General features: G+C 46.4%; 3 protein-coding genes across 8 annotated transcripts; all 3 read left to right on the top strand.

Moving 5' to 3' along the window:
- The first annotated feature begins 14,157 nt into the window (after positions 1-14,157).
- LOC149365123 (Na(+)/citrate cotransporter-like) lies at positions 14,158-66,948 on the top strand. Of its 3 annotated transcripts, none has more exons than XM_089575201.1 (14): positions 14,158-14,364; positions 31,975-32,093; positions 37,559-37,708; positions 38,789-38,904; positions 42,860-43,005; positions 43,801-43,894; positions 45,526-45,654; positions 45,776-45,895; positions 46,763-46,843; positions 51,350-51,457; positions 52,582-52,759; positions 56,033-56,194; positions 59,751-59,888; positions 64,178-66,948. In XM_089575201.1, exons 1-14 carry the CDS (start codon positions 14,286-14,288, stop codon positions 64,388-64,390), a joined length of 1,833 nt encoding a protein of 610 aa, XP_089431327.1. In that variant the 5' UTR covers positions 14,158-14,285; the 3' UTR covers positions 64,391-66,948. The 3 variants fall into 3 exon arrangements, with proteins under 3 accessions (XP_089431327.1, XP_089431328.1, XP_089431329.1); XM_089575202.1 differs by lacking the exon at positions 14,158-14,364 and adding an exon at positions 30,043-30,272; XM_089575203.1 differs by lacking the exon at positions 14,158-14,364 and adding an exon at positions 30,645-30,794.
- Positions 66,949-71,323: 4,375 nt separating this feature from the next.
- Positions 71,324-99,179, top strand: LOC149365122 (Na(+)/dicarboxylate cotransporter 3-like). Of its 4 annotated transcripts, none has more exons than XM_089575198.1 (15): positions 71,324-72,366; positions 75,245-75,433; positions 76,938-77,057; positions 81,584-81,733; positions 82,431-82,546; positions 83,017-83,147; positions 83,962-84,034; positions 85,417-85,566; positions 85,655-85,774; positions 87,122-87,202; positions 89,152-89,259; positions 90,614-90,794; positions 93,237-93,398; positions 95,107-95,244; positions 96,693-99,170. In XM_089575198.1, the coding sequence occupies exons 3-15, from the start codon at positions 76,956-76,958 to the stop codon at positions 96,921-96,923; spliced, it is 1,743 nt and encodes a 580-aa protein (XP_089431324.1). In that variant the 5' UTR covers positions 71,324-72,366; positions 75,245-75,433; positions 76,938-76,955; the 3' UTR covers positions 96,924-99,170. The 4 variants fall into 4 exon arrangements, with proteins under 4 accessions (XP_089431324.1, XP_089431326.1, XP_089431323.1 ...); XM_089575197.1 differs by lacking the exon at positions 71,324-72,366 and adding an exon at positions 73,443-74,605; XM_089575200.1 differs by lacking the exons at positions 71,324-72,366; positions 93,237-93,398 and having other exon boundaries at positions 73,442-75,433; positions 96,693-99,179.
- A 4,151-nt stretch (positions 99,180-103,330) lies between these two features.
- LOC149365121 (uncharacterized) lies at positions 103,331-109,887 on the top strand (the record flags this gene model as incomplete). Its single annotated transcript, XM_089570245.1, has 4 exons — positions 103,331-103,609; positions 104,855-105,103; positions 108,280-108,495; positions 109,129-109,887. Coding segments are annotated over 4 exons (966 nt in total), but the record flags the coding sequence as incomplete, so codon positions are not given.
- Between the last annotated feature and the right edge of the window lie 10,350 nt (positions 109,888-120,237).

Genomic DNA, 120,237 nt, shown 5'->3' with positions numbered 1-120,237 from the left:
CAAATTACAATAGTTGTTGATTACTGTGGTAGGTTTTCCTGCCTGCTTCATCCTTATTGCTCGGAAAAACTAATTTAATGTTCCGCTTTGCATTTTTGTACTCCTTCTTCGTAGATTCGGCTTAGGTCGCAGTATCAAAACAGTTCGCGACTCCTGGATTTTTTTAAAGCCGAGGTTATAGGCTGATTTGGTGTCTTCTAGCTGAAATTATTCGCGGCATCAAGATTTGCGACACTTGTTTACATGCGATTTTTGCCTATCCTATCCTCACATCTCTCACTTAATCCTTGTCAGATGGTTCTTAAGGGAATTTTTACTAAGAACAATACTTTATAGCATAGGCAAACAAATGGGTTAGGGGGGTTTAACTGCCCAAAGCGACTCAGGCTATGACAGGCAACAGTACATGGCCTCTAGAATTTCGGCTCCATCGAAATTCGACCGCCGCGGCCGGGATCGAACCCGCGTCATTCGGGTCAGCAGCCGAGAGCTATAACCACTAAGCCACCGCAGCGGCTGCATAGGCAAATTAAATGTTTATGCAGGTGAGACTGGCATCGAAATGTAGCAAAACTTTGCATGGAATTTGCTTCTTGAACATTCATTGTCCCTTATATTTCACCTCGAACCATCACTACAGAAGGCTCGAAGCAGCAGTAGAGTAAGCAGAGCCTGCACTAGTGAAGGGCCAAAAAGTTGCAGATGCAGACGGTAAATTCTGTACAATTTTAATGCAGTGATATGCTACAAATACTGCTTCGAGGGACAGGTATAGGCTCAAACTAGTATCCATAAAAGGACACTAAGTGAAAGATATAGACAAACAAGATTTTCGTTGCCAGTTCCTTATTTGATAATGCGTGTAAGCTAGAAAAAAATGTAGTGCTTTGTTCAAGGTAAACAAATGTCGACACATGAACAATGTTTTTACCAATGCAATTCTGATTTCGCTTTCGAAACAGGCAAATGTTGGTTGTGATGGCACTGGTAGATCTTGGAACATGTTATAAATTTTTATTTATTTATCAATACTATAAGCCTTTCACAGGCGCAAACAGGAGAGGTTCATTCTCAAGAGCCACTTGAGGCGCCGACGCACTTCGGCCGCCGACCTTCCACATGGCACTGCGTAAAACGCTTTGCCGTTTCCGGTGCGGTTGCTGCAGTTTGGCGCACTGCACCCAGTCATAGCTGACGACTGCGCCCCTCACTGCCACTGCAGAACACCAAACCTGACGCCACAGGTGTGCACGGAAAACAAATGAATGTAGCCGACAGCGCGGGCTCACATGACGCGTCGAGCAGAAGAGGGTTCGCTCGGCGCTGCACCTGTGAAGTCAGCTTCTCCGCGGAGTGTTGAACACACGACGTCACGAAAATCATGTGACCGCCTCTCGGCGAATGGCGTTCGGAGCGGCGAGGGAAAACAGACGCGCAACTCTGCTACCTTTGGTAGCATATACAGGAACTCTAACCCGAAAGACGCGGGTTCGATCCCGGCTGCGGCGGTCGCATTTATATGGCGGTGAAATGCTAAAGGGGCCTGTACTGTACGATGCCAGTGCGAGCTAAAGGTTCCCAGGTTGTGGAAATTATCCGGAGCCCTCCACTACGGTGTCCCTCATAGCCTGAGTCGCTTTGGCACATTAACGCCCGCAAACAAAACCAAAACCAGGTTGGCACTTCCGAGCAACCTCTCGCGACCAATGATTTGTTTAACTGCCGCCTGCCACGGTGGGCAGTTTGCTCACAATAGAACTGATATTTGGATGAGTCAGCGCCTGTCTTCGTGGGTCTTTCTTTTAGCCCCTGTCAAAAGCCACCTGTTCCCTTGAAATTGCTCACAATCCTGTGGCCAATTTTGAATGACGTCACAAGGTCACGTGGCATAGGTGGCCAACCTGTCACCTCGAGGGGCCACATTCGGCGACCTAGCTAGAATGCGTCAAGGTGAAGAAAGGTTTAGCAAAGGTTTGGCGAACTCTTTCAGACGCTAAAAATAGGTTTTGTAGCATGCCAGGGCCTCGCCGTGAGAGAAGTGATCAAGGAAGGAGGGAATGATGGGAAAGAAAAATAGGCGCCACAGTGGAGGACTGTTGGTTAAATGTTTTAGGGGAATCCCCCAAGGTTGAGTAAATTTGTAATAAGGGAGTAATTACTCACTGGCATCCACCCAAGCGCAGTCATACGGCTACAAAGGAGAGGAAAGCTTTCCTTTGTAGCCGTATGGCTGCGCTTGGGTCGATGCCAATGAGTAATTACTCCCTTATTACAGTGGAGGACTGTAGTACGTATAATTTCGAGCACCTTCTGCTCTTTAACATGCACCGACTTTGCACTGAACATAAGGGCCTTTTGGTTGGTTTAGATTGGTTTATGGGGTTTAACGTCCCAAAGCGGCTAAGGCTATGAGAGACGCCGTAGTGGAGGGCTCCGGAAATTTCGACCACCTGGGGTTCTTTAACGCGAACTGACATCGCACAGTACACGGGCCTCTAGAATTTCTCCCCCAAAGAAATTCAACCGCCACGGCCGGGATCGAACCCGCGTCTTTCGGGTCAGCAGCCGAGCGCCATAACCACTGAGCCACCGCGGCGGCATAAGGGCCTTTTGCATTTCGCTTCCATCGAAACGCAGCCACCATCCGGGCTGCTGAATATTTCGCCCAGCAGCCGAGGAATAACTGCAGCAGGGGTGTAAAAAGAAAAAGCAGAGTGGAGGGCTCCTGGTCATCTTGACAATAATTGGGGTCCTTTAATGTGCAGTGATTGGTCCGAACATAGTGACGTCATGGGTGACAGCATTGTGGCATCACATGCACTCTTCCAGTAAAGAAGAAAAAAAAGACTCGACTGCTATTAGCTGTCCGTGAATCTCGTGTTACGCAGTGGTAACCGTCCTGCAAGGTTTGTCATGCTCGCATCCTTTGGAACTTGAACTGACATACTAACACTAAAAGTTAGTGCAGTTGGAAGATATTTTTATCAAGAGAGGTGAACAGTTTAGCTGAGATATCCAAGAAAGATTAAGACTGACTCGACCTTTTCTTTTTTTTTTTTTTGATGGAGTCGATTATGTTAGACGGAGCGCTTTTGTGAGGTGGTATTGTTTCGTGGCTCTGAACGGCTCGCTGGTTGCGTTGCCGCGGCGCTTTTCAGAGCCAGCAGATAAGACGCAGTGAACTAGCTAATCCGGGACAATGGAGCTATCCAGCATCAATATTGGCCTAAATAAGAGCATGTGCCTCACCGATACACCTATACTTAGTTTTATATTTCTTGTGGATTATGTATGCGCAATTTCTCATTGTTTGCATACACGTGGAGCATTGTTCGCATATGTCGCACACATGGGCTACAATAAAAGGCAATGAACTCCTTTACCATCAGGATGCATCTTTGGTGACATACGCTTCTGATCTACATGCTTTTCATTCTCTAAATCAAATACAGTTACTACCATAGGGAAAGCAAGCCTGACGTCATCCTTTATGCTGACGTACAAAGTCTGCAGGTTCGGACCTGTTGGAATCTGCATGTCAGGAACTGCAGGCTGTATTTCCAGGAGCATTTATGTATATACTCCACCCAGGAAAGCACAGATGGAATGAAAGAAGGATAAATGCAACTAAAATTTGCAGCAAACCAAGAGGTGAGCTGCTACCTGAGTTCAATTTGGAGAGGGGTGGAATTTTTTCCCCAGCTCTATGCCATGGTATACGATGACAATCACGTCGCACTTGGCGGAAAAGAATAGGGGCAGTCGACTACAATAAAATCCCAGTCCTGAGAGGCGGGAGGTATCCGAGCCGAGCCGGGTACAGATTACATGTACACATTCCGCGATATCCACCACGGTGCCCTGATAATGGCTTTATTGCGCGATATTGCTATCTCCACACTTTTTTGCTTCCTACAATATTTTTTTTCCTCCATGCTTTTTCTCATCTCCTCAACGAAGCAAGAAAAGTCGCTGCACAGTGCGAGCCGCATCTGCACTGGTGTTTCCTTCCAATTTTTTTTTTGCTTGTCGTAGGCGGCGAGGCACTTCGCAATACTAAGTATTTCAGCGCAATGTTGCATCGAAGCAATGTTTAATATTGAAACGGAAACCCTGTCTTCAGCAGCGCTAGCGTGTATTTGAGAACTAGAGTATTCGATCAGAAGCAACGAAATCGCGTTATCTATAATATACCGATTCAGTAATAAGCCGTGCAAGCAGTGCAAAGTCGTTGCTTTTTATTCCAGAAATTTTTTTTAAAGCGCTGAAGTAGGACCGGTTATTTTGACAGACATATTTATAAATATTTGATCGCGACGAGGTGGGTGGATTTATTAAAAGGATGAACGGGGGAAGGGAGGTAAGCACTGAACAGCTGCAGCGTCAGGTCGGCGTTGTTGTTTTGCATCGTCAGGACAGCCTCAACAAAGCCTTCGCACTACCTGGTCTATTGCAGTGCATAGCGGCCTAACACTTAAGCCTGAGCCAGATGATTTTCGATTATAAGAACGACTCAACGAGGCCTACGATGGCCGCGTGTGAGGCTATTAATTGCTACACCAGCAGATGCCACAAATACCGAAAGAAAAGAAAAATGAATCAATAGTGGGGCGCAGCAGCCACAACCGCCCAAGTGACTTGAAATGAAATTTATCAGAAACAACCAAAAAAAAAAAACAACTTTATACACAGTTCACAACGGTTCAGAGATAACTAGACAGAAAACTGAGAGGTTCAGTTTAGCATTTACGGAGGTGGGTTTGGGAACATTAAGATATAGGATACTATTGCTAGGTGCGCCCCTGTTATTAAACAATACGAAACAATTACAAAAAAAAATAGCAAGATTTTGGAGGAGGGCCCGTTGGTCATCGAGGTTATTGCTGAGGAGCAGCGCCTGCCACCGCTCAAAAGACGTGTTTTCCGTCTGCAGAGTTTTCGGTTTCGCCCCACCTTCCCGCGAAATGTGGCAGACTATAGGACGGGCCTGGCACCGCTGACAGGTGTAGGTGTATCATGTTATATGCATGAGACGTAGTCTAAGGAAGTTTGGAAAGGTGTTCGTCTGTATTTGCCGTCAAGAGACGGCGTCTGGGGAGTCTGATTTCCTATGAGGGGGGGGGGGGGGGGGGGGAAGTGTCTGCACTCGAGACGCTGAAACTCGAGGCGTTCGTAATACGTGAAAGGTAGGCCCGTAAAACGGGCACAGTGAGTGGCCCCGCTCGGCCGTGGCCTCTCGTTATCTTCCACTCCTTCGTGGCGATTTCGGTGATTTCGTGAAGCAGTGTGAGGGGTGTTGTGCCCATGAGCCGGGTGACGTGCTTGGGAATTCTGCCTCGAAGGAAGTTTCGACAAGCGTGTTGTGAGTCAGTGAACACATGTGCGCTTCGGCTTTGGGATTCGTGATGCCTAATGGCAATGGCCACATCGGTGGTCCCGGAAGTTTCGGCTGTTACAGAGGCCGCCAATAGAGCGGAGAAGAGGTGGTCCACCGCCGCCACTGCGTGCTTGTCATGGTCCGGGTACGCTGCGGCGTCAACATAAACCACGTTCGTGGGACTGGCTAGGCGTCGGCATAGGTAGAATTCTCGAGCTCGTCGTCTGCCTGTGTGAACTTCTTTAGGCATATGTTTCGATACCGGAGCCACACTGATAATGTTCCTATGTTGTTTTTCTAGGCAGCATTAACCATCCAATGCACGGATGACCGCAATTGTGCCTACTCGGCGTAGGATAGCTTGTCCAGCTTGGGTTCTCTGAAGTCTGTCTGAGATGTATGGTTGGCTTCTTTTAGTTCCGAAAAGGTGCTGAAGATTCCTAGGGTGGTCAGACGCTCTTCCGAGGTGTGTTTAGGTAGGTTAAGGGCCGTCTTGTATACCCCGGTTATGATGCTGTCTACTTGCTTCTCTTCTGCTTTCGGTAACGTGTGAAAGAGTAGAGCTTACGTGATTCGGCTAAGTACCAGCGCTTGCACCACCCGAAGAGGTCTTCAGTTCGCATTCGTAGGCGATGCCTGGTAATGCGGCTGATCATGCAAGCTATACATGATGAATGCAGTGCATGCAGGCGATCTGTCGTAATGCTCAAGCTATGCAAACAAGAGAACCTGTTCAAAGAATAAAATGGAGACCGTTACCGAGGCTCCAGTGATGCTATAATATATATTGAGTTCCTTGCCCTGCACTTACAAGCAGCGCCAAGCTTAAAAGTTTTTGATTGCTCCAGTTGATGAGAATGACTTCCCAAAGCTTAAGCTGAACACCTCCACTGTTTTAGCATGAACTCCTCCACTGTTCTAACGCGATAGCGTACAGCGGAGAAACCGCCGTAGTTGTTGGCGTTGACGTATCGAGAAAATCGGGATTGGTCGAGAGGGCCGTGACGTCACAACCCCATGACCTCAGCCGGGTCATTCAGACATCCCACAACGATCACGTAATGCAACAGTGATGACATAACTGCATAAACTGTACACGCAATTGACCAGCAGGGTCGTGACGTCATTATATCACCATTACGTAGTGCCTCTGAATATTCACATAGTCTAACGTTAGTCAATGTGGATATTTGCCATCAATTTGGACCGGGACGCACATCAGCTGTGACAGGAATCAGACGGTTCATATGCAACTCAACACGCCTGGCCGCCTTCAGTACACACATGCCCTTTAGCCTGGAGTGCAAATCTAAGATCACTGAAGTAGCACCGCCTCTGGACTGAGGGTCATGACGAAGGTGGAGCGTCGGCTTCTACAAGCCCACATCGACAAACGCATGTACTAATTAAAGCTCCTGCAGCTAGTGGGTTTCGTTTCGAAGCGGCAGCTGGAATTTCGCATGCTGGATGTCTTCGCTGAGCTAACCAAAAAATGAGGCGGAACAACAGAACAGCACGAAGTTTCTCAAAAAAGGAAGCTGCGCGCACTGCTGGACCAAAAAGGCGAGAAGTATAAAAAGCAACCTTAACGGTTCAAAACCTGTCTTCGTACCTCCTGTGTGCTACCGAAGAAATGTTGCTGAGCCTGGGCTTGAATTACAATCAAGGGAAGCCGCCGGTTACACGGAAAATGCCCAAGAAAATGTCTGAACAAAGGTGGTCGTTGTATTGAAAGAATGCGAAATCCACCTCGTCAGTGCATTCATTCCGAAACTGAGCGTAATTCCAACAACTAAGAGGGGAGAAACGTAGATTTCGACGTTCTTCCTGCGGGAAATGTAAATGTGGTTGTTGTCCTTGAGCACTCCGCGTTCCGCTAAAACGTTACAGAGATGCCCGACGTCAAAAGTACACTACAGTCTTCAAGGAATCCAGTCTGACATATAGAGTGGTCTTCCGCCTTCCAAAAAAAAAAAAAATACTCTCTAAAGGCTTCTTCGGACTAAAGCATCGCGTCCCGCGATACACGGCTTCCCGAACATTAATAAAAGTTGAAGTCAGCTATGGGCAATCATTAATTTCATAAGGTCACCCCTTTTTTGACTGTCAGGCTACCTGCCCAAAATCTTGGCTCCGTTGGTTGAGAAAACAGTGACACGCATTCAGGATTCACACGACAACTGAAAAAGTGAAAGACAACGTTCTGGGTGAAAGCGACATACTCGTGTCTTTCGATGTCTGTTAATCTACCTTGCTGCAGATACCTGGAAAGTACTCCTGAAGAACGACCCATCGTTTCCCGATCGTACACCGTTGGACATCAGAGAGATCAGCGAACGCATTTACTTCTGGTTGGCAAACACGTATTTTTTTCACAACGGCACAGTATAGCAGCAGATTTTAATGCGAAAGCATTGTATGGCTCATCAGGAACGAAGGAAAATTAAGATTTCTTTAATTAAATTTGTATCGAAGTTGGCTTCGAACCCAGACCGGCGCGAACAGATCAGCTTCGCTGGTCAGTTCATTAGAGCACTACGCCATCAGAGCTTTCTTTTTTTTTTTTTAAACATGGAATTTATTACAGTGAAGCAATATTCTATGTGCATGAACTATCTACAAACTACCAAGAAAACAACCAGAAATCAACACAATGGATAATACGACACACCTAAACCAAGCGCGAGAAAAGAGTCAACACAGGGCACATCACTACTACGTCATAATTTGATACACCTAAGCAACAATCCACTAGAAAAAAAGACAATGAAGAGCACAGCACTAGGAGCGGTTGCCACTGTGGTTAAAGCTCGGTCTCGGCATACAAGTCGTTTGGATGAACAATCATTTTGCTGATGTGGTCTTTTGAAGAAACAACAGATTCACAATGTCGGTCCGTCATGCATAGTTACCAGAGGTTGTGTAGTCTAACAAGTAAGACCATTTCTAACGGTTCACCAACAAATGGCACTGCAGTGAGATCTCGTACAGAATGAGATGTCAAATTGTCTGTTTTTTAATGCCCGTTGCGAGATACCTCACACGAGTATTGCTTATTTGCAAACGATTAACGAATAGTCAATCATTGGGGTACGTTGACGACTATTTTTCCATTCTAGACAAGCCACATCTACAAAGCTCCCTGGAACATCTGAGTTCTGCGGAGCTATTCATAAATTTTACGCTGGAAGAGGAGGCGAAAGGTTCATTGTTTTCGACGTCCTCGTCAAGCGTAATGTGCATCGCTTATGCTTCAGCGTCTTCCAAAAGCGAACGCACTCGGGATGACACCTAGATTTTTAATCTGCTCACCCTGTGGCTCGCAAGCCACCAGTGGTCGCATCACTAGTCAACCCTGAAAGAAATATCGGTTTCGACCCAGCAAGCTTCGGCAACGAACTGAAATTGGTAAAGAGGGATCTCGAGCGAAACAGACACAACCGAAATTTCTCCAGCAAATTGGCAAGAAAGCTCGAACACACGCCAGAAGCGCTAGAAGCGAGAACTACGAAGCCTGCTGCGATTCCCTGTGTGGCTCAAATTAGTGAAACCCCTTCTCTTTTATTGGTGCTCTCAAACACATAAATATAACACAAAATAAACAGAGAAGGAGCCCGGACCAGCAAGAAAAATGAAAAGGAGCTAAACTCTAAAAAAAAAAAAAAGCACACACAGTTTAAGGGGAAAAGCAGGGTACTAAAAGAACATGCAATAGACAAGTCACAGCACAGTCAAAGACAAGTCACAGTCGCAGTCAGACAGTCAAAGCACAGTGTGCAGGCCTCATCGAAAAGCAGGCGAGTAAAAAAAAAAACAAACAAACAAGAGAAAACCAAAGTTGCAGCACAGTCAAGGTGACGGTCACAGTCCCAGTCAGTCAAAGCCCAGTATGCACGCCACAACTAGACACACCCATGCCCAACAAAGGAGCACGGAACCTTCCTCTGTGCAGAGCTTGCGCAGGATAAACGAACGTAAAGAAAGCAATCAGCGTGTATAATTAGACAAGGTAAGTTGCTGGGCGAGTTGGTTCCGATATTCCATGACTATTCCATGTGTTGTGTCTCTGTCTGTGTCCTTCTTCTTGTCCCGTTCGTTGCGATGTAGCCATGGAATATTGGAAAGTGTATAATTAAGAGTTGTGCTGCTCATGAGGGGAACATTTTGAAGTAGAACAGCACGAGCAGAAGGGTCCCTCAGAAGACACCACAACGAACACAACGAACTAAGACGGACAGCGCATGTGTCTGTCGCCTTTCATCGTTTTTTTTTTTTTTTTGCTCTGTGCGGCGGGTTTTTCAGGAGGGGTCACGAAATCGGCTTCACGAGAACCCTGTTGGGACAGGTGAATGTGTGCGCTGAACCTAAAGAAAAGAGAAGACGCCAATTGACGCTTTCTCCCTAAGCGCGTGCAGCCTTTCAAGAGGCGATTTGTCAGCATTGGAGAAGCTCGACGGAAACTGAAACCCGGCAGCCGTCGGCTCTCACGTCATGCCTATCGGTTACCTGCTGCCGCTCGTGTTGCGTTGGGATTCAGTTCTGCGCACGTCATATATGCATGCTAAGAGTAGAAATACGCCACCCGTCGCGAACAGCAAGGAAAAATAGCAATTGACGCTTAGATATATACTTAGGAGAGTGCGCTGAATTCGTGGCTCGAGTGGTGCGTTTCATTCGAGTGTATCTAAAAAATAGAACTCTACTCGTCGTGCTTCCAGTGTGCGCGCACTGTGTCGGGTCGTCGTTCTCTCGCCTTTTCAGGCGAAAGCCTTTAATGGCTCGTAATGTCGTACGTTAATAAAGCGTGTCACACGCGTTTAACTCGGGAACTAAAAACATAGAAGAAAACAAATGGTTGCTTCAGATAGAGGAGGAAGAAATGAACCTAGAAGCCAAGTTTTATGACTGCAGATTAATTAATTAATTAATTATAGGCCAAAATGTCGAAATTGCGTAGAAATAACGCGGACGTCGATATATCCACGGGAACGGTGTGACGTCACATCCTTCGGAAGTCTTCACGGCATAGTAAAAATTGTCAAAGAATAGTCGGAAAAACGTCGGATCTGTGCTAAGTTAGATGGAAAAATGTGTAATTAAGCGTAATTAACACTTCAGATCTCCGGAAGATGTACAATTTGGGTATCGATATAGCCACGGGAACGGTGTGACGTCACATCCAGCGTAAGTCGTGAAGGCATAGTGTCCTCGGCTTTCCCATCTCAACACTTTAGTTGACAAAGTGTTCTCGCAATTTCTTTTTTGTTCGCCTTTTTTGGCGCTAACCTATTTCAAAGAGCGCACTGTGAGTGACGAACGTGTCCGGCCGCATATTCGAAATACTCCCCCGCTCCCTCTCCGCGCTCTTTTTTAAGAAAAGTATGATGACAACCTAGTTTGACTTGTGCATGTCAGATGCCTTAAGCTCTATTCGTTGTTAGACCAAGACCCGGCAACTGCTGCCGAAATCGCGCAGTTGAAGAGCGCGTCACGGAATCCATCTCACTAAGCTAAAAGGGCGAACTTGGAAATTAAATTAATATCGCCGGAAACTTGACCAAACTGGTAGAACATCATCCTCGCAACGAAAAAGGGTAAATGACGCTCAAAATATTGTGGTACATACTCCTAGTTGAATTATACCTAAAGTTCTGCAACCTAACTGGTTGTTTTACACAGGAGGTGGCGGGCAATTGCTGCACCATGCTGGCCGAATGCTGTTTCAGCGAGAGGGTGCATGGTGAGCTCTTGTCGCCGAGATCAAGCCACACCCCAACCCTGGTTGTCCAATTCCATAGACAATCCGCTTTTTTCTATTATTTCGTTATTCTAACCACGGTCCGCCCGCACGCCTTCACTGCATGGCTACTTACGAGGAAACGCAGCGCTTACGGGCTGCGTTCACAAAATTAAGACGTCACTTTCATTTCTGCGGGTACAGTTTCCCTTAGTACACATTCCCTCACCGCGGTGGCTCAGTGGTTATGGCACTCGCCTGCTGGCCCGAAAGACGCGGGTTCGGTCCCGGCCACGGCGGCCGAATTTCAATGGAGGCGAAATTCTAGAGGCCCGTGTACTGTGCGATGTCAGAGCACGTTAATGAACCCCAGGTGGTCGAAATGTCCGGAGCCCTTCACTACGGCGTCCCTCATAGCCTGAGTCGCTTTGGGACGTTAAAACCCCAATAAACCAATAAACCTTAGTACACATTTAAACCCATTTTTACGCTACTTACTACGCTTGAATGGTTGAATTAGCGCTGAAGATCTAAGAATTACAAATTTTGTAAATTACAATAAGGGTAATCTTCAGTTGTTTTCTTTTACCGGAGAAAAATGCTCCAGTGTGCATCGACAAAAAGAGACTCTGCTGATGTTATGACAGGGTTGACAGCCATGAAGACACCGCTTTGCTTGATCTTGACATACTACAGGTATATTACGAGCATGATGCATGAAAAGGAGCCCTCGCAACAGACTGATTTCGATAGCACACCCTTATCGTTAGGGCGTAAAAGTTTGACCCATGTTTCCGAGGGAAGTTCAAATGCGCAGTGATCTTTCATGCGATGAACGATAAGACAGCGTGACATCGAACAAATAAAATCAGATCTTCAACCTCCGCCTGATACGAAACCTCGTGATGGTTGTTCAGTGCGAGCCTATCTCTCTGTACACAGCTGTCCTGATATTTCAGGCGCTCGTTTATCTTGTCTCCGTCTCGCTTATCTCATCTCAACACGTGGGGATACTATTCCAGGAAACGTAACAAGGTTTTTGTTATCAAGGCACACAGTCCTTCCAGTCACCAGTCGAGTATACAATGAAGCCGAAAGTTGGGTGACTCGGTGAAATTCATGATGTCAAATATAGCGCGAAGGAAACAGAAGGATGGACCGGACGGCGCAGACAAGCACTTTTCCACGTCGTCCTGTCCGTCTTTCGTGCTTCTTTCGGGCAATTTTTTTGCATCATAAAGATTTGCAATAGCAACGCAGCAATAATCTTTGCGTCCAGAAACTGTGGCCTCACACTGCTTATCAAAACAGGAACTGTGAAAACCCTCGGGTGATACTCCTGTACATCTAATTCGGTTTATCATGACGCTGCTGATGATAATAAGACCGTTCAAACAAAGCTGTAGAAAAGTTGTCAAGAGCCTCAGGATAAGCGTGAAAATCATGAAGTAAAGGAGATAAAATATTTCGACCACACTTTGATTGCAAAAACGAAAAAGCGCACGATTACGCTGCTTAAAACATGATGTGAACGAGTGTCAAGAATCGGGATTGTTTATGGCTTATGGGGGTTTAACTTCATAAAGCGACTCAGGATATGAGGGATGTCGTAGTAAAGGGCTCCGGAAATTTCGACCAACTGGGCTTCTTTAACATACACTGACATCGTTTAGCACACGAGCCTCTAGCGTTTCGCTTCCATCGAAATGTGATCGCCGCGGCCGGGGTCAAACCTGCGTCTTTCGGGCTATGATAGCCACAGGAAATTGTCTGTGGTTCTCCTTCATCCTCTAGCCTTAATCTCAGATAATATTTTAAACAACTTTATTACTCTTAGCTTGAAATTTTGTTTCGTTGCGTCCCACTTACTCAGGTATTGTGCGTGGAGGGTGAAGTGATTGTGGATAAACTATTTTATTCTTTTAATCTCCTTGTAGATGAGAAATTTACTCTGAAATGTCATTCGTGCTCTAATGTTCCTTGTTTCCTTCCCTCGCTGCCTACAGAAATGCCCGTGATGGCGGCATAGGTATCGGAATAAATAAATGATAAAAAAATAAATGCAAAAGAAACAAATAAACATGTGTAAATAGGAATCCTTTTCCTCTCGCGCGTAGCCTCCACCATGCGATAACATACTGCACTATTAAAATGACAACGTTCACATTTGATGAGTTGCTCAGTACTGATTATTACTGTGATCGGTTCCATTCATTAAGTGCCGCAGCTCTCGCTTGCAGCTGAGCGAGAATAAATTCTTCAGAGTCAGGCAAGATGACATGAGCACCGTATCGCTTATCCCATTGTCCATCGTCATGCATTGTCGCCAGAGTGCATCGGCCAGAACTGAAAACCGCCTATTATGTGTCATCACGTGACGCAAAGGGAGAACTCGGAATCCCGTAATTCGGTGCATTGTCAAGTGGACTCGAGATTTCCCCCGAAGGATAACAAATGGCGCCTCCACAAGAAAAAAAAGAGAAAGGCAAAATTGTCACTTTGTATTCTTGGAATCGAAACACTGAGTGCCTCTCAACCTACGTATCGGCTGAGCCTTGAGTAGTCGTTGATTGCTTTACGAAAAGAAAGCATCGCCATCTTATCCGCCGAAATCTGGTTTCCATTGCCACGCACTTCAGAAGCAAAACTGACCGCATTCCTTTCGACTTTGCTCTGAACCCAGTCGTGACAGTGAGCTCTTCAGTCTCAGTTCGCTAGCTGTCTCCATCGACGGATGCACAGACTAACGCCAAGACTTTTTGCGACCGCTTTAAACTTTTGTTGCCAGCTCAGCTGATCCCCTAGCCAAACAGCGACGCGGAGTTAACAAATCAGTCGTAGCAAATCTTTTTCGCTAGGCCGGTAATCGGCAGCTTCCTCGGCTCGCTGTTTTGAACCTCGCGCGCCGTACTTCGTACACTCGCAGCAAGCATTGGGAGAGAAAGAAGCCCAGTCCGTGCGGAAAGGACGTGCTACACACAGCCTTCGGCTGCCTCCGTTACGCACGTGGTGAAACCGGTTGCTCACCGACGGCGGACAACTCTCGCAGCGGGTCGGTGCTGACGGCCGGGGGAACGCGCGGGCGGCGGCCGCCCCGTTCCAGTGACTCGGTGCAAGCTCGTGTGGAGCTGAGGACGCCTGTTTTCTGCCGAGATTCAAAGCGAGAGGAAAATGGTTTCGGGAATCTTTTACGTGGAGAAGCCGCCGACCGCGGATGGGCCAGACTGCTACGAGGATGCGAGATGCGGAGGTGAGTGGGTACACCCTTGTTATTGGCGCGCGCTTTCCGAGCGCCTCTGATCGGTTTCCGAAAGCATGGAACCAAATGGGATCCAATATCGTGGAGAGGAAACTGCGTCGTTTCTATGGGACACTGGATGCCTGTACTTGAAGCGTTGCTTTGTTTACTCTTTATCTGGGGACGCAATTCCAAAGAGTTGCCACATTTCCAAGTTGTGAGCTGAACTCACGCGGCAATTCACAGCGGCAGTCGTTGGAGCCCATTGACTTTTGGTATGAAGAAGCCGCTTACGGAGGCAATTAAACAGCCAAAATATAAATAGCTCATTGCGCGCAACGCCAACTTCGTAATTCACTCGATGAAGATGTTGGTGAAGATATCCCCCATTCCTCAATTGATTTAGTAGTCAGCAGAGGTTAATAATCAATAATATTGTTAGGAGTGGTGGCATACAAGTTAGCAGTAGACCTCACTGTACGGCGAAATGCATATCCGGTTAGTTCTTACGCAGCGCATGTGCCATAACCTAACTAAACGTAGCAATGAACCTGTTATGGATACGAGGCCCTCGCCGTAGCGACTTCAGTTTTCTATTGCGTTGCTGTAGATGTGCATGGGAGATTTTACTTCGTACGTGGAGCGGGGTGCCGCCGCGCATCAGCTGATTTGCTATCATCGCGACTTCCTTCGCTAACATCGCATTGGTGCCATGTGCTGAAGCACGACGCCTTAGAATCTCACCGTTCCGCCCACCGCCTACTTGAAGGATGAAGTTTAATTACAGAGCATTATTAGAGGTTTGAAAACGTGGCTTTGCGAGGCACAAAGTGTCGTGTACGGTGGGGATTTTTCTTAAATCGTAAGTTTAAAGGTGCCATACTTTAGCTTTCCTCTGTTAAAAAAAAAAAAAATGCCGGCCTCAAAAAGTCATCAGGCGGTCATTACTGCTTAAAGCGCTTTTCAGTACTGGGGACGCAGACATATTTCCGCAACTCCCCAATATTCACGGCGTTTTCATTTCTCCCGTTCAGAACCTATGCGTTGCCTACCGCATGGGCTCAACGGTTGCGGCTTTCTCCCGCTAACTGCATTGTTGCAGGTTCGATGCCTTACCACGGCGGCGATATACGTGGCACAGAACTGCAGCGCCACCTAAATGAAAATAGCACGATTTTTGTAAGAAAAGATAGCAGATAAAAAAAAATTGCTTATTTCTGTTGGTTCATCCAAGGTTAACGAGCACAAAAAGACGAACACGAAAGAAGACAACAAAGCGCTCACTCGCAACTGAACGTTTATTGCGAAAAAAAAAAAAACAGCAATATGTACACAAAAAGGCGAAAATACAAAGAAGCAAGAGACTAAGGTTCAATGACTCCGCACCAGGAATCTTAGTCAGGATCAGATTATACGCGCATCGACAAGAGATCTAAAGCATCTGTTGGTTCCATGGCGTAGTGAATTCGCACCGTAAATCATTAGGCAGGGCGAAAAAGTAAGATGTTGAAGAAGCATAGACACGACAAGGGAAGTGCTGCTGTTTCCTAGCTAAAAGAAATCGACTATTAGCGCTGCTTTTTCTAAAGAATAAGGCGTCAATTCATATCTCTTTCCTAGAAGTGAATGTCTTCTAGTCGTTTTTCTGTTAGAGACCAAGCATTAACAGCAAACACGATATTTATCATTTGGCCCAGGGGATGTTACCATTTAGGTTGCATTCTGAAACGGTTTCGAACCAAAATAACTATTTAAACCACAGACGAAATAAATTATTTCGGGTCTGAAAAATACATTATTTTTTTTTCAACCAACACTTAGCAACACGCCAATCATTTACAGTTTTTCCTAGCTAACTGTTACGTTTTAAACGCTTTGAAGGCAAAATCATGTCACGTTATTGAATTTCTAGGCGTAGTCTGCTCCCGTTGCGCGGAGTATGTTTCGGAAATACGTGCCACGGTGGCCATAGTTCGGAGATGAAGTGCGGGGATATGCGTGCGCTGAGGCTTCATTCGGAGAAGGCCGAGAATGATGAAGGGACGAATGATGAATGGCCGCGACTTGCATTACACAGGGGTAGTTGAAGCTCATTGGAGAAATCTCTTGTCTTGAGGTAGACTCCACTTGTATGATGATGATGATAATCATGATAACAGGGTTTTCTCTGAGTCGAAAAAGTAGCGAGATGGAGAGGTGCTGCGTTCAACGTGGAACTCACTCACGGCATGATTCATTCCCTGACTGATTGATTGAGTTATTTTTGACACTTATTTATTACTTGGAATTAACTAATAAAACCATCTTCGTATTCGTTTTCTCATCCTGAATTCGGCAGTTGTTTCCAGGCGTGAGGGGGGACAGAGCTCGTGCATCGAGTGAAACTAAGGGAGCATGGAGACAAGAGAAAGGTTCTTGGCGCAAACGCGACGCCGCAGCTCGCTTCAGGTCAATAAGTCTACCGAAATAGGATTTCGAAACGTCCCCATGCTTAGATCTGGTATTTATTTGGACGGAGCACAGTAACCAATGACATTAGCTGAGGCAGTGGGCAGTCAGGGAGAGCTCATCTGAGTATGTCTGTTCGCTCCGAAAGTAAATTTGGAATTGCAAATATTTTTGCCATTAAATATATAACATCAGAATAGCAAGTTTCTAAGATGTGGGAGCTTTGCAAGAAAAGTGAGACAAACAAACCAAGAAAGAAAAGGAAAAAGAAAACGCAAGAAGTCCGAAAGGATCTTGCGGTCTATAGACACGTACGCTAAAAAGTGAACGGCACTGGTCGCACGTACAGTCTTTGCCAAAAGTAACCAGGCTGCATGGTTTGCTTCTCATTCGTACAGTAGAACTCTTACGGCTTCCCTGAAGATCCAAAAGTTCTTTGAAGGTGAGGACAGGGGTTCTCCTTACCATACAGAGATTTAGAGCCCGAGGGCTGGCGTAATAGCTTTAATATACGACTGAGAAGCAAACTGCGACCTGGTTACTTTTGGCAAAGACTGTATATACATGTAAAAGCCCATCTAAAGCTACCGCTTACGACGTGTAAATATATTGGTGTTTGTTTTAACCTCGATCCTCACTTGGAAGGGTCATGGCAGCCACATTACTGTCAACGCTAATTGTAAGCTGGGATACAAATTTTCATGCCTTCTTCCTCAACCAAACTAACACTTTATAAATCTTTGGTGCATACTATGCTCCAGAATGCTTCGTCAATATGAGACTACCCCAAAACTAAGTTAGTGACAGCAGCTATTGAAGCAGTATACTATACTGCGCAGCCCATTTTATTTTTTCTAACTATAATCGTTCAGCAATGCTAACTCTCATGCATACGTTACTATTACCGCCCCTTGAGGTGCGCCGAAAGGTGTCACGACTGAGCTTTTTCTTTAAAATTTATCACACGAACGAAGATCTATAAAAAGCGCTGTTCATCCCCTCTACCTCCATCTCATCAGGCATTCATCATCCGCCCAAAGTCGGCATTCCACTCTGCACACTACTATATTCTGGACGCTGTAGCACTACTGCTTGCTTGGCAACTTTTGCCTCTTGCTAGGACGTCGCAGTACATCTACTCGCAGCTTTAATTAGTATTAACAACATTACAGAATTAAAAAAACCGGCTGCGTGAACATTTTATCCAGGTTAGAATATACTCTCTTATCTTTCCTCACGCTGTAATCCCGCATGGCAATGGCGGCGATTTTCCAATTATATTCGTTATTTCTGTTGTTAATATCGTTTATACATCGTTTTTGCTAACTGCGTTGTCGCTGCTTTGTGTCATAACTGCTGTTATGACTGTTTCTAAATAATAAGAATCTTCGAATACCACGTTGTATAGCTTTGTTGATCACCCTAATATTTTTATTGCATGCTGCATATACATGGTCTGTTCTGAAAGTAGTAGGACTCATTTTTTTAAACAAAATTTATTTAAGAGAATAGTACAAACGATTACAATTTTTCAAGGTAGCACCCTTCCGCCCCTACACGCTGCTGTCAATGAGTTTCACAGTTTTCGTACGCCTCCAGGAACGCCTGGACCGGAATGATGTTTAAATCCCTCGTCACGGCCTGTTGAACCACCTCTACCGATCCGTTATGTTTCCCCTTGAGCGTCGATTTTATTCTCAGGAATCGAAAAAAGTCTGGCGGGGCCAAGTCGAGACTGTAGGGGGGGGGGGGGGGGGGGGGGGGCTGAGGCAGCGTTGCCGCCTTGTGCTGGGCAAAACATCGGGGTCCTCATTCACATGATGAAGAAGATCCTACCGGTTGGCCTTTTCCTCCTCTGACAACACTCCCGGCACCAACTTCGCGCACGCTTTCCTCATGGATAAGTTTTCTGTCACGATCTCAAAAACTTGGGTTTCAGGAATGCTCAAGTCATCAGCAATCATTCTCATACACATTCTACGATCACTGTTAAGTAAATGTTTCACTCGCTACACATTTTCGTTGGTCTTGCTGGTCGAAGGGCGTCTGGAGAGGTCGTCTTCCTCCACTCTTTCCTTACCTTCTCGGAACAGCTTGTGCCGCTCAAAAAACACCTGATCTACACATGGAAGCGTCACCGTAGGCCTCCTTAAACATGTTGTGAGTCTCTTTCCCCGTTTTACCAAGATTTACTCAAAATTTGATCGCGTATCGCTGATCCAGTAAACGCTCGATGATTCTGCGTGACGAGACGTTTCGACAGAGGTTCACAGTACAAGCGACCTCCTCTCTTTAACGGCCGAGAGCCGACTGCCGATTTTCTACAGCATTCCCAATATCCCCCTTCAACGATCCTGCACGCGCAGACCACCTCTCGTCCGCCCGTTCGCCCAGGAAAAAACCAGGCCTACTACTTTCAGACGAGACCCTGTATATTGGAATATTATGTAATCTGTACTTAATTTACCCCGTAATCCATTATAATGATGCTGCAAGAATATAGTCCACATGAGTTAATTTTTTACTAAAAAATCCTGTTTTGCATTGTTCTTATGCATCATTATGTAACCGCGTACTGCCCTCTTTAATGTCATCTGCATGGGCAAAGAGGCAACTTGAAAAATAAATAAAAAGGAATAAATAGGGTGCCGCTGGTGCGCATCGTTTTGGTCAGACGATCGCCGCATGCCATTTCAAATGTCGTCTGCATGTTTCGAGCGCAGACAGACGCAGATCGAGAGAGAGGGACGACACGCGTGCTACTATATGTGCGACGCCCTTCTCCCTCGGTCTTCGTCTGCTTGCGCTCGAAGTATGTAGAACCAGTACCAACGAGCTCAACTTTCCATTCGACAGAATGTCGTATTTGTGCATTCGTTCCCGTAATCTATCAATGCGGCACTCATCGTCAGGAGCCTTTTCCGTTGGCTAAGTATTGGGCAAGAGGTTTGCATTGAAAAGGACGCTGAAAACGATGGTATCCAAAATTAGTAAAAATTGATTGCACGCTCTTCCGGGCTGCGTTGATGTTTATCCGGTGGCAAGAAGTAAAACGCATTCATAGCTGAGAAGATCTGATTTATAATTGAAACATTCCCCTCCACCATTTGATTCCAAATTGCGACGTAAGGATAGAAAAGGGCTCCGTGATTACCGTTTAGAAGTGAAAGGCGATGTAGCCTAGCCTCAAGGATCCACGACGAAAAAAAAAACGGTCTTGACGTCACCTGAGCTTGCTTGCAAAAACGGCCGGATGTGGCTATACCTGCACTGCGTACTTTTCTTTTTACTTTTTCTATACCTTATAAGAACACCGCTTTCCATGAAAGCCGTGTCTTCGTCATTAGGTTTAGGTTTATTAGGTCTTAACGTCCCAAAGCAACTCAGGCTATGAGGGACGCCGTAGTGAAGGGCTCCGGAAATTTCGACCACCTAGGGTTCTTAACGTGCACTGACATCGCACAGCACAAGGGCCTCTAGAATTTCGCCTTCATCGAAATTCGGCCGCCGCGGCCGGGATCGAACCCGCGTCTTTGAGGTCAGCAGCAAATTGTGTTAATATGTTCGTATAGGCAAATTCCACTTTCTCCTAAGCGTCGCTTGAAAAACCTTGGAAGGTCTAATGACTCTTTCGAGAGGACGCATGTGTCGTCCTGCCCCGTGGTTGCAGCCGAGTCCTGTGTCATCTGCACTGCCGCACTATTGCTCGTTTGAAATGCAACTCGAGGGCGGGAAAAACGAATTGGAAGGAGGAAGCGCCGCCCCATTATCGGGAAACTAACGGCGCGTAAACTATCCAGGGGCTGGCTTAGCACGCAACCGTTGTTTGTCCATGTTTCTACTTTTCGCTTGCTCCCGCCGGACGCAAGGGCTGAGGAAGGTAAACGCGAAAAGAGCTGAACACGCGACGAAGGGTCAGAAAAACAGGCATTATAGTGGGAAGAGAACGCGAGGAAAGGTTCATCCACAGACTCATCGACACGTGGTGTTTGCTTACAACATTTCGAGGAGCGCTGTTTTCGCCGCGGTTCGACTTCTTCATACCATCCTTTGTGCTCTCATTTATTGGAACTGTATTTCCTGCCTTCAAACTGTGCACAAAGGTTCGAATGTGCACCGAATGGAGGTCTTGTCTTAATTGGCGTTTGGAGATAATATGAATAAATAACGAGAATTAAATAAGCAGGTCTCGAAATTTCAAATAAAAAATACGCCAACACGCCTGCTCTGAATTACCCGAGAAAACTTCAGTGCTCAGGAGTAGTGTTATGTATAATCTGCTTCATACGAAAGCAAGATATGTACCGTCTTTGCCCAGGTAACGGGGATTGTTTATCAGCCGTACAGAGAAGCCCTTATAGGGCACCCTGACTTCAGGGCTGCCATAAGTGCTTCGCTACACGCCTATGAAACAAATCCGTTTGCTTGAATACTTTGGCAAAAGTGGTAAATCGCTGGCTATTCACTTGGATGCTCGGCCATCTCTCTGTTTATGTGCTTACTGGCACTGGCTGTCATACTCCTCACCGCCGAAGATTGAAACGCCTTTCACGTCATTGTCATGCGCTACCGACAACTTGCGGTCAACTTCTGGAGGCGGGCGCTCATCCCGAATTGAAGTTGTGCATATGGGGAGGAAATGAGAGCACGAAAAGCAAGGACTGTCTTTTTTTTTTTTGATAATGGCTTTAGACAGTTTGTCTAAAGGTATCGTGAAGCAGTGGAGGGTTTATTGAAAAAAAAAAAATGTTCTCTCCACAATGTGTTTCGTCGCTATTCTTTCTGCGCTTTCTTTCGCACCGGCGATAACGCGACGCGAAGAAACGCTAGAGTGTTGCAACGAGGTGATAAGTTGAGCTCGTTGTCGCATGGTCAAGTGCGAAACCAGTTCTCACCCGGGACGCAGCGGAGCAAGAGACGCAACACGTCGCTTGACAGCGCGTGCTTTGACTACTCTGCCGTTCCTTCTTTGCAAGCGCTGCTTTCACCCGTGATAACGCGACGATGGTGTCTGGCTTAAGAAACACAGAGCGCGCAGAGACGATAACCCGTGCACGAGATGAGCGCGTCCTTGAATGAATCGTCAGGGCCGCTCAGGGTCAATTGTGTTTGCAGCGAGTGACCTCGATGGGCCGGTGCCTGTGCAACCAAGGAGAATGAACGGCTCTTTCCTGCTGACGCGGGCTCGTAACAAGACGGCTCTGAATAGGGAATACGTAATAGTCTGTTTTGATTCAAAACAAGTTTTCGTCTTACCCACGCACCCCAAAAGCTCAACTTTATGCGATGAACTAACGTATTAACTATAAGACCTCACCCTGAAGATTACCAGCAAGTGAGAAGCTAACGTGGTAGTTGTAGAGGCAATATTTAATTATGGCTGTGTTAAAAAATTAGAGGGGACACTTAAGCGCCGCCTTAAGGGCATGGCGAAGTAGCGTATTTGGTTAATTAATGCCCATATATGCGGAATTGGTCTTTCTAGACGTTAGGCTTATAGTTGCCTGGGAGTTTTACATACTTTGAAATCGCCTTTAAATGCTATGTTCGCTTGCCTGCTGCGCCCGCTTATCAACCAAGCGTTATTCTCGTTCCCGTTCTCCACCGGAGGGGCAGCATCCCCTAAAGGTTTGCGGTGACAAGGATGATGAATACGAGTGAGAGTTAGTCTAAGGTTATTGCGGAACCCCCCAAGGTGGGGCAGATTTCTAATATGGGAGCAATTACTCATTAGCATAAGCCCAGGCGCAGTCATACGGCTACAAAGGAACGGTATACAACTTTCACGAGAAATTCTTAGTTAAAGATACATCCTGTTCCGGGATTCTAACCCGACAGCAACACCTGTCCGAGGTAGTCGATTTGCCATCTAAACTATGACGGCTAGCAGATGTGAGAAATGGCAGTGGTGTTAGTGCAATTTTTCGCGAAAGTCCCCCAAGGTGCAGTAGATTTGCCCCAACATCTGCTAGCCACTCTGGTTAGTTTAGTTGGTCAGTGAACGCGGTACAGCTTTCCTTTGCAACCGCATGGCTGCGCTTGGTTGAATTCTAAGGAGCAGTTACTCAAAGTCTGGTAACCTTATTTTGTGTGTGAAAGATGTGCAGCTTTCCGTTGTAACCTGCTGCACTTCGGTGGATACTATTGATAATTTCTCTCCTAATGCAAGCGAATGTTATGTCTGCAGAACATTGTTTTTAATATATCAGTCATTATAGGAGCACTATGGCCCCTCACAAAGGCATTCCCGGACTTTGCCTTAAAGCCCTTAAAGCAAAGAGAAACCTTTTGCAATTTTCATCAATAAATGGTACAGTGAGGCCATAAGGTTTCAGCAGCCCCAGAACGACGCAATATGGTGCTCTGGAAAACTGAGGTGCATGCCTCTCTAGGTGCATGTCCCCATGTCCACCGAGAAGTCCTAGTTTTGAAAAGGCTGCGTCCTCACTTGTCAAAGGCCACTTCATCTGTTCGGGAAACCTGTTGTTGAAGGGTGACGCGAGGCGAATGAAAGACAAGTCACGTCTCCAAGTGCACGAAGAATAAAGAGTGTCGGAGGGCGAGAATCCGGTGCATGATAAGATGAATCCAGCACGCGCAGGTCGCCATGAGTGAATGCCAGTCTCTTCCTAACGGCGTTCACAAAACATTACCGCCTTTGCAGCAAGAGCAACGCATTGTGCCATTGGTACTCTGCCATTAGCACACACTGTCTACTCTATGTCCTTCCACACACTGGCGAATGCTTAAGAGATCAAGTCGGATTTCTTTTATTCACATCCCCCGCTATGCAGTCTGCTCATGACCACATTTGCGTCTTTGATGTACAGATCGAGATTACTGACACGACTTTGTTTCAATTGTCGAAAATTTAGCTTCGCGTACAACTTCTCGCTGGGTCTTGTGCCAAGCGAACATTTTTGATGTGGCCAAAAGCCAGATCCAATAATTCCTGCGCGTGGCTTGTTCTAGAATAAAAGAGATGATCTCACAGGGTAAGCAAATCGCCTTGCTATCGGGTTTCGAGAATACCGCGTAGTGTCTATTCTGTGTGCCGACGTTCTGCGTTCAGAGGCACGGCGATGCGAAACATGACTCCGTGAACGCCGGGATGCGCTGCTAGAAGAACGTGGCTACTGAAAGGCGCGTGATTACTCAGGATATTTATAATGAAGCTTAACTAGTTCCTGTTTTCAATCGATCGATCAGTTGATAATCAATCAATTAGTTAAAGAATTCGATGCTCATTCGTGTCGAGTTTTGAGCGCCAGTAATAACACCTTTTCTCAGTGGCGCGCCGTGATGATGATGATGATGATGATGATGGCGGCTGTGGCATGTGGCTTTCGCTGCTGCTTCGTCACTTCTTCTCATGCTACCCGTACAAAGCGTTTGATACCGTTGTGGTCTATGCAGGAGACTACAAAGTCAGGGAACGGTTCAGTGTTGACCGGAAACTGGAGACCACTGCTACTAAAATTTTTGTTTCATTAAATTGATCAACGAGGAATCGTGTGATGCATCTATTTACTTTCAATACCACACTCTGGTGTTACAGACGTGACATCGATGAGAGGTGAATTCTATACAATCTGCGGGCGCCACACCGAACATTCGGAACGGATGCGCTTTATACTCTACGATCGCGGACTCGCGAGATGCCAAACTCGTTCGGTGCTGCGAGATTGCCATCAGGCGCTGGGGACCACTGCGGTGTCGTGGCGTTGAACTGTGCGGGAGTTTCTTGAGACGATGGCCCCCGGCGGTCAGCCCTGGAGGTTTTCCAAGCCAAACCTCACATAAGCTGGTCTTTCACTACCAAGCTTAAAAACTACAAAGAATGCTCGCTACATTCAAATCAGTGCGAAAGCACGGATTTTTGCTACGTGGAAGACGACGAAGAGCCGGCAGTGCCGCAGGACGGAGCGCTCGAGCTTGGCGTACTGACAATGGAACCGACAACGGACGATTCTGCTCGGGGTTGGTACCCATCAAATTAGTGCTTAAGTACTAAAAAATTGACAGATGATTACGATAGTCGGTAATGAGAAGCTTGAGCGCAGCTCTTCACACGTGACCTGCCATCGTTCCCAGGTGGCACGTTACGCAGCAAGCCAGCCTTCGGGATCTTCCCGTGGCAGCCACCTTCCGGTTGTCCATTCCACCGCTCACACCGTGGCAGGCGTTTCACTCTGCTACTACCTGCCACGGTTGTCAGGTGGTGCGTTACGCCGACTATGACGCGGAACCGATGACCGGGCACCTATAAGAGCAGCGCTCTAAAACACCACCGAGCTACACCCCACGTATTTTGCACATTTTTTGCCCTTCCTCCGCGTCGTCTTCTTGCGCGTGAAACCCACAGGAATTTACATAATCCCCGCAGTAGTAGATACCGCACACACACACACAGATTATGTGCGCAAAGACTGTTGCTTAACATTGAGAACTGTCAGGGGTAAAATTATGGCACAGAGAGGGCATACAGATCGTTTCTTGATACACACAACGTCAAATGAGGGAAAGCCTCCTCCAATACATCGGTGCAGGAAAAACAAAAAGAGGGAAAGTGATCAAAGGAGGGAAAGAGACGACAGAGCGAGCAGCAAAATGATTGGCCTAATCACCAACACGAGAAGAGGCATGAAACAGAGAGACACCTTGCAGCTAGTACGGTCTTCCATAATCAGCAGAATGGCGTACGTCGCGCCGTACCTTGCGTTGAAAAAAGCACACAAAAAGAAAACCAACGTCCTGATAAAGAAGATGCACAAGAGAACCTTCAGCATACCAATAACCTTGTCAACAGAAAAGCTACTGAAGCTGGTAATCCAAAACACTCTGGATGAAATAATTGAAGCCCACCTAACATCGCAGAAATGCCACTAATCCAACAGCATGTGACAGGCAGAGGTGTGTTAGACGAACTCAAACGCTATGCATAACCACAACGCAAGGCCGACATGATGGTCCCGAAGAGCTGAACAACAATACACAAGGAAAGCTCATATCAACGAACATACACTCGGTTAAAAACGCAGGTAGAAGAGAGGCTAGAGCTCAAGCCGTAGAAAAACATTGCAAGGACAGAAACAATCAACTCACAGACGCGGCAGAGCCGAGTTGGAGGCATCATGACGATAGCAGTCACAGCGTGGGTTATCAATTTCAGAAAAAGCTCATCAGTCCGGTGCAAAGACCGAAGCGGAGGAGGCATACCATACCATACCATACCATACCATACCATACCATACCATACCATACCATACCATACCATACCATACCATACCATACCATACCATACCATACCATACCATACCATACCATACCATACCATACCATACCATACCATACCATACCACCCCGCCGCGGTGGCTCAGTGATTACGGCGCTCGGCTGCTGACCTGAAAGACGCGGGTTCGATCCTGGCCGCGGCGGCCGAATTTCGATGAAGGCGAAATTCTAGAGGCCCCTGTGCTGTGGGATGTCAGTGCACGTTAAAGAACCGCAGGTGGTCGAAATTTCCGGAGTGCTCCAATACGGCGTCCCTCATAGCCGGAGTCGCTTTGGGACGTTAAACCCGATAAACTAAACTAAACACGCCTCCATCGAGGAAAGGGAGCAAGGCAGGAGGTCGATTCTGCGTCGTATATACCCACCGCACCATAGCACACTGTTCTCTTAACAGAGACTTCGATGAACGTGGCGGCTTTGCGTGGCGATCTGCCATGCGGCTCTTCCAGAGGCTAAACAGTCCTACGAGCACTAAAAGGTCACACGGGACCTTAAAACCTTCCGTTGAAAAATGTCCTCTCCCTCCCCCCCCCTCCCCCCAAAAAACAAAAAAAAAAACAAAACAAAAAACACGCCACCACGACAAAGCACAAAGCAACGTACGATCAATAGTTTCTGGCTGCTGACACAAGCGAGAGTTCACAGACCTTGGCACAAAAGTCCTTTTTTCCCGAAGCCATGTTTTGACAGGTAAACTTCAAAAAGAAAGTCATTGCGGTCGCTTGAACACACATCCGTCGCGTCCGCTTTAATGCACTGTGGTTTAGAAAGGAGAGGTAAGGCTGCCAATACATCGGTGCAGGAAACAAAGGTTCAATCAGAATTCTTGTACAGTTTATCCAGAACGCAGGTGAGAAAAATTCTAAGGAAAACCGTAAAGTGAGAAAATGGAATGTGTCGGCGAATTCTTTAAGAAAACCCCACAAAGGCCCCTCACTCCTATGACCAATGAGCGCAAGCAGAATAGGCAGATGCGCACTTAATCATCTTTTAAACACAGCTGGGAGGAAGGGATGGTTTGCTGTTTTAAAGAACGAAAAACCTTGAAGAAAGCTGATGAACAACAAGTGCGGAATACCAGCTCCACCAGCCTCCAGCGGGAGAAACACTCGACGCTTAAGTTCCCATTGAGAGCGTCATACAAAAGTCCCAAAAATTATATTCATTGCCTGCACTTCCTTCCTTGCACAATGTAACACCTGCGTGACATAGATACGCCTCTAGACCAAAAAGATATTGTGCTTGTGAAAATAGAGACAGCTCCGTGCCCATCCAAGCCTGGGTTTGTCGCCTAACTAACGAGATCTGAGAATCCCAGTGAGCCCCGCTATTACGATACTGATGCAAAGGAACCCCACAAATACTGCAAATGTTCGCAGTTTCACCTGATGCCGACAAAAAAGCTTTGTTTTGTACTCCAGTGACCTACCAAGAACCGCTTTGATTTCTCAACGTTAACAGACGCATCCGAACAATCACAAAACCGATCAGTTAGACGCAAAACCTGGAGGTTCTTTCTTCTCGACTGCAGTTTGTGGCATTAGATTTATTAGGGCAGCACGAAGTGTGCGGAATCAAAGACCGTAGTATTCAAAACCATATCCATATCGCACGTTCCGTGTTGGAGGCAGTGTCAGATGAGGTCAGTCAAGTGGCTCTACAGACTGATCTAGCTGGCAAAAGCTTTTGATAAGGTGTGTCGTGATTGTTTGTTTAGTGTATCAGCAAAATCAATGGTGATATCTTGCTTAAAGGCATAGAGCTATGCTATAAAGCGGCCACTATAAGACTGATTGTTAATAAAAAGTTTACCAAACCTATTCCACTTAAAACATCTGTTCGACAGGCCTGTCCGCTATCACCTTCGTTATTAGCTTTATATCTTGAACCCCTATGTCGTAGTATCATCAAGAACACAACAATTCGTGGCTTCTCACTATGGCAATGCGAAATTGAGATTTTAGCTTATGCAGATGGTATTGCCCTTTGTGGCTCTGATAAAAAGAGTAGGCTACCGCCACAGCCGAACACGCCTCGTGTTAAACTGCAACGCATGTGCACCCTCGCGATGTGCATTGCACGATCGTCTTCTTCAACTAATACAACGATGAAATGAATGTTCGCGCTTTGAGCTGTGTGGCGGTAGTGACGGAGAGATGTGCGTTGCATGCGCTGGCGTGGACAACGTTGTGGCAGAAACATGGGGCTACATTATCATAGTCATCTGCCTACATTGGGTAAATTGGCCTTGACGATGAAAAAGTTGTAAACGCACATAGCTGGCTCCTTGGGTCAGTGGACACCTCAAGCGCGTTCAGGTAAGTTGCGGCGGTGTCTATCTGCAAAAAACTGTGCTTTCGCGCAATATTTCGGGCTTAGCAATGCTTAAAGCACCAGTTATTTTTTTTTCTTTCTTTCCTGATGCGGTAAGGTGGGTTTTCAGGCCCCTGGCGTGGACAACGACAACACCGGATTTTCCTCCTCATGAGCCATATTATACGTCCGTTCTTAATAATCAGGAGGGTCACAGAGGATTGCTCATGGCCTCTTTACTTTCTGGGGCGACCGTACATTACGGCTGGCACAATCTTCATAGTCAACTGGTTTCTTGAGCACTTGGGAAGTTGGGCGTGGGAAACTGTCTTCCAGGTATCATCAGGAATACCGTGTATTCACAAGGTCCCTTCCACTCGTACTTCTTCCAGTGGCCTGCCAGTTTCTCAAGTTCAGAATATCGCAGTGTTGACTCTTACGGGCGCATTTCATTTATTTACCCTAAGGGCCCTTTCGGGCATTACATAGGGGCAAGCATGCAATGCCTGGCGCACATTGTGCTCAAGAATCCGCTCCAAAAGGAAAGCATGCCGACCTTTTCACGCTTGCACGCGTTGTGGGCGTCGTGATTTTGCTAGAAGTGAGACAGAACGATTAGAAACACCTAGTAGGAAACGACTGACCCCTTACCGAGAAAGCCCCGCCGCGGTGGCACAGTGGTTACGGCACTCGGCTGCTGGCCCGAAAGACGCGGGTGCGAATCCGGCTGCGGCGGCTGAATTTCGATGGAGGCGAAATTCTAGAGGCCCGTGTGCTGTGCGATGTCAGTGCACGTTAAAGAACCCCAGGTGGTCGAAATTTCCGGAGTCCTTCACTACGGCGTCCCTCATAGCCTCAGTCACTTTGGGACGTTAAACCCCAATAAACCAAACCAAACCTTACCGAGAAAACAACAACAGTGATAGGCCGAACTGCCCAGCGAACTGCTACGTCAATATCGAATCAATCCGTTTGCGCCGATTAAGGTTTTCTAGGTACGCCTCTATTGCAAGAGACAAGACACACAAAACAGAGCTGTTCTCCCTGTAAGAAGAACAGGAATTCATTATGGTTCTGAATTTTTCCTTCGGCAATACCAAGTTTCCACTTAGTTCTTTTTCGATAAAATTTTATCACTAGGTGCCTGGAGCTATTCTCAACATGCAGAGCTACTGTTTGCAGTAATTTTTGCACTGGCTTTGCGAGCGCGATTAGAGTGCTCGAGAAGAAGCACTTTATTAATTTATTACAGCACCATGAACTTACGTAGCTGATATACCTGCAACACTTCGCCTGAGAATAAGTGTTGCACGCTTGTTTCAGGAAATCTTGGCGCCACGTGCGTCATCACCCTCTCGTCACCTTTTGTCAGTTGTAATCGTGCGGACGAAAATTCAGCGGCTACGCACTGTCTCGTCTGGGTCAGATAAGGGGGCAGAGGTTAAGGACACCACAATAAAAGATCGCTGCTGAAAAGAAAAGCCCGGAAGCCGCACAGAAGGAGGGTAAGAGAGAAAAGTCTTTCGGTCAGCCGTTATACACCGCCTTATCTCCAGCCTGCACTTTTGCCACGCGCTCAGCTCCGGCAGCCTTCTTGACGGACCCTTGTCTAGCCATGCCAAGTGTGTAGGTGCGCGTGGTTGTCTGTGCCTGAAGATGTGTGGGTAACTCTTGGACACCGATAACAGGTGTTCCCCTCACACCTCCCTCGCTTCGCGCCGCCTTCAGCTATCTCGCCCCTTTATCAAGAGAGCCACTGTCCACAATGCGTCACGGTGCTTCGAAACTCAGTCACGTGTGCAAACTTCGGAAAAAGGAGTCCCCCCACGGGAGGATGAAACAGTCACAGTGCTGCTGAGTGGAAGGTAAGCGGATTGAGTTTAGTAGGCAGCCGGTAGCAGCAATGGTTTGCGTCAACTTCTGCACCTAACAATGCGTAGAAGTGCTTTCCATTTAGTTGCGTTCCCCCAAAACTATCTCGAGTTGGTAGCGGAAGTGTTTCGAGAATTTAAGCGATACACATGGCGCGTACTGTAAAGGTCTGTCGCGTATTGACTTTTTACCTGTACTGTGACAGCTGTGCAAACGCTGTCGTCGTCTCCAGACACCCGCTTGTTAACGGAGGCCATTGAGATCAACGTCTTGGTTATGATTAAGCTTGGCTTTTAACATCACTGTTGCCTTAAAGAGAAAGAGCGATCAAGGGTGCAGGGTGGGGGATCATCGATAGGGCCAGCTATCTTGTAGTGCTTAAGTGTACTTTACCAAGCGGCCAACGCTCGACTCTACTGTGGAAGCGTAAGCCCTGAGGAAGACACTCTGGCGCCGTCTGCAAAAGGGCCCCAGCCAACAGCTGGCTGAAATTGTTTCAGGGCAAACTTAACTGCGTGAGTCAACAACAAGTCTGGAACCATCTTTTTAGATGTACAACGTTTGAGCTACAGAATGTCTAACGCGTTATGCATTGCGCGTGATCCGAATATGTTGCGACGTTAATATCAATGGTGAATTCCATGCATAGGTATCATCTCCTCGTATTTGCATAAAGCTAGTGCCCTTAGGGTAACGGCATTAACTCCAAGAGAAAGGAAAGCGTAGTAGAGAAGCCTTTGTCCTGCAGTGGATGGGGTTGTGCTGATCACAATTATAAGTAATTTACGTGCCTCAAGTCGTCTCTGTATTCTTGATTCGCACAGGTGATGATTTTTCACCCCTAACACAGTGCTAACACAATTTATTTTATACAATGGCTCTATTTGCGGAGGTACGCACCAGGTCTGTGCAGCATCTTTGCACATACTTTACATTTCAATATTCCAGAAAGCACCCGGCCCTGCCGTACACGCGATCTGTTAGGACTGCGTTTTTTCATGAGTACCTCAGCTGTCACACAAGAGAGTGATCGACAGTGATGAATTTAAGTGCGATCAAAAGGTATTTCTCTTCCCACCGAAAGGGCATATATATTTTTGTTTTTTTTATTTATCAATATTATAAGCCTTTTTCGCAATCTCGAACAGAAGGGGGCACAAAAAATACATGAGTCATTTTAGCGACAACTTTTCTTGACACAATATAGACACGAACAACGAAAATTAAAAAAACATCAGTATGCCAAGTGAGCGTACATAGATGGTTTGTAAGTGAAAGCGGAGAATATTCAGATTCACGATGACATGGCTGTTATCAGTAAGTGCAGCCACAACATAGAGACTCAGGCAAAGACTGTAAATACATTTCTGACTGTGACACAAACGCCAGAGTACAGTGGGCTCAGACAATGTGACTTGGCGAATCATTCCCCAGTTCTCCAGAATACAGGAGAAAGGAGCACTTGTGAGTGTTACACAGAGATAGAAGTGATCGAACACGTTTACTGTGATTCGTTCTACTGCAGTGGCGGTTGAATGGTTTTAAGTAGTTATTTGCGGTAATATTGATTTCGTCACGATAAAGCTCCTAATCAGAAATGTAAAAAAAGGAGACGGATAGCCACTGGGGATAGCGCGTCCCAAAATGTTTTGTCTACGACGGTGTCCTAATTTCCCGCCGCTTTATTCCTGGCAGCCAGGACAGCCCGCAGGATGCTGATGGCTATCGGTGCTCTCAAGGAGTCCTGGCGTCTCGTGTACACCATCTGTGTTCCCCTGCTGCTTCTTCCAGTGGCAATATGCATAGGAGGCAAGGTACGTTCTCCACAGGGATTCTGCTTCTCTTTGATTAGCTTATTTCATGCGAATTTGCCGACAGTGCTTGAGCACGCTACAAACGAGGTGACGTTCCGCGCATTCTGAACCGATGTATCATAAGTTTGACTCGAAAGAGGATGTCTGAAATAGAAACACTATGTCGAAAATGTAACAGAACGGAAGCAGGAACATCCGTGCTTACTTTGCGCAGCGTCCGCAACCGCTATATACCTCCTTGGTCATTTCAGTACGGTTCTTAGAATGTGTCCATCCATAACTAAGTTTTCCTGCCCACTGCCTTATGTGTCTGAGCAAAAATCACCTATATATAAAAACATTGTTTTCGAATATCTGTGCCTCAATACCAATCGCAACCTATAACCAGGCAAGAATCGCGTATCTGACATACTGCGAGGTTTTTCGAAAGTAAATTAGCAATTTTTTTCACAGATTACACCTTTGTCCAATGTTTAAGAGAACGCCTAATGGTAGAAGAAAATTTCTAATAAAATAGTAATTATTTGTTACTAATTAAGAATTCCTTATTTAATATATATATATATATATATATATATATATATATATATATATATATATATATATATATATATATATATATATATATATATATATATATATGGCACAGATAGTAAAGCTGAGACTTGCATGACAAAATTTATGCATTCGCAAATATTAGCAACAACGGTCAAACGCCAGGAGATTATCAATTCAAATCAATATATGACTATTTAAAACGCAGCAATCTTCTTGTTCATCGAAGATATTTCGTCAGTAACGTAAGCCTATTAGCGGCCTTCACAAAATAGATAAGCCTTGAGGCTCCTTAGCTTGAAAATTAAACTTTTTGGGAATTCACTGCAAGGACCGTTATTTTAGAGTTTACGTTGAGGAATATGTAGATGTGTATTGTTAGCCAAATTTGAATTAGATGCTTAGCCTGAGCAAACGCTCTAACGAAGTGGTTATTGCTGCTGCTTGCTGTCCTTCATAATTTCTCGGAGTTTTTTGCCCTCGAAAGGAAGAGTTCAGAATGCTGAAGAGCTGTGAAATTTCACTGTTCATGCTCGCCTACTACGTTTACTTGCACACCCACTTGGGCGCGCCGTGCGCAGCTCATGCAAAATACTGGTTGCTGAGAACAGTGTGCTCAGATTAAGCCCGCATAGAACCTGAAGACAGAGTCCTGCACACGCTTGCTTCACAAGGTGACACAAATGCTTATTCTTAATATTTGCTCAGTAGGACATATACAACAGGCGGCGACTAATCATCCACGTAAATCTTGAGCAAAATAAAAGTTATATTGCTGTTCTGGACGCGCGGCTTTTTGTTTAGCTCGAAAAATTTTAAAGTGCACCCAAACCAATCTTCAAGTTTGAGTGTTATGGAACAAGGTAGTCAGGTTTGTTATTAATTAATATGGCGATATTTCTGTTACCGACCTGATGAAATTTATTTGGTTACCCCGGTGTCTACTCGCAGTCATATTTGCAGCTTAAAGTTTTCCTTCCAGCTTGTAAATGGAAATATAACATTAATAATTCCCATATTGTTGCTTACACATTCGATTTTAATGCGAGCAGAAGGCAAGCTTTCGAAAAACAGCTTTGAATGCACGAAATAACTTTTGTAAGTGCTCTTCCTTCCAGGGGACGATTGTAGACCGCAACTACCTTAATGCCTGGTCTGTTACACTTAATTCTTCATTTGGGTTTGAATAACGCCTACACATGCTTTTAACGTGATGATTTTGCCTGTGAATTCTATGCGTGCTTGCTTCTAGTCCTGATCTTGCACTGTATCTTAGTATCAATAAGTAAATAAATAAATAAATACATAAATAAAAAAATAAAACGACAGCTCCTAGAAGACTATTGCTAATGCGGGGACTGTGAGGCCAAGGACGGTGCAACATAACAGCCATATTTCAATTACATTCCTGCTTTATTCTCGTGCTTTATTCTAGCTGGTGAGGGCCAAACAAAATCGCAGAAAAAAAACAGCAAGGTTCAACGGGTCCAAGCGTTCCACCCAGGCCCGTCTCTGTAGCACACGCCTCAATCATGACTTTGGTCTTGAAGTACTTTGGTTTGGCCTAGTTGGTTCGTAGCCATTTTTGAAACAGAAAAGCACAAATGGGACAAGAGGACAGGTGTCTCACGTTCCTTCTTGTGCTCGTCCCATTTGCGCCTTTCTGTTTTAAACATGACCTTGTGTTCGGCAGAAACTGTCGCAGTGCCACTGCCTTGGTCAGCCCCGTGCGGGCAGTAGGCCGCGTTGCGTCTCCCTTTTATGCCGCAGTTGCGCCGGCCGCCTGTTTACAGCGTGCGATAAAGCATTCGTCCGACGAACGTTCGCTTGAAACAGGCGCTCAATTCGTGCCACGAGGCTTGCGGGCAAACAACACGCATTCGATAAACGCTGTTGGGGTCTTTTTACGACCACAGCTGTGTGTGGCATCATTTCTTTTCTCGGGAAGTGTCCAATTGAGAACGCTGCAATGCGGCTTTCTCCAGCCTTAATTGCCATAAGTTCGCTGTAGTCAGGTTGTCTGACCTGCCCGACCCTTAGTTATACAAGTAAAAATGTGATGGAAAGTCATGCGCAGTGTGTAGGGAGCGTATGCGTTTTCTTGCGAAATAGGTAAAACGATTCTGCTAACGTTGCCTGGAAAAGTAGCTCATCAACCTGCCTGCAACGCTTCACGAAAAATTCAATGAGGATGATGCTAGCAGCCTTAACTGTCCGATAGCGTTGGGTTGAGTGTGCATATAAAGTAGAGGTCTGCGGTTGTCGCTTCACTGTGTGTGATTACTCGCTCACGATACGCCTATGCCTTACGTCACCTCGTCAGAAAAAATGGAGAATGTAAGACTCGGCGTGACACCGCAGTTCGCGAGTGCTGACGCCCGCATTGTTAACAAGAACAAGCTGCCGAGCGCGCAAAAAAAGCCGTGAAAGCCGAAACGCGGACAAACGAGGCATGGAGGCCAGCAGGAGTAAATTTGCTTTTAAGCGAACGCGGCAAATTTGCAGCGTAGAGGCATCGCAGGCCCAGGTAGCTTGACGTTTCTCTGACGTTTACAAAATGCGCCGGAACCGCACTCCGTATGCCTTGTACGGTATCCACCTCTACATTTATTCTTCTCGCCTATTCGACCTACACGTACCCTTCATCTCAGTGAGGTTCAGGTTTGCACTGCCTGAGACGTCTTCTCTTCCTCCAAATCGCTTTATTCCTGAGCAGGGCGTCCAGGGGGAATTTATAATGCGGTTTAAAAACTTGGGACCACCTTAAGGCATCATTTTTAATGTGATAGCATTACAGCGCCATCACGCCAAAACGGCGCCCATGCCTGGCATCACAATTAGCTGATTGGTCGACAGAGATCACGTGATCTTGTTATGTCATCAGAACCTGCCCTGATGAGCCACACTGACTGGTAGAGAGTGGTCACGTGATCTTGCGACGTCTCCATAACTTGCCCACCCGGTTGTCGAAAACCTAGCTTCTAAACGGAACCTTGATAGAGATTTGATGCAACGGTAGCTTGGTTTGGACTAGTTGGTAAAAGTTCTTTGAAAACATAGCGCAAAAAGAACACGGACGGCACAGAACTGGACGGTACAGGCGCTAAACAGAACATTATTTTCGAAAAGCCACCACGTCGAATATATAGGAGCCGATCACCATTATCAATCGATGAGCATGCACAAAGAAGAGCACAATCAAAGGAACAGCGTGTGGAAAATAAGCAAATATGAAGCAGGGTGCCGGGGGGACAAACGAATAGAAAAGGAGGCACCGCGTACTGAAACCTCGTTACTGCAAAGGTGAGCTTTTTTAAAGGTTGTCGTCAAAGTTTAGAGCCCAACAAACAATGCGGAAAAAAGGAAGAGACAAAAAATGTAGATCGAGTAAAAAGATGATAGGAGTGTACAAAGCTCCCCGCTACGACAAACATGTGGTGAATAAAGGCGGAATGACAATGGGGAAATTACATTTATGAGCATGGCAAGGGAAGTAAAAGCTAACAGAAATTAGGCTAAAACAAACAAGAGCTGTGAAAATAAAGAGTAGTGTAGTAGTAAAATAACTGTGTAGGAAAATAAAGAAATAAAAATGATTAAAAATTAAAAAGTTCCCAAAAAATGAAAATAAGAGAGAGAGAGAAAACGCAAAAAACAATAAGCATAAAAACAAGTACAGGGCTCCAGGCTAAAACAACGAAGTGGGGTGTAAAAGGTGAAATGACCATTGTCGAGTGGGATATGCAGTTATGAGAAATGGGAATAACTAATAAATGGGATAGAGAATCGAAATCGCAAAGCCGAAAGAAAAATTAGGAGAGAACACTTAAGCTCCGCCTTAAGGGTATATGATGCGATAGCTTTGATTGGTTAGCGCCCATATATGTGGAACTGGTAATTCTTGACTATGCATTCATAGATCCTTGGTAGTCCTCATACCACTCCTGGCGCCGCGGTTTAGCGGTTACGCGATAGCCCAGCGATGGCAGGTGTTGCCATCGCTGGCCAACACCTTGTGGCATCACAAGGTCACGTGACCTAAGGTGCCCACCTAGGTGCCTTCTCCGGGGTTTTTTCACTCATAACGGCGATGACCATGCCGCACTTGTGCGCGACGGGAGCCTTAACGCGAGCATGTTGCGCAGGGACCGTGGAACAGGGCGCGGCTGCCAACTAGGTGTACCATTACTAGTAGTTAAAATGCTCTATCTAAAGAAAAATATTACATTTGGTGCATGATGGCCATAGTTGCCTATGTGCCATAAAGCACAACACAACCCTGAAGAAAAAGACCGTTGTTTATTTCTACCAGGAAGTAAGCCTGAGTTTTACAGTTACTGTTTCCGATGTGCCTCATGGCGTAATGGCAACATACTGGCTGCGCTATGTGAGGAGGACGACTGTTGGTATTCTTTATTAATGAAGAGAAATCGTAAGGAAAGTCAAGGTGCCCGGTTTCATGTGGACGACATTGCAATAATTAACGTTTCACGTAGAAAGACACATGCAACTTTGTTACTAGGAATGTAGGGTTTCGGGATGGCATGATACTTAATGCTGGATACAGGCTCTAGTTAATAGACAAGATCATCGGCGTGCAGCGCTTGCCACCAACAAACTCATTTGGTGAAATGCACGACTTACAGCTGGTCGGTTGTAGTTGGCAACACTGCAGATACAGAGATGGTGACAACGCAGGACCGTGCCTGCGAGGTTTTGCCTCACGTAGAGAGATAAAGACTCAGAGCCTGAATGTGAACCGGGAGGGGGGTGGGAGGGACGGCCGGAAGAACCTGCATCTGGCCTAGTACTCTACCACATTCGGTAGAGGAATGGGGAATGAAAGGAGAGCGTGAAAACGGAAGGAGGTGACGTCATGACACACTGAGCCGCGCACGCATCACACGCAGGCCGGATGGTGCGCCTACTGCCTGCTCTGGATGGGCTGCTACTGGACGGCAGAGGTGGTGCCATTGGCCGCCACTTCTCTCATGCCAGTTTTCCTGTTCCCCTTCTTCGGCATCGTGCCATCTGCTAAAGTGGCCACATTTTACATGAACGTGAGTAAGCTGTCGACTGCCATTTGACTCAGTTTGTCAACTGCGCAGCGCACTAGTGATGAAGCACTCATGCTCATGTTTGCCAAGGTTGCAGCACGGGCGAGTTGCTGCTACATTAGTAGAAATTCATAGCCCCGCAGAAGGCAAGGACAAGAGGAAGGCATGATGCACTGGAGCGCTCGTGTGTTTCATGCCTTTCTCCTGTCCATGTTTTTGGTAAAGCTATAAATAATCGCAGCCCTTCTTTGTTTAAGTGTGCTTAGCAGACTGATTTAGACTTATAACATGTGATAGTTTGTGGGCTTATTCCAAGCTGAGTCGAGACTGACGCTGCTGGATTAGTAGTGCGGACGACAAAAACATGATGTGCACCTTAAGAAAACCGACCTTGTAGCCCATTTTACTATGTGTAAGTTATACTGATAATCGGCAAGCAGGAGCGTTTGTCTATGTGCCTAAAATTAAATATGGCAGGGAACAGGCGAGCAGCGTGTCTCTTCGTTGCCGTCGCCGTCATGCTGGAGTTTTGACTTTTAGAGGGCGTTCGAGTGCATGTTGTGCGCGTACAATCGCTTTTAAAACCAGTGTTCTTCGCAGCACAGGCAGTGTTCTTCGCAAGGACGACGAGGCTTGCCGGCAACCCTCATTTTAGGGCGTGGAAGAACCTGTACCATCATAGGCCTTAAAACTTAAGAATATATTTCGCACCTTTCGCAGAGCACGACGTGCAAACGGCGGTACTTTACGCATAATTCTTTGGACCCCATTTTATTGCGCGTAACTTACAGCGTAGTCTGTCGTGTGATACATATTGAAGCATTAACTGACGTAAAGCGCTATGAGGAACAACCGGTACTGATCAAACACTTACAGCCACTTCATGTAAATGTTGTGTGTCAACCGATGAAAAAGGAGGTCCCGCAATTTGCAGAACAGGCCAGCAAGTATGCATGCGAACAATTCCAGAGCGCCTGGCCAGGCGTCCCGCATGTTAGGTACAATAACCAATGTAACTTGCATTCATCAGCAGTGCATAAATAAACAGACTTGCGCTGTTTTCTTCACTCTCTTGTCTTGCAGGACATCGGCATCCTGGTGTTCTGCTCTCTAGTCATGGCTGGCGCCGTCGAAACGAGCAATTTGCACAAGAGGATAGCGCTACGCTCCTTACTCGCCATAGGTACAAGCAACCTCAGGTGCGCCAATTAGAGCATAAGGCAGCTCATGATTATTTCAATCAAATTTTACTGGTGACCATACTGCAACGGTCAATGTGAAATTAGTTTCTATTTTACTTTTCCGAAAAAAGTACGAGAAAACATCAGCTTTCCTCAATGGTCGTACTCATCAGAGCGAACATCCACTACTTTGTTCTGTAATTCCCCGTGGCGTCTCTATAATCTCAGTTGTTTACTGCCTAACGATAGCATCAGTGGCAAAGCAACCTAAAAAGATTTAGCCATGTTGCTGGAAACTTGACTCTTAAAGGTGCACTGAAGAGGAATCTGAACTCTTATTTTTTACCGCGGGAAATTGATCTACACGTTCCGAGTGTTCTTAGAAACTTCGAATTATTTCTCTGTGCGGCCGATTTCCTAATTTAAATATGACTGAAAGTCCCGGCCCCGCCTTTTTTTTTTAATTCCCCGCAGACGGTGGGAGGAATGCACCAACCTTTCAACCAGCCCCGTGGCGGCTTGCCGCTCTGCCATCGGCGGAGTAATACGTAGTGATCGGCGAAAGCAAAGAGTGCACGGGTATCTTTATTTCCCCGGGCCTAATTTGCAGCAACATTGTCTCTGACTAGATCTATTTATTCACGGAAACTTAAAAAGCAAAATAAAAGCGAAAGCAAAGCCGCCACGCGACTGCCTGAAAGGCAGTCCACACGTTGGTTCACTCCTCCCACCGTCTGCGGGAAATTAAAAATAAAGGGGGGGGGGGGGGGGAGCCGGACGTTAATATGATCTAAAAAAGGAAATTCGGCCGCACAGGGCAATAATTCGCAGTTTCTAAGAATGCTCGGAACGTGCAGATCGAGTTCCCGTGGCAAAAAGACGAGCTAAGATTCCTGTTCAGTGCACCTTTAACGTGCATCGAATTAGTATTACGTGACCATGACTTTCTTTTTTTGTGGGGGGAGGAGGGGAATTCAAGCACTCGCTGACCAGATTCACAAAGATCCACACGAAAAATGTAGAAATAAACAATAAGGAAATTTCGTTCATAGTGAAGTTAAATCCGCTAACTACAACAATATAGAGGTAATACTAACAATTCCCATAGCTATGTTACGAAGTTAAATTATATCAGCTGAGCGGGGGTGCAGGAGTGGAGAACCTCCGTTATGTATGTGGCATGTGCAAGTTTGTCAGTATACAAACTGTTTGAGTAGTGCTTTCATTTTTTTTTTTTCACATTCATCATCATCGGACTGACTGTGCCCACTGCAGGGAAAAGGCCACTCATAAGCTTCTCCAAATAGCTTTGTCCTTTGCCAGCTGCGGCTACCATATCCCCGCAAACTACTTAATCTTATCCGCCCATCTAACTTTCTGCCGGCCGCTGCTACGCTTTCATTTCCGGTGGAATTCAGTGTTACCCTTAAGGACCAGCAGATTAAGCCCATTTCTTCCACTTGATTTCGACTAGGATGTCATTAACCTTCGTTTGTTCCCTCACCCACTCCGCCCGCTTCCATCCAGGCTTTTAACGTTAAACGTATGATTTTTCTTTCTTTAGCTCGCTGCGTTGTCCTTAACTTAAGCTGAACCCTTTTCGTTAGCCTATTCGTTTCTGCCCCATAGGTGAGTACCGGTAAGTTGCAGCTGTTGTATACTTTTCTCTTGAGGGATATTGGTAAACTACCATTCATTAACTGAGAGAAGTTGCCATATGCGCTACACCCCATTCTAATTCTTCTAGTTAATTTCCCTCTCATGACGCGGATCAGCGGTCACTACCTGCCCTCAGTAGGCGTATTCCCTTACCAGTTCCGGCACCTGAGGGGCTGATTATATTATGGGCATTTCTCTATCACCTGATTGATAGTGTGATAATAGCTCTATTTTCGTGTATCGTTTACGAAAGCTTGCCTGATCATTTGGTTGATTGAAGTCTAAGGTTGTCCTGACTCGATTAGCGATTACCTTAATAAATACCTTGTAGGCAGCGGACAGTGAGCTCATCGTTCTGTAATTTTTCAAGACCTTGACGTCTCCTTTCTCTCTCTCTCTTTATCTGGATAGTGTGATTAAGTATCCTTCATTTTACAAGCAATTATACCTTTCAGGCTCAAAACAATTTCCCGGTCTCTGCTGAACGACTGCGACGAAGGCTTCAAGATTGCCTTGAATGAACTAGTGAAAAATGGTTTAATTACCTCACCAGTGGGCCAGTAGTTTGAGAAATTATCTCGCATGGGGTAGGTGCGGGGTTCGATTCCGAAAGCCGCCAACTACCCACCGGTGCTCCAGTTGGTACAAACGTTCACCTGGCCTGATGCCCGGCTTATGTGGAGTGAAATGCTTAGAAATTGGGTATTTGATCCAACTTTGTGTAGAGCGAAGTATCTTGTGCCATGACACTTTTTGGCTATGCTGCCACGGTGACATTGGAGTTCATCATCATCAGCATGAATTAAAGTTATTATCACCTGACATTTAATACCTTGAAAGCAGAAACAGGTTGAACAGCCGCTGAAAATTTGTAATACTTTTTCAGGTTTGTTCAATCAGAAGTTTTTGCGTAAAATAATAAAATGAGAGAACGAAAAAGGCGCTGGTGAAATGCGGCGTTTCACGGGCATTGGAATTCAACTTCCTTCACTAGAATACGTGCAAAAAATTGTTGGATAGCTCTGCACCTGTAACGCTTCTAAACTTTCACGCACCAGTTGCTCAACAAGCCATGCGCATCGTAACCTATACCCCTCGAATGTCACCCTCGCGCATTCTGTTCATAGATTTAAACGTTCTACCTAGCTCGGCCCTTTATTTTTAGAACATTGGTATCCTATTCTTTAAGATTCTTTATCATCAGCTCCGGATAAGCATATTTTCTCCCGGCACGATCATAAGCAACATCGTCCCATGTTTTGCTCGGCGTAGTAACTTTTTACTACCTAATGTCGGAACTAACTACGGGAAACGATGCCTTCATTTTTCATCCATATAATTTGGAACTCTTTGAACTTAGACATCAAGCAAACTAATACGCGTTTTTTGTTATTAATCCTAAGCATCGCGCCATCTGTGAGTGTTTTATTGTACATTCTCCTGCATTATATTGTTTGTATTTAAATATCTCAGTAACTCATATTACACTATGTACCTATATTTATTCTCTGCGTCGCTAATTATTGTGCTCTGTATTTTGTTTTGTTTTCGTATTTCGTTGCTTATTGAAATTTATTTTCATGGAAGTTCCCACCTGCGGTCCTGTACCATGGGACCTCTCGCTGTATAAGCTTGTAACTTTGTTTGAATTCCTTAATAAACTTTCAACTTCAACTTCAACACGTGGGAGCAAACCATGTCACTTTTGAAGCTGCTGTGCAGCACAGCACTAAATTCTTGATGCTCTAGGGATGCATGGACTGTCCCGCAGTCTGCAACTGTACGGCATGACGCTCTCAATTGGAATCATGGGCGTGTTAGTGCCACGACCAGCGTGACGTCTTTCTGCAGGGCCTGCATCATGGGAGTACCGACGAAGGCTTTAATATTGTTGAATTTGTTTTGGTGTGCGTCGAAGGCGTAAAGGTAGAGCACCCGCCTTGCGTGCAAAATGACCGGGGTTCGAATCCCGGTACCACACAATTCTTTACCGGGTGTAAAAAAAGAATCCGCGTGTTGATGGAATTGCATATTCAGGCCTGGAGTGCGGCCTGATCTCGGTGACCAGAACCGACAATGCATTTCGTCACCAGAACAAGATTTGGCCACCCTTGTGTAGTACTTGGCCGCAACCTTCTATGAACAAAGCAATTAACCCTCGGCCGACAGGGTTAATTGGAGACATGGGAAAGGCCTTTGCCCTGCAGTGGGCGTAGTCAGGATGATGATGATGATGTTTACTTTTGAAGAGCGATTACAATGAAAGACCCTTTTATTCATACTGTATAATTGGATACATTGTGCTTTACTACAGGCTGCTGCTAGGCTTCATGCTAGTCACAATGGCCCTGTCCATGTGGATTCCCAACACTGCCTCCGCATCTATCATGGCACCAATCGTTATGGCCGTTGTTGATCAGATGCACAGCTCGACAAAGTCTCATCCCAAAGACGTAGAAAGTAAGTTACACATATTTTTCACATTTACGAATCTTGTGGTGTGTAGAGCATAAACAACTCTGCTCCTATCTTTAACTGATGTGGAAACTACTCAAAATGCTAGATTCGTAGACAAGTTCGTTATGCATCAATTCAAAAGATTCGGCGTTGTGACGCGGAGTAAGACAGCGCTGGGATAGTATGTCGAGACCACAATTGTACTGCAATAACCACATGTGCACATAGTTTATATAGGATTAAAGTTCGAATGTGCTAAACTACTTACTGGTGTAATTTGGCACGTTAAGGCGAACGACATCTCTGGCATCATTTCCTAAAATGCGACGGCCACTAATTACTGCAATAAAATATTAAAATGCTTCTTAGGACAGTGCTCTGAGAACTCACAGAAACATTTAAAAGCATTGCTTCTTAGTTTTTTGAGACTTCAATTGATGAAGTGGCTCGTGCATGACAACACTGGTCTCAGAAGCCCTTGTGCTTATAAAATCGTTCACGCCTAAAAAGACGTAAACAGAAAAAGTCAATTAGCGTACCCGCGCTGCTACAGCCTTCTTTCGCATAAAACTGGTAAACTATATCCCATTTATGGCACTGTTGATTTTTTCTTATCCTTTCTTCTGGGTCTGCGTTTTGCGCACAAACGATCAATAGCTACGTGAACCACAGAAAGCGTTGAGCGCTATGTTGTAATGATAGTTTTAGTCAAGGAGTTACTACGTTTTAGTTATGCTTTCAATCAAAGGTAACGTCGTGGAGAAATGTGTACAATAATCGGTTCATCACAAATTCCAGGTTCCGACCTTGAGTCCCTCACCACACACCAAGAAGCGTTCTCAAAGGAAGGTACGAAGGCATCTAACAAGGAGAAGCTGTCCTCTGACTCTGAGTAAGCACAACTGGACGTGATTCGCATTAGGCACTGTGATTAATATCGTTCCACACTCATGTATCTCTGTTAACATTACTGGCTCTGGTTAACAGCAATTCGACGTCATCAACAAACTTAAAAAAAAAAAAACATTTTTATGAATTTGCTGCCCAAGCGGCTTAGTGTCTAGGACCTCCAGCTGCTGCCGGTGGACCCAAAACCAGTCCTATTATAGGCTAGGCGCGTCGTTCCATTTAGGATAGGTAGCAAGACAAGAGCGCAATAATGGTAGCGGACAAGAAAGGCAATCGTCACTTGCGAAAAGCACTCATGAAAGAGGTGTATTGTTAGTCTGGCGCAAGCGCTTTTCTACGAGTTTATAGTTCGACGTAAGCACTGAAGCTGCCAGAAAACGAAAGCAGACGGTAGGAACGTTTTGTTAGAGTTGGCTGGTAGAAAGGCGGATAACTTTCAACAATTATACGGTGTACGGCGGGAAAACAACCTTTGTCCGTGGGGCCGGTTTTTTGTGTCTGAGCCTTCCTTCCCTCTCGGCATTGCTAGCGGGGCGTACGTCGTCTGCCCAGTCGGCTGTACGTTGTTGCTCTGCCTCTATTCTTAGAGCGCTTTTGATGATGCGATTGCGGAAGTGTTCTCCTTCATAGTTGCGTGTGGCAAGTGACATATGTGTGCATTTTATGTTCTGTGTCGCCCAACGGATCCGACGCAAATGAAGCGACGAGCGATGGGTAAAGGTCGGAGGAAGCATGTGAAACGGCAGGCAAACGTATTTTAGGCACTCTTTACTCATGGATACTAGTGTTTTCGGCTCTTGGTTCTTTTTCTCGCCCAATTTCGCCGTTTAAAGCATGTACGTCCTAAACAGCTGCACGCACATCTCTTCGTAAAATATTTTCCCAGTGCTACTGCATGTACGCCTGAAGCGGTTGCATCTACCAGTTCCGTGTGGGTGCAATCTTTCCCCAGTTTTTGCGTCCTGAAGAATTACCGAACCTCGACACAAGTTATGAGATTGAAAAGCACAGGGCTTCAGTGGTATGAAGCAATTACTTCGATTATTGACGTGAAATTGTACTCGAAGAGTAAGTTTTATTAAAACGGTACAGTAGCGCGCGCCACGGTGATAGAGAAGAGGAGCCGTGGTATCTGTCTCGCTCTTGTTTCCTCTGCGGCAGCGGCCAGCTGCAGCTACTAACCTGACTTAATAGAATGACCTTAATGACTGATTCCGGCTTACCAGCTGCATTATGCAGCACCGTGTATTACTTGTCGCTGTGCTGTTTTTTTTTTTTCAAAGAAGACGCCGCGATAAGCAATGCAGAAAGTTGGGCGAGTTGGCAATACATGTTGAACTTAGCAAAGCGCAATTAAAAGACAGGGACAAGAAGAAGAAGCAGACAGGACAGACGCTTGACATCAACTAGTTCTTTACTCGGGAAAAAACATATATACAGATACATAGAGGGCGGAAACAAATTATAAACCAAGCAATGAATCGCCTTTATCACAAGTGTGTTTAGTGTGAACAGGCATCAAGGTAAGCAATTTCCTTGCGTGATAAGGTCAGGGAAGGAGTCGAAGGTTCTGTCGGACGCACTTAACAGTGAGTGCAAATTTTCCTCTTTTAGGGCAGAATCTCGACAAAAGGTACTCCGCACGACGATGCTGCTCTCTGTGGCTTACGCTGCTAACATTGGAGGCACTGGATCTCTTATCGGTACTGGGCCCAACCTCGTGCTCAAGGGGATTATGGATGAGTGAGTAAAGTCTTTTTCATAGTGCGCCTCGCATACAAAACTCCGCAGGAGCTGGAGTTGGCCGTGAACCGCAAATTATAAACAGCAGACTAAGATTCTACTTTCTTTTCTTGCCAAACAGCATGTTCCCTGGCTCTTCGGAGCTTACCTTCGCCACTTGGATGCTCTACAACGTGCCGACCATGCTGCTCTGTGTCCTGATCGGTTGGGTCTACCTTCAGTTTACTGCAAGAAAAGCAATGTAAGATAGTCCCATCATTCATTGGGGCAGCGTTCGTCTTTCGGGACGTGTTAGAGCGTACGCGAGAATATCAAGAAATTATGCAGGCTTAAGGCTAAGATTTTTGCTGCTTACTGGCAGAATCAGCCGTTTATTACATTGGTGGAAATTGCTCCATCGTAATGACATGTTCGATAACTGAGATGTGGAGACAGCGACAAACTGTGGCATAGAAGTGACGCCTTAAAGCACCACTTCTATACTGCTCCTGTAAATATATAAAATTTTCTTGGTGAAGAGGGGACGCTTAGTGCGAATCGCAAACTCTCCTGGTACAGTTCGGTGCCCTGAAGATATCCGGGAAGAGGTTAGGGTGAGCCTTCTTTGAAGATTTACGCGGGTCATTATTTAGGAGGCTTTACGATGAAGCAAAGTGCACCAGCATTCATAATGGTTCAACGTTTTGCTGATACTAGGGTTTCGCGCTAATATTTGTACTCAAATTTTTGCTTGTAAATCTGCAAGGAAGTCAAAATTAGTATATGCATATTGCAACTTTTAGAAAAAAAAAACATTATTAATCTTTCTGGGTCTCCTTCGATTATTACTCGATCAAGTTCATATTCGCTTTCCATTCAAAAGTCTAAGAAAGTTTGTTAATTTAAACCATGATTACTGCCTTCGGTATCTGCATGAAGTTATTACCCTCTTTTCAAGTAAGTGGGGACGGGTTGACGACTGGCTGACATGATTAGGTGCTGTTCAGTGAAAAAAAAAAATCGTGTACGACAATATCGACGTTGAAAATGCCCATGATTTCATTCTTGCTTATGCCTGAAGCAAATACTTTTTAGGGTATAGCACGATGTCATGTACTATGTCGTGCAGGAGAGGTCCGTCTGGCGAAGCGTCAGCAGAAAAAGTCCGGGCAGAGATGCTGAGAAGATACCATGACCTGGGCCCCATGAGGCAAGTATAGAAATTGTGGTCGTGGTTGCTATCATCTGTATTACCAGCATATGTCAGAAAGTAATCTGTCAAGAGAATTTACAGACCTTCCTTAGGACATAACACCTTTTTATTCCACCACTTAATTGAAAAATATACCTCCTAAGAGATTAACCTTATCGAGCACTCCACGTGCAATGTGTACACCATTTGAAAAGAAACAGCGCAGTAGACGGGACCAAGAAGAGAGAACACACAGACACAGGCGCTGACTGTCAACTGAAAGAAGTTTATTGCAGCATCGGCAATATGTAGAAGCCCATATTTCCCCCACATCATAAAAAAAAAACATGAAAAAATTAAAACTAGAAGCCACAAGGGCGGCAAGAAGCCACAAGGGCGCAGAAGCACCAGGGAATAGAAATAACTATTGTAATCCCGTACGTGCACGGCGTGAGTCATCCGCTGAAAAAAGCCTTTGGGCGGTCCGATGTCAAGTTGATTTTCTCCGCGCCAAACAAACTGGAAAAATTGCGCAAGCTGGTCAACCGAGTAGATGCGTTGCCAAAAAAGTGCGGGAAAAAACATGAAAAAGCTTTCGTTGAATGCACTAAGGAAGTCGTCTACGATATCCCATTATCATGTGCGTCATCATACATTGGACAAACTGGGCGCTGCTTGAATGACAGGCTCAGAGAGCATAATAGAGACATTAAAGACGGCACAAGAAAGAGCTTGCCTGAACACGTGACCACGTGCCAGTGCACTGCCACTTTGGATCGGACAAAGGTTCTCAAACGCTACAAGAACCAGCTTGAACGTGAAATATTTGAAGCGTATGTCATTCAAAAACGAGGAGAAAAATGCGTCAGCACTCCTTCCATTAACTTGAAAAGAAAAGAAATCAGATTTCTCGATGGCTGATTGCGATGAAACTTGTAACCTAGTTTTAATGTTTTCATGTTATTTATCATGGGGGGGGGGGGGGGGGGGGGAGAGAGATATGGGCTTCTACATATTGCCGATGCTGCAATAAACTTCTTTCACTTGACAGTCAGCGCCTGTGTCTGTGTGTTCTCTCTTCTTGGTCCCGTCTACTGCGCTGTTTCTATTCAATTGATGTACCAACTAGCCCGGCTTATTCCTCTCATGAATGTGTACACGCTATATTTATGAATATCCTCCGGTTTGCCAAGAGAGAAATAGTTTGTTTTACGGTTTATGGGGGTTTAACGTCCCAAAGCGACTCAGGCTATGAGAGACGCCGTAGTGGAGGGCTCCGGAAATTTCGACAACCTGTGGTTCTTTAACGTGCATTGAGATCGCACAGTACACGGGGCTTTAGAATTTCGCCTCCATCGAAATTCGACCGCCGCGGCCGGGATCGAAAATGCGTCTTTCGGGTCAGTAGCCGAGCGCCATAACCACTGAGCCAACACGGTGGCTAGAAAGAAATAGTGGACCAGTTGATAATTCATTATGAAACTGTGTGAATGGTCGAAAACACAGTGCATAGGAGAAAGAGGCACCGGATTAGGACATATACATGCTTGAATATATAGTTAAAAAACAGAAAAGCACGTGCGACACAAGAATGGAAAAAAATTCGCCCGGAGTTCTACTTCTAAACTTTATCAATCCATCGAAGTTCAGACGACATGCACGCCATCCTATGTCTGAGAAGAGGAAAAAAAAAAGCTATTCGTTATCGGTTGGGGGCTCTTATTATTATGCTGAGCGCACGCTTGCGAGCGGACAAGACAGGGCTGCATTTCTTGCTGTGCAAAGATGGATATTGAGAGAGTGGTCTTGCGAAGACGATCGGCTGCCTTTCGGTCGACCACCTGAATATCGCCCGTCTGCTGTGTGCATAGCGCAATGCGCAGGCAGAGATAAAGCCTCTCTGATACGTCGGCCGGTTTGACAGTGACTTCTCGCAGGCAAAAGCCGTTTGTTGAGCATGCATGCCGCTGCCTTTCGGTCAAGAGCATTAAGATATGAACGAGCAAAGTCAAGGAGCAGAATGAAAGAATGAACTGCACGAGGAAAATGAAAGAGGGTGATAAAAAATTCAAGAGAGAGTTGACAGTGAAGCAGAGGAATGCGCAAGAAGCGTGCGGCGCTGACAAACGTTGTCGCTCAAGTGCGCCGCTCTCGAAAAGCGCTTGGCAATCCTTCGCAGCTGACGATCTTTAAGACCGCCATCAGTTTGTATCAACGGATGAGTTATAGCTTGCAAGGTAGTCAACTGCTCGGCACAGCGTTTGTCTTTCAGCACTAAACATTGCGCGCGCACACATGATATCTCGTGGATTAGATCTCCACAGTGGCGTTGTAATCAACGAGAAGCAGTCCAAGAGCCAAGGAGCACAAATGCTCTGTTTTTGAGCTTAAAAGCTCCGTTTTCGGTGAGAGTGGTCTCTTCGTCTTCAGAATACGGTAGTAGTGTATCGATGCAGGACATGTCCCTTTAAGCTGTGTTTCTGGCTTGATACCCTTAATCTCCTCATGAGGTTATTCGAGAAACAAAAAAATTCTTCTTTCTCTTAGAAGCTACCCTTCTTCAGCAGCTACCCTTCAACTACCCCATGCGCCACCTCGTGGCGCATGGCACTGAAGATTTAGAAATTCCGCATTGACGGCATCCGATACGTAAGAAGGAAAGAGAAAGACCGAGTGCCTGGAGAAAGGAACCTGATAGGCCGCCATGTTTAGAGGCACTGGCTGTGCTCTATCCCCAATTCCTGGTAACATTGACGACTTAAGTTACATGGGAGGCCTTTCCTGAATGCATGGAAGACAATCAGCCCTTTCCCTGGAAATGTGAGGTGTCGTCAATGGCTAAAACAAATAAAATCAAATGAACGCACCATTAATTAGCATCATATACATGTGAGGTGCACCTACATACAATAAGCTTGAAGGTTGAAGGTTTATTAAAACGAAACAAAAATGAGTTATAAGTTTCATAAAAAATGTTAGTACAGTAGGAGGTCCCAAAGTAAAACTGTCTGGGGGACCTCCCATCAGGGATACATAAGAAAAGTGCACAAGTTTAGCAGAGAAGCCGGAAATAACGTACACAATCAAGTTAAAACCTATTAGTATAATTTGCGCCAATGAATAAGTTATACAATAGTTAGCGGGCATAATTTAACAAAAAAAGGCATAAAACAGCAAAGCATAAGGGCAAGAGAAAGAACACAAAAGACATCAGATAACATTGGGCAATAAATAAATGCAGTTATAATAAAGCAGAAGCGGACGAAGAAAAAAAAAGATGTTCTAGACGAGTAACAATATGACCGTTTGCTGTCGGAGTGGGGAACAGAAAATGAGATTAAAGCAACCTTATCTATGGCATGAAGCTGAATGTGTTGATAACAGATGTTTTTTTAGTAAAGCGTAGAAAGCGGGCGGCGAGCATGCGGATTTGATTGCTAATAGTAATGAATTCCAGGTTTTTATGGCGGAGAAAAGAGCAGTTTGTTTTCCATAATTTGTGCTCACTTTTGGCAGAAGCATATTGTTTTGCTCAGAGAATCTAGTGCTATTGCTATTAGCAAGGAAAGATGCAGAAAAACATAGAAGTTGATTATTATTATTATTATTGCGAACGCGGTAAATTAGAAGAATTAAGCGAAGATTAAGGGAGGCATTTTAAAGGCAGAATGTTTAAGTCAGAGTAAAGAGGTGAAGCAGAGGCTGTATATGGGCTGAAAGGTAAAATTCGAAGCGCTTGATTTTGAAGATAAGAAATACTTGACAAATGGCATGAATAGGTATTACCCCATGATGATAGGCAATAATTAAGGCGACTGTTAATGAAAGCATAGTACAGGGATGAGAGAATAGGGCGTTGAAAGAAATGTATAGTTTTTATTAACACCCTTATTCCAAACAAATTTTTTTTACTGATAGATTTGGTGTGTAGACGAAATTATCGGTTATCGGTTAGAAAATTTAAAGAGCGAGCTTGGGCTCCAGAATCGGATTCCGACTTTCTCCTTGCTCTTGTTTTTCTCTTATTTATTTATTTATTTCCTCAAAGGTCTCGGTTGAGACATTACATGAGGGAGTGGACGGTATCTGGCAAACAATGTTAAACAATGTTAAGATGAAAGGTTGGCGATGCTCCGCTTGCATTCTAGTGGGTTGATGATAATGGCAACTTCGGTGGGCAGGTCATTGCAGTCTCGTGCAGTACGCTGAAAAAATGACTGCTGAAATGTCACAATATGGGCTTGTAGGGGATACACTGCATTACTGTGGCTGGACCAGGCGATGCGGTGGGCTCTTTTTATGTAGGGGTTATCAAAAGGCAAAGAATGGAAAAATTTATGAAAAAGGTTAAGACGTGCGCTGGCAGCGAGTTCATAACGCAAGGGCACGATGAAGGGCCCTAGTTCATCTTACCGCTGTAACAGAAAGCGCCTATATATGTTTGGTCACGATCATAGTAAAGCTTGCATATAACAAGCATGTTTATTGTGTGTAAGTTCCTTGTTATCGCGTGTTGCATCGCAGCTTTCCGGAAATATGTGTCACATTCCTGATGACATCGATGATCCTGCTGTGGTTCACCATGAAGCCCCAGATGTTCCCCGGATGGGTGGAACTGCTTCCTTACGAAAAGTGAGTGTTGCAATAATTGCGCACCTGGGTATTAAACTGCCGAGAAGAAAATAGTCTACGAAGGGAGCAAAAAGTAAGGAACAACGCGCTGAGAGTAGATGGGACGTTGCAGACGACTATACCAAGTGGACTCTAGATAATCGCTATATCACGAACTTTTGCCGCTTTTTAAGCGAGGCTTGTTTGCACTCCTTTTTATAACTTTCTTTCCTTTTTCATTATGCCTGATGGCAAACAGCTCGAATAAAAAAAAAAGAGTAGAGGGCTTTGTACAAAACAATAGCGACAACGTTGAAGATAGGAGATGAAAATAGCGGTTGCTCATGAAATGCAGAGACCACATTTTACGGCGAATGTCGTCCTTAGTAAGGCATCAGTCTTCTATGACTGACTACTCTAGGGCGACGTCCTCAGTTGTCGCCGACCGTTTGCGATAGCGTTACTGTGTAATCACATTTTTTTTTTCATTCGTAATGATCTTCACTTGGGGGCAAAACTCTTAACCGCTTTTGTAGCCCCACAAATCCTGTCATCCACAATATATTCTCTTCTGTACAGTATCAATCTACTCTTCGGCTCTTAACGGCACATAAAGGATACATTTTCAACAAAACGTTCGCGATACCCTAAGTGGGCCTACTAGTTTTTGCTATGCGGCGACGTGCTTCGCGAACAAAATTATGTTCAAGAGAGGCTTTCAGGAGCAGTCCCCAAAGGAAGTGACATTCAAATTCGGGACAGCATTAGCTAAAGTTTAATACTGAAGTACTGATTTTGTGGCTTTAAGCCTTATATCTAAAGCTAGTCGAGCCGGAAGGACGGTAGGATGTTCACAGCATACCTGCTGAATTACAAATTTCGAATTTTTCAGTTAAATATGCATCACTCAATGGTGAAATGTTGCGAAACGAATGGCAATGGTTGTAGTACCAAGCTATGCTTACAGAACGCCAGACTTCCTTAGAAGACCTGAACCTTGCGGTCCTGCTCTGGCACAATGGTGTGCTCGCCTCTGTGCTGCGATTGCGAGTGCTTTGAACGGTGAAACTGAGGAGTTTTGCGTGCTCTATCCAGAATATGGTGTCTGATGCAGTGAGGCTTCGCTCCCCACTCCTCTCGCGCAGGTACATAAAGTCGTCGGCCCCGGCCATGATAGCCACGTTCCTCCTGTTTGTGATTCCCAAGGACCCTAGAAACCCCAAGGGCCGGGCCATCATCACGTGGCGTGAGGCCAGTGACCGGGCTCAATGGGGGGTCATGATTCTCATCGGTGGTGGCATGTGCCTAGCCGAGGGATGCAAGGTGAGACCTCAGGAATGCATTACATCGTTAATGAACTCGGTCAGCTACACGCACATTAGTAAGTTGGTATGCGCGCCATGGAACACGAAACAAAGAGTGACATTTTTATTTTGAAATTTCTGCACTGATCCGAAGATGGGCTCATTGAACCGGCCATCAGTTAATGTTCTCAAAATACTGGTTGTCACGAAAACTTTCGGAGTTCTTCGCATCGTCTCGAGCCCTGCTGTAGACCCGCAGGATCCATACATATCGCCAAGAAAAAAAAATCTCTGCCTCTCCCGTAACCGAGAGTAGATTAAGCATGAAATGTTTACGGGCATAACACGAAGCGTACGCGGACACGACGAGACGCAGGCCTGACAAGAATGTATATGCAGCGTGTTCGAAACTGTCTAAAGTGCGTAGAGGCGAAAGCGTTTTCCGCACCACTTTGCCTGTATGACACTGGTGACGTCACCACTGGATTACGTCACATATAATTGATGACGAAGTAATGACAAATGACTAATTAGTGACTAATAACTGATTAATGACTACATACTAATTAACTGCTAATTAATGACGCTTAAGCTTCGCCTTTAGGAGTGGAACGCGACAGCATGTTGTAGCGCTGCCAGGTAGTCCACGGATCGCCACCACCCGTTCGGCACGATGCCTTGCCCTTTGAACGGGACGCTTTTTGAGGAAAGGAAATTACGAAGTAATTCTCTGTCATCTCGGTGGACACCCGAACCGCACCGTACAGGAAGGGAGAAACGCCATCACCCGTTCGGCGCGAAGCTAGCGGCGCTTGTATGCCGGTCTTGTAGGAGGGCTTAGAGAGTCTCGTTAAATCTCGTACGGTGCCCGGATGCTCTCGTTTCGGTGCCCGGACGAGTGGAATTCAGCGCCCGGATGTTGTCTCTCGGTTTAGGCGTGACGTCACGACACAGCCGACAACGGGAGCTAAAAGCATTTCATGCGTAAAAAAATGCTTTTCGGTACCCATCTAACTTAATTCAGGTGGTGAAATAGCATCGCGCACAAGATGGAACAAAGATTTTTTTCTCGAATAATAGAGCCGTCGGCCAGTTCGATCGCGTGGCAAGCACGGGTGCTCACCCACAAGTATAGAATGGAAGGTCGGGATGAATAAAGCGAACGGGGCAGTCAGATTTCGCATGCTGTCAAAACAGCCTTCCTATTTCAAAACTGAGGGCTTACATGAAGTCTCCTTCGAGTTTCTGCTCCGTGCCGCTAGTTAAATACATTGACGGTCTGTGGATATCACGAGCAGCAGTGCATGGACTACAAATAAGCTGATCTTCCCGCTTGGTTTGTCGTCGTATCCCTGGCGACATTTTTCGGCATCGTCATCAGACTTATCAGTTCTAATATTCAGGTGAAATCTTACTAGCTGCAAAGGTTTACGCCTGAAAGCTTGTAACTGAGATAATATCAGAAAAAGCGAAGCCTTCTACGCCGTTGTATTGCCCAGGACCTTACGTGCTGTGATGCCGAATTCTTGGTGCAGGGAACACGACCAGCTAACGGCCTTTGTCGTAAACACAGCTAGGCTCTGTACACGACCAGTAGGAGGCGCTAGGGACTACCTCGATGTCGCACCTAATAAACTAGTATCTTGGTTTGGTATCTTTGGTCTTTTTGCATAGCTGGAGAGGTAGCACGAAGAAACGAGGACAAACTCAAAAGTGGTTGGGACGCTTAAGTCCCCTCAAGAGTGAAATGCGTTAGCATCAGATTTCACACCTGTAACAGCTTCTGCTGCAACTTCTGTGTGTGTTTGCGCCAGTTTCTTTTCAATTGTCGGTCCATCAACCACCATATTCGGGCTGTTAGCTGCATTAGCAAGCATCAGCTATGCTGTGACGGTGCCGAAATAAGCATATAACGTATTTTGTTTTTATGAGCTTTCATTTCTATTCTGTATCTAGATTATTGTCTAGGTACTAGGTTTCGCACTACCCAAAGGGCAGTTTGTGATGACGTCACATGACCAGATGACCTCCCTCGACTGGTCTTTTATTTTCCACCTGCCACATGGGCAGGTTGCTCATGATTCTGCGGTGAGGTTGCCACCCGCCATGGGGGGAGGGTTGTGAGTACGCTGCAAGGTCACGTGACCTCTCTTGACCAATAAAAGAGGCTCATGAGGGCAGGTTGTGATGACGTCTTAAGGTCACGTGACCTCCATTGACCAATAAAAGAGGCTCATGAGGGCAGGTTGTGATGACGTCTTAAGGTTACGTGACCTCTCTCGACCAATAAAGGAGGCCCATGAGGGCAGGTTGTGATGACGTCTTAAGGTCACGTGACCTCTCTTGACCAATAAAAGAGGCTCATGAGGGCAGGTTGTGATGAAGTCTTAAGGTCACGTGACCTCTCTTGACCAATCAGTGAACTTCGAGATGCCTGCCATTCGCGAGATTTTGGTGACACGAGAACTCTAATGCCATCGCATTAAAAGTTCTTTTACGTTTGTCCTCATCGGGTTCTACATTTCCAAACATAACGTGTTGCGGCTTTTAAGAATTCACAAGCAATTCATCTGCGCGTTGCTTGACGCTGCATTCGAATACTTTTTTTTGGAATCAAACACGTGAACTAAGGTTATGAGAGACGCCGTAGCTATTAACGCGAGAGCGTTGAAGGCCCCGTTCAGCGGAAAATCCGGTGTCCGCTTTGTCGGCGTCGGCGTTGTGAGCGAAAAATCACGGGCATGGCTTTGGCGGGTGCTCCCTAGAGAGCAACCTGGGAGGCACTTGCATCCTAGGTTACTTGACTTTGTGGCGTCATCACAACCTGCCCACCAGATAGCGAGCAAACTGGCCATCGTGGCAGGTGGCAGTTAAATTAGCGATTCGTCACTCGGCAAAAGAACCCTGGGCCGCACAAGGGCCACCACTAGGAGCACCTGCCATCTCAGAGCAGTGGCGCATCGCTTAACCACTGCTCCAATGAGCCAGGAGGGGCATGAGGACTCCCAGGGATCGATCAATGTAAAGTAGAGAATGACTTTTTGCATACATTGGAATTAGCCGTTTCCGCTATCGAGCCATATCATTAAGCCGGAGCTCAATTCTCCTCTCCAGTGTTTTCGGCTCTTTCCTCAGGCCCCTGCCCAGTGAGGATAGTAGAGCAGCCTTCTTCAGGCCGAGCTCTCTGCCCGTCCTTTCGGCACTTTGCTAACCCTTTACAGAAGGGGCGAGTTCAGGATGGTTTGAATTTACATCATCGAAAGTCCTCTAATTCTCGCTCTTCTCTTCGCAGCAATCAGGTTTGTCGGCGCTACTCGTAGAGCACGTGAAGGTCCTCGGCGTGCTGCCTCACGTGTTCACGGTCCTGGTGCTCTGCTTCGCCGCCTCCATGTTCACCGAGGTCACCAGCAACACGGCCATCAGTTCGATACTCTTGCCCGTCGTCTGTGAAATGGTGAGATAAAGTGAAGGAAATGAGAAGCAATTATTATTTCTTGTTGTACATCTGCTCTGAAACAAAGAGCAGGTTCGTAATGTTTCTACTACCCTCCCCACGTGTAATTATAAAACAGCCACGCGAGCTCAGCACTGCAGTCCTACTCGAGACTTTCCTGGCCTAGTGAAGGCTAATGCATGTCTGCAGCAAACGTTGCTTCCGAGAACCTGTTGCGTTATGCCTCGACAGCGACCATATAGCGATCCTCCTCGTACAGTGCCGCAACTGAGGGACTAACTGCGAATTTACGGTGGCGGAGGTGTCAGGCCAGCTCGACTGGCTACTGCCATTGTTTTTTCTGTAACGACAGTAGCTGGTGCCTCCACTTCCGAAGTGATGGTCACCTATTCACCAGCAGCCCCAACGCGTGGCTGTGTAAAAAAAAAAAAGAATTTCGGAAGGTTTCACTCTTCTAAACCTATATCCGCGGGGTGGTCAGAGCCGCTTGCTGACGACGTTGCAAGGTCCTCTACGTAAAATTCCGAGATTACCCAGCTTCGCTCGGATCCATGGAGAAGCCATTGATAAAGGGATTCATAAAGAGCGGACACTCCCATAGGATCCAGCGGCCTAATTGACTGCAGCGCCCCAAGCGGCTGGGTGAGAAACTTCGGGTTTCGGTTTCAGGCGCGCAGTTGGAACGCTAGCATGCGCTGCGGCCTGCTTCGCCCTCACGGCGCATTATTTCTGTTCAGTATGGCCTCCTATTGTTATCTATTTACTTTCGGTGCAGAAAGATGAAAAATTACATTACGGGCGCTCTTGACCGGCCACCAACGCAGCTGCGCCACGGCCTTCGTCAAAAGGTGCCAATACAGAAATGACAGCAGGTGCTTAGTGAAATTGACATTTATTTTGGTGCATATAAACCGGCACAGTTTCTGGCGCCATTTGGCACATCACTAAGCTCGTTACGCGCTTCTTGAGCGTCCACTGTTACTGCAACACGGCTAACAACAGTGGCTGTCGCTACCAGCGGGCACCGTAAGCTGAAAAGTGTAAACTACGAGCGGGTGTCATTCTGATCAACCTTACAAAGAAACTGTGCGAACAGGCGAAACCCAGGAACGGCGAAATTACGCACAAGGAAAACATGCTTTTACGAACCTCGCACGCGGCATATTGATGTATCACATACAATACTACTAGATATCTCCCAGTGATTGAGAAACATTCCTCCGATCCCCGAAGTTATTCTCTGCGCCCGAAAAGCTGTAAGTCAACTGCGCGTTTTGATCGACAAAAGTTTGGCACCGTGACGGCTACAATATGGGTTCCCAAATCAGTCGCTCACAGAGTGTTGGGGCACTGACAACAAATGCCGGGGTGCAATTTGAATGTCTTCATAGGATCAGACGACAACTTTCCACGCACCAGCTCCAGGTTTTCGTGCTTTTAGGAAGTCCTAGGAGTGTACTTTTTTCCCCGGACGTTTTGAAAAGCGCACTCCCTTGTCACTACGCGAGTGCCATGCGCGTTTCCACTAGAGAGACGACGGAGTCTTCTAGTTTTTGAGCTTTTCATGCGTTACCTTTTTTCCCGGCAGTATTGAAAATTACGCGCCCGTTAACAACGCGACAACCCTCGTTTTCGACATGGTTGCCCATTGTTTTCAATTTGACACCATATTTTACCCGACAGTCAACAAGTATCACTCGAAAGAATTCGCGTATTGTGGGGGGCCATACAAAATTTAGCGTCCCCGTAGAACTCGACGCGGAACCATGTGAAACTAACCGCAAGGCAAAACGCACAAGGCATGGGCGCGCCCTTCGCTAACTGCGTCGACCGGCGCCATATGGCTCTAGCCGGTAGGCGTGCCTTTCACAGCTCCGCCATATTGCGCAAGCCGGCGTGCTCAGCGAAACTGCTTCAAATGCAGCGTAGTTTGACAAAAACTAAACGTTTCTCACCTTGCCACTGTCAGAAAGAGCAAGAGTGGCACGAACCAGGCTAGAACAGCCGGCAGGCCATGAAGCGTGCGCGCCTCTTCGCGAACTGCGTAATTCAAGGCACCGGCCGATGTGGTGAGCGGAAACTGCTTGAAATGCGGAGTAGTTGGGGAAAAAAAAAAAAAAAAAACATATCTCACCTTGCCATCGTCAGAAACCGTACGAGTTCCACGTCGAAGACCAAGACAGACGCAAAAACACGGAGTTTGTGCGCTAACAAACACGCCGCACGCTCACAGGCGCAGCCACGCAGGCGATCGTCTCGGTTTCGTTCTGCCTCGTCTGCTCCACACTGTCGCCGGTCGCCCGCGCACCCGCGCCGCAGGCGCGCGCTAACGCTGGTGACGCCACTAAACAAAGGGGTACCAACTAATCCGTTACATATTTCCTGGGGCCACATTTCGCGGAATGTCCGCTCTTTATAAATTCCTTTCTCTATGGCGAAGCGTGCACTGCCTTCCAAGCCAAGCGCTCGACGAGTCACGCGATCTGACAGCGGGAGAGCGCAAGCGCGGCGGCGGAAAGAGCGCGCGCGCCGGCGACGCGGGTCCGCCGCGGCGAGTGGCTAGCCACGTGGTCGAGCCAGCGCAGCTGAAGGTCATTGAAGGTCAAAGCGACGGAGTCGGCGAATCTCGCGGAACATGGCGTGGAGAAGCTTTCGCTTTAAAAGATCGCAAACGATAATCACGCGCAGCCGGCAGAAGGGGCAGGCCCGTGAGATAGCCGTGGCGCCCGCGTTTGAAGGCGAGCCACGAGCGGGCTTGCGCCAGCATGTTCTGGCAGGCTGTCACACCCTTTCTCATATGGGATGGGAGAGCCAGCGATAAAAGACAATGCTGCTGGAAAAGCTGCACGACATGCCCAAGGCGGGAAAAGAAAGCCTGAACTAACCAAACACCCGACTTCGCGCAGCGCTAGAATTCGATGGAAACTGAAACTAGTATTTCTTTTATTTCAGTGTAATCTGTATAGATGCTGAGGGCCACGAACTAAAAGTCATACAAATGGCTTGAAGTAGCTCACGGGTTCATACACTTGACACGTGCTGACACAGCAAGAGCCCTGTGTTGTATGAATATATGTACACTGCGCATACTCGTGCAGACAAACAGAAAAAAAGGGTGGCAGAGGAGAGATGAAACCAAAACAAAAAGTAAGTTGACGTCAACGACAAGACTCCAGAACGCGTGCCACGGAAACTGAAGAAAGGGGACAGGGAATCGAATTGCAATTGCAATGAAGGTCACCGGAGAATCGATGGTGAACGCACTGAGACGTATCAAACTTCTTGCATTATTAAAATTATTAAAAGGACATGAACAATGCAAACAGTACTAGCATTCATATTTGTGAAAATAAATTGTGAGTTATAAAATCCCTTTTGCTGCACTCTCGAACGAAACACGAAAAGGGACTCGAAGTTCCAGCTCGTTTCATGTACTGCCAAATCTGTGGCGCAAAAAAAAAAAAGTGTTCTGTATGTCGTTCCCTACAATGAAAAGGGTAGATGGTGCACACTTTCAGTTTTCTCGCCTCCATATCTTGTGGCTGCTTTCTCGCAGGCAATCGCTATCGGAGTGCACCCACTGTACCTCGCGATGCCCGTGGCCATCGGCTGTTCCTTTTCATTCATGCTGCCTGCCGCCACTCCGCCGAATGCGATCGTCTACGAGCTGGCGGAGCTAACCATTCCTGAAATGGTGAGTCTTCCAGCGCATCCCCTTTTAGGGATAGCCGTGTGGCCCTTGTTTTGAAGGAGTGAACTGTGCATAGCAGCATTTGCTCTTGGCGCGAAGGCCAAGTGTTTCGCTTAACTCTGCTCATTGGCAAGGGCGTCCGCAGAATTTTTTGCAGGGGGGGGCCCCATTGGTTGTTGGCGCCGGAGGGGGGGGGGGGGGGGGGGGGCATGTTCGTAGCAAAAAGGCACTATTTGCGGTATGAATTTATTTATTTATATATAAATAAAAAATAAGTGAAATACACACATGAAATAAAAATTACAAACAGCAAATTAAAGTGTGGCTAGGAGAGATACATTGCAGTTTATCAACGAAGAAACAATTAAAATTAATAAAAAATCCAAAAATATACTGTCACTTCGTGGAGAAGAGTGCTCAGTATTGCTGCATACGGGTTCTCGACTCACCCGGATTGATGACCAGCACACAGCACAATATGGTCACAAACACGCAACTACAGTCACTCAGTCAGTCTTCCTTGAACAGCAACTGTAGACTCCACGGATTTTTCTGGGCGAATTGCGTGATTACACGGGTGATAAATTCATTTCTGTGCTTCATTACACGCTCTCGGTGCACACTCGTCACACACATTGATTGGAAAAACGGTTGAACGCGCACGTTGAAAACAAAGGATGTCTATACATACAACGAAAACTTATTTACAAGATAAATGCACGCTCGCAGCTTCATACACCTCGCTCCATCTTGCTCGCGCATCCGCACAGTCGAGCAACCGCACGCACACTGCTCGCCGCTCGTAGTTTTCTCGTCCACTGTCTTGGTTGTTCTCAGCTTCGTTGACAAACGGCCACTAAAAACACCGAAGCACAAATACAGAGGCGCGCACACGTGCAAGGGCTTACTTCCGTGCGACTTCCAAGGGGAAGGGACACTCGCCACTCCGGTAGGAAAATTTGTTTTGTGTGTTTTTATGGGCTTCAGAACCCCAAAACGACTCAGGTTATGAGGAACGGAGTAGTACAGAGCTCCAGATAATGTCGACCACCTGGGTCTCTTTACCGGGCACTGACCTCGCACAGTACAGGGGCGCTGTTGTCATTTGAGGCCCAGCCAGAGGTGACAGGCGAGCCAGGCAGGCGCCATCGGGCTGCGTTGACCAAAGGCGCTGGTTTTCGGAGAAGACGCAAGGGACGCTGGTGTGGGGGCGCCTCTGGAGACTGCGTCGCCGTGAACAAAAGATGCTAATCTCCTTTGCCGAAGATTCTGATAGCGGCGCCTCTACCGCACTGCGCTCTCCCGTGGATCGGAGGCACAGGGAGCGGCGGCGGCGCCAACTGATCGCCCGCTTGCCCATGAGCAGCCCGACAAAGCGGGGGTGGACACGGCTGATTTGTCTTTCCCTCCTGAAGAATTCATCGGTGGCCGGCATAACGAAGGCGAAAACAAGATGCACTGTGCACTGTCTGCCTCCGTGTCGCTATCTGTCTAGAGATCAAAGAAACAGGCACCCATTTCAAGACGGCTTGAAACACATGCTCGCCGGTGCCGCTGTATGTCTGCAACAGGTCGGCCTTCAACAGAGCTAACGATGGCGTGGTTTGAAAACGGCATAAAGACGCGTGCCCGGACGCGGCATTTCGCAGATGTAACCCAAAGCGTGGAAGCGGAGCTGCTTTTACCCTTTTGGCTGAGCCCACCACGGCCCCTGGCGTGCGGCCATCACTCACGGTTCGAGGGAGTGATTTTCCAGGGGGGTGCAGCCGCCCCCCCTTGCCCCCCCCTCCGGACGCCCATGCTCATTGGTGTAAGGCTGGAGGTGTGATGACGTGTTATGGAATTTTGATGCAGATTACCAGTGAGCTCGCCCTCGCTAATGCAATTACCAAACGCCTCTTTAGAGTGTGCGTACGTATGCTGGTAGATTTCATTTTTGATGATTCAGGACATAGTAGGGTGGCAAGCCGGGTCAGTCGTTTCACTTTCGAAAAAGCGCTAAAGCGTGTCGTCTCTTTTTTCTATGCTCTTGTTTTCTACTTTTCTTGGAGACAGAAATAAAGATGTGCAGTCTTTGACAAAAATATACAGCCCAAGGGGTTTTACAGCTCCAGGAGAAATTTTAAAGCATTGTGGTAAAACAACAGCACTGCCTAAAAAAAGGCAGTTTTCTTTCGGTGAAAATTATTTGATGGCATGCTATGCTTACGCATTGCCATGCTGCTTTAGCAATGAAATAGGCCTGAATGACCACCGTTTGTGTTTCAACGCGCTGTTGCCAAAAAACTTGTTCGATCAGAGAATCGGTTAAAATTACAGATGTTACATTAATCCGCAAGATGCCCACTTGAATGGAACAGAAGCGTTGACTGGGCCAGCTGGTTTAATACAGTTGAAAACGGCGACGGGGGAACAGGATTCAACAGCGTAAAGAAAGGCCCAGAAAGCAGAATATGCTCGTCACTCAGATAATTCAAAGTGTATGAAGCGTCCATTTTCATGTGGGTCGGCGCTACATCAAGGAATTCAAAACAACCAACCACCAGAGCTTTTCATAGTTTACCACTTTTTATAATTTTAAGGCATGCCCGTGCTCTTGAAATCGAATGAATTGCAGCAAGACTTTTGTTTGAGCTAATCGGAGAATACACGTCGTAAATAGAATAAAATGGCGCAAAAAAATCAAGGACCAGAACACGCAAAACACATGACAAGCGCCATTTAGGTAAAGCGGACAACTGTGCCAGTCGGCTGAAGTGCAAAAGCTGAGCGAAACAGCAGGCGACAGCGACACGGGACGAGCGCTGACTGTCGGCTGACAGTTTTTATGCGAAGCATACTACTTTAGCTACCACTTCAGCCCTTCACCGTGGTTGTGCGCCTCCAAATCACGTGACACGATGATGCCACACCACGTGACACGATGACGTCACGGCAGTGGAGAAACAGGGGCCCGCCTCGCGCCGTCGCTGTGGTTGTGCGCCTCCAAATCACGTGATACATGACGTCACACCACGTGACACGATGACGTCATGACAGTGGAGAAACGGGGGCCCACCTCGCGCCGTCGCTGTGGTTGTGCGCCTCCAAATCACGTGATACATGACGTCACACCACGTGACACGATGACGTCACGACAGTGGAGAAACGGGGGCCCACCTCGCGCCGTCGCTGTGGTTGTGCGCCTCCAAATTACGTGACACGATGATGCTTCGCATTCTCCAGGCTTAACCAAGTTAAGCCTCAGCCCTTTTTAATAGAAACATCGTCGAAAGGTGCTCGGACACTTGCTGCACCAGAACCATCATCATCAAAAACAATCAAGAACAAAGGAAAGTTCACCATTTCTTGAGGTTAGTTCTTATGGCTGAGGATAGGCGAATTGAGCCTCTGTGAGATAAATAAAAGAGACACCGACGCACATGTAGGGGTTATCAGCAATGAAAAACGCTACCATACGCCTCTGCCTCTGTCGGAACATGACCTGAACATTTGTTCACACGAAGGGCTGTTGCGCTCTTTGCAATGAACACAGAACACAGAGGGGCTTCATTCTCTGATATGCCAAGCTCTGGTGGCTTTCCAGCATAGCACATGAAAACCTGCGCAGAAAAAAAAAAGGCAAGCGCGAGTGATCGCTTACAAGCAAACATGAAAGTTATGTTGAAGAATGCTTGTGATAAAAGAATTATCATGGTCACGGAGCCTGTGTGGCCTATGTACATTATAAAAAAAATGGCTGAGGCTTAACTTGGTTAAGCCTGGAGAATGCGAAGCATCATCGTGTCGCGTAATTTGGAGGCGCACAACCACAGCGACGGCGCGAGGTGGGCCCCCGTTTCTCCACTGTCGTGACGTCATCGTGTCACGTGGTGTGACGTCATGTATCACGTGATTTGGAGGCGCACAACCACAGCGACGGCGCGAGGTGGGCCCCCGTTTCTCCACTGTCGTGACGTCATCGTGTCACGTGGTGTGACGTCATGTATCACGTGATTTGGAGGCGCGCAACCACAGCGACGGCGCGAGGTGGGCCCCCGTTTCTCTACTGTCGTGACGTCATCGTGTCGCGTGGTGTGACGTCATGTATCACGTGATTTGGAGGCGCATAACCACGGTGAAGGGCTGAAGTGGTAGCTAAAGTAGTATGCTTCGCATAAAAATATGCCCGTTCTGCACAAATTATAACACTGCGACTCTGTTACAAAGCGCACGCGAACTTACTTATGCGACTAATTTTTCAACTCAGTCAGCTAATGTTTCTCTATTTATGTTTGGTTTCTTTTGCACAGGCAAAGCCCGGATTCGTCATGAACATGGTCTGTGTACTCGTGGAGGTTGCCATGATTCACGCACTGGGATTTCCAATATTCGGCCTGGGCAAGCTGCCAGAGTGGGCAGCACCCGCTGTACACGTGTCGCCTCCTGGTGTTCCGGCGAATGTCACAAACATTCCGATCATTACCACAATGATGGCCACGCACAACAGCACGCAGATAATCTGACGCGCATTTAAGATCCCCGAAGCAACCTTTGTCGCGGTTTTTTTGGCAGGTGTGTAAACCAAGATAAGTGATCTAGGTCCCTTTACAGAAGAATGACAAAGCATTGCCCACTGAAATTGCGATGTTGGTGATGCTCCGATGTTAAAAAAAAAGGAAAGGTAACATTGAACAACCAACTCGCCCGTATTTCCACTCTCGCGGGGGAAAGAGTGGAAAATTGGTATAGCACCTGCCATGCGCGATCGACTTCGCTAGCACCTGCACATGAGCGGAGAAAAGACGGCTCGAAATGGGAACACCTCCTTCCAAAAGCAGTGCAGAAGGTTTAAATAGGAATTGAGCGCGCAGTACGATCTGAGCAGTGCGTGTACGGAGACACGAGAGGGCAGTGATATGATGTGCGCTGCTAGCCTGATTTATCTCAAGAGCAGTAAGCCAGCTCTATGATGGGAGTATGCCAGCGCCATACAGCTTCCTCGCCAATGCAATGCGCATCGCACTTCTATGACGATACGAGTTCTTCTCGAGGAAAATGACAAACTTAATGGCAATGTGGTTTGTCTCCCTGTTTCAAGGTGAAATCTCCGATCGGAAGTGTTCAGAGTCGAGGATGAATATGGATTTTGGGAGTACTAGCGTGGAAGAACACATTTACACCTGTCTGATATCCTGGCATGTCGCGAAAAAATTGGGTCTATTCTTCAGTGCTAGAGGCTGGTTTGGAGCCAAAGTATTTGGAAGCATATTCGAACTCGGAGAACGCGCAGGTGTGATGTTGTCACACCATGCAAAGGAGAAAAAAAAGTGGCTCCCTGAAAGAACACCTATTTGTCTCAAAGTTTTCTTTTTGAAACAGGCAAAAAAAAATAGCCTTAAAAAGATGTAATTAAGTTGGGCTTGAGATGCAGCTCATCATAGCGTGTGGGATTGTTATATTGTTTTCTGACTGACCACTACCGTCTTTGTGAACGCTTCTAATGTTCTGCATCTCCTCCGCGACTCTCAGCGTTGACATCTCTTGAGCTTCTGCGCATGCTCTCTTGAATCAAAAGTTGTGTATATTATGTATATAAGAATGACGCAGGTTTAACATTTCATCTTTGTTGTTCTTGTACAAAGTGTTGTGAGCAAATGAACCACAAAATGAATAATAAAAAAAAGTATTTGCAAGTACTTTGTTTCATGGAGACCTATAAATAATGCCACCTATAGAAGTGGTCACCAAAGTCGGTAGCCGCAGTCTATCCTTGAAAAGTTAAGTGGAACTGTTTTTTAGCCGCAGTCACTTTAAATAACGTCTTCCTTGTGCATCCATTTATACCACCACATATGCGTTTCATTTGTCTAGCAAAATACACGTGTGCGAGTACTGCCTGGCGCAGTACTTTTGGGTGTGAACTGAAGGGCAGTATTGCGCTTTTTCTGAAGTTGGCTGCAAAGCCTCTCTCTTTCTATCTTGCTTGTACATATTTGCATGAAAGTGCCAATACCCTAGTGCCCTGTTGCTAGTAATATTTTTAATAATGCATGTTTTAGTATTCGTGCTGGATCTTTTCCTGAGCGAGACGCGAACGAAGAATGATGATACCTTAATCCAGACACAGGTTTTACGCACTCCATCGTTACTAGTCGCGTAAAAGCAAATACCGAGTGTGAATACAAGCGTAAACCACAATCTTAAAGGATATGGAAGTTGGTCCACTGCCAGATATCCCAAAGAACCCCCAAAATTATGGAAGTGCACCGCGAAAAAATGAATTAAGGTGGATTCGGTGAGATTGATGTGTGGATTAGTAGGGAATACTGGGTGGATTAGTGAGAATTAGTGGCCCTATTGAGGTGTATTAGTAGGTATCAGTAGGCGGATTGACGTGGATTAGTGGGTCCGATAACTACTAGGCCATGTGATAATGCAACGGAAGGTGGTAGAGCATTTCAGTCCTCATACTTCCAAGTTTGGCCGTGCTGATGGCGTCACGACCGTCTCGAAGAATCAAGGAATTTCGTTACGGAGAAACCGGGTGGTTTTTGCAAACCGACAACCTAAATGCTATACATTAATGAGTGCGGTGTGAAAACCTGCAAAAAAAAATATCATGCAGAATTCCATTTTACTGCTTGGCCTAGCGGTGGTGGAAAAAAGTTCTCTCTTAGCGAGAGCGCTACTTATAACGGCTGCCATTTTAGATTTGCACGGATTCGGTGTTAATTCTCTCTTATTCCTACCACAATTTCACTTTCACGTTTTTAACTGTCGGTGTATGACTTAGTGACTGCAACAGCGGTGCTTAGTTAAGTGGCTGTTCACTTGCCGCTCTGGAAGCTGTGTTACTAGTTTATGTATAAAATACGCAGATGTTTTATATACTGGTTCGCCATGCGGGCGGAAGTGTGAAAGCGCGTTTCTCCTTTAAGCGGTTTGTTGAAAATCTTCAAAGAAATTACGACTGAGCAATGCTGTTGTGCCCTTACTGTTCATGAATTCGTAATCACAAAGACATTTATTTACTGAAAATTTGTATATACTTGAAATAAAATCTTTCGATTGGTGGTGAAAATATTTTAATTAAATAGTTTTGGAGGTTGTAGCGGCGGTTGGAGCTCTCAGTCCGGAACCCCATTGGCGTAGGCTGCTGTCCGGGCTCTTTCGATGAGTTGCTTTTGACTCGATTTAAACGTTCTTTTCCTTACGCGTTCATTGCTCGGATTTGCGGCCCACGATGTGCTGAGACAGGTGCCAGCAAATACACAAACAAAGTTTAAAAATTCCCCTTGATCTCCTCGTGAGCACCCGTATAAGCATGGAATCTGGTGTGGGAAATCAGTTTACGCTAAGGAAAGAACCCCGCCGAGCCTAAATTAATCCGGAGCCATCTATTATGACTTTCATCAAAAATTGAAAATAGCTTTTTGAACTGAGAAGGGTTGTTTTGTAGGCCAGTTGGTCATACATATTTCAAGAAATGCTTCGGCGCGGCAGACAAGGACAAAACGTAAAAAAACACCACAGAGCGCCACAAAACGTAGAAAAAACACCACAGAGCCAGTAAGACAGGAAGTTGAAGACAGGAAATTGCGCAGTAACGGTGGGCTCTTGACCGCACCGCAAGGGAAGGACTAAAAGAGGAAGGGAGGGAAGAAAGGAAGAAACAGGTGCCGTAGTGGAAGGCTCCGGAATAATTTCAACCACCTGGGGATCTTTAACGCGCACTGACATCGCACAGCACACGGGAAATGCAACCCATATGCAGCTTTTGGTCGTTAAACCCCACGTATACACATACCAATTAAAGAAAGGTGTAGCCCATCCCAGGATGACCCGCATATGGGTGTGGCCGCATTGTTTTAGTGGGTATCAGCCGACTCCTGCTCCTGTTTTTCGTACTGGGCTGCGTGTATGGTCTCCCTGGCTGCTTTCGGGGCTTGAGGAGGCGCCGGCATCAGCCGCTTTTTAATACAAAAGTATTTCTTGTCTCATGAGTAGCGTGTACAGGACCTATGAGCAGAGCGTGTCATCAGAACGTGTCCGCACGAAAATGACCATATTGCGGTTTAAACCCAGGCCCTCTGTGTGGCAGGCAGGCACGCAACGCGTACACCAAGAAGGGTCTTTTTTTTTTTTGCATTTATGACCTGTCGAAAAGGAAAAAAAAAACAAGAAGAAAACGCCACGAAGCGTCGTTGGTTCAAGTGCGTTAGAGTAGAGGTACAGGAAGTGAACGCGTTGTGGCGTGCACGACGGTAAAGTGTGTTGGGGATGTGTACTAATGTTAGACAACAATGAATCGCAAAAAAGCTTCTGACGTCATCCAAGGGTCACGTGATAAGTGTCACGTGACAGCAATTACGCAAAACAGTTCCCGAAGTCACCCAAAAGTCAAGTGAGAAGTGTCACGCGACAGCTGTGAGTTGCAAAAAAAAAAATTTGCCGACGTTCAAACGCAAACGCTTTCGCATTTCTCAATTGCAGCAATGTAATCTCCCCACGGGACCCTTAAGGGTTAATAAACGATGATAATGATGATGATGATGATCAAACTGCAGTGCTATTAATTTTTGTCAATATATCTGCGGATATATTGATTTTTATAGCTCAATCTTACGATACGAGAAAAGAAATGCTTTAAAACAGCTGTCCTTTGAAAATTGGGCTCGTCCAGGATTTCTGGGTATGTAGCCTGTCGACATAATAAATCTATTCGCGGTGCGTATTCGTTCATAGCGTTCTGAGGTGCAGCGCCATCATCATCATCATCATTAGCCTGACTACGCCCACTGCAGGGCAAATTCAGGTGCCGAGAACTTTTCCACCGAGGAAAATCCCAATACGTATGGGCTCCGGCTTCTTCTTTTACGCCAAATTTTCGGACCATTGTCTGTAATCCGTCCGTAATCAAGCGATAAACAGGAGTGATGCGCGCATACTTTTTTGAAGGTTACATTTTAAAGTGCAGATACAATGAAACACAGACCCGGTCAACAAAAACTCAAAAAGCGTCGCTGTGCAAAAACGACCACATTGCCGGCTCGTCCAAAGCTGATAAAAAATACACCCTCCATTCTTTGTGCATACAAAATAAATACGTACGAGGCTTGACGCAGCATTTCACCAATCGTCAAAATCATCCCGAAGTGAACGGTGGTGCAGCGTAACCTCGGGAGTCCGCGCCCAAAAATCGGCGCCGACGCCAGCCGTTTATGTTGTTGTTAGCCTTTGCAAAGATGGCACATACTCACACTGGGGGATCGGCCAAGGATCGGGAGGCAAATGTTGCTATTAACCTGTACATACTAAAGGCAAAAGAAGAGCACACGGGAGAGCAACACCGAGGGAGTCTACCATAAGGAGGGCAGGGAGTGAAAAGAGATAAGAGTTTGGATGGAAAAGAGAGACAGAAAAAATAGAAGTGATTAATTTAAAATGTAATTAAGCAAATAAAAGAAAATACTGTAAGCTTTAGCAAGGCAGTCGATGAGATTCCAGGAAGAAATTCTGAATTGCGTCACAAACAGACCTGTGGCTTAACCCAAGCGTGGTGGCGCCAAATGATAGCAAGAGTTAATTTATTTGCGAATTTAGCCGGTGGCGGTGACATCTGGACTTCCTTGCTCTCTTTTCTAGCTTAAAAAGCTGTGTTTCGTGTGACAGTGGTCTTCTTGTGATTCGATCCGACCATCCCTTACAGAAATAGTCAGTCTGCTTAATTTATCAGTTTAATTATTGACTGTGCTGAATACAGCCGAATGACAATAAATTCATTTTTTATTGTTTCTTTCTGTTCAGTTTATGTAACAAATGGGCCACCGGTATATACTGAAAATAACTGACCCAGCTCAAGGCTTCCTGCTACCAAAATCTTACCACTAGCATAAACTTTATAAAAAATATGTTTCGGCAAAAAGTAACCAAATGCCCTACATGTCATTTTTTTCTAACCTTTCTGCAACACCACGCATACACAACGAGGTGATACTTGGTGGAAAACACAAGGCATGGACAACTTTTACTGAAACGTGGAAATAACATTTTATTAGCACAAAACATGCGAGCAAACACCCTCTGTCAACGCTCTGGAAAGAGCAAGTAAGAACAAAATCGTGAAGACCGCATTATAACACCGAACAAACATACTACTCTCATACATTCGCCTGCATCTTAATCTCATGCTCGGCCCCGCCGCGGTGGCTCAGTGGTTACGGCGCTCGGCTGCTGACCCGAAAGACGAAGGTTTGATCCCGTCCACGGCGGCCGAATTTTGATGAAGGCGAAATTCTAGAGGCCTGTGCACTGTGCGATGTCAGTGCACGTTAAAGAACCCCAAGTGGTCGAAATTTCCGGAGCCCTCACTATGGCGTCCCTCATAGCCTCAGTCGCTTTGGGACATTAAACCACGATAAACCAAACCAAACCTTAATCTCAAGATCATATCTACATATATCGGGTCGCCGCGGTGGCTCAGTGGTTACGGTGCTCGGCAGCTGACACGAAAGACGCGGATTCGACCCCGGCCGCTGTGGTTGCATTTCAATGGAGCCAAAATTCTAGAGACTCGTGCACTGTGCTATGTCAGTGCCCGTTAAAGAACTCCGGTGGTCGAAATTATCCAGAGCCCTCCACTACGGCGCCCCTCATAGCCTGAATGGCTTTGGGACGTGAAACTCCAAAACCAAACCAAAAGAAACCATACTTATATACCGTCTATGAAGGGTGTACCGCTTTTCTTAGTGATGAGCAATAAATAACTGCAGATTTAAGAAGAGATCTGGGCGCCATTTAGGCAAAGAATGGTTGGCATAGCTCATGAAGTGCAGTTTAATAACAATGTTCGGTTAGTTGAAGTGCGTCCTTACTCCACAAACACCGGAAGAAAAAATATAACGCAGACCATGAAGTCTTCGAGGGATGTGGAGTTTGCTTGTTTGGATATCTTTTTTTCCGCGCTGCAGCAATATTTTATTGCTTGAGGGCAATGTTCCATTAAGAGTGCTTAAAAGTTCTACCTTCGACACTAATGCCCAGCTTTTTATTGGGCGCCTTTGATGAGAATTAAGCTGTAGCAAAGTTATCGTCAAGCGAATTTAATTGAGATTCAATGGAATACATGAAATTGGCTTCCAGTTGAGACAAAATCTATTTTTTTCACTTGACTTGCAGGCAGTTGGTTCCCTGTTTAGTCGCGTCAGCAAACAACGTATCAACACTAACCAGCTCAAGTAGTAAGAGAGTAATTACTCACTGACATCCACCCAAGCGCAGCCATACGGCTACAAAGGAAAGCTAGACAACTTTCTCAGAAACTTCGTAGTTAAAGAAAAATTCGTCAGGGTCCGGGGTTCGAACTGGTGGTCCCGGATTCGAACCCCGGACCAGGACGAATTTTTCTTTAACTAGAAGTTTCTGAGAAAACTGTATAACTTTCCTTTGTAGCCGTATGGCTGCGCTTGGGTGGATGTCAATGAGTAATTACTCCCTTTTTACAAATCTACTCCACCTTGGGGGATTCCTCTAAACATTTGATTAACGAGGTCAAGACAATTTCAGTTTTTATTTTTGTAAGGAACGCGAGCTCTGCGTGCATTCGCAGATTTGTTGCCTCAGCATGACAAAGCGACGTACCTCAGTGTAAGAGAACGCAATATGTGCCTAAGATATGGAAGTGGGCTTTCATCACGTAGAAACGCATTTTGCGCAGCGTGCTTGCAAGAGCACACGACTTATGTTCGCGTAGCGTGCGTACTGTTTCACCGCGAGAGCGATATGAGCGACTTTCTCTGCTGTGTACGGTGCTTCGGTCGGTATAGTATCTAGTTACAGATATCTCCCTCCTTCGTCTTTACCGTAGGAAAAAAAAAAGAAACAATGATTCCCATGTAGACGTGAGCCATAAAAGACGAAGTAAACGTGGAGTCTCTGCTCTGCTCTCTTTCACTACCTCTACCTTGTTCCCTTTCCCGCACAGGCAGAGGTCGAAAAGCCAGACAGTTCTTGCGTTTTGTGTAGTCATAATGTTTATATCACGGCACATATTTAAGGCCAAGAAGTGGGAATTGGGCACACAGATGTGCAATGGTTCGCTACGCGGAGAGCTCCGTAAGAGAGCTCCGTAAGCATAACAAACTTGCACCGCGACCGACCGTGCAAAAGGTGCGGCTTTTGAAGAGCTAACTCAAGCACTATTCACTAGAATTTCGCGCTGCACCAGATGCATCAAGCAGGGTCTGAAGCAAGGCCGGTGCCGCAGTCAGACGGTCCATTCTCCCATTTGCCAAGCTGCCGTATCTGGGACCCTCGTAAAAGTGTGCACGAGCAGTTGCCTTTAGCTACGTCGCTGCCCTGCGACTGCCAAGCAATTAGCCTTCACGAGCTGCGTGGCTGACACGTTTTTGGCTTTGACCTTGTTTGTGTCTTCCTCGCAATAAGACCGTCTCCCTTCTGTCCCACATCACCAAGGCGTCGTCCCTGAGCCAGAAGGCAAGTCAGTAAAGTTTATTTCGCCTCGTTTCTTCCAGATAGCTTCCGAAAAGCTCTGTTTAGTTTCAGCTATGTGTTCGCCATGTTGAGCTCTAGAGGCAGACAACACAGTGGGGTCACGATGAACACGCTGCATATTAAAAGGACACAGAAAACAAATTGAGGCGGCCCTGTATCGACAGGGCACTGCGTTCTAATCCCGAAGAGACCCCTGTCGGAGGAAGCGGAGCTTCTATAATCTACGAAAGGTCAAAGATAAAGTGCAGGTGTCGCCATTAGCGGACGATTTCGCAAGTAAAATGTACACTTCGACATAGATTTTTCGGTGCTGATACCAGAGGCTACGCTTCACTGCCATTTATTTTGAACCAAAGGCAGCGCGTCTGTTTCGATAAGAACGTCCTAAATTTGTACCGGCGTTTCATCGCCCGCCTATGTCTTTACTCTTGTTAACTGTTGTTTTGCGTTCTACCATTTAGGTTTCCACAGCGCGTCTTTTTATTCCGTAACTTTTTGTTTCTGCTCCAGTTATCTGCTAAGAGACAATCTGCCAACTTTGCGTCCTTGTTTTGAAATTTCAATGCTGCGTGGCGGGATTTCAGTTTTCCTTGTTGATTCGCCTGACCTCAAGTATTACCTGACCTGACCAGTTATTTTGTAGATTTCTCTCCCCTGCGTTTATCTGTGCATGTGCGAGTGACAAAGATGGTGGCGCGCTTCGGTTCCCGCCTTATAATAGCCTGCGCTTTCGAATCCTTGAATAAACAGGTGGCAGTCCGTGCCCGAGGTGTCGTATTCGTTTCTTTATCCCATGCCCTCGTCCTTTTGCGCAGTTTCTGAGCTTCCTTGAATCGATCAAGCAGAAAGATTTGTTAATGCAATTTTCCAGCCGTAAATGCATTTTTTGCTGCCGCACAAACGCCCACATTTCCAGAAAGAGCAAAAGAATAAATTTTTACACTAAAGAATGATTGTCGCAGTGTCCCTCTAATGTAGAAACGCGTTCGAAGCGGTGGCATCCCTAGGGGAGTGTGGAGCAGACCGGATGCAGCGTAAAGGGGGAGGGGGGGGGGGGGGAGAAGTAAGGAGACGAACGAGCAGGGTTTTGACTTGTCACACGAGTCTTCGTGTTTCAGACTTTGCAGGGGAGTTTGAACATCCACTTAACTAACTTTCATTTTCACGCGATTGGCAAGGAGAACAAGGTAAAACCTATGATACGAGTATTTTTATATGCTAAATATTCTCATTTATTCCAGATTTATTCACCCAGTTAGCGTTCAGATTGTGAGTCGAGGCATAAACCTCCTTTTGTCAAAAACGTCAGGCTCTTTCTTTACTTCTTCTCGTTGCAGAAATAAACCTTTCAATATTCCCTTGAGGTTCTATAGAGCAAACGCACGAAGGGACAAGACAGACGTTGAATATTTTCACTGCGATAGTTGAGAATTCATCTACCCATTTCAGCACTGGCGACTGGCAGATAGCTGCGGATGGCATGGACTGAGAAAAGACATTCATTTCGCCTGATTGTATGAATCATTTCATTGTCATGCGGTGTGGCTCATTGCTGCAGCCACTTTCCAGAGGGCGATGTACTCTCTCCTTGGCATAAACAAGAGATGATCCCCACTTCTCTGTGCTATCTCTACGAATGTGTGGTCTTAATGTTTTCTACGTACCTCGAACCCCACCTCCTCCAATTCCCAAACTGTTCATTCTGAATGGCCTGAGTTGTTGTTCTGCTACTCCAGCGGATCCGTTCGGCCATCCAGACGAAATTCCATACGTGGCCATCGCTGGCAATCTTGACGTGTGACGCATGTGCGCCGTGAAAATAATGTGACCCGGGGATGTGCTCGTGGGTTTAGTTGGGAGTTTATTTAAATGTAATGACAAGCTCATCTTGTTATAACGCCATTACATGGGAACGACAAGAACGAAAGCTCGGGGGAGGAGGGGCTGCAGCATCTGGCGTTGTACAGACAGAGGAGGTTGGCGCCTGTGACCTTTGGGCAGCAGTCTGCGTAAGGGGTCCAAGATGTTCCCTTTCCCGATTACAAGGCGGCGCTTCCTGCCATTTACACTTCACCTGGTACTATCAGCCAGCCCAGGATCACGTCACTCCCAGCACAACATCTGTGAACTGAAAGCACGTATTCTAAGGCCAGGATAAGCGATAAGATGCAAGATTGCGCTATTTGCGCTGCTCGGAGTTTCTTTTCCGTCATCTACGGTCACATGTGAGTCTAAACGGCTGCGAGACATTTTAATTCCGTAAAATATCGCTCGTTTTCTAAAAAAGCTATATTTCCGGGTCTTGTTGTACAACATGAACTGGTGGGCGAGTTGGTCTGACATATCTTAGTGACGGGTCTTGTTGCGATCCCATTTTCATGCTGATAGTGTCGAAAGCACTGGCAGTTTTTGGTTGGTGCTGATCAGATAGTCGTCATTCTATCTCTATGAAAGAGATTTTTGTTTGATGAAATTTTCCACTGAAATTGCACAGCAGTTCAAAAAGGAAAAACAAGACAAAAGGAAAAAAAGGGAACATCTCAGTACAACACGACCGCTGTCAAGGGGCTCTGTTTAGGCTGCACTGTAGGCTTCTGCTCCCAATTAGCAGTCGACACCGGCTAATTACTGTTCAACAATGTCCTTTCTTTTGGCGTCTTCGTGAATGAGTGAGCCTTTCGAGGAAAATTTCATACCCGGACGCTTTGCGATACCTGGCAGGAGATTTCAGCGAGCTATTGTTTTCAGAGCTTACAACTTTGACGTATTGACTCAAGACGTATCTTTGGCAGTGCTTATTTTTTGCTTGTTTCCACCTCACTGGCTTATTTTTCTTTCTATTCGCTGCACGTGGCTGCTTCTAGAACTCCGTTTCAGCCGCACAGCCGTCGCCTATCTGCCACCGGCTATGTCAAGTGGGCTATAACTGAACGATAAGAAGACTTGACTGAGGAAGAGGTCGCAGCTGGTCACGTGAGCGATGAAAGCAATGTTTTCCTAGCAGTGTCGCAGGTCAGCGCAGCGGGGAAGTCCCTTCACCTGAATCAGCGCTGGTGAGTGTGCCATTCTCAACACTTCGGTGCTGCTTTCAACCGAATGATGAGCTCAATAGGCAGGATGCAATGAAAAATGACGGAATGTTTGCGAGTCAACGTGGCAATATTTGTTAGGTTTTTTAAAGCTTCCGTTTTTACCCTTAGTTCACCTTGCATTGCTCGACAGCAGGCGCGGTACTATTTGTGCCATGTATTGCTAGGATTTTTGTTTTTGCTAAAAAGAGAAAACAGGAGGGGGATTGAGCGTAATGTTTTTCACGGAATATTTAACGCTTGGAGGGCAGGGCAATTAATTCATCCCTCCACCCATTATTTATTCAATACGCCTCCGCCCGAAAGTAATTAAATGACTGAAAATTTGCACCTAGAGTCAAAAGTATAGCTCCAGAAAAAATAACTTGAAGAAGTGAATTTCGACTGAACTTGCGGAAGTGAGAAAGGAAGTGCTTACGACTGAGTGCTTAGATGTTACGTTCCTTCAGACAAATTTTCCAACCTATACGATACAGTTTACCGTCTGCGTATCATTCTCAGACAGTCTTTCGACTTCAGTAATTGTATTTGATTGAAGTCATGTCTTCAAAAGCTTCAAATATACAAAAAACTCGGACTCGCGAAAGAGCACCGTTGGAAATCTATTTTCAATTCAATTCAATTCAATTCAATTTATTTCTTTCCATGGAAAGAGGAGCTGAGGCAAAAGGCTGACGGCGAGATCAGTCGTTTCAATACACGAATTATCTGAATATTCTTTAGATGTGACTGAATCCTGATAAAGTTCTGCCTCGCGTAATGCCCGGTTATGCTCACCTATGACATTGCGGTGAGGTGGTGCTGCAGAGAAGTGTACGTTAAGGCCCCGCCCCCCTTGGCATTTTAGACGTCGTCGCTGTAGTGCAATCTGCATCTGGCAGGGCTCAATGCCACCGCATTCATTAAATATTGAAGAAGCGTCGTATTCATCCTAAGTATTAGAGTAGCTTTCTCGCTGTTGTGGCAGCAATGCGCGCATTTTTAACAGATCATTCTGAAATTATTATATGCACGTATCAATTACTTCTTTTGCTTGCAAAACAGTTCTTCAACGCATACAATGATTTACGTAGATATACACATCACAGCTGCAGCCTTTGAGCTTTAATGTTTGTATTTGAGTTACCGACAAACTTATGTGCCATCAAGGGAGAAGTAAATTAGATGACCGCCGGAACTGGAGCCTTGCTACATAAACTTCCGCGGATAACAGTTATAGACATAAGCGCACAATCTCTTTGAAAATCTGACAATAGCTGGCAGACAGGAAAAAGGAGGAAGTTAACTAGATTAGACAGAAGTTGTAGACATAAGTGCACAATCTGTTTGAAAATATGACAACTTGCACTTAGGAAAAAGAACGAAGTTAACTTTTTCATTTTGTGTGTTTGTCGTCAACGTTGCGAAACACAACTGGCAAGAAACATCAGTAAAGACGTTAATTCTAGCTTCTCTCACCCCTTTCCAGAGACCCGCTTGCTCAGGCATGATGCATCTCATCAAAGCAGTCCAGATTCGCTGGAGGCTCATTTACATATTTGCTGTTCCGTTGCTTTCTCTACCAGTAGCCTTTTCTATCAGTGGAAAGGTATGTACAGCAAAGCTTTTTCTCTCCACTGCTCAGAAGTGTCATGAAATATCGAACTGCTGGCGGAAGACAGTGGGGGCTTCTTACGTACAGGGTTCGTCAAAAATTCCCAGGCCACAAGGTCTGCTTTCCAGCGGCATATTCTGCCATTAGAGTTATCAAGGTTCACAGAGGTGAGAATGGTACTTCTCCTATGCTTTATAGAAAATTTGGCTCAGGGAGTGTCGTAAGTGCCCGACTATAGCGCTCGAAAGCAGACCCTGTGGCCTGGGTTTGGTTTGGTTTATTGGGGTTTAACATCCCAAAGCGACTCAGGCTATGAGAGACGCCGTAGTGAAGGGCTTCGGAAATTTCAACCACCTGGGGTTCTTTAACGTGCACTGACATCGCACAGTACACGGGCCTCTAGAATTTCGCCTCCATCGAAATGCAGCCGCCGCATCCGGGATCGAACCCGTGTCTTTCGGGTCAGCAGCCGAGCGCCGTAACCACTGAGCCACCGCGGTGGGGCCCTGTGTCCTGGGAATTTTTGACCAATCCTGTACCTTTTGACCAACCTAGAAATTTTCCCGCTGGCGCTAACTGGAAGTGTATATTTTCCAGCTGGGCACGATTTTCGGTTCAAATATTTTGTGGGCCTTTAAGTCTGCTTACGTGGAGGAATGCGAAAGCATGAGTCCTGAGGAAAGGAAAGGGCACAGGAGCTTTCAAGTATCGGCATTTTGGAGGGCACCTCAACCGCGCCTTGCTAGTGTCATAGGTCCAAACCTCCGTCAGCCTCCAACTTCACATCTCGACATCTCGGTGGACACATCAACTGCACCTTAAATGAAAATGTAGTCTCAAAAGCATGAAACTGAAGGTGCACATGTCATTGGTCCGAACCCATGTCGCAAGCTAGCCTCCAACTTGACTAAAATATGTAAGCTATATGCACGAAGAAATGCTATAACACCACCCGGAATGCTGTATGACAAACCGCTCAAAATTTTGATGAAGGTATTCGGGAATAATGCCACCACATTGAGGTCAACCAGTGGTGACATCGCTGGGATTTTGTTTGCACCTTTTAATACTTCCTCGCACATCTTTTAACTACCCCCTCTCTGCACGTGGCAGCGATTGTGACTCAGCCCAAGCCAATGCGCAGGCCCGTGCCACGTGCCCGTGCACTCTTCCTTTAATCCTTCCTACAGTCGCAACAACAGCAACCCTTTTGATGTATGTTGCTCAAACCAACATTGTTTCGGTGGACGCGGAGTTGCGCCGTGCGTCTGTTTCAATCATTCCTCCTTTCTCCTGTCTGCACGTGGCAACGATTGCGATTCAGATCGGGTGTGGCGCCATCACTGTACGTATTTTACGTGTTGTCCTGTCACGTCATCTCGCACGCCGGCGGCTCGGGTTCGATTCCCACCTAGACTCTAATTTTCTTCATTATATTCTAATGTCTCATGACTAACATGACTCATGACGTCATATGACCGATGACGTCACAGGGGACCAACTTGCGGCGACGCAATCTGCGGACACTTCTGGCGCCAGCATCGCCAACGAATGCTTTCGCATTAATAACCCAGCTGGACAGATGTCATTCCTGCTGTGATTGAATGGTTTCCGGTTGGAAAGGCATGGTTTTCGGTTCAATAATCATATTGGAAACAGAATCTTTTTTTTTTCACAGAGAAATTATAATATAATCATGCGCCGTTCTAATGAGCGGGAAGGTTTAACAACTTGGCCGCGCTTAGCTCAAGCGAACTGCAGCATGCCTTAGTGCCACCACACTAAGGGAAAGAAAATGAGTTCATCTCGCTGTAGGTTTCATTTATTTTACGCGTAGACCTCTTTCTTCTTTCTCTCCCACGTTAACCCCTTCCTTAAGGCGCGGTTCAGGTGTCCGACGAGATATGCGAGACAGATACTGCGCCATTTGCTTTCTTCAAAAACCAATTACTAATGCACGCTAACTAACTGTGGGTTTTAGGGGTTAGCATGTTTCTTAGCAGGGAGCGCCCGTTGTTCCTTAAGATCGACTTTCGCTGTTTACCTATCTCTGCTCTCTTTCAGTTCTTCGGGCAGCAATGCCCTTCGCTGCTCAGTAAATTGGAATCATATGCGAAATTAAGCCCGACAAAAAATGGCTGGCGGTTTAGCATTGATAAGCACGAAATATTGTACAAAATCACGGTTTTCTGCAGGTGGAAACAACCGCCATGTACCTCTAACCGCTATTGAGGTGTCTATTAGCCCAGGGATCTAATTATTCGCCTTTCCTTTCCTCCAAATCAACGGAATCAATGTTTTGCTGGTTTTGAGAAAACAAATAGCGCATAACTGCCTCAATTTCTAGGTGAACGCCAGCACCTCCTCACAGCGCAATTGAGGAGTCCATTGACCCAGTGAGCCAGTTACACTTGCTACACAGATACTTCACACAAACGCACACCGCTGAAACTCGGGGATAGCGGATAAAGTGGTGTCGCACTGAAAAGACGTATTAGCTTCGTAATCCCTATGCTTCAGCTGTAGTAGTGGCCAATATTGCTGTTTTGATGTTCTAAAAAGTTCTCGCGTAGTCTATCAACGCTTCTTTATAGAGGCGAAATTCACAAGCACACCTTTGCTCAGATCTTGATAGCCCGTACAGAACCCTATGTGGCAAGAATTAATCCGGAGCCATCCACAACGGCATGTCGCCAAGTTAGAAGAACAGCTTTCGCACTTTGCGGTTCACATAAGAAATAATTCCTTGCTTTGCTGTGTTGCTTCGGTGAATGCGCACTTGTTTGTTGTGGCTGTTTGCAGATATTTATAGTCGGCGTCTGTCGGAGAGAATTGTGCGCGTTCTTGTATAGTGTTTTGGGATGCTGAAGGCGATCACTGCTTACGGTTTTTAAAGAAGGAACCCAAAAACCATTGGGAAATCAGAATCAGAAACCTGAAATAATTTACTGTGATCAATGATTTTAGATTGCATATTTTATATAGCAGGGAGTTCACAATTCAGCTCAGGAATTGCTCAAGCAGTCCCTGAATTAAAAAAAAATCACAGATATTGATGTAATTAAGGATATAATTACATATAAATCAACTATTACAGTTTATCTACATTTAAGAATATGCTCATATTAACAGTTACAAATATAATGGCATAACGAAACACCATGGACGTGGCAGTGGTCTCGCATTTTATGTCAGACTTATGTGCATGCTTCATAAGACGAATTTTCGTTCTTAATCCCTGTTGTAGAAATCTTTGTCAGCGGCTTTAACAAATGTTATAGTTGCTGTCATGCGCGTATATAGATCCCCGCAGTGAACTAGTCGCAATAATTTCATTTATTAGAACTTGGTTGAATACCTTCATTAAAGAAAACTTCGGTTTGTTGTCATGGGTGACGTGAACATTACTTTACTCTGCGACGAGTGTAACACACGTGAATTCAACAAAAAATTTCGACGGGGCACTTTGGTGATCTAAAGTGCGATGAGGCAAAATCCTTTCCCGCAACGTTTTATGAAACGGAAGGATGGTGGTTCGATTCTCGCCTTGCACAAGATTTTAGGATTTTTTTTCTTGTTAATGACTAGTTAGTCATGACTTGTTACTAAAATGACTAGTTATGACTTTCACTTCAGATGTGACAGACGGACAGAGTCACGGCCGCGAGTATGAGCCATTAAAGGCTTTCCCCTTAATATTGTTTCTTCCTCTGCCTGTTGTAACCATATAACTCAGTATACTAGACTGACCACTCAGACAGCCACATTATTAGAGTTTTGTATCACAAGCCAGATGTCTTTGGAACCTTTCTCTGGTGTACTCAGTTGTGATATAAGCGATCATTTAGCCGTATTCAGTTTCCTCCCGGATAAACGCAATGCACATTTTGGTAATGGAGTCAGTTACACATGTAGAGGAATCGACGAAATTACACTATAAAATTTAAAGCACAAAATGACACCTTCAATATTTATATACCAGTAGCTTACCGTTTTCCAATATTCAAAATTTTTGTCCGAGAAAGTTGGACATGGAGTGTTCAAGTTAAATCTAGCACATGCTTATTAATGCAGACGTTAGGGGCTGAATAACGCAGTGGATATTCAAAGAATAGATGGAAACGAGAACTAATCCTAGTATGAAAACGTCTCGTCACTTTGTGGCTGCACTACCTGGTGAATGACAGAACCGGAGCATTAATATCTAACCTCTTTCATCTCTCTTGGAGATGCGCCATGTTAGATGCAGTGGAATTTTACGCCAAGCGTACATCCTGCCAGAAGTCTCTTTAACTGCCGACACGGCTATTAAGATAATGAATTGAAGATAATGAATTGGCAAAATGCTTTATTACCGTACAGTGAGCACACCGTTGTCTGACCGCTCAATAAAGCCTCCGAAATATTCCTTCTTTACCCTCGTATTCTGCGGTTTCGCTCATTTTGGTAACCAGTTCGCTGCCTTTAAGCGGCATAACTTCAAGTATAACTAAGTTTTTCTTTGCATCTCTGCCTTCAAGGCGGGATGGTGTGCCTACGTTATCACTTGGATGGCATTCTACTGGTCAGCCGAAGTGATCCCACTTCCCATCACGTCGCTCATGCCTGTCGTGCTTTTTCCTCTCCTTGGAATCCTATCATCTACGCAGGTCTCATCGTTTTATTTCAACGTAAGCTGCCCGTTCTATCTGTTCAATTCGTAACCTCAATAAATCTGTGTAACTGCGTACAGTCGTCCGAACACCTGCCTAGAGCGGCACGCTTTGTTGTGCGTTTATGACAATCACCGGGGGCTGGCGGGCCAAATATGGCATTTAAACATATTAATAGCTAAACACAATCCATGCGAATATCCACGCACGATGAGGTCTTGTTTCGAGCCAGTCGTACTCCCCGGTGCGCCGCTCGAGCGCTTCACACCGCTGTGTGGACAACTGTATGCATTTATTTTGTAGCAAATTGGCGCAGTAGTTTAAGCTTATTAAGGAGGTTAGAATTACGATTCAGATACTTTCCTTGCTGTGTTGTGTGATTTCGGTGTATCTACAGGCATGCGGTCAGTTTCGTTTTCAAAATTTACATCCCAAAATTCTGTTCTAGAGACGTTCTTACCTTTACTTCGTTTTTGGCTTTTTTGTGTAAGTTCATCCTTTTATTTAAATGTGTTTACGAAAGAAATACCAATAATTCTGCATTAGTCATTAAGGTAACCAATACAAGAAGCTTTCCAACAGCACAGCTATGCCTACTTCGTCGTTAATACTCTACTGTGTCTGACGTACAAGCAGGAAAGTCTTGGTATTCAATGTGGAAATGCATTTTTCTTCCGCGTCGTGATTATAAAGCGGAGCGTTTTTGTTTTTGCAGGACATTGGCATACTTATGATGTGTGCTATGATTTTGGCAGCAGCCGTAGAGACAAGCAACCTACATAAAAGAATAGCGCTCAAGTCTCTGCTTGCAATTGGAACTAGCAACCGAAGGTGAGTTCTCTCCTTGCTTTATCATCCGCAGGCCAACTTCAGATTCATTGCTAATTTCACACATAAATGCTGTTCTGCATGAATGCCAGCAGAAAGGTTTGAATATTCAAGAAAATGACCTTCCAAACAACCTGCAAAATTTAAAAACTAGTCGCAAGGTTTAGGAGCACGTTTAAAATTACAGCAACGTACCTATTTTGAATAAGTGTACAATGCACCACAAATCCGCCGTAGAATAAAGACAATGAGGAGTCTTCGTTCCTGCATGAGCAGAAGTAACATTCGATATTCCTTTGTGAGCGCGTCGAAGGCTGCAGAGGACATTTGTTTAGTAGTCGGCGATGAAATAAAAGATAGGGTACAGAAAAGGCCAGTAGGAAACGGCCGAGCCAAAAGTACGCGGTTGACTGTTATCGCAATGGGACCTTATGAAATGATCTCTTTGGCTTTTCTGACCCCCCTGCGTTCAGACTGCTGCTGGGATTCATGCTGGTGACGATGTTTCTATCAATGTGGATTCCCAACATCGCCGCTGCGTCGATCATGACCCCCATCGCCATGGCCGTCGTTGACCAGATAAGAGACAGCTCGACTGCAGCGAGTGCGTTCTAGGGCACAAGTGTGTTAAAAACACTGCCACGGGCACCGATACGGACCGTTCACGCAGGAGAAAAATTTTACCCTCAATTAAGTGCTTCCTCGGAGGTCCTAACGTTCCCTCTTTACCTTAATTGCGTTTTCGGACCCCGCGTCTTAAGCTGTAAAATTAATAACAGTATTCGTCGAAGAAGGAACGGCAACATTTTCCTATATATGTTTCCTATATATGTTTTCCTATATACCCCCTTTTATTTACCATGATTGACCGACTAGCCCAACAACGTACGCTCCCATATATCTTATAGAAGGTCAGGCTATTACTCCTATTCTTTCTCGTTCCCTCTTTCCGCGTATGCAACTTTAAAAATTTTAGTGTGAGTGCTAGTGAATTCGTGAAAACTTTCTTGTGACAGCCATAATATGAACTATGAACATTTGTTAACAATGAACAGAGGTGGTAACTCAAACTAAAATGCTCGTTAGGCACACCTTCTAAGCCCAGCTTTTCACTCCCCTATCTTTTTAATAAGGCTCCTTTGACTATAAATCTCAAACAGAAATCTTTGAACGAAATCGAACAGTAGTTTTTGCTCCACTTGAAGAACTGAAACCAGTTAAGCACTATCCTTTAAGAACGCTTTGGGAAGTGTACGTGGGTCAGGGGAAGCATAATAATGTTTGCGACCAGGCTGTGAAATTGCGAATCAAGTAAGATTTTTATTCCTTTATCTGTATTTGCTTCCTGCTTTAAACAAACCAATGAATAGATGGAGGTTACTGAGTGTGCACAATTATTTCGGGCTTTCTTCTTCCAGGTTCCGAGGAAAAAAGGCTTGTGCAGGATGCGGAAAAAGCAATTCCATTAGCGTCGCCAAGTGACGCGTTAAGGTACAGCTGTTGCTCAAATAAAAGTCTCCGGACACATTGCTTGATCGAGAGAAAAAAAATACACAGTGTTTACGCAACCACAACGTGAAACTTTAAACTCAGCGAAAGCTTGGTACGCAGAGCGCTCTTGGCTATCTACGATGCCTCACATCGCTCGTTATATCGGTGTGGTCACGTCACTACACTGTCACGAACTGAAACCTTCAGTTAGTTCGAGCGGCATACATCAACGCCTTTACTCGCGCCAATGGAAACGTCATTCTTTTAATGATATGACTTCGGTATGACGTAGATACCTGCGTTCACGCTCATTGGAGCACAGAGCGCTGCCGCATAAGCTAGTCACACTAACTCTCCCCTCTCCACCGCATTCTTCGCTTTGCAAGCGCGACGGCGAGAAGGCTAGTTGCCCTCCTCGCTTCTGCGAACCTCCTCCTTGTCATCTGTCTTTACTGCAACCTCCGCGCCATGTTTACGCTATGGTTAAGTACATTGTTTATCTCAGCGCTTATTCATCCTTCCACCCTACCTCACTTACGCGCAATCTCCAACCGGGCTTCGCCGTCTCCGACGCGGCAGCCCACAGCGCAAGGTGGCGCCTCTACTGCGTGCCGCTCGCGCAATCCCTGGCGGACGGCATCATTAAATGCCTATGCTAGTCCGACGCGGCTCTGCGTGTGCTTCGCGGAAAACGTCCCATAAATAGCTTTCGCTGTATCGTACTTTTAATTTGTTCCTAGGCAGCAAGATTTGCGACTGGACTGTTTAGCGACAATCCGGTTGTACGCTAGGCACTTAAACGGCTGAGTACCTCCACACGCTTCAGGAATGCAGTGTGTTGGTGGAGCTGAAAAAGGAATTAGGAAGTGAACGCTGAGGGTTTTAATGCAATTGCCGGCCTGTTTTAACGCGACAGCGTTAAGGACACCCTGAGCGAGAGATCCACGGAACATTCCTAGAGGAGCAACCTAGTATCATTACCTGTAAGACCGAGAGTGGCCGCAGGTAATTCAAATTTAATGCTACGGTACAATGAAATCTGCTAAATAGCAAAGATGCGTGTATATAAAGCGTAAATTATGAGTCTACCTGATTTAACCATTAGCTGTAGATTTCTAACAACACTGCTTCTGTGCTGGTAGCCGTTTGGCTGCGCTTGGGTGGACGTCAGTGAGTAATTACACCCTTACTACTGCATCTGTGTACAGCCCGAAATTCGAAACTGCAGCGCCATACAATTACATCCGCGAAGCGTGTTGAATTTTCTCCGATTCGCTATTAACGATGTACCTCGTATGGAAGACTATCGATGCTGATCATTCGTAAGGATGTGCAGCCTCTGCGATGTTCGCAATTTTGCTTGCTCTCTTCGATCATTTCAGCTGTTCCTCAAATGACAGATGTGACGACCGACGCACCAGGCTTCTCCGTGCTACGATGGTGCTCGGTGTGGCATATTCAACCAGTATCGGCGGTACGGGGACACTCATTGGTACTGCACCTAACGTCGTCCTGAAAGGCATCTTTGATGAGTAAGTGCGCATAAGCCAAACTTGACATTCGGATCTCCCGTTTTCACTGCCGCCCATATGCTCACGGATCTGGTGCCCAAAAATTTAGCATTTTTCCAGGCTCAACGGAGATCACTTTTGTCACGTGGCTTCTGTACAATACCCCAACAATGCTTCTATGCCTTCTGTTCAGCTGGGCGTACATGCAGTGGAATGCAAGGGATGCCATGTGAGTGTTTTAATTATCTTGCTCGGCAGCTTTCTCTACCAATTTATTTTCTTTCGGACGTTTGTAACACAGCAGTTCTCAGCAGTGTTTCTTTAGTGGGCACTTAGGTATCAGTTTCAGTATTTTTCAGGCTTCAAATCAAATTCCTAGTTAGCACACCGCTTAAACAACTGAAATCACCAAGTGTAACCATCTAATTACCGATCTTTGCAGTCACTCTTCAGCATTCTTGCTTTTTATCGCACATTAGAACACTGCCTTACGCGTCTTTTCTGCACTGCTGGCATTTGTGTTCAGGTGTAAAATGTTTCGGCTATGTATGTGAGGATTGTGCACTGCGGGCCAAACTTTACTACCTGGGGCTGAAGACTTTGTTAGACCACGAGTCTTTAGCTCCTGCTCCATTTTCTCTGAAATAAACTGAAATAAACAAAGAAAGAAAGGTTCTGCAGCCTTGCAGTGAACAGCTACTGTGTGAAAAGGAATGAGGGAAGCGAACTGAGAACGGACGGGACCTCTGCGACTTCAGTCTCATACCTGAGGGCCCATTGACACTGAGGACTATCTGTCTAGTTAATCGCTAAATAAGAAGGTAGAGGGCTGAGGCACGTCACTATTACGGAACCAGTTTTCACGGTATAGTTTATATAACAAAATGAGGTGATGAAGTTAAGCAGAGCGATTCGAACCTCAGGACTTGCTGATCCTCAGCTTCACCATTCGGTATGCTGAAGTAGTATCAGTAACTGATTTAGGTATGATGTCAATTTTAGTAATAAAGAACAGTTACATAATGCTTAGAGAAGTACCCGAACGATATGGAGATGAATACAAGCATGAATTAATTTTAAACTGCTCGGTCTTTCGACTTTTGTGACGATGGCTAGCCAATAGAAGACCACTGGGCTGTGCCAACCGAGTCGGCAGACTCTGCTGGCACAGTATTTCATGACCGAAATTCAGTGACTTCATGGTCGGTGCAGGTTTGGTGCTTAAGATATCAGGTTCGTTGTCTTTTTCCATTAGCAGTAAAGAAAATTGAGCTGTAGCGTAACATTGACCGTTTTCCAATTTCTGCACTAAAATGTGCTCTGCTATCTGATATAGTATATTAAGCCGAATTTATCGCGAAAATGATCAGAATTTTGAAGGTTTTTTAGCATCATGGACTGTTTCTTTCTTGATATCAGATCATTTTAGCATTGCTCTCTAGTCCCTGACGACTGTCGAAGTCACCAAGTTGGGCTGCCGTTCATCTACCTTGCTACCTTTCATCTAAGTCTACCTTGTTTCAAGCTTTGAGTTCAGGGGTTTGAGGATTCTTTTTGTGCTCTTTGATTGGAACAGGTCAAGTGAGCCAGAGTCATCAACAGAGGAAAAGGTTCGAGAAGAAATCACCTGGCGCTACAAAGAACTGGGAAAGATCAGGCACGTATGACGTTTTTATATACCTCGTTCATTACCCGATTAGGTGTAGGCTCTGCACGGAACTCTGTGCTCGGTATACTCTGCACAACAAAACACTGTGTTACGCATGCCGTAGGTTTAAGCATTGTTTAGAACAAATGCAATGGTCGCATTTGCTATCTAAGAAAGGACAGGTGATACCAGCGCCAACTCGCCTACATTCCATGGCAGTCATCATAGAAGCATTAATACAGCGAAATGAAGACAAAGATAGAGAGAGATAGAGACAAGTTCAATGAATTAGGGGCAAACAGGTCGGCTGGAAAGATGGATATCGGGCCTGCTAATCTGCACTGGGGAAGCCGAAGAGGAGAAGAAAAGGGGGTAGTCATGGGTGACAATGTGGTGAGAAGAGAGATGAGAATATGCGCCCACACACTTGATGGCATCGAAACCGCGAGTCGTGGCCCGTGTCGCTCAAGAAATATGGAAACGTCTGCGCATTACTTGGACTGCTTTCCAAATCTGCGGCCAAGCGCCTAGAAGTAAGTCCTTCGAGAGTGTACTGCTGTCTAAACGCTTCAAGGAAGCGGCAACCAGCAAAATGAATATGTGAAAGAAATCAATGGAAGCATTTTATTCCCAAATGATTCATAAAACACGGAAAATTACTATTGACTTTCTGAACGTATTTCTCAGGAAAAGTCACGGCTTTTTGTGTTTAAATAATTAATTCTGTAATACATAACGCAAGAAGAGGCACAAAAGAATCCGCGGATTCTATGGCGAGCTATAAATAATGGCAAGTAGGTCTGAAAAGAAGAAGAAAAGAAACAAGCGAAAGAAAGCCCACCTTACCCGCCGCTCTGCTAGACTGATAAAATTTTAAGAAATATATTCCACACCTGTTTTCAATGGGAACAGAAGCATCGTTTTCGACTCAACGTGAAAAAAACAGCCTTAAAAATAAATAACACCTCTCAAGTTTGTTCTAATGTGAGCGTGTGAACTGGGGTACAAACGGAAACAATGTAGAGCTCAAGTCATTTTCATTTTTTTAGTTGCTTCTCTTTCTACCCGCTGCAGTGGCTCAGTGGCTTTGGCGTTCATCTCCTAATCCTCAGGTCGTGGTTTCGATCCCGTCCATGGCAGCCGCATTTCGATGGAGGAGAAATGCAAAGCGCCCCGTGCGCTGTGCATGCAACGGCAGGGCACTCCGCTCACTCAAAGCTAGTTAACCGCATGTGTCGTCGTGTTTTGTGTTCCGTCCGTGTCTCTAAGCGCTGTTGACAAATATGATGCAACAGCAACTAGCCCGACAGCTTGTCTTATTCTAGTACGTTAAAGAATCCCGGGCCAGGTGGTCTAAATTAATCCACAGACCTCCGCTACCGCGTCGCTCATAGCCCATATGTCGTTTCGAGAAGCTAGATCCCGCAATTTCCAATTTACAATTTTTTCTCTTAAGAAAACAACACGTATGACATGTCATGAGGAAGGTGCAATATCCAATGCGCGGAAGCAGGTTTGCTAGCCCCATCTCCCCTGCTGCCAGAGAGCACCCACGGCGGAAAGCATGCGCAAGTTTAGTTCTAACGACACATAGGAAAAGGGCAGTTAGTATCGTAGAATCATAAATAGCGCGACCCTCGCGCGAGTTTCGTTTAATGTCAGGCAAATTTCACTTCCGTACAGTCGTGGAATACAGAAGGATTCCAGTAGTCAAATGAGGTGGAACGGAATGTTCCATCTCTTGCGCCCAGTATAGGCGCTGTCCCAGTTTTGTGCATTTTGGACTCACAGGAAGCAGCATAATGAAATTGTTGCAATGCTGACTTTAATGAATAGATTAGATTCTTTAGAGTGTCGCATCAATACGACCGATCTGTTCGTGGGACGCATTTTTTTCTTTGCGATGTTTTGTGATGGCCGTAAGATGTGATCTTTTTTTATCCCTTGGATCTTTACAGCTTTGCGGAGGTTTGCGTGAGCGTGCTGATGGCGGTAATGATCCTCCTCTGGTTCGCCATGAAGCCTCAAATATTTCCAGGTTGGGCGGACGCTCTGCCTCATGGAAAGTAAGTTACTTATGCTGATCTTCCTCGTGACTACGACAACCATCTGATAGCTGGAGAAGCTTGGCGGTGTATTACGTGCCTAAGAAGGGCAGCATACGTTTTCCTCATTTGGGAACGGGGAATCGAACATGCCGAGGAAATATAGGCGTACCGTGCGCACAGTCGGCACCCAATTTACACATTTTTTTTTTTCAGTCACAGTCCCCAGTTCTTCCTGAGAGACACCACAGTGTTAAACAACCAGTCTGAAACTAGGGCGGTTTAACCAGCTGCGTGCATAGCTCTCGGATGAGAGAACACTCTGTCAGTACCGCACATGCAGAAGATAGCACCCGCGTCTGGAAACCACAGAGAACGTGTCATGAGTACTTCTCGAGGCTACCAGTACATTCTTCAGCTTTCGACCTTGCGGGACGAATATTACTTGGACCATCGCAAGAGAACACAGACAAAGAAGACGCTTACATTGTGGCACCGGAAACTTCTTGTGTCTGTCTTCCTCGTCCGCATCTCCTTGCTTCGTTGCTTGCTATGGATGCCGATCGTCGAGTAGCCCTAGTACTCTTAATAAGGCTGAGATCTGGGCGAGTTGGTATGCATTCATACTGGTGAGCAGCGCAAAAAAGGCGGGACAACAACAAGACAAGCGCTGACTATCAACTGAGTTTATCCACAGGCAAGGTGACGAATGCATCAGCAGTCCTTCCGTGGCACTTAGCAACAAGGAATTGGCTTACATCACTTCACATGTGACATAACTTTTGATTTTCACGGCCATTTTCACACTATCTTCTTACTTCTTTGTGTTATGTTTTTGTATATATACCCTTCCATCCTTCAATAAACTCAGTTGATAGTCAGCGCTTGTCTTGTTGTTGTCCCGCCCTTTTTGCGCTGTTCACCAGTATGAACCTAGTACTCTTGACTTCGTCGCGGAACACGGCAGCCACTCCAAAGATCAGCTGACTTGTATGCACGGTGGCAATTCGAAAATTAGATAAGGTTAACTGCGTCTACTCGGGTAATCTTTGCTTCCAAAGCTCAATCTGCAATATTCAACTAGAAAGATTAAACTTTCCAGTATACCTATCGCGGCATCGCGGCATGTATGGGGACTGCCCGCGAGCTATGAAAAAAGAGTAATACTTACAAATGACCGTAGGAGCAACGCGTTTACGCTTATGTAAACAGTTATTGGTTGAATGCTAAATATGTTTTTTTTAGAATACATACAGTTCTCTTTCCGCAGAACAACAAGTAAGTAGCTGATTTCGAGGTCTCCTAGTGTGACTTTTGTTTTCTTAGCCTGATGTAGCCTGATCCAGCCCGTTCCCCGTTCCACATATGGTCGCAGCCTGGTGAAGAACAGCGTCCCAGTGGCCCTGGCAACCCTGGTGCTGTTCGTGATACCCAGAGACCCCCACAACCCGTGGCAGTCGGCGCCGCTGCTCACGTGGCCGGAGGCGGTGGAGCGGGTGCGCTGGGGCGTCATGATTCTCGTCGGAGGAGGCATGACTCTCGCCGAAGCGTGCAAGGTTGATCAGCCCTTCAGCTTTTCAATCTGAGGTTTCAAGATCAGCATGTCCCCATTTAGGTTGAACTGCACTCTAAGCACTGAATGCTCCGCTTTTTGCCGCCAGTGGTACGCGACCGCGGTGTACATAACGCTGGCGCCAAACGCTCACAACGGGCGTCTAAATGAACTGCTAATTGCAGAAGGGGGCGTTTGGGCGCTTTTGTGCAGGCCATCAGATTGTGCATGCGTGGAAATTGGTGCAGTGCAGAACGAGCTAGGAAAACAAAGAAACATTCCCACATTGGCAGTGCATTCTGCTAATGATTCGTGCATATCGTAGAATTCATGAGTATGCCAGGACGCATTCATGTCAACTCGTAACTCTAGGACACAAACGTAGACAGCGAAAATTTTCTAGTCGGTACAACAGCTGCCGATAAATTAATACGCATTATGTTCGGGAATTGAACACCGCACTACCGTAAAAGGCCGGCGCGACTTTAGAAGGAATCATCGCCATTTTATCATGCCACGCCGCCGCGGTGGCTCAGTGGTTATGGTGCTCGGCTGCTGACCCGAAAGACGCTGTTCGATCCCAACCGCGGCGGTTGAATTTCTTTGGAGGAGAAATTCTAGAAGCCCGTGTACTGTGCCATGTCAGTGCACGTTAAAGAACCCCAGGTGGTCGAAATTTCCGGAGCCCTTCACTACGGCGTCTCTCATAGCCTTAGTCGCTTCGGGAAGTTAAACCGCATAAACCAAACCAAACCATTTTATCATGCCACAGTACGGTCAGACTAGGTCACTACAGATATCACTGTTCAAAGCGAGTCTTGGGGCCATACAGTGCTCCACGACTTGCCACCTACCGACGCGGAACAGTATCAATTTAACTTTTCCAGCCGACAGTACTGTTCAAAACTTAGATTATCTCGACAACGGATGCCACCGTTTCTTGCTTCGTCGTTTAGTTCGCGGTTGAAAATAATGTGTCCAGCATTAGTCTCGTGTGACGGTGCGCTAAACCAGCTTTTAAACGCCGTAGCAGCGCCTTACACGCGTCCATATTCCGTTTCTTGAATTTGGAGTCAGTTGTTTCAGTGCTAGCTGAAAACTTGACGTAAGTACTGGTGGCCCCGGATTATGTGATGCGCCGTGCTATGGCTAATCCTAAGTCCGTACGCCACCTCGTCGATAGACAACCGACGGTTGTTTTGGATCGTGGCTTCCACAGAAGGAATGACGTACTCGGTAGTCGTCATGCGTGGGCTTCCGGAACTTGTTTTGTCAGCCAGGGCTGAACTCCACTTTCCAAGTTTTTATGCCCCTTCGGGAAGTTAAACCCCATAAACCAAACCAAACCATTTTGTTATGTCACAGTACGGTCAGACCAGGTCACTACAGATAGCACTGTTCAAAGCGAGTCTTGGGGCCATACAGTGCTCCACGACTTGCCACCTACCGACGCGGAACAGTATCAATTTAACTTTTCCAGCCGACAGTACTGTTCAAAACTTAGATTATCTCGACAACGGATGCCACCGTTTCTTGCTTCGTCGTTTAGAATTACAGAAGGAATGACGTACTCGGTAGTCGTCATGCGTGGGCTTCCGGAACTTGTTTTGTCAGCCAGGGCTGAACTCCACTTTCCAAGTTTTTATGCCCCTTCTAAACCTGCTGGAGAGACAGATAGGTAGCCCCATACTGTCTTGGTCTTTCGATGAATAGCAGCGGGGTTGTCAGCCTCAGCCATCAAAAAATAGATAACCGCATGTTTCACCTCTCTGGTGAACGCTTTTAAGGAGGCGACATCTTCAGCCTGGAAGACGTCGCCTCACAACACTAAGTGGAAGTTAGAAATGACGTATCAAGACAAGAACGCCGCACGACATGACTGAAATTTTTTAACGTCATTTTATGGTTAATTTTTCACTGACCGACAAATTAAAACGTCTTTCCTATATTCGTAAAGTAATTTACTCATGTACACCGAATCACGCGAACCATTTGTTCCTTCCGTTTAAAAAAACAACTATGGTGAATAAAGCAGCCCTGAAGTGATTTTCGTGGACTTATTTCAACGCAAAAGATCTGTAGAGGTTTTTCTTTTTGACCACTCCGGTCAAGTTCAAAAGCTCTGCGTGGACCCTATAATTTACGGATAGCTTTAAAAAATGCCTACTCGCCACCGATCAGGCCGAAGACTCACTGCGCGTTCTTAGCCGCCGCTATCCCGCTAAAGTTGAGTGGAGAATCTGGGCGAGTCTTCTCAGTGGTTGTGCCCAAGTGACGTGGGTGGGACTGGGCGAAACTGGTGCAGTCCTGACCGTTTGTTTTTTTATTTTTACTGGATTGTTGGTGTATATTAATGCTAGTATGTAAAGAATCAAAGCCAGCTTAGCTATCACGCCTAGATCACGTATAGTCGAGCATTCAACATTCTGACCCTTCCGATGCACAGCAATCTGGGCTTTCGTCGATGCTGGTGGAGAACATGAAGGGCTTGGAGGTGCTGCCGCCGGCGGTGACCGCTTTCCTGTTCTGCTTCGCCGCCTCAATGTTCACCGAGATCACGAGCAACACCGCCGTGAGCTCCATCGTTCTGCCCGTCGTGTGCGACATGGTGAGGATACGGCATGGTGAAACATAATCATGGCTGTTTGGTGCAAGATCGCGCCGAAAAAATCTGCTGCATATCTCGGCTTGAGTGACGTGAAACCGGGATATGAGAAGCTCGGCCTGGCGAACTGACACCAATTCATATGAGATGGTGCTATACATGGTGGGCTGCGCAACAGGAACCAATATTCTGAAAAAAGTGGTACATTCTTCTGGAGCAGCAATGAAACATTGCTGGCAGTTGGCTTGAACACTTAGGAGTGCACTCAGCTTTTATAACTGAGGAATCACCTCAGACTGAACAAATTTTAGTCAAGGCAGACATGCAAAAAGTTGGAAGGAACACTTAAGATCCGCCGTAAGGGTATGACGCGATAAGTTAATGGGTTAATTCCCATATATGCAAACTGTCATCCTCTACTTTATATTCATATATATCTGACAGTCCTATACCCCTCCTGGCTTAGTGGTGCAGCGGTTAAGCGATGCGCCAATGCCCTGCGATGGCACGTACTCCCTGCGGAGGCGTTGTGCGCCCAGATTTTTCTTCCCGAGCGACCAATCATTAATTCAACTGCCGCCTTCGAAAGTAGGCAGTTTGCTTACTACCCAGTGGGCAGGTTGCAATGACGCCACAAGGTCACGTGACCCAAGTGGCCCACGTACCTCCTAGGTTGCTGTCTGGGGACCACCTGTCGGAGCCACGCCCGTGAACTTTTGCTCACAAAGCCAACGCCGGATTTTCTGGGGGCCTTTAAAGCTATCGCGTTACGAATCCTGTTGAACATGTGCATGCTCAGAGTCAGAAGAAATCAACTATTGGGGTGATTCTTATAAAGGCCCGTTTTCACACAGCATTTTCTTCCGCGAGCTGAAAAAATCGCGCTAAAATCGTGTCTATGGACTGACTGCGCATTTGGTCCAGTCCGCTAAAAAGAAAATAAATCCGAAACACTACGGGAAATTTGCAAACTGTGCTCTTTGAGGCTCATTTTATTACGCCTCTCAGGAAGTATAGCGTGCCATAAAACAGAGACATACCTCTTCTGTGAGATACAGAACCGTGAAAGATAGCAAAGGATATTCCGCCTCCCTAAAATAAGCGGAACACTTTAAACCTTGGCTAGCCTGACAAGAAAAGCCCTGTGTACAGCTGCGCTTTCGAATAGGAAAGTCTCAACAACGTGTATTCTGCGTGAAAATTTGACCCTTTCCAAGCATTACAGCCCGCTATTATGTGAGCCACATAGGCGAAGCAAACGTTGAAGGTTTACTTCATTTTCATTAGGCCTGCAATCAAAGTATTCTTTAGCAAAACTGTAGCCCGCTGGGCTTGTTGTCGACACGCTAGGAAAACTGTCTAGTCCGAACAGACTGAGTAAAGAGAGAAGAGCACGCGCCACGAGTCAGAGCTATGGTGTGTGTTTCTCCGTCTCCGTCCAAAGTGTTTGCGCTGAGCTGTTTTCCTTTCTTCACATTTTGCTCCTCGGTGGTATTCTATAGAACGTTTTAGGAAGTTTATGCGAGAAGCCTTTCCTTTTTTTAAACGTGAACAGAAACACCACCTGTAGGTTATTTCTTTTCTAAAGAGCTGAAAATCCATGCTCGATGAAGCTACGACATGGAAGCTTCCTGAAATGCGTGGTATACATTGTTCTAGTAATGAATATTGTGGTCCCTTCCGCTGATTTCGCATTGACCGTTGTTTTCAGGCTGTCGCCCTGAAGCTGCACCCACTGTACCTGGCGATGCCGGCGACCGTCGCCTGCTCCTTTTCCTTCATCATCCCCGCAGGCACTCCGCCAAACGCCATCGCCTACGACACAGCCAAGCTCAGCATCTCCGACATGGTGAGGGGAAGGGCACTGCAGTTCCCAACCACACCACTTTTAGGGCTGCGCAGTTGCAAGCACACCCAGAAAAGTACTGTCCGCGCTCGAAAGATGGCACGGGCTGTCAGATTCAGTGCGCATGCGCGGAAATCTTTCCTAGGGCTGCAATTGCGCGCAAGCGCGTGTAGTGGTAGTTTCAGAATGAATATAATGAACGCTTGCAACGAATCTGATAGTCGCGTGGATTCAGTTCGTTGCGTCAGAAGTTAGTTGTAGTGTGCTCTCCATTTTACAGCGCAAAACACCAAACTACAGGCAAAAGTACCGTTTATCTGTCTTCACTGTTCATTGTGCCCGGCTGTTCCTTAAAAGCTGACCCTATCACGGTGCTTTGAAAGTTCGCCAGTGAGGTCGTGTGTGCCTCCCCGAGACTCTCGCTGCCGAATAGCTGCGTTAGGTACAGATATTAGCAATCGCGACGGAAGCTTTTTGCGGCAACAAATGATAGGTCTGCGATCCTCCACAAAGTTGTAAGGGCGCAGCGACGAAACTAGCGCCGCGCACGTGCGCGCACAACGCACTCTTGCAACCGCACCCCCGGTTAACTGCAGTTTGAATGCCGTCTTTGTTATTCTTTTTTGGATTCGCCATGATCTTTTAGTACGAGTTGGGATGGGGGGGGGGGGGGGGGGGGGGACGTTCTCCACTACGGTGGCAAGTTTAAGGCATCTCCTTGTTCACTTTGAGTGGTGCGTAGACGGTTGTACGTTTTATCTGAAACGCAGTACATGTTGCTACGGTAGAACCACCCTTATTCGTGATAAGCAAAGCGTTATTTACATCTGCGGGGTTTATAAGTGGCTCGACTGTATTGCCAGTTTATACTGTTATCAGAAAGTTAGAATTATTACTGACAAGGTGCTTTCACTCACAATAAAGCGATATTAAGCGTACGCAATGATCACTGTTAAGCTTAGTCGAATACTCCAGAGGCTTGAAAGCACGAAATGATGGGCGAGTAGGTTTTGCATGGTATGATTGAAACAGCGCAAGGCCAAAGAAGAGAGCAGTGACCACTTATTTGAAGAAGATACCACTTCTTTGGCCTTCGGCCTTGCGCTGTTTCAATCATACTCCAGAGGCGTGCTTCACAACTTCCCTGACCTTTAAGAAAGGTCATGACCAGTACGAGATGACCCCAACTGTATTTGGTTAGTTCGGAATTATTCGGTAATTTTAGAGTGACGCAACAGTTTTGTTACGCTCCAGCTATATTGGTTCTGAAGTTACGCAGGGGACCTCGAGATTGAACAGCCTAAGCCATCACGATGGTCTGTGATACAAGGAGCAGTGTCCGTTTGATTTCACTGAATATTACGATGGGTACTTACAGAACACTTATTTTAAATACATACCGCCTCTACAAAATAATCCTTGTCTCAACTTTTCCTTCACGTTTGTTGCAGGCGAAACCTGGATTTTTCGTCAACACCATATGCGTACTCGTCGAAGTGGCCATGATCCACGCCTTGGGTTTTCCCATATTTGGCCTTTGGACATTTCCTGATTGGGCCAACCCCGACGGTAACCCGGAAAGCTCAACAGTAATTAGTGACGCCGCTCGTAATCTACCTGTTGAAAATTTCACGACGACGACAATGACTCTGCTAGCGGCAAACAGCACAAGCTTTCGGTGAATGCCTCCATGAACATGGTGCATAAAACCTGGGCTTCGGGACCATCGGTCACCGAGCGGAACGGTGACCAGTGGGCATGAAAAACAAAATGCAGCTAAGCTGAAACAAATCCTGAAGTTACCTCGATCAGAGGTTGCTTCCAGCGTGGCTGAGGTTTTGGTTTCAGCATATATTTGATACACTTGGCGTGCCTTTATTAAATCTGGCATGTTTTGGTGGTGGTCGCCAATATCAAGCAAGGGTGGTTCTTCGTTGGCATCGAGGGGATGACTGAATCAAGATCACAGAACTCTGAAAAGGCTCTATTTATAATCACCGCATATTCCAGAAAACTCTTAAAGATGCGAAGAAAATGAGTGCATGATTCTCAAACCTACCTGCATTCAAATCAGAATAAAATGATTTAATTGATAAAGTATCGGCATGTTTGCAGAAGAGTGCAGAAAGTCGCGCGTGTTACTACATTGCAAACATGTATAATTTTTTTTTTCACATCGACAGCTGTTAAGCGCCCTTTTCTGGTCTTTGCGTCATTGTCGTCATAGTAGTAGGAGTAGCACGTCGTGGTCGGCGCAACCGGTGGGTGCGTTGCCATGGGAACCACTCGGAGAGTGGTTGGTATGGAAGGAGGAAGAAATGGCGCAAGCGGAAGAAGGCGTAACTGGAGGTAGTTACCGTGGAAGGAGGAGAGTATGTTGAGAGCCCAGCAAAGCGTAAGGCGAGTGTGGTTACCATTGGTTAGGGAATGCACGGCGAGAACGTGAGGCGCAAGTGAACGGTGGTTGCCACGGGAAGCATCTTGAAGGCACTTACCCTGGGAGAAGGAGGAGGGCGGTTACCGTGGATTGAGGAATGTGCGGCGCACAAAATTTTTTTTAGGCAGTCTATAGGAGGGCATATAGGAGGAATCCTATATGCAACGCAATTCCTATAGGCAGTCAATAGACAATCTATTGAGTTATGGTAATACACTTTGAGTACATATTTGTCTATACACACTCAATAGACTTTGAATAGACAAGGGAAATATCTATTGAAAGGCAATGAAGTCTATAAAAAGTCTAGAACGCCTTGTTGAAGACGGAGGGGTCCTGAAGATGACTGACTCGTTCAGCCCCGCAGGTCCCGGCTCCGAAGGACGGAGTCGAACTGCGTTATCGAGGAAACTGCACAGAAGGTTTATTTTACATATTTACAGTTGAGATGGGAGTGCTCCGGTCACAAAATAACATCCCGTTAAATAGGGTTCGTATTCCCCAGATCCCTGACTGGGGAATAAAGTTCGGAGAACGATGAACAATCAGGTGGGCAGATGCAGACACTGGTGGTACCACCCACGGTAGGGGGTGGTGCTGGGCTCTCTTACTCTCTCGCAGTTAGGTCGATGGGAAGGGGAAGCCAGAGTCATCAAACAATGATGTGTCACCTTGACCACTGCGGCAAGTCTTCTGTGCGTTGCCTCCGCGGGAAAGGAGTTTCCTGCAGTCTCTCCGCAGGTGAATGAACGTCCTCGAACTCCCCCGCCGGATGTCCGAAGCACGAGACCTCTGTCGAGGACACAGCCGTCTTTAAATTATAAGTGCCGGAGCGTAGGAATGCGTAACCATCCGGAGGACGGTTACCATGGAAAGAGGAGGAAGAGAACGGTGAGGACGGAGGAAAGTAGCACAATCCATCTGGAGCAGCTGCTGCGAAATTCGTTCCCCGAGGAGAGGGGCATCGGTGGCGCCGCGCGCGTACAGCGGCGGACTGGAGAGGAGAGCAAGTACGTGGCGAAGACCAAAAAGACCTTTCTAGAACTATACAAGTATGAGCTGTCTCTCATGTTCGTTGCCCGAATTTCTTGATATGAATACCTTAACAGCTGTAGTTGAATCGCACGTTGCACAGTGGTAACCATCCTGCGAATTTTTTTGTGGTACGCCAAATTCATAAAAAAGGGCTGAAGAGAACAGCTGTGGTAATGAACCTTTCTCCCAGCTCTGCACTCTAATGTGGAGTGAAAAAAAAATGTGAATAGAAATAAAATAGATCAATACGTGATTTCGCCTGCTAATAGACAACTGGAGCCTTCAAGCTATACATCACATACCGTCTTGTTCATCCTACTAATTCTCAGCAGCTAGTGCCAACTAAATAAAGTCAATGGGCGATTTAGCAAGACTTAAAGAAGTGGGCAGTATACGCATACGGGCTTCCTTAAAAGTTTACCGACGTATCCGTAAGGCGTCTTGAAAACATTAAATAAAATGTGAACGAAAACGAACCAATCTATTGTCACCCACATTTCTGTATAAAAAAAGCATCATGATAATTCTCAGTTTTTTTACATATCTCCATCTCCAAGCTTCAGGTAAGATACTTTGATCATGAAAATTTTCCACAAATGACGCCATCGGTCTTTCTTAGTTAAACGTGTTCAGTAACGGGCTAGTTCGGGCCCATAGCGACGGGTATGAGCGCACTCCCTTTTAATGGCTTTGTTTTGCTGCAGTCGCTGTTAACTCGTCATTTCCATGTGAGCAAGGGCGTCAGAAACGAGTTCGTTAAATTTCACTCTTTTTCTTCGAACTTTGAGAAGAACTCCGCTATTTTACGCAGCTAACCTGCGTAAAATGGGGACAAATAATCAAAAGAAGGAACTGAATATAGAACAAGAGCGACTGCCAAGAACAGGGAGAAAAGGAAGACGAAGACTCACGTTTTCCGTTGTGCGAGTCCCGTTCTGTGTGCGCCACCATGCAGCCTGCTTCCTTGCTTCCCACTGAGGTGAGATTATCTGCTTTGTATGCGACCCTATAGCCTTGAACGTAAGAGCGTTGGATCTCAAGGAGTCCCCCCAGAGGGCGCAAAACAGTTTTGACAAGCTTAATGATCACCGTTCGCTGCCAGGAGGCCTCACGCTTTTTACCCCTGGAAACGATTTCAGGTAATTTCCAATGTCTGTAGGCCTTCTAAATGTAAGGCAGTCGGGAGCAGTAAGAAATGCGGCCAAATGCATTACGCGGCATCTTTGTTACATAAGAGTACTTTCGACGTTTAGATTTTGGTTGCCAAATAGCTGAACACTTGACGAAAGGGTGTGGCTGGGCTAGGTGGTATATATTTAAGAACGCGATGAGAAGACAGCGAAACGTATATTGTGATAACGGGCAGTATAGTACGTCCAATGCAGGTGTCCAAAGGTGGAGACCACATTTTTTTGTCTTCGCCCTTTCGCGCCGCGTCCGTTGTGAAGCGTTTCGGTTTCGCATTCAGACGGCGGACACGCGTACCCAAGAGCGTAGAGCTGTCACTGCAGCTGGCGCTATGTATATAAAAGAAACAGATTCCTCAGAGGCCTGCCAGATATGCTCATACCGTAGTTTTCTCGTTGAGTTTTCGTCCAAGTGTTTTGTACAATACCAGTAAAGTCATCATGAAAGCTTTCATGGAGCCTGCCATGGCCGCAGTAATTCAAAAGATGACTTTCCACAGACACTTCGCCATTGTCGTTTCGTATTATAGTTCTGACGTAAAATAAAAATGGATAAACAGGCCAACGGCACCGCGAAACTATGTGCCTGAGCCGACAGCGGCAGCAGCTTCGCGCTGACGCTTCCAGTGCACTCGCTCAGCGCGGCCCTCCTAGCAGGAACCTATCTGAAACGGCAGTTCTGGAAGTTGTAGATTCGCCCTCTACGCGTTGTTGCCGGCACCACTCTAGCTCCTGCGTCGACCGCCGTTCTTCGGTCTGGCTGCGCTGCCGATCTGCTCTTCTTTCTTCGGCATGCACAGCTGAGTCTCATCAATGGCAAGCGTCACGAGCGCCACGATCATCCTTCGAACCACCCATAGCGAAGCGCCATCCACGCACACTGGTTTTTCGATTTGCTATTTTGATTTTTCGGCTGCCCGCGGAGGGAATCTTGACTTAAGTCCCTCTCCTCGAACACTTCGCTTATCTGCAGCGGCTGGGTGGCAGAGCGAAATACAGAGCCTATTAGACACGCCCATGTGGCCGATGGCCTTCGCTGCTCCAATAGCGAGAGGCGGGCGGCATCGCTGGCCGCTTGTGAGATTCAGATCTATTTTTCTGGCCACAGCAGCGTCCTTTCATTTGAACTCCTTGTTCTCTTCCTTTTCAATAGGCCGCCCTTGTTTCTCTCTCCTGACTAGCGTTCTTTTTCTATATTTTTTTCAATCTACTTGCCGGCAACAGCATCCCCATATGATGTCCCCCTACTTCTTCCCTTCTTTCTTCCAGTTCCGCCCCTTAATTCGTTATCTCAACTTTCTGTCCTGACCGCTCCATCAGTGACCTTGGACGGGCTTCATCCACGCGAAGGCTCGGAGGAAAGAAAAAAATTGACACTACAGTAGCTATTGAGTAAGCCCAGTCTTCGCCATAAAAGTGCCCCAGGCCACGCGAAGATCGCACATCGTCCCAGTACTGGATATGACAAACGCGATGCGCAGAGAAGAAAAGGGGCAGTGAAGAGGCAGTACGAGAACCATTTTTCAAATCCATCTTTCAGCAGCAGACCTAAAAAGCACATCTAAAAGGTTGACCTCAACCACATCTCTAGGAACAGCTGCCGCTGCCGCTCTCTACTAGCCACTGCGGTTAGGTCAGTCGTTAGAGTGACTGTCCCGGATAGGCGGTTGTCGCGGATGCGGTAACCGGACCGGAACGTATTTTTGGTTAGCTGCGAAGCTTCCGAGAAAGTTGTATATCTGTCCCTTGCAACCGCAAGGCTGCGCTTGTGTGGATGCTAATGATTAATTACTGCTTAATAGATATCAACTCTACTGTGTGGTTAAAGTTGATTCTGAAGACGGTGCAAAAGGGGAAAGGACAAGGCAAGCACATGAAAAAAAAACGGGACAGGAGCCAACTCAGACTTGAGTATCTTGCAAATGCGTCTTATGCGGTCCCACGATGGCCGCAGAAGGCCAAAGAAAGCTTGAATCTCTAAGGGAGCTCGAATCTCTAAGGTAACTATACTTTCCCCCTTAAACAGAATGTTGACGCTCGTGATTGGCAGGTTCAGTAAGGCTTGCGTATACAATGACAAGGTCGGTGATATAGCAAAGAGGCCAATGCAGAAGGAATATGCTCAACAATTAAGTACTATGGTTTGGGCTAGTTGGTTCAAAGCTAAGGTTGGTTCTGAAGACGGCGCAAAGGTTATAAGACAAGGAAGGCACAAGAAAACAAAGGGACCGGCGCCAAATTATACTTGAGTAACTTGCAAATGCGTCTTATGTAGCCCACGATGGCTGCAGAAGGCCGAAGAGAGCTTGAATTTCGAAAGTAACGACTTTCGCCCTTAAACAGAATGCTACCACTCGTGACTGGCAGGTGGATACGGCACTAAGGTTTGCACATACAATTACAGGGTCGGTGTTGCAATATTAACATTTTGATCAAAGCGGAAAGTCTTTCCATTAGAGATTCAAGCTCTCTTCGGCCTTCTGCAGCCATCGTGAGGCTATATGAACTTGCAAGTTCATCAAGTCTGAGTTCGCTCCTACCCCGTTGTTTTCCTGTGCCTCCCTTGTCCTTGTCCAAGTAAAACTCTTGCTTTTGCTAGTTGGTTCATGCTTGAAGACGTAATGAAAACAGCGCGATGAACGAGGACAAAAGTAGAACACACACGACAGGAGCAACGCCATTCGGACTTGAGTATTTTGCATACGTGCCTGACGGGTCCTGCAGACGGCGCCAAAATGCCGAAGATAAGACTGTTCTTCCAATGGCGCCACTTTTCTTCTCAAGCGATACGACACCACTCGAGACTGGCAGGTTGAGGCGATCAGGTTAACACACAAAAGGCGGGATAAGTGCAAAAACTTCGATGAACGACCGGCTTTTAGAAGAAAACAAGGCGCCATTAGAAGCACAGTGTATCTTCGGGGATTTGGAGCCATTTTCAGGACACGTCAGGCGCGTATGAAAAATACTCAAGCTTGAGTGGCGCTGGTCCTGTCGTGTGTTCACTTTTGTCGTCGTTCGCCGCGCCATTTTCTTTACATTGTCCTCGTCCCTTTTTCGTCGCGTTCAGAGTCAACCTTAGCTATGAACCAACTATCCCAAGCCAAAGTACTTCTACCGTGTGAGTTTCCTCTAATACATTGAATTGATTCGCATTCCTTTTGGGGTATAGTTATCACTAGTTTTCTTGTTTTGCTATTTCACTCCTATATGCGAACAAAATGACAGTGCGAGAAGTCTTATAATGAACATATAACACATAAAATAAGCGAAAGTGGTTTTTAACGCAACTTCCTTGAGGTCGTTATTTAGGTCGTCTTGCCGGCTCGCGCAGAAACTAACCATTTTTTTTAGGCTCAGCCTGATTTTTAATGTTTTCTCTCAGTACATACATGAACGCACTGGTGCTATTCATTAAATAATTTTTTTTTTGCTTCTTCATCCGCAGAATGAAAGTGGCGCGACCACGGGCCCTAACGGGCCGTCTACTGCCGTGCCAAATTCCTCTGCTCCAACGAGTCAGAGCTCTGATAGAGTGCTGCCACCTCCGTCAATTCGCTTGTGCCACTTAGAGCGACGGCGAGACTTTCCGGGCTACGGGTTCACGCTGCACGAGGACAAAGAGCGCAAGTTGGAGGCGGTCGTCAGTGTGGAGCCAGGAAGCCCCGCGGAAGCAGCGGGGCTCCGAGTCAATGACGTCATCGTCGAGGTGTGCATTGTCTTCTAGAGAAAACTGCAGGGGATAATTCGCACCATGTCTTCAGCTTGAAATTGATATTTATAATAATTTCACGTATGTTCCAAACAGACACCGAGAACTGTAGCTTGGCGGCTTTAGAAGACTTTCTATGCTAAGATTACAACTGTATTCCTCGCACTGGGTTTGCGAAAGTGCGTTGAAATAATAGCAAGAAATTCGGTACGTCTTTCAACAAGACATTCACGCCTATAAAAAATTGTAGGGGACACTTAAGCTCCGCCTTAAGGCTATGATGCGATAGCGTTAATGCCTATAATGCAGAATTTGTCCTTCCCTACAAAACCCTCCTAGATTCCTGGGAGTCCCCATAGCACTCCTGGTGCAGTGATGCAGAGTTTAAGCGATGCCCCACTGCCCTGCAACGGCACGTGCTGGGACCAGTGAGGCTTGTGCGACCCAGGTTGCCCATCCCGAGCAAGCTCTCGCGACCAGTCTTTTCTGCCACGGTGCACAGTTTGCTCACAATCCGGTACGCAGGTTGTGATGAGGCCACACGGTTGCGTGATCTAGGTGGTCTACCTGCCCTTTAGGTTCTTCTCTGGGAAGGGGGGGGGGGGGGGGGGGGGATATTTCGTAATTTTTCACGCACGGTTAACGACGACGACACCGAATTTTCTGCGACACGAGTTGCTTAACGCTACCGCGTTGAAATGCCAGCGAAATGAGCATCATCGAAGCTTGTCTTCAGCATCACCATGGAACTAGTTTTGTTCATTTGCAATCGCTGAAATGAAAGTGCACGTGAACTCGCATGCGTAGGAGCCCCATAACTCTTCAGATGCTTAGACTAACGCGGCTGCGGGGTTAGTCAACATAGTCTCAGGCTGCTTTCTTTCAAGTATATCTCAGCGTGAAAGTACATGCTCACAGAATCGTCCTCGTGACAAGGCAGCACGAAAGCTCCTCAAATATTTCAGCCCATGTCGCAAGGACTGAAAGAGCCCCCCCCCCCCAAGGTCGACGTACGCGTACGTTCGTCGTTCACGCCTAATATGTCTCTGGGAAACCGGATGGCGTTGCACTTCAGATTGGTAAAAAGTCTTGCTGTAGTCGCATTTTGCGGCAATTCTTTCACCACTGGCTGTTACCGGCTGCGGCTAAAATCTGCAAAATATTCGGTAGATGAAACTGCTGGGCGTCAGTTCTTCCAGGAAACTCCTTGCCCGGCTCCTTACGACGCTTTGTTTGTGGCAGGTGAATGGAGTAAACGTGGAGGGCGCCAGTCACCAGGACATTCTGGAACGAATAAAGTCGACGCCAAATGAGACCCGGCTTCTGGTAGCGGACGAGATCACCGCGGCCTGGTACAAGGAGCGCAGCACCACCATCAGCCGCAGCTTGCCGGGCGTCATTGAACTGAGCAGTGCCACAGGTGCCGATCACATCGTGGGCAGCAGCCCAAATGCATCCGCCAGCGCATCTTCGACCAGTTCGAGGATCAGGGTAAGTGGAGCTTCTCCTGACGCTCCAATGTTACTCCTGCAGAAAATCATAGCACGTTTGTGTCGTTCTGTACAAGCAAGGACATTACGTCAGGCGGTTAGCTGAGCACAGGCCCCGGACGTTTTTTAGCCTTTGATATAGCGTAACTGCACCCACATAGAGGGAAAAAAGAAGGGAAATAGGCGCTGGTTGCTTATTTCCACTCTAGCGCGATCACTAAACACGATACAATATTAAGTCAGCGATAATGCATTGCTCCGCCGCAATTTGAAAAATATCGTCCAGGCATGCAGGGACATTTACACTGCTTTCAAAGAGGAATAACACCGCACTACAGAGCCGCCTTACTATGCTAGTTTGTACATCTTCACGGAGAGGATTCTGATGTGGTCTTCTTACATAGTTTGTGCCTTCCTTCGGGCCGAAATCTTTTTCCTAAACGGGTAGCGTTTCGTTTGTGGACATCCTTAATATTAGGTATTACTTTTGACGAAATACTGAATCACAGATAAAAGATGAACGGTGTGCATCTAACTGCTTCAGCTACTTACGTGGCTCGCTTTAATGCGGGCTCAGCTCTGCTTGTTGTAAGCATGAGCTTGAATGCCCATCCGTGAACAATGGAAACAACGCAGGAGGTTTCTTTGGAGCGTGGGTAGAGCACATGTCCAAGCTTCAATTCGGATGCGTCACTTTCAGCCTGAGATACCAAAAAAAAGTTCATTCATTGCTTTGCCCAAGAAAAGAAGGCCGCAGCACAGAATAATGGCATGCGGCTTACGGTTATGCCATAAGGTGCATCATAGCGCTGCCTAGAGTACCATAGTGCTCGCGCAAAATCTAGAAGGAAGCAGTCGAGTTTCGTATTCTTCCGTAGCATCTGGAAAGGGTAGCCGCCCATAACCTTACAGAAACAGTTAAACCTGACACTCCTGGTGGTCTCGTTCGATCAAGAATCGTAACAGTCTGAACGTACAATCTTGAAGCTTGTTAAGTAAGCAGCCGTGTCTTCGGACTTCAATCACAGTGTCGCTGGAAGAGTTATTCTGTCATCCTCAAGCGGCAGGCGAAAATATGAGCAATTGAAAAACTTATTGCGTGAAAAACTTTGTGCTCTTTTCACAGTGGACCTCTTGTTTGTAGCGTTTTGCCTGCAGCACCTGCTGCGCGGAAGCAATTCTTCACCGAAACATGGCAGCACTTCAGAAGCCATAGCTCAACTCGGCGCATTATGTCCGCAATCTAAAAGCTCTTTCCAGAAATAATTTTTTTTGGCACGGGCTCGCACTCGGTGACGTCGAAAATCATGATAGCTCAATGATAACCAGTCTGTTTGGGAGAACAGTTTTAGTAACTTGGCCGCTGGTTCACTCGCGTTTATTAATCAATGAGAATTCGTTGTTTTCCAAAAAGCTTCGAAGGTTTAGAGAGATGGAATATAGTTCCGCTTCGTTGCGCAACAAACTACCTTGATGTATTTTCATAACACGACTTCCTTCAAGTTTCCACTATATAGACCTAAAGTAAGTGCAGATATCAAGGGGCTGGTTAAAGTAGTTGAATTATTTATGCCTTAACGGATGCAGACCGTTAAACAATAAAAGAACCTACATGAACAACGCATAAGTCACGTGTAGAACCAACATGTATGAAGGTTTGGCAGCTTTCTCGAAAGCATTTTTAATGTTTAATTTGGAAGTCACTGCTTGGCGTACTGGAGTGAAAGTTGGCGGAAGTCTCTGTCGAGAATGGGATGCTGCTGCGCTCGCCTTCACAGCCTTTTATGGGGCCTACTTATTGTGCCGAGTACAGCTTGCGCTTTCTGGGAAGTACAATAAGAACACGCCACTGCTGTGTCGAAAGGATTCGTTCCGATATCACAGCAAAAAACACCGGCCCCTCATTCTCCTTTTCTGAGATAAAAGTTCGCACATATTCCTTCTGAAGCGAGCTTTCATTTCCGAAGTATGTGCAGTATAATATTGACTACTCAAGCTCAAGAGAGGACTGTAAATTTCCATGAAGTGCACAAACGAAGTTAGATTAAGAAGAACCCCGTCAGGACTTACACATAATTTTGTCGGCATCAGTAAAAGAAAAATTCAAACCGGCATACATGCCTTTGCCCTATGTCTGAGATGACCAGTGCAGCCAAACTTGTCACCGAGAGGCCCCTTCCAGAGCTCGCACAGTAACACAACTTAAGCGATCTTCCTTCAAAAGAATAAAACCCAGAAATGCACCGCAATTTACCTTTCGCTGCCTAAAGAAGTGAATGATGATTTCTCCACTTACCGCTATCATAGAGCGCTAAAGGGGTGTCTGCGTATTTTGTCGTGTTAGTTTGTTTCGTGTGCCAACCCGCTATGTAATACCCTCGTCCGGAGGGCCTCTAGGGGTACTTGGACAAATAAATAAAAACAGGACCTTCCCTGCTGGTGCCATAGAGTTTCTTACTATTACCTAGAGGGAAAGCTGGCGGCGCTGCACATCAGCCACCATGGACACTCAAAGCATCATGGGACGGTGAGCTACTTGTTGCGGAACAGTCGTAGTTTTTCGGGAACACAGAGTGGCACTACTAAGTCGTTTCATTCCGAAAGCGCTGTTCGTGTGTGCGCAGACGACTTTCGCTCGAACGCAGTGTGCAGAAACCATAGTAGTGAAAACGCCTAGACACACGACGCCAATAAAAGGTTTAACTTTTCCGAAATGCCATTAAAAAACCTCTGAAAATATCTAAGGAATAACATTTTTTTGAAAACATATTTACTTTTAAAAATGCGCCTGTTAATTACGAAATATTATCTTTTGTAGTGTTCATTACTTGGCCAATAGGAAAGCTAGCCATCTCATATTTTGGGCAAACTTTGCATTTACATGCTTTTCTGCTCCTTTGTTGCAATCTACAGGCAGTATATTGAATGTTAGGACATTCGTAGTTATCTAACAGCTTTATTTTTCCATTATTTTTTGGCCAAAAGTTGTAGTTCTGCAGTCGGTAGCTCACCGCCTTTGAGCGCCCATTGTGGCTGAAGTGGCCTCGAGGGGTCTCCGTGCAAACTCCCATAGACGGGTTGTCAGCTTTCTCTCTAGGTAGTAGTAAGAAACTCTATGGCTGGTGCGGAACAAGCGTTGGTTTCGACCACACATTCGAGCGAACACTTTCCGCGCAGGCGGCCGGTTTTCTGGTGCCCCTCGAAGACCAGCAACAAATTGTCGAGTACACCGAGCAAGACCCAAGCAAAGTGAACTTGATGCTTGCCGACTCCGACACGGATGAGTCATTCCTGCGTCGCAAGCAGGGATCCGGCAGCAAGGCCGATGCAGCCGTGCGACGCAGAGCGCCCGCCGACAGGCATGAGACACGCGCCGACGAGGCCAAATTGCAGGTCGGTTGCCGCACGCCTCCCATTTCTGTTATTGTTTTTCATCTTCGCATGCAATACAGTTTTGTCACGCGGAGTTTCCTGGTATTGACATGTTTCCAGCGCATGCGCCACTCTCTATAGTGATGAGAAGCAGGAAAGCAAATAGTGACGAGAAAGTCGCACTGAGTGCCTTACCCGACTAGGCATGGCATTGCTTGTTTTGAAGCGGCCGGGTATCCTGCGACGGCGTGGGTCATGTGTCCGAGTTAAATCGCGTCGAGGTTGCCTTGTGCTTACAGCGCGAGTGATTAACAAAGCATGTAGGATATCATGCAGTAATGCTTGGTTGCTTTTCCATGATTCCACATATTAAATAGAACCGACGAGTGCCGCCGCGGTGCCAATTGGTTATTGCGCTCGGCTGCTGACCCGAAAGACGCGGGTTCGATCCCGGCCACGGCGGTCGAATTTCGATGGAGGAGAAATTCTCGAGACTCGTGTACTGCGCGATGTCACTGTCCGTTGAAGAATCCCAGGAGGTCGAAATTTCAGGAGCCCTTCCCTTCGGCGTCCCTCTTAGCTTGGGTCACTTTGGGATGTTAAACATCCATAAACCTAAACCAAACCAGAACCAACGACTGTTATTTTTTGCAGGCAAAGAGCGGACCCGAGGCAGGTTCGGCATCCGCAGCCGATAAGCGAGGGGAAAGAGCGGTGCCATGCATGCACCTGTCTCCGCTAGAGACCCTGGAGTGGATGCTGCGTGCGGTGATCCCGATGCAGCTGCCGCTGCCAATGCTCGTGGGGCTCGTGGCGTTTCTGCTGATGGCCCTCTATTACTTCTACTCTTACATTTCCAGGGAGCAGCAGACGTAAAGCGACGGCTCGTGGTGGACTGAGGGCTTAGGGGCAGAATCGCAGCCATTGTTAAGACACTCCCAATATCTTAAGTCTGGAAACTGTGCATTCATCGGGTGCGCAGTTCTTCATACTCTATAGCCAGACTTCTTGCAGCAGGTTGCTCTCATGCGTGCTGCTTCAGACGCGCAAGCTAGCGCGATGAGAACTTTTTTTGTTTTAAGAATAATTCTACATACACGCAACGGCGTCGGGACTTTTGTGTGGTGCTTGCTTGTTAGTCAAATTGGGGTGTGGTTCGGCTGATGTCCACGGCCATGTTTTTGTTATATCGTACATAGACGAACACAGGTTGCATTCGCGTGGCAAATGAAACCAAGCTTTGGAAAGGGCCTACGTGCGGCCGGAAGTGTTAACAAAGTGGTCGACATTGCATCGGCTCAGAATGCTTATCTTGCCTGCATGCCTGATGATTCTGCATTGCAGAGATCTTATGGGTCTGCCTTGGAGTGGTCATTAGGTTGTAACAGAGGCTGGCGATGAACTGTGAACAAATAAAAAATTGGACCATGATAGTTCAGCGGCCTTATCTGCTTGCCAACAGAACCAGTGTCCAGGCGATCTGGCTCGTATCAATTATGTCCCTCCATATTGCTACATCTTGAGCACAAAGTTACGTTAACTGTTTCTAATCAGCGTCAGACAGCTTTAAAAGATTACGTTGCAAAACAGAACCTTGACTCTAGTCAATAAATTCCCTCACTGCATTACGAGAACTGAACTGAATTGAATTTTTTGTGACAGGCGTTTAGGCTACAGCTGGAATCTATTTGTGCGTGTTTGTTACACGGCAGCAATTTGCATGTCGATGGTAGCGTTATGTTGCCATAGCACTGCAGCATTACAGTGTGAAACTACTGCGACGGAGTGTCCAACCATGCAGTGCTTCCGCAAGGATCAACTATTCCTCATTTGAAGTGAAGTGGACACTTCACCAGCATCAGCAAGAACACAGAATATGTTAACTCTGTCCGAAAACTACTTGGCAATCAAGCGGAATGTGCACTGGCGGCGAAAGAACAGGGACCGAGCTACCAAATCACCTGGCACTCAAGAAAAGCTCATCAGTGGTTCGCACCGACTGCTTGGCTTTTGGCGTTGCCTTTGTGTAGCCGGCAATATCGGCCAAAACCGCCACTACTGGCGCCCTGAGAATACGAACTGCAGAGGGAACCAGTTAGCGCAGCTGTGCTAAATCCTAGCGCAGGCTAGTCACAGCCTCGGGGGCCCTCGTGGCCCCCGCACTTTCGAAGTTGTGCTACCATATAGTGCAGAAAAAGGAAGCGATTTAATGTTAGTTACGAGCCGAACTGCAAAAAAAGGACAAAACAATATGGCCCGAACGTACGAAGACCTCGGGAAATACCCAGCCACAAGACAAAACTGAAAGGGTATAAATGCACATAGAGCCCACAAAAACTGTGGCGCACTCCTAGCATCAGTACAAGCTAAGACACCGCTTTCTTCAGAGCAAGCTGCTACAATCAAAGACTGGTCTCACCTGTAGCACATCTCAAGTAAGCCTAGTATGTTAACGACACCGAGGAGGCATTGCCATCCTTACATGCGGAAGATATTGCTGATGTCTTTTTACGCTCTAGCATAAGGAGCTCATCTGCCCAGAAGGCGGCGTGTAGTGACGCACTCGGTCGGGGCGTGAAATAAAAGAAATATAAGGAGTAGGATTTGAACCCGCGGTGGCATGAAGATATTTACTACTTTCTACTTTCTAAAGCTACTTTCTCAAGTAGCTTTAGAAAGCTGCTTTCTCAAACTGTGCAACCTGACAAAAACTTCGCAACTTTTTTACGACATCAGACACAAAGAATTGGACATTGCCATTTTCAACAACTAACCAAGAGGGCAAGAGGATAGCGAATTGTCTTCCAAAACTGTTAAATAATTTAGAGGATATAAATCTGGATATAAAGATTATCTCAAGAAAAGATTTGAAAAAATATCTCATTTCTAGCACAGATCTTGCAACTGTGTTTGCCTTTATAGTCTCTTTGACCTAATATAGTTCTTTTTTCTTTTACAAGCAGAATGTACTGCTTACTGAACGTACATGTGTCATTCTATGTACAGAACATACGAGTTTTTTCTTACTATTTGTTTGATGTCCTATTCCGCCGCCGTCAATGCTGCACTGTAAGAGGAAGCCAGGACCTCTCAAGCTGTCTATACAGCTTTTTCCCTGGCTGTCCTCGCAACACCTAGTTGCGGAAATAAACCTTCAAACCTTCAAACCTTCAAATGTAATTAACTTCCAGTCCTAAATGACAGTTTGTTCCGATTGCATGGATAATTTCTGTGTCCATCTAATGGTGGCTCTATATGGTTACCCTTACATTTCATTGTATCAAACCTCTCGTAACTATTTTTTTTCTGCTGTGAGATTACAGCAAAATGAACATGGTGCGTTTTTAGTGTGTGTATTATGTATATTATGTGTTACAGGACATGCCAAACGCTTGGGTAGCATTGCAGTGTGTAACATACGCACTAATGTATGTCCAATAGTCTTATTAGTTGTGTCTTATGGCTTGTATTATTTCGCCATGTACGCCTATGAATAGTAAGCTTGATTGTGTCCAATGAGAATGTCTACAAGATATGTATAAGTGATCTACTCTGCTTTTAATCCACACATCTATAATTGTTTCAATGAAAAGCTGTATGTTCACGCCCTTCAACCTGCCAAATATAGGGGCAACAACCTTCGTCAAGCTGCTAATCAGCAGCTTTTTGTTGCTTGCCCTCGCATTTTTGTACCGTTGTAAAAAATGCGAAATAAACTGAATTGAATTGAATTAATGAAAACGGCGCGACGAACGAGGACAAAAGTAGAACACACACGTGTTCTGTGTCGTGTGTGTTCTACTTTTTTCCTCGTTCGTCTCACTGTTTCCATTACCTCTTCAAGCATGAAGCAAATAGCCCAAGCAAGAAATTTACTTGGGCATGAATAGTTGAGCATTGCTGGTCTCAGCATTATACTGCTACGCCATCGTCGCTGTTTTCAAGCGAAAAGCTTCACTAGGCTAGTCAACACCGCGCTTTGCGTGAGCCACACTACAGATTTGACACTTCTGCGCATGCGCGAAACCGAGTGACGTCACGCACGGCGCAGACACTCGCCATGGAAGGAGAAGAAGAAGCAACAGTCGGACTGCGCAGAAACGGGCAGAAGTTTGGTTTAGGTTTGGTTTATGGGGTTTAACGTCCCAAAGCGACTCAAGCTATGAGACACGCCGTAGTGAAGGGCTCCGGAAATTTCGACCACCTGGGGTTCTTTAACGTGCACTGACACCGCACAGTACACGGGCCTCCAGAATTTCGCCTCCATAGAAATTCAACCACCGTGGCCGGGATCGAACCCGCGTCTTTCGGGTCAGCAGCCGAGCCACTGAGCCACCGCGGCGGCACACAGGCAGAACATGGTTAAAGAATGCAGCGCGAAAAGACAAGGACAAACGAAGAAGTGGACAGGACTGGCGTGAAGAAGTGGACAGGTCAGCGCCAGCCCTGTCCACTTCTTCGTTTGTCCTTGTCTTTTCGCGCTGCATTCTTTAACCATGATCACTGACCAACAAGACCAAACAGCCACTTTAGTTCACAGGCAGGAGTGCCAGTGCGACCAAGGTCTTCACGGCAGACTTTGTGAAGAATCCGTTCGGCTACGTGTGTGACGTTTGTGAAAGACAATGATATTTGCGGTATCTTAAGCCGGTAAGTGATGCCATGCGGCAGACATTGAGCTTAGCATCTGTACAGTTGAGTGAAAACATAGGTAGGGTGTGTGCCTCATGTAGGGCATTTTTAGTAAGAGAGAAACCCTCTGTTCAGCGTTTGACCTTTCGCCGCAGCCGTGCGCAGTGCGCATTTGAAAGGAGAGGTATAAAAGGCGCGCTTGCCCATAGAACAGGCGCAGACACTCGCCATAGAAGGAAGAGGAGAAGCAACAGTCGGACGGCGCAGAAACACTAATCCAGAAGTGGTAGGTTGGGAGTTTGCTGAGAAGCAGCGAGAGCTTTTCGCTTCGAGATATCCAGGTAACCTTAGCCAAGCCACAGCCATTTTTGTTTTAAACATGGTATTTAGTACAGTAAAGCAAATTCACTGTATTCATGGTCTCGGCATTATAGCACTACGGCATCATCGCTTTTTTTTAATATGGTATCCATTACAGTGATGCAGAAGTGCAGAGGCCACGTTAATTGACAGAACTGCGTGCCAGCGCTTTCTCAATGACAGGCGTGTGTGTTCAAGAGATGCATGGGGTGCCTGACGATATATGTTAACTTGTCTGCCCATACACCTCCCTAGGGTGCACTTTTATCTACAAATAAATAAATAAAGACTATACATAATATGACACAACAAAAGAGGCAATAAAAGCACAGCCCTAACAGCCAGTGCCACTCCGGTTCGAACTCTGCCTGGGCATACACTTTGTTCAGAAGAGCGGCCACTCTATTGAAGTGGTCTTTTGCAGGAACAACAGATTCATAATGTCGGTCCATCATGCGCGTTTGCCACAGGGTATTATCCCGCGGGTTAAACTGCGAGTCTCGCCCTGTGCTTTGGATGTCGTCGTCTTCCTAATCTTCTATCCGTGCGTAAGTCAGTCAGTCGTGCAAGCCGAAATTTGAGCGCTTGGCGGCTCTGCTAACCACGAAACCACAAAAAGGGCGCTTGCGCCATCTCGCAGGCATGCAGGAAGTCACTCAAAGCGGCGGGAGATTTGAGAGCAATGACGGGAGACAGGGCGCTTTGAAACGCCATCCCGCAAGCATGCCACAAATCACACGAAACGGCGCTAGATTTGGACCAACAAATTAAATTGCCATTAGTGAGCGTTAACTCATGCTTTCTAATAGTGTGGTGGGCCGCGTGCTCAGCGTCTCTGAGATGAAAAAATTGAAAATCAGTTTTTGAAGACAGGAAATGGCGCAGTAATTGTCACATCTCAGCTGACACCCGAACTACGCCGTAAGGGAAGGCAGGAAGGTGGGAGTGAAAGAAGAAAGAGAGAAAGAGGTGCCGTAGTGGAGGGCTCCAGAAAAATTTCGACCACTAGGGTATTCTTAACGTCCACTGAAAATCCACAGCACGCGGGAACCTTTCCTTTTAGCCTCCATCGAAACACGGCCGCGACGGGGGTAGAATCCGGGAACTCCGGTTCAGTAGCCGAGTGTTTTATTGCGAAAGCAATACTACACTAGGTTTTGAGCCTTCAGCGTGGCGCGGCTGTAGTTACGGTTGACCTTTCGCGGAGTGACGTCATACCAGCTGCGAAAAAAAGGCCCCCCAGCTCGATCCGTCGGCGGAGGGCGGCGGTAGACACGGCGGTGAGCCTCGCGCTCCACTCACCAGTGGCGCTACAGTCAAAGTGACGTCATACCAGCTGCATAAAAAAGGGCCTCCAGCTGGAGCGGCTTCGGCCACGAGGAGTATCTGTTCTCGCTTCGGCGAGCGCGGCTTCGGCCGCTTTTTTTTGAGCAGCGTCCGCTCCGGCGGACGCAGTTGTTGCTGCGACGCGCGTCTTTTCTTTCCTTTTTCTCTTTCCTCTGATCTTTTAACTCTCCTCTATCTGCACGTGGCAGCGGTGGTGGCTTGGCTAGAGCCAGTAGCAGGCCCGTGCAATTTCCTCTTCATCCTTCTCTCAGTCACAACAACAACAACAACATCCGTCGGCGGAGCTCGGCGGTAGTCACGGCAATGAGCCTCGCGCTCCTCTCACCAATGGCGCTACAGTCGAGGTGACGTCATACCAGCTGCGAAAAAAAGGGCCCCTAGCTCGATCCGTCGGTGTAGGGCGGCAGACGGCGGTGAGCCTCGCGCTCCTCTCACCAGTGGCGCTACAGTCGAGGTGACGTCATACCAGCTGCGAAAAAAAGGCCTCCCAGCTCGATCAGTCGGCGGAGGGCGGCGGTAGTCACGGCGGTGAGCCTCGCGCTCCTCTCACCAGTGGCGCTACAGTCGAGGTGACGTCATACCAGCTGTATAAAAAAAAGGGCCCCCAGCTCCATCCGTCGGGAGGGGTGGAGTATCTGTTCTCGCTTCGGCGAGCGCGGCTTCGGCCGCTTCTTTTTGAGCAGCGTCCGCTCCGGCGGACGCAGTTGTTGCTGCGACGCGCGTCTTTTCTTGCCTTTTTCTCTTTCCTCTGATCTCTTACGTCTCCTCTATCTGCACGTTGGCAGCGGTGGTGGCTTGGCTAGAGCCAGTAGCAGGCCCGTGCAATTTCCTTTTCATCCTTCTCTCAGTCACAACAACAACAACACCATCCGTCGGATCTGTTCTCGCTTCGGCGAGCGCGGCTTCGGCCGCTTCTTTTTGAGCAGCGTCCGCTCCGGCGGACGCAGTTGTTGCTGCGACGCGCGTCTTTTCTTTCCTTTTTCTCTTTCCTCTGATCTTTTAACTCTCCTCTATCTGCACGTGGCAGCGGTGGTGGCTTGGCTCGAGCCAGTAGCAGGCCCGTGCAATTTCCTCTTCATCCTTCTCTCAGTCACAACAACAACAACCATCCGTCGGCGGAGCGCGGCGGGTAGTCACGGTGGATCTTTCTCACTGTGCACAAAGATAGTTTGCCATGCCGTCTACTGCCAAACAGAAGGAGAAGGCAGCTCGCGAGTGTGAAGTCAGGAAGAAACAACGAGCTTTCGCAACCTACCGGGCTTAACCAAGCTAAGCCTCTGCCAATTTTTTTTTCTTATTCTCCGAACACGCGATCACAGAGCTCGCTTTGCTGCCAGCGTACAAGATTACTCCTGAAGGCGAAGAGTCCGAATTACCCGCACTGGTCTGCCTTCGAAAAGTGCAAATACTATAGTACAGCACACACAGCGCCCATGCGTGCCCTGTCAAACGAGCAAAATGCGTCGGCATGTTTCGCTTACATGTGTTTCTATGGATCAGGCCCAGCAGCTGGCGACTCCCATGGACACGTTTAGCGGTGTTTTAAAAAGCTCCGCTTTTGATATGGCGTTTCATACTTATGCACTCTGTTCTGGGATGTTCGTATAGCTACTGTCAACCAAGCGACGAAAGCACGGGCGTGTTGCAAAATAAGAAAACTGCTTTGAAAGCTTTTTTTTTTCACATATTCACATAATAGCTAAGCCTACTTTTAACCCCCAGTGGACAGCCGAAGACAGCAGCGCCACGACGTCTTGCTTACATCACTGCTCACTGTGGGTCTATAGATTATGTAGTTACCACTATCCCTCACATTTTATAACCCTGGAGTAACTTCTCTCTGGACGCCTGTCGACTGTGCCGCGATCAGCGTTCACCTTCCAAACAGCCTGGTTGTGAGTCAATAGACCTCTCCTTCCGCCTAGCGCATATACTACAGCGGCCAGATTTCGCGGGTATATGCTTTTCGAATAATTCGCAGCCTCAGCGCTTAATTCCTGTCCCGACAGCCAGCATCTTCTGCTCCCCAGGTGCAGAAAGAATGGCGATAGTGCGTGCTTGAGGTTTCTTTCATGCTTTCATGCATCTACGTTGTCGCATAAAGCCATAGATATTTCCCGGTGGTTTCCCCTTTGTGCTCTTTCTGTGCTGAGCCCGAAACGATAGATCATTTTTTATACTGCGCCGCCGCTTCTTTTTACGGCGGCGCCTGCTTGAACAGCCGTTTCAACATTTCGCTCTGAGTTTGTCTGCTGGAATTGTTCTGTTGGTGCTTCTACCCTTGGGCACAGAAACAGGAATGTGCTCTCTGCCGTTCGAATCCCCTTTACAGCCATGAAACGGCTGCCATCCTAAAGGTTTTCTGAATTTCAGCGTCTTGCAGCTCATGTTCACAATATATCTGACCAAAACCTCGCATGGATGGCCCTATTCCCGTTTTGCAGTAATTCATTTGACAGCAACCGATTTATTATTTTTATCTCCCAATCTCCTTTCCCTTATTTTTTTGAAGCGTTAAGCTTCACTAGGCTCGTCAACACCGCGCTTCGCGTGAGCCACACTACAGATTTGCCACAGCTGCGCATGCGCGAAACCGAGTGACGTTACGCGGAGCGCAGGTGGCCGTCGCCGCCCCGCGCTGACTCCGTCTTCTGACCTTTCGCCGCCGCCGCGCGCTGCTGCGCATGTACGCCGCCGCTTCTCCTCCTCGTCACCGTTTTACCCTTCGCCGCTGCCGCCGTCCCAAGATGACAAGGTTCTTTAAAACAGCGCAAAAGACAGGGACGCAGATAGAAAAGACACACACAGCGCTGACTCACAACTAAATTTATTCGTGGAAAATACATGTATATATACATAAGGCAAGATGCGCAAAGGCGGCAAACTGGTAACGTGCGCCAAAAAAATTGAAAAAAAAACCTAATGACGTGTCGCGCGCCTTGCCAAGTACGCCCGTTCTTTTTCAGATAGCGCAAGAGAAGGGGTGCTGACGCAAAGGTCACCCAGAGCTGATATCCTTTGGGCCTCAATTATTTCCTTCGTGGTTCGGTCCTTGCTTCTTTTGAAAGTTCAGCACCTATGAAACATGGGTTTACACACTTCCTGATTTTCTTTTGTGCATTCAGAGCAGTGAAGCGGCAGGTTGCGGTCTTTGGAGGTAGCCAAATCATTTTTATGTTCCCTTAATCTGTCGTTGAGGCAACGCCCTGTTTGTCCGACGTATATTTTTCATGAAAACATCAAAAGCATCAAAACAGATATGTAGATTGTACTGAAGGGATAGTTTACGAACTTCCGCTATCTTGTGGAAAAATATACGTCGGACAAACAGGGCGTTGCCTCAACGACAGATTAAGGGAACATAAAAATGATTTGGCTACCTTCAAAGACCGCAACCTGCCGCTTCACTGCTCTGAATGCACAAAAGAAAATCAGGAAGTGTGTAAACCCATGTTTCATAGGTGCCGAACTTTCAAAAGAAGCAAGGACCGAACCACGAGGGAAATAATTGAGGCCCAAAGGATATCAGCTCTGGGTGACCTTTGCGTCAGCACCCCTTCTCTTGCGCTATCTGAAAAAGAACGGGCGAACTTCGCAAGGCGCGCGACACGTCATTAGGTTTTTTTCAATTTTTTTGGCGCATGTTACCAGTTTGCCGCCTTTGCTCATCTTGCCTTATGTATATATACATGTATTTTCCACGAATAAATTTAGTTGTGAGTCAGCGCTGTGTGTGTCTTTTCTATCTGTGTCCCTGTCTTTTGCGCTGTTTTAAAGAATCATGGTTCACCAACTAGCCTGCACGTCTACCCATGTAAGGAGAAGGTTCTTTCGCAAAGCGTTACGAGAACGCGTGAGCGGCGGCGGCGGCCATAGAAGAGGCGGCCATCCTCGCCACCGTTCGACCTTTCGCCCCAGCCGTGCGCAGTGCACATTTGAAAGAAGGATTATATAAGGCGTGCTTGAGCATAGAACAGGCGCAGACACTCGCCATGGGAGAAGAAGAAGAAGTAACAGACGGACGGCGCAGAAACACCGATCTAGAGGTGGTAGCTTGGGAGTTGGCTGAAAAGCAGCGAGAGCTTTTCGTTTCGAGATATCCGGGTTTAACCTTACCTAAGCCACAGCAAATTTTTTTTTGTATATTAGAAGAACGTTTTTGAGCATCTGTCAGTGCCCGCCTTTGTTTTGGTCTATCTCTCGCAGTGGTTACGCGTAATTTCTCTCCCATGAGGACAACTACTACTAGAGTATGCTGTGCGCGGACCCTGAGAAGATCCAGATAAGTGCCTACCAACGAGAGGACAAAACTCACTCGACGAACGTCAAACGAAACTGTAAGTTGATTCGGTGTGAAGGATGACTTTCATGAGCAAAGTACGCAGTACCAGAGCTCTTCCCCTGCCTCTATAAAGTGCCTTGATTCAACTACGCTGTGTTAACCCTGATGTGTTTTACGGCCAACTAGTGCAAACTGTAAAGCAGGAACAGCCGTTTATGAGGATATTAAAGAACAGATAAGACATATTTGCCAACACACACACACACACACACACACACACACACACACACACACACACACACACACGCACGCACGCACGCACTCACGCACGCACTCACGCACTCATTCACGCACACACACACACACACGCGCACACACGCACACACACGCACACACACGCGCACACACACACACACACACACACACGCGCGCACACACACACACGCGCGCCCGCACAAAACAAAAATAAAAGTCAGTATTTGCATCAGTGGAAGTGTTAAATGCCACCACGGTTACAAAGATGACAGTTGAAAAGACGTTACTTCCCTACCCGTTCCGCATCGGCACTTTTTGCAACTGATTTCGCGCCGTTTCGATATTCTTTCTAGCAAGCTGCGTGTTTTGGCACTTGGCGACTACAGCATACCATTTCGTTTGGTTTATTGGGGTTTAACGTCCCAAAAGCAACTCAGGCTATTAGGGACGCCGTAGTGAAGGGCTCCGGAAATTTCGACCACCTGTGCTTTTTAACGAGCACTAGCATCGCACAGTACACGAGCCTCTAGAATTTCACCTTCACCAAAATTCGGCCGCCGCGGCCGGGATCAACCCGCGTCTTTCGGATCAGCAGCCGGGCACCATAACCACTGAGCCACCGCGGCGTGGCACAGCATACCGTTTAAACGAGGAACTTGGAAAAGTTGTTCTCCGTTTCCTTCCCCTCGTTCAGGGGGAAAAAATGAACATCGTTGTACAACAAATTGAAGACAGCGTTGACGACACAAATCCGAAGAAGAGAGATTCTATAGACTTTTCACAGATAAAGCCTATAGACAAGTCTATAGACAATCTACAGATTTATGGCCTTACACTTTTAGTATACTTGTCAATAGACAAATGCTTACTGAAAGTTTAATAGACAC

Source organism: Amblyomma mixtum, chromosome 2 (assembly GCF_055824585.1).
Source record: "Amblyomma mixtum isolate Tamu chromosome 2, ASM5582458v1, whole genome shotgun sequence".
NCBI lineage: Eukaryota > Metazoa > Arthropoda > Arachnida > Ixodida > Ixodidae > Amblyomma > Amblyomma mixtum.
This window is presented reverse-complemented; position numbering and strand designations above follow the sequence as displayed.

Coding starts and splice junctions, on each gene's coding strand:
- LOC149365123 (XM_089575201.1), top strand. CDS start 14,286: ATGGTTTCGGGAATCTTTTACGTGGAGAAGCCGCCGACCGCGGATGGG. Junction 43,006..43,800: donor TCATCCCAAAGACGTAGAAA/GTAAGTTACACA, acceptor CACAAATTCCAG/GTTCCGACCTTGAGTCCCTC. Junction 51,458..52,581: donor GAACTGCTTCCTTACGAAAA/GTGAGTGTTGCA, acceptor CCTCTCGCGCAG/GTACATAAAGTCGTCGGCCC.
- LOC149365122 (XM_089575198.1), top strand. CDS start 76,956: ATGATGCATCTCATCAAAGCAGTCCAGATTCGCTGGAGGCTCATTTAC. Junction 85,567..85,654: donor CTGAAAGGCATCTTTGATGA/GTAAGTGCGCAT, acceptor CCAAAAATTTAG/CATTTTTCCAGGCTCAACGG. Junction 85,775..87,121: donor TGGAATGCAAGGGATGCCAT/GTGAGTGTTTTA, acceptor TGATTGGAACAG/GTCAAGTGAGCCAGAGTCAT.